Source organism: Hippocampus zosterae, chromosome 4 (assembly GCF_025434085.1).
Source record: "Hippocampus zosterae strain Florida chromosome 4, ASM2543408v3, whole genome shotgun sequence".
Classification (NCBI taxonomy): domain Eukaryota; kingdom Metazoa; phylum Chordata; class Actinopteri; order Syngnathiformes; family Syngnathidae; genus Hippocampus; species Hippocampus zosterae.
This window is the reverse complement of record NC_067454.1, coordinates 7,650,686-7,767,431: the sequence shown is the minus strand read 5'-3', so window position 1 is coordinate 7,767,431 and position 116,746 is coordinate 7,650,686. Positions and strand designations below refer to the sequence as shown.

Below are 116,746 nucleotides of genomic sequence, written 5' to 3'. Positions count from 1 at the left end.
ATTTTTTAATGCTGTAATTTATCGATAGTAATTTTGTGGTGGGATGGGGGTTCAGTATAATTCACGTTTTAATTACAAGTGACAGTTTAGTTATTTTTCTATTTTTTTGTTTTTGTTTTGTTGGGTTGTTTTTTCAGGTTTCATCCACAGGTCGTCGCTGTGATCTCACAAAATTCCCTCTTCCGGTCCATGTTACCCATGTGACTACATTTAAACCAATCAAATGACAAAATAATTTCTACTAACCAATGACAATGCACACTCACGCATAGAAACGCCCACGCCGTGTCGTTAGATTGAGCTCCGGCTGTCAAGTGTTTGGCGACAAACCCCACTAGGCTAGCTAGTTTAGCCGTGTTTATACCCGTGGGAATGGCGATCAGCTGAGCATTTACCACACGCGAGTCGAGGTAAACGTTGTTTATTAAGCTTATTGTGCGCCTAAACGACAAGCACGGTGATTATTTTTGGATCAATTACGTGCGCCATACAAGTTGTCATCGACGCTGAATCTACTTATGCTAATGCTAAAGGTTGGGTTCGTGGAGAAGCAGGTGAGATTGCATCAGATTGTTTTCAAAACAGACCAGACCATTAAAGGGTCGTTTTGGGCAAGTAAATATGATATTGTCTCCCGGAAAATGACGGAAGAAAACAAATTAACCACGTAGGTAGCGACACCCCCCCCCCCCCGCAACTCGGCGTATGAATGCAAACTGCTTGTCAGGCTTGCTATGCTAGTGACTTACATAACGCTACATATGAAGAGATCTCTCATGTAGATACCCCGCTATTGTATCGGTGAAGTGGTAGAGGTGTGCTGAAATGAGTTAAACAGTCAGCATGTTCAGTTCATCAGTAAAAGGGGGGGAAGCAGAGCTCGGTTTTGGCCAGCGTTGTATTGACCCGTGACACGTTTTACATTATCAAAGTCCCATAGCACACCACTAAACAAAACTAATTCTTTGTACAGTACAGTGATCATGCTGATATCGTCTCCGTTTACTCCATAATGTACTTGGTGTGAGATTGGGGCCTGTGTAAAAGCAACACAAGATACTCTATTTTTGTATAGGGAGAAGGATGGATATACAAGTCTCCCTGTTACAACACACCTGATTCAAATGAACAGGTTCAATGCCAGGCTTCCGCGGAGCTTGCTGATGATCTCATCATTTGAATCAGGTGTGTTGCAACAGGGAGACTTGGAAAACATGCAGGACAATGACCCTCCAGGACCTGAGTTTGACACCTATGATCTAAAACATGCAGTATAGCGGCCCTCGATGACCGGAGTTTGAGACGGACCCTTGACTTAGTGAAAATGCATGGACTTGTTGTGCCTCTGTCTGTCTCTGATATAGATCAAGGAGCAACTATATTTGATTTGTGGTAAATAAATACAATTTTTCAGAACAAGTAAATGAATGTGGATAATCTTCTGATGTACACTTGATCATTTTGTATTTTCAGGCACTGTTTTCAGATCTACATAAATTGCTCTCTCTGAATATCCTGGCCAGCATCTGTCATGTGACCGACTTAAAGAAAACCTGGGGGGATACCAGTACCAATCTCAGCTTCTACATGAGTTATGAACTTAAACCCCTTCTGGAGCATGTCTGCCAATACGAGCCGTAAGGTAATGTAAAAGTGGCGGTGTACGTTTACGTGTATCTTATGCGACAGTAAGCTAAAACCTCATATTCAGAAATATAAACCATATTAAAAGTGGAAATGTGAGGTTTTATGATGTCACATGAGTGAATTTTGCTGTACAAACAAGAGGAGGCTTAGCTTGTCATGGAGCTGTGACTTTGTCATGAAGCTGTCAGGTTTTGCAATCACAACTTGGTGGATGGATTAGTTGAGAATCTTATTTTCATTTTGGGGGAAACAATGGAAATAGTATCCATGGATCCATTTTCGATGGTACTCATACTTGTTAGGGTTACAGCAGGAGAGCTGGAGACGATCCAATCTGACGTTATTGCATGAGAAGTGGAAGGTGTGCTGTATAGACAGACAACCATTCCCTGATCAGCGAGTTACGGCCGTTTCAGAATATTTTCTTCACGATCATTCAATTTGTAAATTGACTTCTCAACCTGTCAATGTTGAATACTGTTCCAAGTTTCAGTGCTATTTGTTGCTGTAATATTTGCGCATTTTGGACAAAGTGTTGATCTCATGTTGAGGTGTCTCTCATTGTTACATTGCAGAGACCTGAAAGCGAGGACCAAGGCGAGCTGAAAAGCAGCCCTTCCCGGCTGCCCTTTGGCAAGAAGCAGCTTCCAGCCATCCCCAAGAATGCGGCTGCCGTCACCAAGCCGGCGGCCTTGGGAAGCCCCGCCCACTCCACAAATGGCCCGCACGCACCCTACGGCCCCTTTTACTTGGAATACTCTCTGTTGGCGGAGTTGTAAGTTGCTGTGGCAGCACATGAGGTATGCCTTTTATTTAATATGCATTTTGAATTGACTTGCCTGTCATGTGACCTGCAGCACGCTCGTGATTAAGCAGAAACTCCCTGGAATTTACGTGCAGCCCTCTTATAAGTCAGCACTTAGTAAGTATGCACAAAAAGCATGGCTTAAAAAAACGTGAGACTTTTTTAAAATTATTCCTGGTCAGATTTAACACATTTGTGTTCCTGTTCAGTGTGGTTTGGGGTCATATTCGTCAGACATGGCTTGTACCAGGATGGAGTCTTCAAGTTCACTGTGTATATCCCAGATAACTATCCAGATGGCGATTGTCCAGTGAGTAATGTTTGGTCTGGTAATGGTCTGTAACATGAGAAGGGGGGAGTAAAAAAACATACATTTTAAGCTTAGACCGATTTGTAACTTCTGAAGGCCTCACACATGAAAGGGAAATCAGCAACCGTGTGGTAACTGCTCCTAAAGATTATGATGTACACACATAACCCGTCGCACGCAATTTCTGCCAAGACTGACCTCTATGAGGCAGCGTAGTACCACAGAAAATCTAGACTGAGTTGGAAGAAGATAAGCTAACAATTAGCCTAGCTAGTAACTACATTGCTGTTACAAATGCCTATCATTGTGATGAACAGCTGTGAGACATTTCTTACAGCATTCAACGCAGCACAACCACATCCTCCTTGTGTTGGCTCAACTCTCTGTGTTGGCCGTACACACACAAAAAAAATAAAAATACTGAGCATCCATCCATCCATCCATCTTCTACCGCTTATCCGGGGCCGGGTCGCGGGGGCAACAGCTTTAGCAGGGAAGCCCAGACTTCCCTCTCCCTAGCTACTTCTTCCAGCTCTCCCCGGGGGATCCCGAGGCGTTCCCAGGCCAGCTGGGTGACATAGTCTCTCCAGCGTGTCCTGGGTCTTCCTCGGGGTCTCCTCCCGGTGGGACATGCCCGGAACACCTCACCAGGGAGGCGTTCAGGAGGCATCCGAATCAGATGCCCAAGCCACCTCATCTGGCTCCTCTCGATGTGGAGGAGAAGCGGCTCGACACGGAGCCCCTCCCGGATGACCGAGCTTCTCACCTTATCTCTAAGGGAGAGCCCGGACACCCTGCGGAGAAAACTCATTTCGGCCGCTTGTATCCGGGATCTCGTTCTTTCGGTCACGACCCATAGCTCGTGACCATAGATGAGGGTTGGAACGTAGATCGACCGGTAAATTGAGAGCTTCGCCCTTTGGCTCAGCTCCTTCTTCACCACGACAGACCGATACAACGTCCGCAAATACTGAGCAGGTTTCACATTTACAATTGTAGCATTGTAGTACGTTTTCCCCACGTCCTAATCTTCAGAATTAATGTCATTGCCAACTCTTTCGGACACCGGTAGATCTCAGAAATCAATAAAAGTAATCTGTTTATATTATTCACATCTCTCTGTTTAACAAACTGTCATGCAGGTCTAATTAGCTAACCAAACCTGTAAAGTGTAAGAACAAAACTTGTCTATCTTTGATAACAGGTGCTTTCTAGTGTATATACAGTACATTCGTCGTTATCACCCCTTGTTGACGCTGCTCCTCTTTTTGGTGCTATTTATATTTTTTAAAAAACAATGTGTGGGGAAATCATTTCCGAACTTAGACCCAGGTCTTGCATTAGCTGTCTTTGAATATGAATTTAATGGCAGATTTCCATCCCCCACCCACCCCAAATTTTCTAATCTATGGTGGTCTACTTCACGTGAACTCATGTTTCAGGAACTCCCTCTGCAATTGGCTCACTGTGATTTATTTATTTTTTGTCTTTGGTTGTTGTGTTTTACAGAAATTAGTGTTTGACATGCCAGTCTTCCATCCACTTGTCGACCCAGTGTCTGGCGAGCTTGATGTCAAAAGAGCTTTCACCAAATGGAGGTGAACACAAATGCAATTTGCACACCAAAGGCCGATATGTGTAATTTGCCGTTTTGTTGTTTAGGCGGAATCACAACCACATCTGGCAAGTCCTCATGTATGCACGTACTGTTTTCTACAAGATTAACACCTCAGAACCCCTCAACCCAGAAGCTGCTGTACTGTGAGTGTCCCGGCTACTTTTTATTTTAATTAGAGAAATCAGAACAAATGCAAGGTACAAACGGATTTTATGTTACTATCATGGGAGCCGGAGCCTTTTTGAACAAAGTTTTCATAGCCGTCTTCCCCCTCAGGTATGAAAAGGATGTGCAGTTGTTCAAGAGTAAAGTGGTGGACAGTGTGAAACTATGCAACAGTCGTCTGTTTGACCAGCCCAAGATAGACGATCCTTACGCAATAAGGTTGGTAGGTCATCTTCACTCATTAGATGTTTCAATGTATGAAAAATAATGTTGCCTGTCAATGTCTTGCAGCTTTTCTCCGTGGAACCCAGCTGTTCACGAGGAAGCGAAAGAGCGAATGTTCACGTACAAAGTAAGTCCATAACGAGCACGTGGCATGTGCTGTCCTAGGGTGCCCTCACACCTGTAGTTCGCTTTCTCGTGTCTGACTCAGGTTTGTAAAAGAACAAACGATAACAGATGACTTAAAAAAAGTGAACAGCCACACTATCATGCTTAAACATATATATTTTTAATTGTATTTATTCATTTTTTAAACATGCACTGTTTTGGTGCTTTCACATTAAAGCATCCTTATATTTTTGTGTGCTGCATTCATGTTATTCATTTGTCCTAGAGACGACCCGAGGACCACTACAAGGGTACACAGGGCTCGGGCCTGTCCTGGGTCAAACCCGGGTCGACGCAGCCCTTCAGCAAAGACGACAGTCCTCCTCTGAGTTGAATCCACGCTTGCAGCGCCACTGACCGTTAGGAGATACCCGCAGCGCCGGCCACACCATATTTGTGAGCCAAATCCTCAAATAAGGACGTTGTGAATATTGCTCAGCTTTAAAAGCATCGCCCACCAACGGCTTTAGCATACACAAACCAAGTTTATAAGGCAAAGATGACAAATGGATGTCTCCGATGTAGAATTTATCAATTCTTGCAGATGTTTTAGGATCCATATGCACATGCTGGCTGGGCTCAGTGACTACATAGTGTTCTAAAAGTCCAAAAAGAGTGCAGTGGGTGTCGTGATCTCTTGGCTCAGGACTGCTTTTATTCATCATGCAAGGAATGTCAATCACAGCTGGGTAAAGACCAGACTTCCAATCTTTTAATCATTTTTATTTTATTTCCGCAAATCGGTTTTAAACATGTTACTCAATAAAGAGACATTTTTAATTTGCTTTTTAAAGGTTTGATGTGTAAATAAGAGGTTTGTTTTGAAGACAAAAAATAACTTTTGGGTTTTTTTTTCTTCCCGATCCAAATAAATTACGTACTAAAGCTCCCCGCATTGACTCCAAAGGTTCGTTTTTGTTTTGTTTTTTCCTCTCCACTGTCTCTCCGACCTGTTTCAAGTTAGTGTCTTTTTAATTTTATTTCATTAAACTTAAACACCGTAGATGCATATGATTGGTGCTTGAATGTTTTTTTCCCCCAATCAAATGTTTTGTTCTTTTCAAACCCGCTTTCTGTATAAGATGACAAGCTTCGTCATTGCTTTTCTGTAACAATAAAAATATTGGTTTGTTACGCATGTTGTGATTTTCCTCTTTTAATTTATTTAACCAGCAATGTTACCAGATAATGTAAATTGACAAAAGTAGGTAAATCCTACTAATTCTGGTTAAAGTATGGTATTCAATGCAATATTTGTTTTTTTGTTATGCCATCGTTGTATCTCAACCAAAATATATGCCACATTTTTTAAATAACCTATAACCATTTGAAAATTTTTAAACTGTCCATCTTAATCTCACAAAGTGAAATTGAATCTTTTCATTATTTGGGACCCAGCAGTTTCACAATAAATTATTTTTGGGGAGGTAATGGGTGGGGCGGGGGCAGTAAGTATAATGTAGGTTTGTTTTCCTCACCAAATTAAAGTTTTACAATTCTTTAATATATTTGTCAGGATTATTATTTTGGTTGATATATTGCTTTGTCATTGAAACAGATTGATGTAGAATGATGAAACAGTAGAGTATTTAAATTTTTAAACATGAATTTTTTTGACATTTTGATGTTGATATTTATCAAATATTTCATTAACCAACAAATAACCCGAAACAAAAAAAGTGAGCATTGTTTTGGTGCTTTTACAATAGCGCACTTAATTTTGGGATTGTATACTGTATTCGTCTTTGGAACTTTTGTATTAATACCCCCCGCCCCAATAATTTTTGAAATAATGTCACATAAGGGTGCGTAAAGAACTCCTATGTAGTTAGAGAATGACATTGTCGCTTGATGGAACGCCCCCGTCAAACTACGTACGAAAAAAATAGAACGCTGCACATCGCTTCAGGTGTGTAGTTCACGGTCTTGACCACTTGAGGTCCGTATAGTCCCACGGTGCGCCTGACATCTCTGGGGCGCCTGACATGTTCGCACGGGAGGACTGACTTGTAGTCCATGTGCCAAAGTAAAAGCTCTCCGGATTGGCTTCTTTGGCTTCCAACGCGGCCATCTTATGCGCCGTGTCACGACACCACAACACACGGGGACTTTGGCCCGGAGGTACCGTGGTCAAATCAACCACTCTCCAAGTGTGGGCGACCCCGCAGCGCCTCGCTCTCTCACACCGGGTGAACGGGTTTGTTGGAGTATTATTTGTCTTACTTTATTATATGGGCGACCCCGCAGCGCCTCGCTCTCTCACACCGGGTGAACGGGTTTGTTGTAGTATTATTTGTCTTACTTTATTATAATAATATATTTTTTACATGACACTTCTCCGGGGTGAAATTGCAGCGAACACCCGGAGGTCCAATCAGGGAGGAGGTCACTAGTATGCAAATGTGCCCTTATCGTCAGTCACGTCAGCAGCGGCGGCAGCAACACAGAAGCAGCCAGCCAGCAACACCCGCGGAGGTGGCGGTGGTGGTGGCCGGGCTTGGTTTCGGGCTTGGCGGCGACGGAGCAGCGGCTGTGCCGAGGTCGCCCGGAGAGGAGCCAACTTCACCGAGAATACGCACGCATGTGTCCGCGTTTGGCGTCGCTTCCACCGGTTTCATTTCGGGTAAGTCACCGCCGCCTTCCCCGACACTCGGTTCGCTTGATGCACTTGTGTGGCTTCCCTTCGTAGAGGAAGCTGTCAAACGCCCCGTCTCTTCGCACTTGTTCCGCGCACTTTTCGAAGAATACTAACCGGACTTTTGGCGCAGTTTCCCTGCCGAAGTAGAGCTGGTTGCCCAGGGTCCTGAACTGACAGCGACCGGTGCCGCTCGGTGGGTCGGTCGTGAGCTTAACAGTTCGCAATTGAAACTGAAACTCAGCCCCGGAAATAACACCCGGCGTGGTGGTTGCTATCTCGGACACCATCGACGTCGACCACCCCCCGACCTCCCTCCCTACATCGACACCCTCTTTCGACCAAACGCCCCCACCCATCTCCGACACCTTTTGGCCCGTCCTCCGTGAAACTCGTTCACTGTCGTCACCATAGTTTGCGCATTTTTTCCTTCGACGTGGTTTGCACAATTCTTCTGAGAATTTTAGCTTTGTACGAGCCATTGGTGCCTTTGGGGGGGGGGGGGGGGGGCTGCAACTACACGACGCGACTTGACTTCAGGATATTTGCTCGAAGTGGCATGAAGAAGTATGGAAACGAACTTTTCTTCTGTAAAGAAAACGAAATGGCTCAATCGAGGGGTTTATATGCGTCTTCGTGTGTGTGTTGATCTTATTGGCCAGCGCCGTTGGGGTGCTGCAAACAGCTGGAAGTCGATGCATGTGACGTTCCCTTCGCCTAGAAGGAAAGAAGCAGGAGGGCGCTTGTTAAGGCCCAGGCTGGTGTTGATCTGCTCTTAATTGATTGAAGGAAAACGTGTTAGGGTTAGCTTGTTTTTGGGTCACTTCCCGAGCTCCTGCCTCAATTGTCAATTCGTTTTTGACAGCTTAGAATGATGTCAACGAGGAAGTATCAAGAAACATGACAGTCAATTGTCTTTTTTTTTGCCTACTGTTGCCTCTTTCACAGAGATTCTACAAAATGTTCAATTCACATTCCCCTGTATTCACACAGAACACAGCAAAGTGGGATATTAAATGATATGGCATTTATCTACCACTGTTTACTTTTTCATGCAAAACCCAGCAAAGAGGGCTATTGCATTGTTAGACATGTATCCATTTCTGTTTTTCATCCAGGATTTCGTTACAAATATGTCTGTTTTCAACCAGCCAGATGCCAAAATTAGCTGTTTAATAAGAGATCTGAAACTTATCCACAGCACACAACCCAGCGAATCATGATATTTGCAGTTTCATCCAATGACAAAGCATCCTCTATGAAGGCAATTAGATCAAATCAGATACCTATGAAATACTGAACAAAATTGGTTTATCTGAGCCTGAATGTTCGATATGGTATTTTACACAGACCCCAGTGAAGAGGGATATTTGAGGTTCCACATGACAACACATCATCCGGTGATTAGACATGTGGTGACATCCAGCCACCTTAAATCCTCTACAGGGTCAGATATGAATATCATCTAACGTATGACCAATCTGGTTCTACTTGTTTTTTATTTTATTTTTTTTACATAAACATCAGAACACACTTCCTCATATCAAACTGGATCCAACAAAGTGTAATATTAGCCTCTAGAAGAGATAGTGAAGATTCCTCCCTCCTATCCCATCATTGTTTGGCCATGGCGGAGGTTTGCATGTTGCTATTTGTTTCTGTGGTTTGTGGTGATAGGGTCAAAGCCGAGTTGGGTGACTGTGCCTCGTTGGTGCGTAACAATATGCTAAAGACCATGCGCTCTCTTTTCTTTTGTCGATGCTATCGATACAAATATGAAATCTGGATTTGTTTTTTTAACTGTATTTATACAATCAGCTAAATTAAAGCCATTAGGGGCGGCCCGGTAGTCCAGTGGTAGCACGTAGGCTTCACAGTGCAGAGGTACCGGGTTCGATTCCAGCTCCGGCCTCCCTGTGTGGAGTTTGCATGTTCTCCCCGGGCCTGCGTGGGTTTTCTCCGGGTGCTCCGGTTTCCTCCCACATTCCAAAAACGTGCGTGGCAGGCTGATTGACCACTCTAAATTGTCCCTAGGCGTGAGTGTGAGTGTGGATGGTTGTTCGTCTCTGTGTGCCCTGTGATTGACTGGCAACCGATTCAGGGTGTCCCCCTCCTACTGCCCGGAGATAGCTGGGATTGGCTCCAGCATCCCCCGCGACCCTATTGAGGATCAAGTGGTTCGGAAGATGAATGAATAAAGCCATTAAGTTATGGACAGCAATTGTGGGCGACCTCCTTGACAGTGTTTCATTTATCCATCCATCCTTCTATCCATTTGACGATCAGCTTTATCATCACAAGGATCGCGGGGGTGCTGGAGCCTATCCCAGGTGCCTCCAGGCAGTCGGCGGGGGACACCCTGAACCGGTTGCCAGCCAATCGAAGGACGCACAGAGACAAACAACCATCCGCGCTCACACTCACGCCTAGGGGCAATTTAGAGTGCCCCATAAACCTGCCATGCTTGTTTTTGAAATGTGGGAGGAACCCGGAGTGCCTAGAGAAATCCCATGCATGCTCGGGGAGAACATGCATACTCCACACATGTACCATAGCGGTACTGAGCTTTGGAGCCCGACCTATCATGCAGCTGGTACAGGGTGAACATCCCCTCTCGCCAAGAGCCTTGCTGGGATAGGTTCCAGTTCACCCGCAACCCTCGGAAGACAAGTGTGACAGAAAATGGATGAGTCGATAGAAGGATGGATTGGATACATGATTCTCTGTGTTGTGCCGTCTTCCATCCATCCGAATTCCCACCTGAAATTCTTGAAAATACCTGAATTATAATCTTGTAATGTTCCTGAAATCACCTCCTCGAATATGCCAAATAGCATGCCGGCACAACGACGGAGCATTCGCTGGCCTCTGTCATCTTCCGCTGGTCTGTGGTCGCCAAGCACACGCCCTCAAAAGACCTCGTCTGCCTCTGTTCCTGGGCTGTTGAAATTCAGCTGTCAACGCCTCCCTGTGCGTCCTGCCCTGCAGCTCTGTTGGCTGTCGAGTTTAGAAAAGGTTGTGGTGGGGGGGGGGGGGGGGGGCTGAGGCGGGGGGTGGTTGAGAGGAGGGAGGGTTGTGGTGAGGGGAAATTGGGAGGAGGGAGGGTGCATACAAGGGGTTGCACGAAGAGGCACCTGCTGCCGGTGGCTGGCAGTTGGCTCGCGCCAGCTGCTTTCACTGCACACATGAAAAGCCTGCTGATAGATAATTGACAGCACAGAGTTCCTGACCTAGCTATTACGTGGTTTTAGAGCGCTTCTTTTCAATGCCACATGGAGAGCCATTATGGAAATCTACTAGTCAACTAGCATGTTTCACTGAAGGACTGGAAGACAAAAATAGCTGCAGTGGGGGGTGTGGGGTGTCACTTGAGGTTTTCTGTATTCTCAATTCGTTCTTTTTTGTTTTGAATCATGTCTGTCTGTCTACAGACACGTAGCTACACCTCCCACAGCTGATGCGTTCTTGTTCTTTAGACTGCATACTTATTAAGACGTTTATAACAACATCTCTGCTGGTTTCTTCAATGGCCTCAAGATGCCACAAATCAACAATTAACCCCAGGCGATCAACAGAGTAATTGAAACAGACTGTAATATCAAAAAAGTAACACGCGCCCAAGTAGCTTTGAACATTTTTCATTGACTGCAACCTTAACTTTGGGAAAGACTGATACGAATGATACCACATTGGAATGAACTTAAGCCAGGAAGAAAAAAAACACTCCTTGGTATTGCTAAGTAAGAGGTCAAGGGGTCAAGAAAGGGCAGCATGAGGAAGTTGTGGTGAGCATTTCTTCCTCCAGGGATGGCAATTTTCCGCGGAGACGCGGAAATCCGCCGTTTTATTTCTTAAATTGATCATTTTTGTGGGTCCTCTAAATCTGTTGAGAAAATTTTATGGAGGGTCAGGTACCTTATCGTTGAGTTTTCACGAGCTCTCCCGATCAGTCTTTCCATCTTCCGATTGTAAACAGCCCTGCGATTGGACGTGTATGATGTCTTACTTGTTGTGATTGGTCGCTCTGTCCAGGCCACGCCCCTTTCCGCTTTTTTCCCCATCACTAGCCATTGCCATCCCTGTTCCTCACAGTCGGGAGATCCAAGTTCGAAGGAAGCTCCATTGGAACATTTCTAAGTAGTTTATAATGAATGTGAAAGTGAGTGTGAATTGTTATTTGTCTATATGTGCCCTCTGATTGACTGTTGGCGAGTTTAGTACAGAGTGCATGATCCCTCTTACATAAAGTCAGATGCGTGAGGCTTCAGTTACCCGCAAACCCAACCCAAAAATGGCCTGACGGATGGATAGAAAAGCCTGAAACACCCCTTTTGCAAAATGTTCCTATCTTATGTTTGATTTAATATTTGTATCGTGTTTTTACAGAGTCATGATGTGATGCCATAGCTCTGGTGCATCGTAACCAACGTGGATCCACCGAACTCCAGGAGGTTCCGTCACCAGTCAGAGCTCCGACATGGATTTTTTTGATGACCCAAACCTCTTTGGTGGAGGTCTGGAAGGGGTGGATGTCGACGGCTTCCCCTCAGGTCCGTCATTTGTGGATGAGCTCAATCTTGGCACGGACTTTGAGCCCATCCAAGTGGAGTCTCTCGCTCTGGGGAAAAATCAAGACATGATGCTGCCGGTGTCTTCCACGTCCAACCAGCAAACTATGACCTCTTACAGTCAGCAGATGGGGCACTATGTTGGAATTAAGGCACAGAATCCTGCCGGGCAGCCGTTTTCCAGTCCCGGGGCTTCAGGTGGTGTGACGGCAGAGCAACAGGGCCAGTACCACAATGGCCCTGTCGGCCAAGTACCTCAATCCAACGGGTTGTTCTTCAACAGTAGCAGCCCAATGTGGGGGAATCAGGACCAGAATGGTAACATGTATCATCCTTTATCTCAGCAGCAGCAGCAACTGTACGGCCAGCAAATACATGTCGGACAGCAACGAACGCATCATCCGCAGCAGCACCGAATGCGTCAGCAGCAACAGCAGCAAAGGCAAACTTACCCGCAACAGCTGTTCAATCAGAGCCAACATCAACAAATGAACATGCAGGGCATGCCTTTGGCGCAACGGCAGCATCACGGCTTCCCCTTTCACCAAGGGAGCCAGCCTCGGAGCCAGCAACAGGTTGCACAGAGTCCGCAGCAGGCCCAGCACCAGCTAACTGCGGTGGGAGCAAGGTTTCATTCGGCGGTTGTGCCAAGTCAAAATGACCCCCTGCAGGGATCTTGCTTGCAGCAGCAACCGAAGCGCAGCTTCTCTTGCAGATTAGGAATGGCCGAAAATAACCCACCCATGGATTCGTCATCTTTGGTTCACTCACTGCCCACGTACTCTGTGAGTTCTGTCACCACTTACCAACCAGCCGAATACCCTTCCTACCCTGGAGAGCCAGAAATGGACTGTCTGAGTCGGCCGTCTTTGTCCTCGGTGTCGGCGGCGGCTCGGCCCGCTGCTACCGCCACTCCCCTTGCGGGAGCGCTACCCGAACTCCCTGGAGCAGCATGTCAGTTTCCATCCGCATCACTTATGGGTCAGCAGCATGCTCAGACCTCCGTTAACCAGGCAGAGGAATGTCATTTTCGGGCTTTACGCTGTCGCGGTGAAACGCAGGGTAACAACAAGTTGTCCGAGATGTTCGGAGAATCGATGAGCTGCTACCCGAGTGTGGCCCACCAGTTGCCCTCTGAGCATCCGCAGCGCTGCGGGGCCATCAACACGAATGGATACCCATCACTAGGGGACAGTCTCCTGGCATCGGAGGCTCAGGATGGAGATTTGGCGGGGTTGGAGCCCCCCGACCTCTTGCCTGACTTTCTTCCCCAGCTCGAGGCCGCCCTCAGCCAACCTGATCAATCTAATGGTTCCTGGGCGGATTCCAACCAGGCTTGGGGGCACGAGCACAGGACACAAACACCTGCTGGACAAAAGGAAGATGAGGTACTACCATTTTTTTTCTTACGATATCGTACATTTGGAATGTTATTCGCCTGCAAACACTCATTTATGGCGCTGCTCGAGGAACCTGGGTTTAAACAGCAGCGCACAGTACGTTATATTGCATACGTCACTACAGTGTACACGGGTGCAAAAGTACCCCCTCTATCATTGCTGAGATGGCCACTGAGGAGATAAATGTCATGAAATGGCATTTCTCCACTTTGATCAATTAAAAGAACATTCAACTTTTTCCCCAGGCTCTAGTGGACATGAGTCTGACCAGCCGTCTAATGATTAACGCTTTGCTCAGAGAAAATGCACTGATGTCTAGTGGGGAATTGTCTAGTTTGGGCGGGAGGGTAAGAGAACGCCTGCAGAAAATAAGATAAGATAAGAAAACCTTTATTTGTCCACTGCTGTCAGGGTGAAAATGATGATGAAGACGACTGTCCGTCCAGCCAGTCTTGTCTATCTTCCCTTTACACCGACAGCAGGTCAGGCCTGATTAGGCTAAGAGTGGAGTGTTTTCAGGACTTAGCTGTAAGCATACTTAGGGCTATATCAAGATGTGGGTCAGGGCAAGCCAGGAGCACACTGGAGTGGAGTGTGGGGGGAGGTTGCATGCTGTTGTGGTAGCTGCGAGTGCAGGCGCATGCATGAGTGAGGCAAGGCTGTCGGAGGAAGAAGAGGGGAGGGGGAGTGTCGCTGAAGGAGAGCACTCCGGGGAGAGGGAAGGGGCGGGGGGATGAGGAGAGCAGTAGCTCATGGAAAAAGACGGACAGCTTAGGAAAGAAAGGGAGGGAATGAGACAGCAAGGAAGAGCATGAGTGGGAGAAAATAAATGAGAGGTGGGCAGGGGGGTGGGGTGGGGGGTTGATGGGTGATTGCCTGAGCTGGCTGTAACAGGCTTCAGGCAGATCCCGGATCTTTTACTTGGCGAGTTACCTAGCAGCATCCGCAGAGACTCTGGGCACTGACACACATCGATGCAAAATCAGGCGAAGTTTGAGCACACTCACGCGAATTTTGACACACTGGTGTGGTCTCTCAAAAAAAAAAGGTTGCATAAAATCTTGCTAAAGTTTTTGAACTAAACGTAGAAAACCCGTGCGAGTTCAGGCTTATTGCATTGAACATACTGTAGATTGGATTTACAGTACAGGGTGTCGAGCTAACAAACCGCACACAAACAACACTTTTGGGCATTGGGAATTACTCGCGATCCCAGTGGGGGTGAAGCGGTTCGGAAGATGAATGAATGAATCATATGAATTAGAGTTATTAATTATGGCTCAACTTCTGCATTAGGCATACAGGTTAGTGATATTCTATGACACATTCCCATGTCGCACAAATTTGGGTTACGCTGCTACTACTGGAACAGAACGCTATAGAAGATCACCTGACGTGTGCAAGGCTGTTTTTCTCTGCACATACACTTTCGATGAGTGTGTTCACGTAATTCACCAAGGTGGAAAAGAGAAAGCGCCCAAATAAAAGGCCTTGTTCGTGCTTTGCATGACAGTTTATCTGACCACGTGTTGCGGGACCCCCCGGCCCCTCCCCCGCTCCACTCCATTTGTAAACAAACACAATAGGCTTACCTTGTCCACAAAATGTACGGTAAAGTCACTCTAATGCACTTAAAAGTAGCTGAACAAAGAAACAGAACTTATGGCACCGCTGACCATATTATGTTGTGTCGCATTTTGGTATGCAGTCACTCAATCAGCGACAGAATCCACCATATTAGCTATTTGGATGTTCTATATATTGGTAGGAAAATCCTGATTAATGTTTTCTGCATTTTTAAACAGTTTCTACCTATCTTGGAGGTGATTTCATTAAAATACCCCAAAGTACCATTAATTAAAGCACACTCTATTTCTTGTCTTGCTGAAATCAGCCCATTTTTGGGGGTGATTCAGCTCTCATACATGGTGGGTCTATGCGGCTCTCATGAGCATGACAACAGGGGGCAGAGCCAGAGATTTGCAGCTGCAGATGCTTAGAGAACTGTGAGAAAACTACAGTTGCCGACTTTCAAAGTTGGCTTGTAGCATTCGGGAGTGAGGTCATTCTGCACACCGTGATCACAACACCGATGATCATGGTACCCCCATTCTGGTCATCCGGAAGAACCTTTTGTTTCGGTCGCTGCCGTAGTTCCCCCTTTTTCTTTTCTCAGTCAACTCAACCTGCACTTTTTTGGGGGTTAAAATATGAACAAATCGGTGCAAAGCAATCAAAAAAAATCTGAAAGCATTTGGGTGGAATCTCTAGCAATCGTGTATCTGCGCTTTTCTTTCGTTATATTTTTCCATTTGTCAACATCATTGCACTTCAAGATTATTTGATTGTTTGGTGACCTTTAAAAATGTAGAATGTACTTTTTTTTTCTTTTGATACTGATGATCTGAAAATTACGTGATTGGATTGGGACAACATTTTTCATAGTCTTGGACCTGTGTAGATCTACGAACACCATATTGGTCGTGATTGCGCTTCTCGCATAGCTTTGTGGTCCAGCGAATTCTTTCGGCAACGATTGCCACAGATTTGCACATCGAAGGTCCTCTATAACATGGCTGATTGGAAGATGACACGGCAAAAACACACGATTCGCGATTTGACGGCCCCATACTCGAAACACATTTACGGAGTAGTACAATTGATTAGTTTGTTCAAATCCTACTGAACACTTCACCGGATTATGGCCCTCGCTTGAAAGTGCCTCTCAACCTTCGCCCAGGTTAGCTTGCAATGTCTTGGGCGGACAGTCAATGTCGGGGTGGTTATGATGCAAATTAGCCCAACTTATACATAATGGTGGGACTGAAGTGCAGAGTAGCTTGCTCACACACATTTCATTCCGAAATAGACAGAGAAGATAAGTCATTTCACACTCAATAGGTTGTCAGGCTCTCCAGAGACGTCAATATTGATAGCCAAGACACTTTTATTTATTTTTTCCAGTGATATGTCCCCTTTTGGGTCAAGCTCGCAGGGCCCTTGAGCAGATTGCAATTCTTGAACTGTGTATTTCAAACTAAAAGGTCCATATAATGGTATCAGAACACAAAGTGAGGTCAACGCCAGGCGTCAGCGTTGTAACAGCTCCATATTTCCTTCCATTTTGTTTATTGTTTGTTGAGCCAGGATGTATCTAGGAGTCGATCGCAATCCGTGGTCTTTGCTGTGTGTCCAAGTGCAACCTCTTTTCAACCACAACTAGCCAACGCTGGCGTCTTTGTCCTTTATCGAGACCGTTTTGACTGGACCCTTTGTCCGGCCCCCGTGTCGACGCTCGGCGGCTGACTGTGCTAAACATGTGCACTGATTTGTGAAGAGCCTGCTGATGGTGGCGTGTTTGCTGAGCAGGCGAGGCTTCGGGGGGTTAGCTGCCCATTCTCCACTCCCCCGCAGTGAATCTGCCTAATTAGGATTGATCACCAAATGCTGCAACAGTCAGCTCGCAGGTGTGACGAGACCCTCGAGTTCAAGACAGAGTCATTTTACTGGAGGTCTGTACTCCGAGCGTCAGTTGCAAAAAATAAAAAAACATTCTTTGTCTAACTTGGACAAATGGAAAGATCTATCCATTTCTTTCCACCTGCTTATGAGCATTCCTCACTGAGATGAGATCGATTTTAAAATCGGCCTGAAATGAGTCCCCGAGTAATTTGGGTACCTCGGTTCAAATAAATGCTCAAGGTTTGTTTTTTTTTGGGGGGGGGGGGTTCTGTCTCCAGCACCCGGTTATTTACGCGTTCACTATGAACAAGAAGTGAAGCAAATCGCAGCAAAACGTGTTCATGGTATGCATGACAATTACACTCCACCAAAACGGCGAGAAGGTCAGCTTCAAAATAAACGTTAGCGTAGCAAATACTTTATGGACATCAATCCCTTGCTTGTATTTTGAAGTTATTCTCGGAAGCGTGTTGCAGAATAATTGTTGACTTGACTCATGTTTGGGGTATTTATATATATTGTTTTTGTCTTCAGCTCTGTAACCAAAATCTATTTTTTTATCCAAATATCTGATTATTCAATAGAATTTTAATAGGCTATCCGAATTCCAAAATATTCGATAGCTGCCGCCCTAATTTCAAATCATTTGTTCTCCAGTCCAAATCCATAAATCCCTTTATTGAATCTACATGTTTTGAGTTGTATTTTTACACTGATATTCGCCATACAAGTTAGGCTGGAAGGTCAAATTAAACACAACCGCCGTGACAAATCATCAGGGGTAGTAAACTTCATGCATAGCATTAACTGTTACACAAAATTAAATCAATCTCACACACACACACGCAAAGATGCACACTCGTCACAAGTGACAAGCATTTGGGACGTAGCCAATTGGCAGGATTTATATTGACGACATAGCTGTCATTGCACTGCAAAGTCAGTCGGGATTCCAACTTGGGTGAGACGTCACGCTCAGAGGATTCGGCGCCACAATAAAGTATTGTTGTATTTGAGTTTACAGGCAAAAAAAACATGAGGACACGTGCTAATACCCTGTTGCTGTGTCTTAGTTTTTAACGCTGCTGTATTATATTCCTATTTGATGTGCACTGCTTACACTAGCTACTTGGCTTCAAACAGAGAAGACCAAGGTTACAAAAGCACAGTAAATGTGGCCGACTTAACAATTCGGTTGCTATGTTGAGCAAATTTTGCAACTTCTTTGTACAAAGCGACGGGTACGTTTAATTTCAGGTAACAGACCGCATGAGCGTAATCATGTTTGACATGATGTGTATTGCAAGAAAGAAACCCGGATTTGGTCACGCTGAACATTACCCAAAAGCCAACATTGCAGAAAACAGAGGTCTATCGATATGTTTGGATATATTCAGCGATGGCTGTTTGAAAGTGCTCTATAAATACAATTGAGTTTGAGTTTTGAGCGATCCAAAGTACTGTATATACTTACAAGTAAAACATATTTTGATGAGGTTGTTTGCCTCACCTGTACACACGTATGAGAAAAAAAAAAGAGTGAGAAAGCTGGATGGGGTGTGACGTCACTCTTATACCTCCATATGGACCAGCCGAGCCATGCAGTTTGACTTTTTATGTTAAATTACAGAACATTGCAAATGTATAGCCTTTAGTAAGGATTATGCTGATTGGACACACTGTACATGTTTTGACTAAAAGAGCATTTTCCCATGACGATTCACTTTCGCATTGCCTACAAAGGAAAAAAAAAATATTTGTTATATTATTTTCATGGCAGGTGATGCATGTTCACACCGCTCGGTTCCACTGCAGTATAATGGTGTTTGATACTGCTGTTGGAGGGTAATTTTTAGGATATGGATCCAGATATGTGTCAATAACCAAGGCAGATTAATTTGAATTGCTACGTTTAAATGTATTTTCATTCTTTAAGTGTATAGGTGGTTTTTTTTCAAATGATTTTGATTGGTTTTAAACCCAGCACAAAATTTGATTACCAATGGATAGAAAATAGAAAATTCTAAAATTGTAAATGACTAAACAATCTCCGAGGTCACTGTGGTCATCTGGTTAGCATGTCCACCTCACAGTGCGAAGGTGCAGGGTTCCTTCCCTTGTCATGTTCTCCCCGTGCTTGCATGGGTTTTCTCCGGGTACTCGTGTTTCCTCCCACTTTCCAAGTACATGCATGGCACTTTAAAGGAACACTCTAAATTGCTCTGAGGTGTGTGTGTGAGCGTGAGTGGTTCTTCGCTCTGCGATTGGCTGGCAACCGGTTCAGGGTGTGCCTCGCCTTCTGCCCGAACATAGCTAGGATAGGCTCCAGCATGCTCGCGACCCTTGTGAGTATAAGAGGATTAGAAAATGGATGAATGGATAAACAATCGCCTTGAGTTTAAAGAAATGTTTAAGGAAATTGCGCACAGGAGAGAAACTGTAACAAAAGTATTGTTTTTATTCCACTTTTAACAATCAATATCAATACCAATTTCTTATCGATATCTGGATCGAGCAGTATGCAGATGCCTCAGTTCTGGATAATTGGGTGCTGCCACTCGTCCTCCCCCACCTTGCTTTTCCTGTGGGTGACTGAGGCCAAGCTTGTGCGCTCCTGTTTGCGTCACGCTAGCTTCGCCGCCTGCTGACCTCACAAAGGTTTATATAACTCAGAGGCAACGAACGATCGGAGCGGACGAGCTCGGGTATGGTGGGGGCTTGGGGGGGCACGATCGGCCCTGAAAGGCGACACCCAGCGCCGGCTTAATACAACACTACGTGCAGATTCTACACACAGCAGCCGTGCGGCCCTGTGGAAACCTGCTGCTTTTGTGACAACCCCCACATCTCCACCCCACGTGCTAAACCTTCCCCTCCCTTGCCGTGTCAAGTTGTCTGCCTGTTTGCATTCGGCACATCAGCTCCTCTGGTGGGAGGCCCGACAGATAAGAAAGGGCAGGCGGCGGGGTGGTGGTGGGGGTGGGGGTGAGCGAGGGACAGCAGTAAACAGGATGTTAGGCAGTTGAGGCGGAAGAGGCGGGACTATTGGGGGAGGAGGGAAGCTGTACTTGACAGAGTGCGTGGAGCATGTGAGAAGCCTCAACTACTGCACCGTAGGTCTGAATTTAAAGTTTTCTCCTTTCGTCTTGTCTATCCCGATGTTGCTTTTATTCTGTGGGGAGTAAAGGCCAGTGAGCGTCTATTTTGGGCTGAAGTTGAGGGCGCCCGGCACTAATATGGAAAACTGTGTGTGTAGCTGGAATGCAATCACTGTGACGCGAGGCAATGTTCCTGAACTTGGTTTGACCTGCCGTTTGGCGGCGAGAGAATACCACAGTCCTCCTCTCCCTCCGGACATCTAAACATGAGTTTGAGGAAAATCCCTTTTACATAATGCAAAGTTAGAGCAAAAGAAAAGTTAGTGACTGACAGTGAGTAGTTGCCCTGTGCCCTTGTGTTTACAGCTGGACCCTTTTTCCTACCAGGGATGATGTCACACTTGGCCCACGGGTCACATGTTCTACACCGCAGATTTACAGTACAGGAGTTCCACGCTTTTTGAAGGAATTCGGTTCTTAGGCCAGCGACGTAACCCAAATTTGTGTGTAATGTGGAATGTGCCGTAGTTTATCACTGAACTATGCTAACGTTGGAGTTAAGTCAAAATTACAGGGAATATTTGTATGTAAAACACTGTTTTAGAATATTATGAAACAATCAAACAAAACTGAAATTTTCAAGAATAGCATGCACAGTGTATCCATTTATATACACTAATTGTGCTTCAAAGCTTTTTTTTTTTCAATGTACCGGTACTCATGAATATTACCCCGTTTTCATGACCATACAGCGCACCGTATTAAAAGGCACGGTGTCAGTTTTGGGTGCTATTTCTGTATGTAATACATACACAAGACGCACTGTATCGTAAAATATAAGCTAGTTTGAAAAATACAGTAGCGTGCACGCTAGCGTCTGTGTTTAAAAAGGCAACGGGAACAAAGCTGAGTTCAGTAGTACTTTATTTAAATATTTAACAATGTACTCACTTTACTTCCGGATCAATCCTCATCCCCAAGTTCTCCATCAAACACGCCAGGTTCCCTCTCGTCATTGTCAGAATCAGTCTCGTTGCTATGTGGCGCCTCGGAAATTATGCCGTTTTTTTTTCTCCAAAAGCTCGAACAATCGTGCAAGCGGACACGTTCGTCTCAGCATCCACAATCCGTTCTCAAGTTGTGGCTTTGTAAAGCTGTGTTTGCCATCTGTCATCTTTTGCTTCTATTCTGCTCACAACTTCACTTTGAATGCTCTGTATACATCGATGTCCAGTGGTTGGAGTTCCTTCGTCGAAATTATAGCAAGCTCCAAGTTCATTTGCTGCACTTGTTTTTTCACAGCGGCCATGACATGCACACACATGGAGTCACAAATCAGCAGGGCCGATAAGGCATGGAAAAAAATCATCCGGTCTCTTCACATATACCTCATGTGTCTGCATCGTGAAACTGAGCGCTCACCGAAGTCACACAGCAACATTCACAGATTTTGGAAGTCGATGCCCCAGATGATTAGGCCCCCCGTTCATTTTGTTAAAAGAAAATGTACGATTTTTAAGTGTGTATCTTCTCTGCTGAGCTGCTCTGGGCCGGGGAAAAAAATCTAATACTCAGAGAAAGCTAATGATCCTCTTTTCCGGAGTCCTCGGAATGTCCAGGCTTTTCAACAAGCTAAGTCTGTCCTGACAAACGCTGGCCTCCTAGCCCACCCAGTCGGCACGTCTGATATTGCCGTTGGAATGGTGGTGGAACAGTAAGTGGTCAATCTGTGGCAGGCCCTTTTGTTTTTCTCGCATAAAATCTCATGAATCTGACTCTGGCGGCCGCCTGAAGCCACCACCCAATTTGTGGCACAAATTAGGACCTTGCTTCTCACCCAACCAGCATGTAGGTGAGGCCCTGGGTGGAGAGTGTTGGCACAATATTTTGATTCTTCACCCCCCTCCCACACCCCCCAACGCAAGAGCCCATATGTTGTTTTTGGTAACAGTGGTTTTCGCCTTTGAACTATGCCATGGGTGTCAATTTCACCCAGTCTCTTATTGTTGAGTCTTGATCACTGATCTTCACTGAGGCGAGCAAGGTTTGCAATTCTTGAGCAGTTTTCTTGGGTTCCTTTGTGACCTCCTGGATGAGTCGTGCGTGCTCTTGGGGTCATTTTTGTTGGCCAGCTGTTGACCACTTTTGTTTTTTCCTTTCATGGATAATGGGTTTCACTGTGGGCTGTGAGAGTCCTAAAGCTTTAGGAATGGCTTTGTAACACTTTTAGCCTTCCAAGACTGGTAAATGTCAATGACTTGAATATCTTTGGATTGCAGAATTTTATTACTTTTTTTCCCCCCGATCTTTTGGCTGACTTCATTTTGTCCGACAGTTTTTATTCAAGAAAACAGTTATGTTTTCTTGATTTGATTGGTTTGGAGGTAATCAGTCTTAGGGTTTGGTCAGTGAAAATGAACTCATTATTCCAAAAAAATGTGATTAGCTTACAATTAATTAATGATTTAAAAAGTGGGGGGGTGCTTCGGCATACAGGGCCAGGTTGCTTATCTTATTTTTCTCAAAAAAATAAAATCTTACTTAAAAATTTGCATTTTATCTTAACTTGTGTGAGCTCTGTCTGATATTAACATTTGAGTGATGACCTCAAACATTAACTTGTGGGAAAGTATTAAAAAATTGAGAAGAAGACAAATGCTTTCTCGTGCAACTATGCCGCATTATAATTCAGCACACAATTAGTACAATAACCATGATTCAAAATAGCCTACGTATAAAAAATATCCCAAATATAAAACATGTTTGTGCTACATCATCTTATTTTTATAAATGTGCTTCCATAATCTCTTAGCCCGTCTTATGCAAAAAATCTTTGACAAATCGTCAATATGTTAGAGATGAGAAAGAAGACCTGGCGTTTTTGCCACCTTTGCCTTTCACAAGGAAGACAGATTACTGACACAATTGTGTGAAGTATATAAAATTCTCATCCGACAGTGAAAATTTGCTTTCAACACAACAGGAAAGGAGAAAGTAGTGGGGGGTGTTAAACTTGCGAATCTCGCCTTTCCGGCAGTCCTTTACAGACCTCGAGGATGTCTTTGCTCTTGCCCCCGAAGAAATATGCTGGTCGACTTCAATGCTCATTTTGTTTTAGTACCTATCATACAGAACTGCTTTCCTGGCTTGGACAAACAGTGTGAAAGGGGTTACACAGGCCCCATCACACCTCTGTTATAGTTTTGTTACTACAGCCAACGGCAGCAAATTGCCAGGTTGACAAATTTCTTTCTGTGAATCTATGCAGGGTGTGCACCGTGTCAAGGAATAAACTTAACCGGCCCTGTATGGCACAAGGGTTTTAATACTGACGATGATATGGATTAAATAAAAATATCTTCCAATTGATCATATATGTCTGTTAGGCACGATTCAAATCTCCGACAGCTCCAGGGGAGGTGACACCTGCCTCAAATTTCTTTGGGAAATGAGAGAGAATTTCCTGTTGGAACATGTAAATCTTCCTGGAACGTGTTCATTATGCATGTGCTTGTCTCTTTAAAGGTGTCCCCCTCCGACGTTTTAAAGTTACCCTCCCCACCCCTTGGCTGTGCTGTAATAAACAGAAGTGTTGTAAACTTGCCGAATAACTCCCAACCTCAATACCCATCGTGTCTGTCTGCTTTTGGCATCCTAATGCGATGTTTCCGCCAGAGAGTACAGTTCTGTTTGCTTTTATGTGGAACACTTTGGAACACGCTTGCGTTTTGGGCCTCGAGGAAAAATGGCTTAATTAAACGCGACGCAGAACAGGGCTAACATTCTCTTTAAATAAATAACGCAGAACGATGTACATTCAATCAGCCAATGAAAGGATTTAGATTAAGGAGGATAATAATGATAATAAGGAATTAATGATCATGACAAATGTTCCATTAATTTGTTTTAGTTCAGACGAATGAATCATTAATACAGTTATTCAAAGCTTCGTATCATTTGGTCTGCCGGGACTAAGAAACAATTTTAGATTTGGTCAGAATTTTGATTTTTAGAGCAGCCAACTGTTAAGGATTGTCTGTGTCTTGTTCTGGAAATCATTGAACGCTACCTCGTTTGATAACGTGACGCAGAGGCACCGGTCTTCTGCTGGTGGCTCCAGTGATGTCATGCTAGATGTGGAAGCTAGCAGATGAGTCAGACAATAGCCAAAAGTTAACGACTTGAGACTTAAATCAATTCCTGCTAGCCCTAATAAATTCATACGAGAAGCAAGGAACAAGGGTAGCGGCACAAAAAGAAGCGTCATCGCCAGCTTATTATGTCCAATAACGTACAGACGGCAACTCTGTGCAAATGACATCTTTATTCATCATAGAATAACATACGCCATGCGTACTGTCACAAATTAACAACACTTGTTAATGTGGAGCTGATGATATTTTTCATCATTTTTTGAGCTATTTGTTTTATTTGTTTAATTGTATTGACATTAATAAAATTATATTGGTTTAAATGCATAAAATATCCATGCATCCATTTTCCAAACCGCTTTATCCTCACTAGGGTCGCGGGAGGTGCTGGAGCCCATCCCAGCTGTCTACGGGCAGTAGGCGGTGGACACCCTGAATAGGTTGCCAGCCAATTGCAGGGCACACAGAGACAAACAACCATCCACGCCCACACTCATACCTAGGGACAATTTAGAGTGCTCAATCAGCCTGCCATGCATGTTTTTGGAATGTGGGAGGAAACCGGAGGACCCGGAGAAAACCCACGCGTGCCCGGGGAGAACATGCAAACTCCACACAGGGAGGCCGCAGCTGGAATCGAACCCGGTACCTCTGCACTGTGAAGCGGATGTGCTAACCACTGGCCTACCGGGCCGCTCTACATAAAATATACGATATAAAATATAACACTGTGCCACTGTAATGTTCTTGACAGCATTTTAAAAATATGAAAATTCAGTTAAATTGCTTTGAAAGTGGATTTCTATAAGTTGGCAACCCGCGGGACTTTGACGTATTAAATTATCTGTGAACATTACTCTAACTTAATGATGATGATTAGAAACATTTAATTGCCTAAAATTGCGACTCCCGCTTTAGTTAGTGGGCTTTATTGACCGTGAAACAGGCCTGCATTTAGAGTGATAAAGTTTAATAAACGATCTAGAATGGGTCCCACTGTTCTGTATAATTTGCAGTTTATGGACATCCCCAGTCTTGCTACCAGTCCAGTGGGAAAGGAGGGTTACAGTCAGGGGACTAATATCACATTTGTCTTCTTTAAAAGCAAAGAGCAAAATTGTGAGTCTGAGACTAAATCCTATACCAAAGCAAGCTCTTTTCCTCGTGAAGGCCAGTCCAACTAAATGATATGTAACATTTAATATTTATATTAGTTGTTGATTCCTGAGGAGTTATGTGCAACTCTGCAGTCATGCGGTCTGTATCTTTGGGTTGTACCATATGTTTAGTACATTCATACAGAATAAACTCTGATATGCTTTTTCAAATGTACAGTAAAATAGACAGTCAAAAATAATCACGTATATTGAAATTGGGCGTGTAACCCTGCAGCATAAAGGTTTTCTTTTCTTTCCTTTTTTGTTTTGTAGTTTACATTTTATGATTAGGCAGTATATACTTCAATACCTTGTTCTGAAAAGATGAACGTGACAAAGAATATGCACATCTTTAATTGATCTTTAATTAATTTATTCCCTTCTCCAAAAAGTATATATTTTTTTGTGAGTGAGAAATTCCTTGCAATGCTTCTCACAGTCCCCCCCTAGTGTTCAACATGATGATGACACTGTGAGCTGTTCCAACCTGTTCTACCAAAACAATGAACACTGAACACTGAGCGCATAAAGCTAATTTTGTGGGGGATAAACAGAGTGGCATACATTCTAAAAAACTTGAGGCATAGGTTCTAAAGTGGGCGTGAAACTCGGCAGGATAAACTGTATTGAAAACGGAAAGAAAGACGTCTGCAAACTTTGTCATCTCCCAACAGCTCTAAATGGCTGGTGGGTAGTCGGGCATTATGTAAATTTGCTGCACAGAGAAGTTTATTGTGGTTGGCACAAGCGGCATCTGCACAAACTGGTACTGTACAAGTCCGGCTTTGGCATGTGGCCACCTTCCAGTGTATGAACTGCGCCCGTTTAATGTGACATTGTAGAGAGCATGTACTGCGAGCGTGCACTCTGCCGATTCAACCGTGCCGTGATTCCATCTGGGCGGTCACAGCAGAGTAGGCCAGAAAGCAGAGGGGGTCCAGTGCCTTGATAGTGCGATAATGGGCTTTGAGCAGCTTCTCCAGAGGGGTGCCATGGTAAGCCTCAGCTATTATACCGTACCTCGTGACTTGGGGTAAAGGAACATTAAATTGCGCTTTGGTGTTTAATTAGCCGAGGAAGGCATACTGTGTATCTTGTTGACCTTTATTTATGTTTCAAATTTCAAGTATCAACCGCTTTAGAAACCCACCGATCCAGGATGTACCCTGCCTCTCTCCAGCTGGGTGGTGGTCACAGTTACCAGTCACCCCAATGCGGACGACGAGGATGTAGAATGTGGATGGTTGGAAGGATGGCTATACAGTCATACCTCGGTTTTCAACCATAATCTGTTGCAGAAGGCTGTTCGAAAAACGTTTTTTTTTTCCAAAAATTTTATTAGCCCATGATTAGGGGCTAATGCACTATGCAGAAATAACATAAAAACAGTCTCGGCTTCTTCGTGTAAGCAAGCCAAGAGGAGTCAAGTGGTGTATTCGGGTTTGCTCAGTTTGGTGGAAACCCCCCCAGTATGGGACGAATAAAGGATATCTTATCTTATCTTATCTTAAACGGTTGTCGGTCGTAACCCGAGCCGTAAAAATCTCACATTTTCTCGTCGAAAACCGATTTGGTCGAGAACAGAGACGTTCGAAAACTGAGGTTTGACTGTTGATTGACTGGTGACGTGTGCCAGAAGTCAGCTGAGAGAGGCCCCAGCTCGTGATCCTAATGAGGCGGGGCAGTATAGAAAAAGGAGGGGAGGGTACTACTTTGTTCTAGAAATGGACAGCTTCTCAATGATATTGAATCTGAGTTGCCCGCGGCACCAGCAGTCGTTAAATTCATTCTTCTACACCAATCATCGGGTGGAAATTAATGAGCTTGCGACAGCGCTTCTCAGCGGTCAACACTGAAAACTTAAGTTTTGCAAATCGTTTCTTGTCACAGAAGTAGCACACCACAGGTGATGCATCCTTGACCAAGAAGACAGCATAGATTGCCAACTGCAACTGGGATGCGAGGGGCGTGCGTGGAGGGGGGAGCGCCGATTCCATACCTTTGCTACTTTTTCGAACATGGTATGGTTGAATAAGAGAACAATATGCAAAACAAAATGGCTCTTTCTGTGTAAGTAGGAACATATTGTTTTAAAACGAAGGAAACTGGAAAGATTCTCCAACAAAATATGACCGCATATAATTACAAAATCTATAATATGACATTGTAATTTAATTGAACTTTAAAAAAAATGTTTGGCAAAATGCAACTGTTAAAAAAGTTGGATGGATTGTTATAAAACACCATTTGCATTTGTTACTGCTGTAGTTCTTTCCGAAGAGCCTGGGAGAGTGTGTTTAAATGGACTTGAAGCACAAAAACGTGGCCACCCCTGCTGTGGTCGCTCATTTTCAGCCCCTCTTTTCTTTTTTAATGGATATGCTTACTATGGAGGAGAGAAAAGAAGGCGAAGAATGGAGTGTCAAGACACTGTCACCTGTGCAGCCACCCACTCGCCTGCTCTTCCTCAGAGAGCAAACATTCCCCTCCCCTTCCTGTACCCCCACCCCCACCCCCATCTGCGTTTCAAGTGAGCCACTCCCCCTCTAGTACAGAGTTTACAGGCCTTTTTGCCTATTAACACTTGCGTTGCCACATAGCCTGGAGCCATGTGACTGCCAAATCACCGTTGTTGTCGTTTTCAACACACGGTGGCAATGGCGGCTGTCATTTTGTTTGTCCTTCAAAAAGCTTGTTTGCTGAATTTCATGTCTTGGATTTTGTGTTTGTCTTTGCCATTTAATACAGAGTATTTTTGTTTCACTATAAAAAATTGCCATATGTCTGCTGTGTTTCCCCACCGACGCATTAATTTACCTATTTGCACATAATGTAGGTACCAATGTGACATTATTTGCTGTGAAACTTGCCTATTTGCTGTTTTTGTGCTGTTTGTGTTCTAAGATGCCACAAGATGGCAGCAAAGTTGTTTGAGTAAGGGCTTTGGCACCATCTAGTGGCCTCATGATGCCAAAGAACTAAGGGTTGATGGATTTAAAGCTTGCGTGGTTGGGTCATTTTTGTTTGAGAGACGCAGATTATTTTGAAGCAGCCTTCAAGTGGTGTGTGGTCTATGTCCACCTGTGCTGCAATTGCACTCTACAGTGTCCTCTGTTAAAAAAACAAAACCAAATATTTCTTAAACTATCTATCTAAATGAAATTATTTTCGTTTTTGGAACTTTGCTTTAACTTCTTTGTGAATGGCTCTCACCTCATGTCTTTTTTACGGTGTCCAGTCTTTAGTTGGTTGAGGGAGGCGATTGCCTGCTGTGTTGGGGCGCAGTGCTTTTGTCATAAATAGCAGTGCAGGATTCCTCAGTATGCCTCAGCCTGGTATATTAATTTAATTTTTTTTCGCAGGAAAAACTCTGCATCTTGTTGTCATCCACATCCCTTGATGACCATCTTGTGCTTGGTGAGGCAATGTTCAAGAGGTGTCTGATACTTTGGACTTGGAGTGCTGTGCTTCTTTTGATCTTGGGGATGTTGAACTCTTCCAATGAAGGCTCTAGCATTATGTCTGCATATTGTACTCGAAGATCCATGACTCATCACTGGTGATGACTCTCCCTTAGCAAGTCTGGTCTCATTCGTCTCATCACTCAGCCTGCTAATTGTTTGATGACTTGACTCAGATATTTGTATAGAAGCATGTGGGGGGGGAAAAAAAGTTAAATGGCCGCAGAGAGCTGAGGAAAAAGCTCTCCTGTATAGTTGAGGATGCAGTGAAGGGGACAGCGTGTTTTGCTTTTAAAGAGTAGCTTGTGTGACATCAGTCCTGGAACTTTCCCGATACACCTCGTATGTAAGTGGCACATCTCGACATCAGACTACATAGTGTCTCGTAGCTGCTTTTGAGTTGTCTTGACGAGTCGTAGCCTGCTTAATATGACATACTCAATGACGTCTGAGATGCGTCTCATACGCTTCACGACCATGACGATGGTTTGTCATGTCAGAGTTTTTGTTTGTCTTGCCCCATAGTGTGACATGTCCTATGTCTTCCTTCGATGGGTTCTTCGGCATTGACCAACAGGAGGTGCCTTGCTACTTATGTCGAGAGATTGGACGTGGCGCACACAGCATTTTAAAAGTGTCTTGAACAATGGGGAAAATATTAGAAAGTATATGTAGCGTTTCAACTCATGCTATGTTTCAACTCTTGCGATGTTTGCTAACTGCAAAGCTAGCAATGATTAGCAATAATATGAAACTTTGAAATAATATGAAGCCGTTTTGGGGAGCATACTTTGTGGTATATGTCAGAAATGATTAACCTTTTCACAGGGGGCATCTTTCTGGCAGGGCTCTGTCCGTTTCCCTTAAAGATGGTGGTAGAATTGCTATACCGTATGCTTTGCTACCTGTTGCACTCTCAATGTGCGCATTAGGCAGCGTGCTTGAACCCCTGCCATGTGTTATCAGAGGGTACATTTGTGCCAGGACTAGACTTGGAGCCACAGCTGTCAGTGAGAACGCTGCCCCAGTCCTAGTCCAAACTCCAAAGCACAACCTGGCAGATGAATCTGTTGTCCGCTGCAGCTCCTGTTGCGGTTACACACGTTTCTTACCACGCACGTAAGGTGGTCATCCTCATAACGGTAGCCCTCTTTCACACAGTGTCTTACTTTTTACGTTTTTGTTACTAATGACAGAAAAAGCACTTCTGGTTTGCTTTGCTGTCACATTTTGATGCATATGGAATTTTTGGATTCGAATTAGAATTTCTTTTTGCGATTTCAGTATAAAATCAATTGCTGTGATTCTGGGATTTGGGGGATCCTAAATAACTGCAGCCCACTTTCATGTTGCCTGTAAACACAGACATTTTTTGTTTGTTTGTTGTTGTTTTATTTTTACTGTTATTCATAAATAGAATGTCACATGACCAAACTCAGCATAAAGGTGATTATTCGTTACCTGTGTCCTTCGGCACTGTGATGTGGTTTTCAAATGAAAGGATGTGACAAAATGGCCGCCCCCTGAGATGGACAAAAAACGGGTGGATTCTGTTGCTTGAATCATATTTCACAAAGGCAGTATGGACCAGAATGTCATGTTTAGAGGAGTAGAGGCGCATAGAGCATATACTGGAAAGGAAAATCTAGATGGGACTTCTCCTTTAAACCATATTGAATTGTCGATGGTTTTGCTGTAGTTTGTTTATTTAAATTTTTAAACATATTTATTCGCCGCAAATGTGAAAGAGTAAGTCAACATCTTGTCTATATGGATGACGTAAAGCTCATTCAAACGAGATACTGTATGATTGATCCGTTTACGGATCACTTGCATTGGGAGTTATCGGATTCAAATCATAATTGTAATAATGTATTGACTCATCATCCCCCCCCACCCCCCCCTTTCAATATATCTGAATTGTCACTTGCAACAAGCACTGGTAATCCAGCCTTATTTTCTCTTGGAAAGCGTACACCTTACAAGCAATATCCGGCCCTTGCAATCTTCTGTTACAAAGAGGCTTGGAGTACATCAAGAGTGTTGATAAAGAAATGACAGACTTTGTGGTTTAAAAACGAGACGGCATTCCAGTTAGTCTCAGATACTTTTATTGACTTTTCAGCATTCATCAAACACCAACATTTATTATTCAAAGTCAGCTACTGCTCTGGCTAATGTTTCAATGACTGTTTTGTTCATGTTTACCAGTCCCTTGTACTTTTCACGTGACTTGCATTTACGGTGGAATCTGTCTTTCTGGAATTGGAGTGTGCGCTGCGTTCGAGCCGTCCATAACAGAGATTTAAATCATCACTGTCTGTCGCTATAGCCTGGACCGTGTCTCTCTACTGTACCTGGCTTTGGGCCAGCCATGTGTCATTCCTTGTGCCATGTGCCAGCTGTTGCACATGTCTGCCTGCGATGGGAGGGAGTTGTGTAAAGGCCAGCCACTCCGACCTGCCGGAAGTCTCAGAATGTTTTTCTAATGTTTCCTGAAATAAATCATCACACCATTGGCTGTAACCTACAAAAAAGGCCAAAAATGTGGTGACGGGAGTGATTCAGCAATGTAAAGGTTAAATTGGGAAAGTTAATGTAATAACTGCTAGCACCATCTGCTGGCCTACTTCCTTTACAAAGAGAGAGAGGGGGGAGTGAGCAAGAGAGAGAGAGAGAGAAAAAACGAGCCAGGGTTTTAACGACATCTCTAATATTCATGCTGATGCATTTTGCTGCTTTGTGCTTTCATTTTCCTGCCGGAGCTTGTCGTGTGCGGGCCGTAGCCGACTTGGAGGCAGACAGAAAAAAATACAAAAAAGCTTTTTTTTAGAAAGAGTTTACTACCTACCTTATCCCAGGATGATGAGGAAAAGAGGGAACGAGGAATCAATGACCCGGCGGTAGGGAAACTGAGAGAGCGAAGGGGCAGCCAGCGCTTCTTGGACTGCCACGCACCTCCTCTGCCTCGGCTCCCTCATCACCCCGTGAAGAGACAAACGTGGGTGAGGGAGGGAGTAAAGAGGGAGAGCGGGGGTGAGAGAGCTCCCATGCACTCCTTTTGAGCCCTGCCCGCTGGGGGAGGAGGAGGAGGAGACAAGCCACTCCGACGTTCACGCACCGCCTGAGGAAGGAGACGAGTGGACTACCGCCGCCGCCGGAGGAGGAGGTGGTGGAGGAGGGGAGGCAAACCAGTGGGGAGGGGGAAGGGGAAGGGGGGGGATACACACTCACCAGTCCAGGAAGGAGACTGTGGAAAAGTGTATTTATTCCGGAGAAGGATCGTCGGCGAGAAAACCCGGCGAAAGGGCAACGAGGCTTTTGTTAGCCGGTCACAGGGAGAGAGAGAGAGAGCGAGGGAGGGAGTTTGTAGGGGGGAGGTAAAGAGGAAGAAAAAAAATGTCTACAGTGAAGAGGCCAAGAGGAAGGGTAAGTGAGCTCTGGGAGGGAGGGGTTGGTGTGAGGGGAGGGGAGGAGCCGGCAGGAACTGAACAACCTACTCCACTCATGCTGCACTGCCGCCATCTTGAACTCATTGCTGCCTTTTTTTCTCTTCCCCTTCCTCACCCTCCCTTCCTTTCCCTGCCATACTCTCATGCTTTGCTTATATAGACGACAATACATTTTTCTGTAACCACCCTGCGCCCGAAACTGCTCACCTAAATGCCTTCCTCTTTTAATTCATGTGTTGTTTGGGGTAGCCACTCACCGGCCCGATGTAGCCCCCCACATCTGTCTCTCTACCTTTTTACGTTTCTGTGGGGTAATTATAGTTCAAGCCTCCAGTACCTGAAGCCTGTAATTTCATTTATTTATAGATGCGTAGATACAAACAGCAACTTTCTCGCTTTTGCTGCATTCGACACATGTGCACTCACACACACACGTTTGTTTTTATATTTCACCCCCACTCTGTGCTCTGGTGTTCTTCCACTCCTAGCACTACTTTCAGCCCTTCCCCCATCTAACTATTCAATGAGAACATTCCAGCGTGATCCGGTAAAATTTCGCCCTAATGGTCTCGGCAGCGTTGCACACGTGACTGGTCATAATGCAGCCTTTGTGAGCGCTTGTTTTTGTTGGCTTGCCTCCAGTGCACGCAGGTACACATGTTGCTGGCAAAGTTGTGGCTGGGGGTAGTTTTCGCAACAACCTAGTCAAACGGGACGGGCGTTTTTCTGTTTAAGTTTCACGTACAGACCTGCAAAAATGACACGGGTAAAGGGCTTAACCGGCGACATAACCTGAATGTGTCAGTGCATGCAAATGCAGTGTAATAGTAAAGTCATAATTGCAGTATGTTTTAGATGGAAAACACTTCTAGGACATAAAATTATGCAATCAAAAACGGTAAGCACAGCGCCGAGTGAGTGTGCTTTCAGCCATGTGACGATGTGTTAATTTTTAACAGTTTCAAATGTGACATAGTCTTCTATTTGCTTTGCAGAAGAGCATTTTTCAGTGCTTCAATGTGTTTTTGATGTACAAAACCTTTCACTGTTATCGTCTACACGCACAACCAAAACTTCTTTTTTTAAATTATTATTATTTTATAATGATTTTAGTTCAAGAATGGCTGCAAAGTATGATAAAGCAGTTGAAGCAATGAGTGAAAATGTGTCATTCTAATACAACGGGTCCTCGGTTTACAGTGGTGTTCCTCTCCGAAGATAGCGAAGTAACCCAGACGTTCACAAGTGTAAACCCACTGTAGTCTATCGCTAACTAATCATACTTAAGTGATAATTACAGTGGCAACGTACCAAGACTTCCCAAAAATGGCACTCAGTCAGAATGCTGACAGTTGTTAGAATGGCCACTTCAACCTGAATACAAAGCATCAAGAATATAAAAAAAATGTATAATGGGTTCTGGGAAAATGCCTGTGTTTCTTGGAACTTAATACATTTTTAATGGTATCTCCTACAAAACAAATCTGGTAAAAATGCCTTCAATTTAGAGTGAAACTACATAACAAAATGACCAACATATTTCAAACGGTGTCACTTGCTCTAAAAGCTCGACTTAAATAGTGCCAAAATCTAGTGGGAAAAAAAAACGTACAGTATATACGGTGCTTCCCGTGCCTCATGACAAGGTCATTCGGGCTCAAACCTGCCTCGCTATATCTCTTAATGGAGTGATAGTGAACATTTTCTCCAGTTAGTCAGGCTTCTTCCCACATTCCAAAAACACATTATGTCGAATTAAAAACTCCAATGTACCCATTGGTGTGAATGTGAGTTTGAATAGTCAGTTGTAGTGTCATTGGCGGGTTATTACCCTTGGCAAAAAGTAATTTATTCAAGAATACAGTTAAGTTAACTTTGTTTAAAAACTAAATTGGATGCCGTACACTTGAAGTCTGCTTAACTATACTTGACTTGTATTGAGAAATATACAGACAGATACTTAAATTATACTTTTGAAACTTCACGTGTTCCAATTTAGGATGAAAAAGTACCGGTACACTTTATGTACTTATACTCGAGTATACTTCATAATGTAAACTTTGTTTTTTGCTACTTTTTCGTAAGGGTCGTAACAGGGTATAACTGGCCTCGTGCCCAAATTTAGACAGGACAGGTTATGGTGACTTAGTTACTCGAGGAAATAGCTGCTTTTTGTTGACATTGAGTCACAAAGGGTCTCATGTAAATGCCCTCTAAATTTGTATTTAGCTTGCAATGTGGAGTGGAATAATAACAGAACTCAGACATGTCGACATGGCCACTAGTCTACACTGCAGGTTGCCCATTTGTGGGTCTATCCCCCATGTCGTGACTCCTCACTGCAGTCACGCGATCCATCATTTACATATGATCATGTATCAGCCCGGCCTGGATTATTTACGCCCTCGAGGCCGAATGCTACACTTTATCTTTATGCCCAGTCTGACTTCATTTTAACTGACTCTTCACGTGGCATACACTTTCAAGGTTACTCCCCGCCTGATCTAGATTAATCGGAGTAATGTAGGCTTTTCTCAGGATGAAGGTCTTCCAGGGGCCATTTGAGCAAAGAATTTAATACTGCTCGGGGTGTTTGTTTACATGAATGAATGGTTGGACTACAGCTCTGTTTAACGGTATGTTCAACTGAAGATCATGAGTTTGATAACATTCCTCCTGCAGATCGTCTATTTACTGTACTGCTGCCGTGGCCGTGAAGTTGATGCTTAGAAACATCAAATATTCAACCTACATACAGTAGATGTTGATACGTTGTATTTAAAAATCCCACTCTTGGGTAAAACCCTGGAAGGTAGTAGTTGGTCCACATAACTCTTTGTTTCCAAAGTGACACTGGGTCTATGTGAACTGGTGTCAATATCTTTACACAAAGTCGATGTAAAATAAAATGCTTTACAGATCCCCTCGGGTCCTGAAATTACATATTCCCCAGTATTCTTAAATTCATTTAAGTGTGGCAGTGCCAGAAAGCCATTAGCATGGATCTCAGCCATGGCCTAACTGTTGCTAACATACTGGGCAATAGTGTGCCATATTACAGAGTGGATTCTGAAGTTTCTTCCATTATTTCTGTTTGCTGGTTCATGCTGGTCACTGCCCCATTTAGCCTTGAAGCAAGTGGACTAATATAAGGAAAATGTTCAATCTTAGCCTTCTGAAATTCATGAATGACAGTTTAAAAATAGGGCGGTCCTGTGATTGCGTGTCAGTCTGTGTTTCAGTGATGTATTTGTGAGCTATTTTTCAGCTGCAGGAAACTTGGTCTCATCTGTAATATGTTTTTGAAATGGAGACATCGACTTTGGCTGATTTCGTTTTTCTTGTTTCTTTATTTAAAGCCTCGAAAGAACACCAATGGTCCCGCGAGCCACGTCCGGGCCCTCAGTCCCGTGATGAAGAGCAGCTCGTCGTCCTCCTCATCCTCTTCTTCGTCGTCGTCGTCCTCATCATCGTCGTCCTCATCCTCGTCTAGCTCCCCTTCGGAAAAGAGGACGCCGCGGCGGACACACAACCAGCTGGATGTGACGCCTTTGGACAAGCAGGAAAAGGCCAATCGGATCATATCGGAGGCCATAGCTAAAGCCCGCCAGCGCGGGGAGAAGAACATCCCGAGGATCATGAGCCCCCAGAGCTTCCCTGGGTCGTCGTCTCAGCACAAGAGCCATCAGGAGCATAAAGGAAATGGCAAAGCGCGGTCCAAATTTAAAGCCTCAAGGAAGGCCTGCATTGTCCCTTCTTCCACATCCAAGCAGAAGCCCAAGATCGGGTATGTGCTCCTCATCTTTTACTCCTCTGGTTCAATAGTCGGGCTGCAAAGTTGCAAACCACAAAATGCTATTGGTTTGATGTTGTGCTTTTCAGAATGTACAATCAGTTAAAAATAAAAGAGAGGTGATCAAGTATTCTGTAGACAGTGTGAGAATACCCACAGTGATTTTCCAGGCCCACCGATGCAGCCGTCTACATAGGAAATCACCATTACATATATTTACAGAGTATTTGCCCCAAGGGTTGTCCAATATCTTCTTTTGAGCTGCTGTTGTCAAGTTCAAAAGTTAAAACCATCAGCACAACACAGCTGTGTGCAGTGGAAGACCGAGTGAGTGTGAGAATGCGTATGCGTGGCGTGCATCGAAAAATATTCGGTCGGCCTCTTCAACAGTCTCTGATTGCACCAGTGTCACGACAAGTTTAGAAATAATAATTAAATATTTAATTAGAGGCCTAAAATGGGGCCAAGGACGGATTATTTTTCAAAAGATTCTTTTTTGGATATTATTCTACTGTCAGGTCATGCAGACAGTTTTAACAGTCACACACATATACTAACATGCACGCACACACACACACACTCTCACACACATTCATACATAAGCACTATATATCTGCCTCACTGACGGGTGAGGGTTCTTTTGCTGGTATTCACTGTTGACTTTTTGCCAAGCCTGGTGGATTGGTGGTGAGAATTGTGTCAATATTTGGACTTATCTGGCCACAGAATGGATTTTGAAAAAGCTTCAGGGTTGTCCAGATACTCTCTGGCAAAGTTGAGACTGGCGGTTTTGTTCTTTTGTTGGTCAGGGCTTCTTTGGAGCAACTCTATCATGAAAGCTTTGTTGATTGAGTTTTTTTGTGTGTGATGTTTGGGTTAGCTTTTACTCGAATTTCTTCATGGCTCTTGCTGATATATTAGAAGGTCGACAACTTCTCAGGGTTGTAGCAATTTTCTCTCCATTTGTAAACAATCTGCCTCACGTTAGAACGATGACTCTCAATTTTTTTTAGGTGACTTTATAGCTTTCCCCAGACAAATTTGTTGTCACTACCTTCTTCCTGAGGTCCTTTGAGATTTCGCTTCCTCTTGGAATGACTGAACTGTCTGGGTTCAACTCTGTAAGACTGAAGTGACTTGGTTTTATCTATGTTTAGATCCGTGATGCAGAATTTCTTTGGCTAAACCGCTCTCGTTTCATTGATCCATTTCAGTGGTTCATTTAACAACCGATTTGTTCCACCTGATTCTACTTGACTGCTTGTTTTAAACAATGCAGCTTAGGCTTTGCTTACTTTTGCACCTACGGGTCGGTACATACATTGCCCAACGACTCTTTTTAATTTGGTCTTGTTGGACTGTGAAAATAAACATTTTTTTTCATGCAAAAATAAATTTATAATGCATTATCCTTTGGGTTCTTTCTGACATTTTGTGGAATCTGTGAAAAAAAAGCTTAAGTAGTGCTATAAAGAAAACTGTCCACTGTAATGCAGCCTACCTGTGTCAACAGTATCCCTGCCATCTCGACGGTCGCATTTACACGTCAACTCTGATATGCGACTTATCGCTACTTTTCCACCTGATTATTGTTGAGACGATATTGAATGCCTTCTGCTTCCACTTGATTTATATTCGGGGTGGTGCAACATTCCTAATTCGTAATGAATGTGAAAATGGGGGCTTTGTCTTGTTGAAATGAGCGCGGTACAAACAAGATATATATATATATTTTCCCCACAGCACTCTGCTCATATATGACAACTGCTCTCCAGTCCCAGCAATGAATATGAATGGATTGGCAGTGGTAGGTTTTGCAAGAGGTGGCTTAATGCCAAAGACTGTATACAAACCTACCCTTTAATCATGGTATGTACCATATACAAAATTTAGATTTGAGGTGAGATTTTTGCTGGTGTTTTTCCAGAGATGGTGGTTTACGGCAGCTCAAAGGTCAGACTTTTATAGCGTGCCGTGACAATAAACCAGGCACGGGCCATCAGAAACGGGCCAGCCACAAACAAAAGCCGCATTCACAAGTGACACAGCGCTGGCTCGCATATGCAAGCAAGTGTAATTCGCCTTCCCATCTCCCTGTTGCGCCGTGATGGTGGTGTTGAATAGTTGTAGGCCACACCACACACATTTGTATTGGAACAACAGCCAGTGTCGATGCGAAGGCTGAGGCAGCACACAAATGAATGAATGTGGTAATGATGCCGAATTTTCTTGGAGCACGAGTAATTTCTGTCGCGCTCGCTCGCGTTAATTAGTCAAAGTGGGAATGCATCTCAAGGCTCGTCGGGTTTCATCTCGATTGCTCGAATGCTAATTCAGTGTCACTGCTGTAGCCACGTTTTCTTCAAAATTTCAACCAAAGCATTGTTTGATCAACGGATTTATCTTTGAGGGAAAATATTGCAAGATGAGATGGCTTCAGGTGCTTTCCCTCCACAACACCCTGCACTGGAGTCGACGAACAGACCGTTTAATGAAATGCATACCCAATTGGTCTAATTTCCCTCTTTCAAAAGGTAGCACCATGAGGCGTCCTTGTTGCGGGGTAATGAGCTGCGTAACCTATTTTTTTCGCCGGTGTAACCATGCATGGCCTACATTAGGAAATAATACAGCCTCCGAATGGAGCTTGCTGTTCCAGGGCCTCCTTGTGTAACAGTCATTATTACATCAGAGCATTGTACCCATTTTTTTCTTCTGTTTTACAGGCTTTATAGGAAATGACACCCTATGTTGTTGTAAATTAAGCCATAGTGATGGTCTGGATATAACCTTACCGACTTGTGAGTGCTTCTCGCTGTGAGCTGATGGCAAGTTCAGATGTACAAGCTCCTGGTGGGAGTGTGCGAAATGTTGCTTTAAAGGCGCGTGGACTCAGTGTTGGCGATTTGTCACACACACAGCTGACTTGCCCGATACAATGCGATTTCGCTGTCGCTGCTTGGAAACTGCACATTGCACAGCAGACATTTTGTTGCGGATTGATTTGAGAAAAGCTGCTTGTCAATCACTTTTGATGGTATTTCGGTTCCATTTACCGCAGTCCCTTGGATCAGTTTCTAACGCCGGGTCTGTGGGCCAAATGACGATAGCTGCGTTAGCGGCAAAATAGTGACATCATCCTCCACCAGCCAGACGGCATTTAACTCACCAATTGATTAGGAAAGAAGCATGTCACCGTGAAATGGTATCATGTGATATGTACACAATACCAGCAAACAGAAGAACTATTGCAAGTGTTGGTGACATACTGAGGGCTAATTTCGAGCAAAAACAAAAAAATAAAGATACAGTACTTACAACGTGCAACAGGTTTTTTGCCCGTCAGGAGCAAAAGTAAAACTCACCCATCCAGGTCAATGCCAAGACTGTAAACCAAAGTATACAGGTGAACTGAGGCAATGGTTATTAAAAAAAATTGTAAACAGAATTGTTGATTTCACGAGGTTGGTTTCACTCAATATGCTTTTTGTGAGATTTTTTGGGGGGATGGGGTGTGGCATTCATATTCACCAGGACATTCAACAATGATTACATTTTTAGGTATGTTGAGGCCTCTAAATAGGCAATTACTGTAGATCATCGGGAGAATAATAATAATAAATAGTGATACCAAGAGGCCTTTTACACCGGTGCCAGATGACCTGATTTTTATTCACTGAGTTGCAACATCGAAGCCTATTTGTGACGCTAAGTTTGGTGAAAATATTGCATAGGAAGCACCATAGATCACTGCAATCAGGTTTATAAGATCAAATTTCAGACTTGCTTTGGCCACAGGTCATTCATGTCGAAACAAGACAAAGGAAGGAAGGAAGCGTGCCATAATATAGCTAGCAAGAACGCCACGGGACAGCGACATTTGAAAATGTTTTCTGAAAAAGGTCATGGTCTTGTTGTCGTTGCGAATGCCCCGAAGCGATGATCGAGTGATGGCAGCGTGCTTGCCTGTCAAAATTGACTGCTCTTCCAATGTGCTATCGCTAATGAAGACAGCCTGCAAGGATGATGACAAGGAGGCCTGGAGGAGAGTCCTGCTCATTGGCACGCACCATCCAGGCTCGCCCCATCAAATATTAAAGCCATTTCAATGGAGGGTGTGCTCTGCCTCTCCTTAAGCAGGCGGCATCCTCCATTCTTGATGATTCGGAAGATCGCATGCGCTCACACTTGGAGTTTCACATGTCCTTCTTCTTGCAACCTCAATTGTCCATGGCATGCTACTGCCATGATAACCTTTTTTTTTCTTTTACAAACATCAATTTTGTTTTAATATTACAAAGACTTCATGATGTCTGCAGTTCTTCTTGCAGCTCCTTTCAAAAAGTTTCTGAGAAAATACAAGCCAAAAATTGTTACAGATGGGCAGCCTACAACTAAGTTGTAAGTTAAACTAAATGAAGTGACAAAATGAATTGAATTGCATTTTTTTTCCTTTCACCGTTGCAATTTAAAATGAAATAAAATTGAACAAAACACATGGAATAAATTAATTTGTATTACAATAAAAAACTGATTTATGAAACATAAATGTTTTGGTCTTCTAGGTTAAATTGCGCTAAAATAAAGGCAAATGAACCATGAATTAATATCATTAACCACTTTGATTTGCGATCTCGTAACTTTCACTCCAACAAACAAGTGTGGCATAAACATTAGTCAGTGAGTGAGTCAGATTACAAAAATAACTGTAACAATAATTTGTGGCTTTTTAATTTCATGAAAAAATATATATATCTAAACATCGACTGCACTTTTTAAGCACTGAATTTAAAAGACACAAATAAAATAATAATGACGCCCATCGAGTGACTTTTTTTTTTTTCAAATTAAAGCCATTGTGATTTGAAGATTACTTTCTACTACAATTTTATGTCGATTTAAATTAACTGAATCGTCCGGGCCTAGTTTTGTTTCATCTGCGCAGAAATGTGTTGCGTGTTCAACAATATGGTACTCATATACAGTTTGTTTATTTATTTGAGGGGGCTGTTTACTTTCTGTTCCAAATGTGAACTGAACTGTGTGACATACCGAACAGTTCAACAACAAAAAACAATGCAGAGTATCTCCCGTCCATCAGTATTTACCTCTGCGATGCATCCATTTAGTCAAGCACATTTTCTATTTATTTATTTTGCAGCCATCGCGATCTCTGCTTTCTCCGCAGGCTGGAACTTGATTTTCCATCCACGCTACCGGCTGTAAAATAACTGCGTATAATTATCAGATGAGAGCAATGTGCTCCCGCCCCTCTCCTTAATGTTATTATAGTTTTTTTTTCCCCCTGATTATAAATATGCTTCTTCCATCATGCTCGGAGCTGTTGAAATGTTTCCTGAGTGCCGGCCTGTTTCCCTAATATGCTGATGCTTCAAAGCGCTCGGAGTAGTGGGAAAATTCAACACAAAATGGTGCATGTGAGTTCAATTACATGATAGAAAATGGAGGTTCAAGTGTATCCTATATTCCACTGCATACTATACCACAGTATTCCTGCCTTATCACCCCGCACGGTTTTGTCTTTGCCCCTGTAAATCGGATTTTTAAAAATGATTTTATTTCTCTTTTAATCCTTTGCAGGGTGTGTGCATGCCTGCGGGGCCTTGCGTGATACATGTGTGTATATGCGTCAGACCGAGTGCAGTATCCATTTTTCATCTTGAAAGGTTGAGCCAACCTTATTGTTGTATGACAAAACAACACATGGCTGTATTTCACGCTGTTAGGAGTGCTCTGCATTTTGCTTCTGTGGCTTCAAGACCTGATTGAGCAGTTCCATACTCGTGACCAAATTCTTAATAATTAGCCTTTTAACAGGCTCTTGGAATTGATGTATTCCATAGATTGACTTGCTCCATACCTAACACAAAAAGAAAAAAGATTTTCCAGATGGAAAAAAAAAATACTCAAAGAATCTTACTCCAGAAGGAACCTGGTGACCAGTCTTGTCACATGATGTCTGAGAAACGATTCTGATGGCTGGGTAAAAAAAAACAAAAACAAAATGGTCGCCATCACTTTGCATGCATCATGTTGTTGGAGCTTGTCGCATAAACATATGCCAGCCCATCTATCCCTGCCAAATGAACCGCATGAAACATTATTTTCATTTTATCCCGAGACAAACGTACCGTCTGATCACTCTGTTACATCTGGTAACGGTTTTTGTTTGTTTGTTTTTTTAGAGAGCAGTGTGGGTCACTACCTTGCAAGGCATTAGGCGTTGTAGGGTTTTTAGGATGAAGAAGGCTTGCTGGGCTCATTCGAGCCATACTCTCCACACACGTTTGACTAATGTAGTTGTTTGTGTTTCAGTGTGGAGGACGAGGGCCCTTTAAAGGAAGTAAATGAGCGGCAAAAAGAATTTGCAAACTGAAGAATTAATCTACCGTGTCAGAATAGATTAGAATGAGAATGCAGGTTGCCAGGAATGAAAGGGCATGATGAGAGTTGGAAACGAAAAGGTTGTCAAGCGGGTCACAGATTTGAGATTTGGGTAAGAGGAACGCGCAAGGTGACCGATTAACTGATGCAGCAGCGGGCTAATATGCTCTGGTAAAAAATAAAATGGCCAGGTAAAAGTTAAAAGCATTGAACCATGAGCTAATCGTGTTGTCATGGTATGTTGGATTTATTTTTTTTTTTAAATGTACACAAGATTAGTTGTGTGTTAATATGCAAATGATCCCATTTCTTTTTAATTTGGGGACTATTTGACAGCACAGTGCCAGTGCCTAATTCTATTATTCTGTTGAAGAGGTTTGAAAAATATTAAGCACGAGAAACAAGAATCACACTCCCAATGTGTTGTAATCATAGATTTTGTGCCGATTTAACAGTCAATTAATTAAATCATTTGTTGCTTGCTGTCTCATTGACAGCGTCCCATTGCTACAGGAGAGTTGCCACAGAAATGGTCTGTGTGGAACAATGTTCCGTAGCTGACAGCATGTTGTCAAATAAACAATGCTCCTGCTGGTAGCAGCCAAGTTGTGCAACGCATTTTCCCTCCATGTTTTCAAGTGGCCTTGGGTTTATAACGCTACGGAAGTGCAGAGAAGGCTTAAGAATTCGTCGTCACATGGCACAAATGGTCAGGGCACGCTCGGTTGCTGCCGTATTGACTGTTCTTCAGTTGACTGTTTTGCATGTTTGTCTCAGAGGTGTTTTCCATGCAAATATTTACAGTGAATCCCCATTTATCGCGAAGGATGCATTCACACCCTATGTCAAAATAGCTGAAAATATGCGACAGAGAGCCCATATAAAAAAAGTTTTTTTTATATGGGGAACATATAGGAATTCCACGTTTTCCTCCATTTCCGGCTTCGTGCTCGGTGTGCTGCCCCCGTTATTTGTGTCAAATGCCTTATATCAGATACTTGTTGAATACAGACTGGGAAAGGTAGATCTTCTGATTCAACTCGTGTAATGAAATAAATGATAAAAATCCCCGAATCTGTTCGTAGCAAGTAAAAAATAAGAGCTGCTTCAACCGTATATTCGTGTTTAATCTGCTGAGCCAGTGCCCGGCAACACTCTTATTCCACCAGAAATATTTTGATGAGTCGGATTATTCTCTATAACCTTTGTGGGTGTCAGAGCTGGTAGACTTCATGTCACCCTGACATGGCACATTTCTCAATGCTCGCTATTCGGGGCTCAAGGCCAGGCACGTACGGAGTTGCATTTTGCACAGGAAGTGACGTCACTGCCGGGGCTGCAAAACCCCCGGCTCTCAAGGGCATGTTGCGTGGCAACCATAATGTGTCATTGTCAGAGGGTTTGTGAAATGTAATATCATGATGAGGGGGAAGGGCAGGCAAAGGAAGGGGATGGGCCAACAGAAGGAGGAGGCAGCTCTTTATAGCACTGCACCGCTGCACAAATAGGCCTTTTCTTCACACTTTCCATAACCGGAGAATACATCCAGCGTCCATATTTCGGAGCCACTACAGTCTGAGTGAATCCCATGACCCTGGCTTGCCAGGTGGCGCTGCAAAATGCGATAACAAAGTCGCTGTGTTCCTGCCCCTTATCCCCACCTGTCTGAAGAATTTCTGTTTTACTTTTTACAAACAGAAGCACACCAAACAACAAAAAGAACAGGCAGGTTCACGTTTTTCTGGTCTGTTGGTCTTTTGTTTTGGTTAAAGTACGGCAACACCGTCCACCCACACCACACACCCATGCACATACACACTAACACTGTGTTAGTGTGTGTGTTAACATCTCAAACTGCTTCAAACAACAAAGCGTGTGACAGAAAAGTGGTTAGGACTGCACGACTGTCCGTGTTTTATGTTATGTGTTGTGTTTATTATTTTACTTTATGTTAACTGTTTTGTAAAGCGCTTTGTTACAGCTGCCGCTGTTGTGAAAGCGCTATATAAATCAGCATGTATTGTATTGTATTGTAACACACCAGAGGGGGGGGATGCTTGCTATTGCCTTTTTTTATATGGTGCTTTATTTGGGTTGGGGGGCACATTGTCTACATTTCAGATATCTTGATTTGACACACCACAGAACAAAAATGATACAGTATTTGTGACACATTTTGAGTCAAATTGGATCACCTGCGACTGATTGTCTTATTATGAAACTTAAGAGTGTTTGGGAATGGCACTGCATTCGGTTGCATCTTTGACATCGCCTGCAAAAGAACAGCATTATTCCTCCATCTTTCTTTGCCAATGACCTGTTATTTTTCTCCCTTAAGAGGTAGTATGAAGGCCGTTACGCCACCCGTGTTTGTGGGAATTCCAGTAAGGAAAAGGCGGTATTTCACTGATGTTTTTTTTTTTTAACTCTCACTTCTCCCGCCTTGTTGCCGTTGTCCAATGAGTATTTTATAGACATACTTAACCCTAGTGCTCACTGACTTCCTTTAGCCCCAAGATTCTTTTTATATGCAGTCAAGTCCAAAAGTCAACAACAACAAGGTGAGGATGCTAATGACCTCACATTAATGTAGCTTCACCGTAAGACGTACATTCTTTCAACGAAAGCCACTTATGGAGGTCATCCTTAAAATTTCGTGACAAATTAACAAGAGCAGCCACCAGCAAGGGTGGGAATCCTTTTGTCTCCCCCTCACACACAGACCCCCCTGCCCCTTCATCCCCCCTTCCTCTTTCAAGGGAGTCTACTGACATCGCAGTTACCCTTCTCAACAAGCCCTCTGGGACCACGCTGCATCAACGCCTTCATTTTTGCTCACCAACTCGTGGCCACACTTAGTGGTATCTTTCTGCAATTTACATCACAGACACAGACGATGGGTGAGGACTACAAATTCAACGCAGTCAATGGTGGCATATGAAGTCAAATTTGCTGCTGCCAATGTTAGCATTTTAATGCCTGCCGCCTCATCTTTTTCTGCTTGTGTGGCGGCACTTAGTGTGTACAGTATGAAGACACCTAATTACTAAGAGACTAACCTTTTGTAAATCTTCAGCACTCTCAAATATGCTCATCACTTGTCATGTTGCGAATATGCGTTAAATTCTGAGCGCAGTCATTCCTTCGGTGGCTGTCCAGTACAAACTTGGGAAATTTCTACCGTACCGGTGTGCAATTACCTAAAAAGTCATGCCGACAACCTGACAGATGTATTTTCCCCGGACAGAACAACTCTGTGTCGTTATTTAAATTCCCATGTGTTTTGTCTTATATGCAAATGTAGCTGCTGTTAAAAGTTGAAACGCAAATCAATGTGGGCTTCTGTTGACTAGCGGGAAGTACGTGCTTCGATGTCTGTCAGCTGTCAAAGTTGCGGGAACATCTCAATTCGTCGCCATTATGAAACCAGTTTTTTTTTATTATGAATTCAAATTTGACAGGCTTGTCAGCACCACTCTTCTCTGCCATGTGTCAAATACATTTTCGTTTTCAACTTACAGGCGCTTTAAGCTGAGCAAACAGTTTGAAGGCAGCTCTGTGTGGTTGTTTTTCAATACACCATGTGTTCTATTTCTTTTGTGCTTTGACTGTAACGTTCACCTGGGAGTGGCTACAGACAGAGAAGCCTCTTTTATTTTGCGCTGCTTATTGTGAAGTGAGTTGAGTTCATGGCCACCATACAATAAGGATAGAGAATTATGGACAAGAATAACAATCCTAATCATTTGGATTGAAATCACGGTGAATAAAAAACGATTATTAATTGATTTTAAATGTATCATGTATTCAACTACCCAATCTAAACTACCGGTACTCAAAACTACCAACATAGCCTCATGCCCATTCATCCAAGCACCTTGAACACTCTACTCTGTCAAGTAAAAGTACATTCTGCTGCAGCCACATATTTGCTGCATCCACATCTTTTTGCTGCATTGCATCTTTGCACACATTCAAACCACCAATACGTTTTCTCCCTTATCTCATTTATTTTAATGTTGTTTTGTCATTTTATTTTTATTTTCACAAGTTTTGGGACTTTCTGGGCTAACCTGGGATCTCGGGTATCGTATGTTGTGCCATATCATGTGGAAATGGATGTTGCCCGACCTGCTGTGCGGGCGTTGGCCTTCTGAGAGGTAGTGCAGCGCCGTGCATGCATAGAGTAGTAGGAGGGCGTTGCGATTCAGTGCTTTTAAGTCATTGTAATTGTTTTTCAAAGATTGGGAAGAATATGTGCCTTTGAGAATTGGTATGTTACCTGTATGTATAGTAGGGCTTGGCATTGTGACTGAAAAGTATATCACAGTCAAAGTATTTCATATTGGTCGATATCAATATATAGTGATCCCTCACTTCCCGTGGTTAATGGGGACCGGGACCCAGCCGCAAAGCACATCAAGCACACACACAACACCGTTCGGCACATGAATCGTTTTTCTTTGATTATAATGTGTCTAAGATCAAGAGAAGCCAAAATCAAAATCATGATTATATTTCCATAGATGACCCAGATTACGACACGGCACTCACATCTCAAGTACTCTCGCTGTACAAAATAAAAAAAATTGTCAGAATGACGGCTTGTGTCTCGAAAAACACTTAAGTCAGGTCGCTTGTATCTCAAGATGCGTGTCGTGATATCGTACTCTTTACGCATAACTCCAAATACACCTAATAGTTTTTTTACAAAAAGCATTTGTGCGTCATGTTATATGGAGGACTTTTCAGTTACAAACCACAGTGCCGTTTGCTACTTAGAGTACAAAATATAATCAGCGCAGTTATCAGTCATCACTCTGATCTTTTTCCGCATATGAACTAAATAGATGGTTGCTGTTTTTCCTCCCTCAGGAAAATTGTCATCAAGATTGGGAAGAAGAAGAAGCGAAAGCCCGACTCTTCCGAGGAGTCAGACGAGGACCCTCCGCCTCGTCACACTTCAAGAGACTCGGTAAGAAACCGGTATTATCAGAAAAAGGATTGCAGATGGATCAATCTTTCCAAATCCAGCATGGATACATTTGGACCTAAATTGTGGCCGAATAAGTAATTCATGGAATATTTGCCACAGATAGGAACCAGGTATTTTGCAGGTAAATAGAGTGGTAATGGAATGAAGTGATTCGGCATTGTGTTGTTAATGTTGTTTAATCTGTTCCACTTTTAGTTTGCTTACCCTTCATCCTACCTGCTCTGGCTTTGAAAACGCTTTCTGACTAAAAAAACAACTTTGTTTTGTGGTTGTTTGTGTTTAAACACCACTTTTGAAATATGTGTCTTGTGCAAGTATTTCCATTCAGTGGTCTGTAAAAACAAAGAAAATGCACGTGCTTGTTGGGCTTCAGAGCCTAAACAATGCCTAACGCCCTAAACAGTGTTTAAAAATGCGAAATTCTCGTCATTGCAATTGTACTTAGTTCCCTTTTCAATTCACATTTGTGGTTGCACATAAAGGACCTATGTGACCGAATACATTATACACCTCTTGCATTTCTGTTAACATGTACCGGTATTTCACATAAAGCGGGGTACAAACAACAACATTGGTAAAAGTCTTAACCTCGAACTTTTGGGGGGGCTCTTCATAAACCACTTGCCATAGATGATATGGAACAGGTTTAACATTTACAATAGTTGGGCCCGACTGCTTTTTTGAGCAGCTCCGGGAGGGAAAAAAAATCACTCTTAATGCACTGATTGCTACAGGATAATAACTCAGATTAATCTTTTGGAAGCATCCGCTAGTCGGGCCTATGCTGACGGAGGAAACATGATCAAACTAGTGCTGTTTATCAGTATGCAGATACCTCTCAGCAGGCGGAGCTCTTAAATGCACATTCGGATCTCTTTTGATGCCATCAATGAGGTCAAAGAAAGGCCAACAGCACCTTCTCATCAAATAGAACAAAGAATGTGCTGACAGTGGAATTTTTAGTAGGACACTTTTTTTGAAAAAATTGAATAATAGAAGCAATAAACATGGAGTATTTTAATGCAGCCCCCAACTTTATCCACATTAGCCCAAGAATGAAAAGGATTCAAATTCATATGTTGAGTTTTGCAACATGAAGTGGTGTCATCTTCATTTCATGACTTCCTCCTTAACATAACACTTCCTACACACACTGCACGCAACGTGCCTAAAAACACAAACAAACAAAAAAACAACACATCATGGGACATTGTTCATATTATTGTTCATTAAAATAATCACCTTTATGTATCATTGTGAATGGACAACATGATGCTCAACACTGGCATTTTGTCGCAGTCTGTGATGTAATTGACTTCTGGTCAGTTTAGTTGGAGAAGTGAGGGTTTATCGTTTCCAGGGAGGAATCTTATCGTTTCACCAACCTAATTAACTTTGTCTCGGTGGCATTTCTTTTTAATTAACAACATATCATGATGAGTAGGGTCTTGTGTGTTGATGCTGCAAGCAGTCACCCACGCGTATGTTACTTATAAATATCATGGTCAGGAAGGAAATGAACAGAAATACAATTTTTGCCACATTTATTGTTTATTCATCGTAACTTCAGGATCGCGAGAAGCCACGATGACATGTACTTAGCAGTGTGATTAAAAATAAAACCCAAACAAATAAACTCAGCAGTTATTGGTTATATTATTGATTATATAAAGTGAACCCTCGAAAGTCTGTCGAGGGATATTGTCGCCTTCCTAAACTGAAGTTTTTTTGAAGTATAATTTTATATGCTGTCAAACAATAGAAAGACAAAATAAGTAAACTTCTCTTAATATAAAAGCCAAAACAAAAGTCCTATAAATGCTAACATCCTTCCTTACAGTTGGCATGTTAATTTATAGCAAGGTGGCAACCTGAATAGAGAAAGTACTAAGGCCAATTGGGTTTTACATCATTCCCTGGAGTCGGGTACTATTTCAAATGTCATTAAAAAAAAAAAAGCCAAGGTGCTAACCGTTGGAATAATTATTTTTTTGTATATCTTTGCATTTCAGAAGAGACGCTCTAATCGTCAGGTGAAGAGGAAGAAGTACGCCGAGGAACTGGAGGCCAGGCTGTCAGACGAGGATGGCAAGGTGATCGTCAAAGCCAAGAAGGCCAACACTGTGGCGTCCAAGCAGCCTGCGGTGCAGCTCTTTGTGGTGAGTACTTGCCACTTCTGTCACTGTGTAGTCATGCATTTTCCCATTTGGAACTGTCATACAAGTGTTAAAATAAGTTAAGTAAGCGAGTCAACATAAGGCGTCACACTTGGCCCTTGTTGAGGGGGAAGTCAACTCCCAAATTTTTTCGACAATAATATGTTCCATGCAGCCCCACTAGTTGAAAGAAGGCATTCTGAATAATATTGTGAATGTGAAACATGAGTTAAGCAGTAAAATCCACCTATTTTTGCTATCACCACGTATCTTGGGAGCGGACATTTTGCTCTCTGTTGTCAACTGAAAATGACATCACAGTTGCGCAGGGTTCAGGTAACGACCAATCATAGCTCAGCTAAATAAAAATAGGTTAGCCGTGATTGGTCGTTACCTGAGCCCTGAGCAACTGTCGGGTCACTTTCCACTTCCAAAAACAGGTGAGCTATGATTGGTCGTTACCTATGCCCTGAATAATTGCGAGGTCATTTTCAGCTGATCGAGTGGCAAAATGGCCGCGCCCTCCGATGTTGCTTAATTCATATTCCACAAACATAATATTAATCAGAAAGCCGTGCGAAGACAAGTGAAGGCATACAGAACATATTATTGTAAAGAAAATTTCAGGGTTGACTTCCTGACTACCTTTAACTATTTTGCATTGTGTAAAAAATAAGTTACTCTCCGTAGAAGACTCGATAAAGCCCAAGTAAAACAACTCACACATTGATGGCATAAGGTTTATAGGAAGGAGTGAGGAGAGGGAATCGTTGAAAGCGAGGCAACTTGATAGTGAAATACATTCTTTAGGGGGTTGCTACTTTTAATAAGAGCTCAATTCCAAGGCACAATGTTCCAATCTCCATAAATTATTAATAGTCCAAAATCACAATTTCACCCGAGGGTTTTTTTTTACGACCTGTGTGAATTATGGTCACCTCCAAGCACAGATTCCAGATATAGAAACAAACTCTCGCATGAGTACTGACCATTGTTTTTTCTCATCTCCATCTGAAGGAAAACCCCAGTGAAGAAGACGCCGCTGTCGTTGACAAAATCATGTCCTCTCGCGTCGTCAAGAAAGAGGTAACGCTCCGCTCTTTCCTTCTTCATCTGTGGTGATGTGTCTGATGCCTGTCATCTGTGTGGTAAATTGTCTCTTTATTTCTTCTTTCTTTATAACACGTGTAGGTTTCTCCGGGTGTGCTGGTTGAAGTGGAAGAATTTTTTGTCAAGTACAAAAACTAGTAAGTTCTTCCAGTGCTTTTTTTTTTTGTGCTCGACACTTGAGTAGTGTGACTCATTTGTGAAAAATGTTGTTTTGAAAAACAATATTTCTATCATTGCTGTCCGATGAAAATAATTTTTCTTTTGTGCCAAATTTAGTTGAATCAAAATGCGTGAAATGCGTATTGGCTTTATCTGTATCAAGACAGCGAACATTGTAGTCAACTCCTCAACAAGGAAAGTCTGATTTGAGATTACCGGTAGTTTTATTTCCAAATAAATCTTGTTGCTTTAGGATGTTTAATGTGATGAAACCAATCATCACAATCATTTTGGACATGATCATCTTGATGTGACATTTTCATACTCTTTTGTTACTAATTAGGACTGCTGTTTGTGCTTCTCCGTGCGTGTCTGTGTGTGTGTGTGTGTGTAGCTCCTACCTCCATTGCGAGTGGGCCACGGAGGGCCAACTGGAAAAGGACAAGAGGATCCAGCAGAAGATCAAACGCTTCAAGATGAAACAGGCGCAGCGGGCACTTTTCTTCGCCGACGTAAGGCCGACGTACACTCTAACGCGTGTGCGTGCATGTGTGTGTTACCGACTGCGCGCTTACAAATGCGCTCTAGAGCAAGTGTGTGTAGGTTGAGAGGCATCTTATCTCCTCTTGCTCTGTGGGCGGACACATCTGTGTATGCTTGTTGACTCCAGATGGCAAGTAGGCGCGAGAGTTGATTCGCTCCCTTTGTCTCCCTCTTGTGATTCCCAGATGGAAGAAGAGCTCTACAACCCGGACTATGTCGAGGTGGACCGTGTGCTCGAAGTGTCTTATTGCGAGGACAAGGACACAGCAGAGGTAAAGGGAGTCCTTTCATTAAAAAAAAATTGTCAGGATGAAACAGTTTACAGTATATTGGTAATCGTAAAACCGCTTCAAATGTAATTATTCACAAGATCATATTTAGAGTAATCTGCTCTACAATGTGCCAAATTAACCGCAGTATATGCATACCAGAAATCTTCTGTCCATCCCTTGCCATTGAAGGAAGCAAATTTGCAATCATTCCATGTCTCTAACGAATATACGGAGTGATTGTCTTGTAATGTGGGTTGTGGTGAAAGTGATTTTTACATCCCAGATTTCCATGAAAAATGGACAATTGTAAACGGTCAATCTTTTTGTTGTTTACAGCAAAATGCCCATGACATTAACACCAACATGATGTCTCTATCGAGCTCTTTTTCCATGGAGCCATCTGGTTTTGGTCATGCTAATCGTTAAAGGAAATTGTGATACTATTTTATTTGTGTCTGGTAATTATATCTGCGAGTTCTGTCTTCAACGTTTTTATGGCTTATATTTTCTCTGCTGAAGCACCGTCTTTTATGCCTGATAAGTGGCCCAAGGCCACGCTAACGGGCTCTCTGGCAGGCCTTTTGTCAGCGCTATGAATGCACTCACTCTCCCGCGTGTCCGCCGGCAGGAAGTGATATACTACCTGGTGAAGTGGTGCTCGCTGCCGTACGAGGACAGCACCTGGGAGCTGAAGGATGATGTGGATCAGAGCAAAATAGAAGAGTTCGAGCAACTGCAGGCAGCTAAGCCGGACTCGCGCAGAGTGGTGAGTGGAGCGCGATACACAGCTCGCAGTATTTTTGAATCACTTTAAGGGGAAATAGGTTTGGGCTTGAGCTTCTACTTGTGTAGCTTAATATATTACTTTCCTTCTCACTAAGATGCAGTCATTTGTCCAATTTTATTTGATCAAAGACTAATAATCGGCCTTGTACAGGTTTCAGTAGCTTTCTAAATTTTTGTCTTTTATTCCCCTCTGACGTCATTCTAAATCTACTGTCTTGAAACTGCTTTATTCTGAGCCAAAATAACAATGCGTCCCCTGTAGGAGCGGCCCCCAGCCAACCTGTGGAAGAAGAGGGAGCAATCACGCCAATACAGGAACGGCAACAGCCTCAGGGATTACCAGCTGGAGGGGGTCAACTGGCTGCTCTTCAACTGGTACAACAGGTCAGTTTCAACCATCAGACTGTTTACATGCGTCAGCAGATGCTGCTGTTTTGGTTAGCAACTGAGGCTTTCCAACGTCCAGCGTCAAAAATGTTGCATTTAACAAAGAAAAATCAGTCTCATAGTTCCCCCCACAATTGTGGTACAACAATGTCGTTGACCGTCTTTAACTCTTGTAGTTTTCTGCTACATAATCATTGTTAGATAATCTTTCAGCACAGCACAATGAAACTATTTTACAGTGTGCACTAATTGAAACCTTGAATTCATTTTCAGAGGTGGTTCATGTGCTTTGGTAAGCACTGCTTTTTTTGGTTAGTGACTAGTATTTCTATTCAGTTGAAACCTGTGCAGAAAAGAAAAAAAACAATTACTAATGATTTAATATTATAGGTTATCTCATATTTAGCTATATAAAATAGCCTACATTTTTCGACTGTGGAGTGTACAAACCAGTGTCGCCTGTGTGTGGGCCTGAAACATTTGATTCAGCGCGCCCTTGCAAATTTTCAAAACCAATAAACCCCAACAAACTGCGAAATAAACAAGCCTATAAACATTGGAACCCACACAGTATATAATAATAAACATTTGTTCCAATCATCGGTCCATATTTTTTCCTTGAATTGAGTATTGCCTTCAGAGGGCTTCATAAAAATTGAAATGGCCCCTGACAGGAAAAAAGTTGATGTACTTACGCCAGTGAGTATAGATTCAGACGCCTGATAATAAATATTAAATTACATTTTCTGTCGGCTGTTGCTGCGCTGTGTCCCCGCTCTCATTTCAGAGCTGTGGCATTTCCTCATTTCCGAAACGTACCTTTTCGGTTTTCACCAACCGTCGAAAAAGGAGGCCGGCGCAGTACACCTGGAGTACACACTCCATTATGCTTGTGTTACATTTGAGCGCGCAGGAGTATTACATGCCCACGCAGAGCGATTTGTCAGCAGCGGAAGGCTGCTCGAGCAGCCGGTGGGAATATCAGCGTGTTTGCCCCATCCTCTGGATAGCTGTGTAAATGCTACACAAAGGAGCTTGTGATTATGCTTCTCTCTTTAGTCTTTTAATATCATTTGCTTTGTTGTTATTTTTAACTCTTGATGTGTTTTATTTTATGTGCTTGATGCACTGCAATAATCATACACCCACTTCTTTAAACAGGCCAGTTGTTCTTATTGGCACGGGTATATTTCCTTTAATGATTTATAACTGGCATTCAGTGTTATTTAGAATAAGAAATCATTAGCATGTTAACATACAGCAACCTGAGCAGGAGAAATACAAGGCAATTGGATAATATATCCATCCAATTGGATAATATGATTGATTCATAATTCAAATGAGAATTGACAAAAACAATAACATGCTAACAGTCGGTATGCTAACTTATAGCAAGATCGTAACCTATACTGTATAGTAAGATTTAAAAGGCATATCAGATTTTGTATCATTCCCTCCAGTGCAGTACTATTTGGAATAAGAATTGAAAATATGCTAACAAAGCTAACTTAGAGCACAAGAGCGGTAAGATGGATCCATAAAAAGTTCTGTAGTCTAGTCAGTATTTCTTATGACAATGGATAGTTGATATCTTGACAAATGGTCAAGACAAACAGTCTTTCATTTCCCATCATCATCCTTAGGCGTAACTGCATTCTGGCCGACGAGATGGGCCTGGGTAAGACTATCCAGTCCATCACCTTCCTGGAGGAGATCTACCGCGTGGGCATCAAGGCGCCTTTCCTCATCATCGCCCCGCTGTCCACCATCGCCAACTGGGAGCGCGAGTTCCGCACGTGGACACACATGAATGTCATTGTGTACCATGGCAGTGTTGTCAGCAGGCAAATGCTACAACAGTACGAGATGTACTTCAGGGACTCGCAGGTAATTATGAACATTGCTTAAAACTGTTTCTTGCATACCAAATGACTGGGAAGATGAACAGTTCTCCAGTTTTCCAAAACTTTTTCAGTCAAGCATAAATTAAAAAAAAAACATTGGTTGACAAAAGTTAGGCTAGGATGTCAGCTTTCATTATTTTGCAGAAAGACTTTGAGTTTCGTTCCAATTCTCTTTTCCGTTCCGTGTCACTGGTTGGAAATTTCTAACATTCCTCTTTCTACAATGTCAGCATTGATTTTCACATACGGGTTCATTTCCAGTATGTCAAAGCAACATGTGGCACTTTTAACACATTTTACGAATCAGAAGCTGCATGAACCTCATTTGTTATTTTTATGGCTGTAAGTCAGCAGTGGTTCAAATTAAAGTAAAGGCTGACTTTAAAAATTAGTTTTTTTTTTTAACCCGATACCGATCAGCTGAAAATCATATGATCAGCCCTGATTTCCGATGATGTTGATCAAATGGGGACGATTCTTGTTTACATTCAGCTGCCTCCATTAAATAAGGAAAAGGCACAGAATGTGTAAAAATATCAAGTGTTCAAAGATTACAACTGAAGTGGGTCAAATTGACCAAAGACCACTTTGACGGAATTTATTTTATTTATTTATTTTTCTTTCTTTATGGCGTGCCTGAAATTACTTTCTCCCGGCTTCTGATTGACTTCTGGTTAGAGTGCCAGGTAATTGTAGCTTTTGTTTCGACATGCCCTTCCATCCACAGTGTGTGTGTGTGGGGGGGGGGGGATTGTTTTGAGAAATGGCCTTCAAGTCAGCCTCACAGTTGAGAGACTTTGCGTTTTAATGCGTGCATGTTTTTTCTTCAGGTACTCTGGCACTCCCACATTCCCAAAACATGCATGTTAGGTTCATGACCATCGATGCAACCCCCCCCCCCCCCCCCCCTTTCTTTATACTGTATGTGCCCTTTGACCAGTCCAGTGTAAAGAAAGGTGATTATGCTGCTGGGATACCTCAGACTGGCACTTGTCCAGCATTTGAGATGTGACATTGTCAGTCCTGTGATGGCGTAGCATTCCGAACAATAGATAAAGATGTTGAGAAGCAGAGCAAAGCTGCCACCTCACTGTGATGTCAGCGCAGGCTCCGAGGTGGGGGTAGCACTCCTTCAGCGCCTCTCAGGCTTGTCTGTTGTGCGAAGGAGGCTGATGTATAATCGAGTGGGCCTCCAGAGGTCCGTTGTCAAGGCGATTGCAACAAATGCAGAGGCGAAGTAAGTCGATGCTTACTCGTACGTGCCGACAAATAAGCAATCCTGTGGGTGGGAGCAGGATAGGTGCAGGGTTACGTCTCTCCTGTGGCGAAATAGAATTGATAAGTGTCAAATTAGCTTTCAACTAAAAGGGTTGACTGCTCCTGTCTAATGTGTTCTTTTTCTTGTTATTTTAAGGGCCGTGTGTTGCGCGGCGCCTACAAGTTCCAGGCGGTCATCACCACGTTCGAGATGATCCTGGGGGGCTGCCCCGAGCTCAATGCCATCGAGTGGCGCTGTGTCATCATTGACGAGGCGCATCGCCTCAAGAACAAGAACTGCAAGCTGCTAGAAGGCTTCAAGCTCATGAGCCTGGTAGGCCTAACTTTAAGAGTACAAATTCTGTGAATCCAATAAAAAGTAACCACATAGCGAGGCTCTTGCACAAACAAAGGCAAATCATGATTACAACATTCAACTGCTCCGCTACAGTAAAGATTTTTATTTGGAAAAAAAAAAGAATCGAGCCGCCATTTTCCCATCCCCGTTGTAAAAGAATGAAAACGTATGTTTATAAAATTGCCTGTTTCCTGGGCACAGTTACTACTTTTCTATTAGCGAGGTCTTGGCACCATCTTGTGGCATCTTAGATCGTTATTTAATATGCACCAAAACACAAATAGGTTAGTTACGTTCACTGTAATGTAATACAAGAAGAAAAAAAAAGAGTGTTTCTTGTAAGATGACTGCGAGGCACAATACACCTACGTCAACTATAATAACGTCGTCAGGCCTTCTAAGGCAAATTAGCTCCAGGGGTCGTTCGGGCTGTTCAGTACAATAAAGTGAAGTCAATTATATCATATGTCATATGATGTTAACATGAGCGGCTTTGCTTCCGTTTGTGTCAGGAGCACAAGGTCCTGCTGACGGGCACTCCTCTCCAAAACACAGTGGAGGAACTGTTCAGCCTGCTGCATTTCCTGGAGCCGGCACGTTTCCCGTCGGAGAACACCTTCATGCAGGAATTTGGAGACCTCAAGACTGAAGAACAGGTCAGTTTGAGATCATAGTGCCCTATCAAAATGTATGTATGGCAAATCATGCCACTTTGATGTTTATGCTGACATAAACATCAAATTGGCATGATGCATGCAGACTTGAATGTTGAGCTTTTGTCTAACTGGACCACAGTATCATTTTGTAATACACACACAAGCACAAACACCGATTATTGGTATGCTGGTTTGCGATAAGAGATATAAATAAATACCACTCTGTCTTTGGCCATGTATCAATATATTCAACTCAAGTGTATTTATCGAGCATTTTCAAACAGCCATCGCTGCATACAAAGTGCTGTACATGGAGCAATTTAACATGCACAATAAACAGTAAGACAAATCGGTAATAAAGGCGGTAGAAAGCACCAAACAGTAAAATCAAGAACAAATCTAAGTCATGCTGAGTCGAACGCCAAAGAATACAAGTGAGTTTTGAGGAGGGCTTTGAAGATGGGCAGCGAGGAGGCTTGCCGAATGTTCAGTGGGAGGTCATTCCAGAGAGAGGGACCAGCAACAGAAAAGGCTCGATCCCCTCTGAGCCTCAGTTTAGTTCTTGGTACTTCTAATAATGTCTGGTCCGCAGACCTGAGGCGCCGGGGAGGTTTGTAGGGGCGGATGAGCTAAGAGATGTACGGTGGCGCGAGATCATTTAGAGATTTGAAAACAAATGTGTGTGAGATGAACCCACAAGCACACGATGACTGCTGATTAGCTGTGTGAAGCAGATATAGTTCACAATTCTTCAGTACCATAACATTCATAAAGGTTTGGTGATGGTGACAGTTTGACCCCTGAACAGGTTAATTTCCATTGGTAACGATCAAATTCCACTTTATTTACATTTCTTTTTGTGAGGCCTTCTTAAAGTTTCTGTTTATAGATAAATAACTATGCAGTGAGGAGTAGGGGTGTGGCGGGGGGGGGGGGGGGGGGGGTAACACACTGATGAAATTAGTAATTAGCAATCTTAACTGAATATTGATTTTGGTGTGTTCTGTGGGCTGCCTCTGCAAGGATTTTTTTTGTTACCTCATTGATCACTTCATATGACTTGTTTTTGTATGCATGCTCGTGACACTGTGCGTGCGTGTGCATGTGCGTGTGTGTATGTTTTGTCTGGAATTTGGAAGTGGAAAAACAAGACTCATGTGTTGTTCCGTTAGCAGCAGGCGCAGCAGTGAACATTTCTAGCTCGTGTGTTTTCCTGCCTTCCTCCAGGCGTCTGTGTGGCTTTTGTTTGCAATCGAGACTGAGCGCCTGCACAACAACACAAGAGGGATAACAATGCAATATAGAAGTATTCACACTTACTATTTTATTCCAGTATTTATTTATGTTTTTGTTTTATTTTTTTATTTTATAATTGTATGTAACATTGTGTCAAATGTAGTTATTATTTTATATGTCATGTATTTTATGTTCATGTTATTTTGTTTCAATCCTGGACTTTTTTGTGGCACATTTTTCATTTAAGTCAAAGATTTTCGTTGCAATAATGTTCCCTCACTTGTCCAAATCGGGTATTCTGGTTAATATTGCTTTTGTGGAATCAGAATGAAGAAGACTAATGACATTTTATGCAAAACTGCTACCTGCTGTCAACTGAAATTGATGTCAAAGTCACCCTCCGAATGTTTTCCTGTGTGTTTCTCCTGTGTTTTTTTTCTCCTCAATAAAAAATGCTGTCACTTATAAACAGCAGAGTGCTTACCGTTAAAGGAGAAGCCAACCCCACAATTTTCTTTACAATAAAATGCTATGATTGTCCCTTACCTGAACCCTGAGCAATTGTGATGCCATTTTCAGTTGACAGCAAGTGGCAAAATAGCTGCCCTTTGAGGTGGATAAAAGCGGGTGGATTTTGCCGCTGAATTCATGTTCCACAAATGCAACATTAATCAAAATGCCGTGTTTCGACTAAGTGGCTGCGCAAAGAACGTGTTATTGTATAGAAGATTTTGGGGTTTGTTTCCTCTTTAAGGTTGACACATTGTTGACCAACAGTCGAAGGGAAATGAACAACATTCTATCCAATTTAAAGTACATATATAGTACTGATATATGTACTGACTGTAGTTTGACGAACAATGTACATGCAATTCTAACAGAAATGTAAGCCATATCTGTTCTGTTCGAGTTGACCCGATGTTTTTTCAACGTCTAAATATAGAGTCTTTAAATGCAATCTCTCAAAAGGTGTCATCGTTCTTGGTTTGGTCAACAGGTGCAGAAGTTGCAGGGCATCCTTAAGCCAATGATGCTGCGGCGTTTGAAGGAGGATGTGGAGAAGAAGCTGGCGCCCAAAGAGGAGACCATTATCGAGGTGGAGCTCACCAACATTCAGAAGAAGTACTATCGCGCCATCCTGGAGAAGAATTTCTCCTTCCTGGCCAAGGGAGCAGGCCAGGCCAACATGCCCAACCTGGTCAACACTATGATGGAATTGAGGAAGTGCTGCAACCACCCCTACCTCATCAAAGGTACGACCGGATCCCAAAAATGAGAGTTTTGAAGTTCTACAATGACATGAGTCATGCAGCTAATGCCATCCGTGTTGTTTTCAGGGGCAGAAGAGAAGATCCTGGAAGACTTTAGGGAGGTCTATAGCCCAGCTGCCCTGGACTTCCACCTGCAAGCCATGGTGCAGTCTGCCGGGAAGCTGGTTCTCATCGACAAACTGCTGCCCAAGATGAAAGCCGGCGGGCACAAGGTGCTCATCTTCTCCCAAATGGTGCGCTGCCTGGACATCTTGGAAGACTACCTCATTCAGAGAAGGTACTTATCAGTATGGAGTTCCCGCAGGAGAATTTAACATATATTCTGGGTGTGCAAATGCAAGTTTATTTGTTTATTTATTTTTGTATTACCACGACAACCATGGGCAGAGCTAGGGCATGATTACAAATCAAGGGCTACTCATACTTGCCAACTACCAGCTGCTCTCAGAACATTTTTTTCCAAAAAGGGAACAGCAACAATTCAGAGACTTTTTGTGCTGTAACTGACTACTTCTGGAGACTCTCAGACTCCATTCACAGAACGTTCACTCAACCATGTCCAGACTGCAAATGGTATGGCACTGCCGCAAAGCCTCCACTGGCTGATTTAACTACAGTACAAAGTGAGATTTCCCAAAAGATTTTATCCTAGATGTGGAGGCACCATTTTATCACCAAGCCACCAAGTTGCACTTGTTGTTCATTTCTGTAGCATATTTGTACATGTGGCAACACAAACACCCCGGTCGACAAAATAGCCAAACATTTGTCTGTTTATTATTGATTTTGACATGATGGGCTTTCGTGTATTTCTTAAATGATCTTCACTCAGCCAGCTTCGAATTAATGAGTGCAGAAACTCAGAACCTTGCTCAGAGGCACTTATTTGGAACGGGGCATCTCAAGGAACAAATGAACTGGTTGTTTCATTTTCCAATCAATTGGTGGGCATCCACCCCAGAGATTGAACTTTGACAAGCATCAATTTTCCATAACAAGTCCCGGTTCTCATCAACCCCCTATATTCGTAGGTACTTGTACGAGCGGATAGACGGTCGGGTTCGTGGGAACCTGCGACAGGCAGCCATCGACCGCTTCAGCAAGCCCGACTCAGACCGCTTCGTTTTTTTGTTGTGCACACGAGCCGGCGGGCTGGGGATCAACCTGACAGCAGCGGATACCTGCATCATCTTCGACTCGGACTGGAACCCACAGAACGACCTCCAGGTAGCCATTGCGTCAGCTGATGTCAAATCAAATTATTGTGCAACAAATTTTTGTTTTCATTTATTTGAGTAGTAAATGCAAATAAATCCAGCATGATTTTTAATTTATTAACCCTTAGAGAAGAATTCAAATGTTATAATCATTCAGTTCACTACAACCTATAAAATGTCTGTGTGCTTAATAGGGAGGTTTGTTCGCGAACAATCAAATTATAATCTTTCGAATGATGAAAAATATGTTCTTTCGTTTGCATTGACTACCTAGGAAAGTCCAAGAAGAATATCAGTTTCATAATAACTTGATAAATTGAGTATTGTCTAAATAATGAGACTAGAATATCCAAAAGAAACATGTCTTTTATTCTTTAAAAAAAATACTCTATTCCTGTTATGATACAGGTTTGTTTTTTCAAAAAGTAACACTATGTGATTCAAGCACGAATGTCAGATTTACGTGATATGTCACTAGAATAGCTTTCTATCAGCCCAAAGCCTAGGTTGAGAAAAAATCATTGCTTTATTGTGTTTGCTTTCGTGGCCCGCTAGTCCCCATGTGTCCGTATGCACATTTTAAAATGATACGGCAGACAGTATGTTGTCAATTTATTTATTCTTTTTGTCGACCTGTGGAGACCTGAGTTTGAGAACCACAGTTTTTTGCATGATTATTCAATTTTTGTTTTTGTTTTTGTTTTATGCACTCCTGTATTTGCACAGGCACAGGCTCGCTGCCATCGGATTGGTCAGAACAAGGCGGTGAAGGTGTACCGCCTGATTACCAGGAACTCATACGAAAGAGAGATGTTTGACCGCGCCAGTCTCAAACTGGGTTTGGACAAAGCGGTATTGCAGAGCATGAGCGGCCGCGACAACAGCCTGGGAGGAGGCGGCGCTGGTGGAGCAGGAGGTACTGGGGGAGGGGTGAGTCATGAGAATTTCATTTTTATGGTTTGTTTTGAATGACAAATGAAGATTAATTTTCCAGTAGTCATTTGACTGACTTAGATCATTTTGTTTATTTGCTTCAATTAATTTAATTTTATTTTATTTACTGTATTTGTTTGTTTTTCCTTTTTATTTTTTTTTTAATTCAGCTACTTAGTCACGCAGCATGCGGGTGGCTGCCTCATTTCACTTATCCAATCAAGGGCTGGAAAATAAAATAATGTGGATTATCTGATTAATTATAAAAAAGAATTGATAGATTAATAATTTATTCAAATAATAGTTACTTGCAGCTTGTAAAATGTGATCCATGTGATCCATCCTTCAAGGCCTTCTCTGCTGGCCAGGACGGCATCAGAAGCACAGACCGACAGTCACAGATGACATGATGTGATCATTTGTGGATTATTTGTTATTATTGTTTTTTTTTTTAACCAATTAGAGGTCAACTTTGATGTGTTGCAGTGCACATTATTTTAGCAATGTCTTCAGAACATCCATTGCTGGTGTCGACCACACACACGCATGCACGAACACACATACGCCATTAAAATAATTTCTTCTTTGAACCAATCAAATTTTAGATTCACCACTCTGTGCTTTCATGAAGGCTGTGTGATGAGTGACTTTTTCCGTCGTCTAATTGGCTCACCTTCATTTGAGCTCTCTGATTGGCTGAGTTTCGCATGAAAGATTGTTTTATGGTGGAGAATGATGTCGGAGGATTAAGAATTTATTTTCAAGGCAACATTTGTCAAGAAAATTGGACTTTATGATGCCAGGTCAAACAACACCGTTGCTGAGTGGCTTGTTTCAACCTGGAAATTGTTGTTTTTCTTTTGTTGTTGGGTTTTTTTTTTTTTTTTTTTGGCGTGGGAGCATAGTTAGCTAAGACAGGCGGTAGCTAGTGTGCGAGGTTGGCTGTATCTGCATCTCTGGTGAGTACGCAACCCTTAGTGTGTTTATGATTTGATGGTGTTCTTAGGAGGTGGATTTGGTCACATTAATACCCATTGAAAACTTGGTTCCAAAACTCCTGCCACCGCATCGAAATCGCCAGGTCTCACTCACATATGATCAGAATCTGGATAAAGAACCTAAAACCCTCATCAGAACATCTCAATTTCTTATTATTTTTACCTTTCCTCTTCCGCTACCTAGACATGCCTTATTGTGTCTCATCATGCAGTTTAAATTTAGATGAATTGTTTATTGGAGTGGCACAGCATTTGTACAAAACAAGGTTTGAATCAGAGAGGGAGATGGAGAAGAGAGTTCAAAGCAAAAAACATCAAAACAACAGCGGCATAACAACAGTCCAAGACAGCATTAATTTACGTAGGTGTTGGATTTTATCCATAATTGTGTCTACTGGGAGGCAGTGCTACACACCCTGTGGGGAAAAGACCAAATATCACAAAAGCAGGAAAGGTGTTTTGTGGCACGTTGATCCTAGCATGATATTTTCAGTTCAGTTCTACAAACTCTCAGTAAGTCAGGGTCATGCATTTCAAATGTTTGACTATAATTGGTTTTTCACCATGACAAACCAAGGCAATACCAGTCCTCATTTTACACACTTGTGCCTTTGAGGCTTTCAATGTACGGTAATAATATAATCCATACTCCCAGGCGGTCCAGCAACAGTTATCCAAAAAGGAGATTGAAGATCTGCTGCGACGCGGAGCCTACGGCGCCATCATGGACGAAGAGGACGAGGGGGCTAAGTTTTGCGAGGAGGACATCGACCAGATCCTCCAACGGCGAACCAAGACCATCACTATCGAGTCTGAGGGTCGAGGGTCCACCTTTGCCAAGGTGGCACGGCACACCAAGACATTTTAGATGAGTAGAGAGGTGGATACCAAGTAGGATTACTAAGATTGTCCGGTGTCATCTTCCAGGCCAGTTTTGTAGCATCCGGGAACCGCACAGACATCTCGCTGGATGACCCCAACTTCTGGGACAAGTGGGCAAAAAAGGCAGACATCGATATGGAAATGGCCAATGGCAGAGTAAGTACACTTAAGTTACAGAAGTCAAGTGGGGGGACTCTTGTCTTCAGTAAATTCTAGGTCAGTGTTTCTGTGGCATGTGGGACTAAGGTCTTCTCCAAGAACCTACAAGTGCTCCGTGAGTCTTGGAATTTTCTGGAATTTTGTTTGAACTTTTGGCCCATTTTCCATGGAAAGTACCATTGGCTTAAAAATGTCTGGGTTTTTTTAGGGGATGGGATTGAAAACATTAAAATGAAGGTGATTAGAATAAAATCTAATGGTATTCAATGGAATGAGTTAGTACAATTTCCAACAACCGGTGACGCACAACACACAAAATGCCGAAAAGCTACAGCGGAAGTAACAAATGGTCTGAAAATTCCAGGCCTGGGTGTTGTCATTAGTGGCGTTCTGTCTGCAACATATGACACATGTACTGATTTGCACACAAACTGAAACAAAATAAAATTGTATTTTAGTGCAACTTCCATGAATAAAAATACAATGCACGCTTTTATGATCTTTATGGATTCTCTTCTTCATCACAATCTGGGCTTTTTAAATATGCAACATAAGAGGTTTGTCCATGATTTAACAAGCAATAGATTTGCCTGTTTTCCGTGCAGGTTGTTTTGACACAGCCAGATAAATTTTGATTGGATTGAACATGAAAATACATCTACAATAAAAAAAGAGAAAAGTATAGGCTTTGCCGTTCAAAGCCGTGCCATTGAAAACCAAACTCAGCAGTCTTGTTACGCCTACAGAACAGCCTGGTTATCGACACGCCTCGCGTCAGGAAGCAGACGAGGCCCTTCAGCTCCACGAAGGATGAGCTGGCAGAGCTGTCGGAGGGCGACAGTGACAGTGACGACACCAAGCCCAAAGTCAGGCGAGCCCATGAGCGGCCCAACAGTTACGGACGCACAGAATGCTTCAGAGTGGAAAAGAACCTGCTGGTATATGGGTATGCACATTCACTTAATAGATATTATTTCTATCTATCTATATAGCTATGTGTACATACTGTACCTATGAACATAACTGTTATTTTTTTCCTCTGTGGACCCTATACTCAGCGATTTGCTGAAAAATTGTGGTTCTCTGCAAATTTTTTGTAAAGTTGGCGGCAAAGTATTGGCTATTCGGCTAATTGGTGTCAAGGAACTATCTTGAAGTGCCACATCAAGCTTTTAGCCTGTGTTGTAAGTGGCAGAGTAGAAGATGCGATACAGTCTTGACCACAAAGGCTATGTTTTTGCTCTGCTGCTTTTGTGTCTGTTAAAAATAACATTGTGGTGGGATTGTCATGGGTCAGCCCGGTAGTCCAATGGTGAGCATGTCGGCTTCACATTACAGAGGTACGGGTTCAATTCCAGCTCCGGCCTCCCTGTGTGGAGATTGCATGTTCTCCCCGGGCCTGCGTGGGTTTTCTACGGGTACTCCGGTTTCCTCCCACATTCCAAAAACATGCATGGCAGGCTGATTGAGCACTCTAAATTGTCCCTGGGTATGACTGTGGGCGTGGATGGTTGTTTGTCTCTGTGTGCCACGTCACCACATGTCACCAGTGGTGATGTGTCAGCTGTATGTGCCACATGCTCACATTTGTGTACTTATTTACTCAACTCACCTGTATTTATAGAGCACTTTCAAACAGCCATCGCTGCATGCAAAGTGCTGTACATGGAGCAATTAACATATACAACAAACAGTAAAGCAAATTGGTAATAAAGACGGTAGAAAGCACCGAACAGCAAAATCAAGAACAAATCTAAATCTATTTAAAGTGTAATTCGGCAGTTTGGTAATGAAGTGCTGCCTCCACAAGTGAAAATACAACCGCAATTGCTTCTGCGATTGTTTATTATTATCCCCCCCCCCCCACACACACACACACACACACACTCTAGGCTACACTTTATGCAAGTAGTTGCTGCTAGAGTTAAGGTCAGGGGATGATGGGTGCCACAAGATGAGTTTTCCTTTTATCGACTTCCAGGTGGGGCCGCTGGAAGGACATCCTCAACCACGGTCGTTTTAAGAAGCAGCTGACCGACTGGGACGTAGAGTCCATCTGTAGGGCACTGCTGGCCTACTGCCTGGTACACTATCGTGGCGACGACAAAATCAAAGGGTTCATGTGGGACCTGATTGCACCCACAGAAGATGGCCGCACGAAGGAGCTGCAGAATCACTTGGGTATGTGGACTCATTGACGTATTTGAACCGAAGGGACCAGAGATGGACTTTAAACCTTCGATTCTTCCGCCGCCGCCAGGTCTGTCTGCGCCTGTTCCCCGGGGCCGCAAGGGCAAGAAGATGAAGACCCAATCCAGCTCGTTCGACATCCACAAGGCCGAGTGGTTGCGGAAGCACAATCCGGAGCATATGCTCCAGGACGACGGCTACAAGAAACACCTCAAGCACCATTGCAACAAGTAGGTTAATGCGGGTAACAGTTTTACGTTGACAATGGCCAATGCTGTTTCTAACATTACTTGATATCTCAACGTAGGTAAAAAAGTAGAGGGTTTTTTTGGGGGGTGGTGTTTTTTGTTTGGATTCAGTTTAATTGAAAAGACAACAGACAGTTTTAATCTCATCTAGCCCTACTGTATTATTGGAACCTTAATATTTTTTTTGTCTTCAAAGTTAAGGATTCAAAGATTATAATTGTTAAAAGATTCTCTCACTCAATTAGTCGCTTGTAAATGCAGCCCACTACTCGGCTCGGGTCTCAAGGTTGAGGTTTTTTTTTGCATCTTGAAGCTCTGTTGTTCTTAAAGCACTGGATTAATAAGGTTTGAAGCAGTCAGTTAGTCACTGAACCCTTTAATCAATAATTACCGCATCCGCAGTGGCTCCTCTTGTTTTATGTTGAGAAGGAAGAAATTTAATCTCTGCTGTATGTTACATGTTACACATACAGTACATTTGACTATAAAGTTTTATCCAATCCAATCCAATAATCTATTCATCAATTTTTCGAGAGCTTGTCCACATTAGGGTCAGAGGTAAACTGCAGCCTATTCCAGCTGATTTTGGACAAGAATCGAGGTACACCCTGGACCGGTCACAGGGCATACAAAGACAAGCAACCATTCACATTCACATGTATGAACAGTTTATAGTCAAACTTAACATGCACACGTTTTTTGGAATGTGTGAGGGAATGGCAGGTTACCCAGAGAAAATCCATACAAGCACAGGAAAAACATCCAAACTTGAGATTCCAACTCCTCAGAAGTGTGATGAAGATGCGCTAAATAGGAGGCCTAAAAAAAATTAGTAACAGGAAATCTAGTCAAATACAAATAGAATGCACTTTTTACTCTTTTCCTGCGCACCCCCCTTGCTTGGGTAATAATGAGCCACTAAAAGATGCACTGGAGCTGACACTCTGCTGATTCATTATCAGAAACAGCGAGCGGTTGAGTGATGGAAATCTTAATGAGACTTCAGGCACCGACTAATGGCCGCCATGGATCAGACTTACTTGCAGACAGACGGAGAAGGCGGGGTGGATGCCATAGAGACAAAAGCCAAATAGATGATGGCGCATTGTGTTGAAACAGTCCTGCTTTTTCCATCGAAAGTTCCCCTTTGTTTCCCAGTGCAACCGGGTTGAATCCCGCTATTGTGCAATACGCGGCACGCGGGGTTTGCTGACGATGATGTTTTCCCTCTGGAGGACAGGCACTCCCTGGCGTTCAACAGAAACCAAAGCGAGGAGTGACATGTCAGGCTTAAGCGCTCATGTTGTCACTTGCGACGTCTCTTCCCGCTTGTGTTGCTTCTGGCTGGGCTGGTGCCTCTGAACGGAGCCAAGAGGGATTCCTCGCATGCCAGCCGACTGTGTCACACATCTCAGCTGGCTCGCTGCGTAGCGAGCAAGTGACAGCATGCAAATTTTTGGCTCTGCGTGCGTGTGTGCATGTGTGTGAGTGAGTCACACTGCACACACTTGCATGGAACCCGAGGGGAGAGTGATGACAGGTGTGGTGGAGCGTCGCAGCAGCTGCTTGAGTCACACAGGAGTGTAGAGGGTGGGTGGGCGCAGCCTACTTATCACACTATTTTTCCCAGGAAAGATGTTGAGCTAAAAATGCATCAAATATCGTGTATATGGCCGTGATGCTGGCCCTCTATCTCAAGTTTTCCATTCAAATCGCCTCGCAGGTATGACTGACATATGGTCTGCCCTTCCTTCCTGGGCCCGTCTAATTTCCTCTGTCTGATTTGGACAATGTTTGTGTGCGTGTGTCCGACTTCCTGTTCCTGAGGACTCTTTGTTCCTGTACGAATTGTCCCACCGTTAATGGGTTTGCTTGTTTTTTAGCAGCGGTGACAGTTTATCCTTCACCATTTTATCCATGATAAACATTTCTGTGTTGAGTATTGATGGTGCATATTTTCATTTGGTGTTCAACCAGGCGGTATGTGCGTGTGTATGTTTTGCATGTGCGCATGCGAGTGCACCGCGCCCTCACGGGATTTTGCGTAGTCAGGGCTTTTTCTTTTCTAAGCGCTGGCTTTTCTCTGCGCAGGGTGCTGCTCCGGGTTAGAATGCTGTACTACCTGAAACAAGAGGTAATCGGCGACGAGGCCCAGAACGTTCTGAACAACGTGGACGCTAGGTGAGTGCACCATTGACATCCACTACTTCTGGAGACTTAAACAACAAAGCTGAGAAATGGATGGTATAAATATTTGATGAGGACAGACTAATTGGACAGCAACGGTAGATGACTAATTTCCAGGCCTGGACCTGCTTTGAAAATTGCAATCGTTATGCTATAAACACATTTTAATTTCATGAATGCTTTAACACTTGTCTGCAGTTGGGCTTCAATAACATTACCTTATCAATTTATCTTACAATAACTTATACCTCATATTAAACACACCCGCCGGCATTAGATGAAGGAATTAAGGAATACAGACTGAAATATTTACATGGAACAGAAAAGGGTGGTCTTGTTTTTGAATGTCCAATCATCAACCTGTTGAAGGCTCAGCAGCCAAATCTTTAAGAAAGCCATTGAGCTCCACCTGCCGTAAGTTTTGAAAACTGCACTGCATTTTGGTCAACTCAACTGTATTTATAGAGCACTTTCAAACAACCATCATTAAAACAAACGAGTAGGGAGCAATTGTGATTGCAGTGTTTGGAAAAACATACAAAGGAGGTATATTTATGTATGTACTGTATTTATTTATTTATTGTTTTGTCATGCCTTTGTAATGTATGTCTTACTCAATTGCTCCTCCTCCAGTGAGATCAAGATCTGGGTACCGGAGCCGGACCACTCGGAACTTCCGGCCTTGTGGTGGGATATCATCTCTGACAAGTGTCTGCTGTTGGGGGTCTACAAGCATGGTAAGCGTATAACATTTATCTCAGCTGAAGCCTATCCCAGGCGGGGCACACCCTGGACGGCCCATCGCAGGACACATACAGTACAGACAACCCATCAGGCCAAACGTTGAAAAATATAACCCTCAGTAAATCGAACATGCATTTGTTTGAAATTTGGGATAGGAACCTGGAGTATCCGGAGAAAAACCACTCACAGGAAGAACGTGCAAACCCCACACCGCACCCAAACCCCGAAGCTCAGAACTATCTAGCGGATGTGTTTACCGCTATTCCCCGTGCAGCCCCTTTCTTAGAAATCTTTTTTTCCTTTTTTATACAGGTTACGAGAAGTACAACACCATCCGAGCAGACCCTGCACTGTGCTTCCTAGAGCGTGTTGGCCGACCAGACGACAAGGCCATCGCTGCCGAACAGAGAAGCAATGATTTCATGGACGGGTGGGTAACAAACACTCAAAAACATGTTTAACATTTTTTTTAGCAAACAATATCTTGAAAGTTGGACATTTTTATGTGCATGTCTGCAGGGATGTGGATGATCCAGAGTACAAGCCTGCTCCAGCCCTGCTGAAGGACGACATGGAGGTAAACATCAGACCCGGCCGGCCAAAGGCCAACGTTGTCTCATTTTTGAAAAGGCCGATCAATGATCAGACTGGCAGAGATGAACGTGTTCACTCTCATTACTGACTTAACGGTCATGTCTGTTCTCATTAATCATGCGAAGTAGGTTTTATGCTTACCCCCCCCCCCCTCCCCACAATTCTAACCTTTTTCGTGGTGTTTTGTCATGTCTATGACATGCTTTTTGTCATAGACATGACCTTTTTCTACCTATACCTTTGTCTTGTCTTTCTGAAATTAATCTGCTATCGCCTGACCAATGGCAAGCACACACTTTGTTACCGTGACGACAAGGGATGAGTTTGAGGTGGCATAGGACGTAAAACCCAGAATATAAAGAGCCGAACGTGAACTACAGATGTTTACACATACCCCTACAAAACTGGGGGGATTATATTTTCTCCGAGGGAGGCAGAACTTCATCATAAAGCTATACAGTGCACCCCTCCCCTCATATTCATGGTTTGGCAGCCACAGATTTGCTGATTTTTTATTTTTAGGTGAAATACTGCCAAAATCCTTGAATAACCTTTAATTAATTAGGCCCAATCTCTATTTCCCGCAAATAGTTGTGATCCACTGTGTTCTGTTGTGTGAATATCAACAGGTGGATGGATACAATATGAAATTGTACCCCCTGCCATCTAATGTAAAAGCATTTATTTGTCCTACCTGCTACCACCATTGAAAGATAAACATAGATACATTATTTGTAGAAATTGAATAATTCTGGGACAATTTTATTGAAATTAGAGTCGCAACACAGTGGTTGGGAATCACTCATGCAATTTCACATTTTGGGCAGCCACACCAAATACTAATTAAAAGTATTTGTATACAAATGAAAATTCAATTTTTCATAAGATGCCTCTTTAAGATGAGATGTCTTTCTTTCAAGTAAAGCGCGAAATTTCCCCATAGGATGACGCCTCCTCTCCGGGGGACTTGGTTGTCACTGACAGTGCCGGAGGTGAGTATTAATCACCCCAAAATCCTGCATCTCTCTGAAATTCCACACCCATTCATCAGCAGTAATGCATTTCCTCATAACCAACCTCAGACCCTGTTTCGGGAGTAGCCAGCGCCTACTGGCCCTCGTCTTCCGTGCTCACTGCCCGTCTGAGGCGACTGATCACGGCCTCGCAGCGTTACACCAAGAGCCGACAGATCCTGCATATCCACCAAGTGCAGTCGCAATCGCAGTCGCAGTCGCAGTTGCAGATGCCCATCATGATGTCTGCGCCACTCGTCCAACCGCAACCGGCGGCGGCGCTACTGCTGCCGCCAGCAGTTCTCACTGACCCGTTTAACCCCAAGATGGCCGCCAAGATTGAACGTCAACAACGGTGGGACAGAGAGATTGGCAGAATAAGAAATATGGGCACTTATTAATATTGTCTGTCTACAATAATGTATGCGCATAAATATGCTTGCCTAGCAAAAGGTGCATGAAGCACATGTTGCATGATGAAGCGGGCAGTTTTATGCCACTACAAACTATAAACACATGACAAAAATATGCTTGTCAAAGTTTATTAATTTAAATATTGATTAAATATTTTGGACATGTACATTTTATAACATTCATGACTTTTGTATCATTTGTATACAGCATGTGTTCAGACATTTTGATCTAAAGAAATAGAAAATAATTCCCATTTTAATTTAAGAGGCATATGATGTTATTAAGAATATTTTAAAAAGTATCAAATAAATGCCTGAAATGTTGATATTAAGGATTTTTCCAGCGTGGACTAAATGCCTCAACCTCTTTGTTTTATGTGCTTTAAGAAAGTGGTTTGGAATTGCTGTTTTACATTTTAGTTATCGATAGCATCAAAACTGTACCATCACATTTATTTCTATTGTTAATAGATGGACCAGGCGGGAAGAAGCCGACTTCTACCGAGTGGTCTCCACATTTGGCGTGGTCTTCAACCCCACGCTGCGGTGCTTCGACTGGACAAAATTTCGGGCGATGGCACGGCTGCACAAGAAGACGGACGAAAGCCTGCAGAAGTACCTGTGCGCCTTCGCCGCCATGTGCAGACAGGTTTGCCGCCTGCCACCCAAAGAAGGAGGTCAGAGGTTACATATACTTGCCTATATGGTGCTAACTCGTCTCTGGGTTTTACTTTATTTCCCCACATGCTTACATTCTTCCCGTCCCTTTTCTCAGACTCTGCGGTGGACCCATCCCTCAATATCCAGCCCATCACGGAAGAACGGGCGTCACGCACTTTGTATCGGGTGGAACTGTTGCGCCAGGTGAGGGAGCAGGTCCTTCGCCACCCGTTGCTCTACGAGCGCCTACCGCTGTGCCAGATGAGCTCTGACTTACCCGCATGGTGGGAGATCGGCACCCATGACCGGGACCTGCTCATTGGCGCCGCCAAGCATGGCGTCAGCCGCACGGATTATCACATACTCCGGGACCCCGATTTGGGGTTTATGGCGGCCCAGCGCAGCTACAGCCAGACGAAGGCCATTCCGCAGCACTCGCTAGGATTCACGCCGCTCCTGCAACCTCAGTACCAGGCATCGGTCTCTGCTTCGGCAGTTCCACCCCCTGCCCCCAGGGACTTGGAGTCCGGCGGGGTCATCCCGAAAGCAGAGCCCCCCTCGGTCGGTGAGGAAACCAAGGAGAAAGCAAAGGACAACTGGAGTCCCATCCGAGCGCAGGAGACCCCCACAGGAGTCGTGGAGGACAAACCCGAGAGCGAGGGACAGATGGTGGCAGCAAGGACAAAGCCCCTCACGCCCAACTCATCCGAGAGGAAGCCCAAGAAGGCCAGCAAGAGGGGCCGCAGGGAGAGGCGGACATCAGGGACTGACTCGGGCGGCTCGTCGTCCAGCTCTTCGTCGCGCTCGTCCTCATCTTCCTCCTCATCCTCTTCTTCCTCGTCCCACTCCGGGTCCAGCTCGTCATCGTCTTCGTCGTCCTGTTCCTCTGGCTCTTCCTCGTCGTCCTCCTCCTCCTCTTCTTCGGATGACAGTGACAGTGAAGGAGAGAATGGGAAGAAAAAAGGTGAGATGTCAAGACTCGGTGTGGTAACAAAATAGGATTTGGGGCCATGCTATAACCAAATTGGAATGCCGAAGTATTATATGAATTGATGACTGTCATAGCGTGTACCAAATGGCCCAAGCATCAGGCAGTGCCACGGTCCTCTCAGGATCAGTGTTTATTATCCTTAAAAATAACAGAATACATTGATCCGCTGTTTGGGTTCCTCAGTATGCCTGAAAACTGTGTTTATCTAAGTGAAAATGTATTTTGTGGGTCCCGAATACAACCCCTCAGTTGTGTCTCCCTGGAAAGTTCGTCAAAAATCAGTGGGCATGAAATTGGGTGTACAATTGGGTCTATAATGAGGAGACATGTGAAAATTTAAGGATCCATGCCCTAAATTGAACAGAAAGTTTTTATTCAAGCAGCTGTTTCGGGTGATTTCTGGAGCTGGTTCTGTAACAAATTTCTATTTGATAATTGAGTGGCACAAATAAGCCTCATTTAGAAAGCAGATAGCCGAGATGCTAATTTGCATAAACCATCTTATGTGGGTAAAGTATGGTGTCAAAATGTAATAATTACAAGCTTTTTCTTTCTTTTTTTTAGTTTGAAAAAATTCCTTTTGCCACTTTGGCTAATCAAGATGAAATTGGGTAACTTATCTATTGCAATGGGAGGTCCGAAAAGGTCTCAAGAAATCATACCTGAAATTGAGCAGAACGTCCACCATTTTGGGCAAACAATCTTGCCATTCAGATCATTGTGTCACATTTAGATCCATTAAAGTCTTTTCCCCAAAACACTCCATTTTGATGATTTTGAGAAACATTGCATTTATTGACCAAAGGGAGCTAATGAGGCTGTCCAAAAGGGGGAAATATTATCAGGAGACTATCATAAACACTGATTCTAAGAGTGCACCTGTTTCTTTGAAGCACAGTAACATTACTGTCAATCCTGTTCACTCTTCACACAAAAATAACACCTCAGCCATTCGCTATAAAGCTCCTAACATTGTATGTGATGTTTCTAGTGCCTGCAGCTCCAATCGTGAAGGGTTTCGACGAAGACAGCGTGGCATCACTAGGCACCGCGCACCACGATGCGCAAGACACCCACGCGGCGCAGAACGGTGTCACCAACAGCGTGCCACATCCTTTCCAGGCAGGGGGCTACATGCTCGCCGCCTCCCACTGGCCGAAGGTGAGCTGCCCTCGTGCTTATTGACTGAAAAAGAGGAGCCATTCAGTGTCTGACGACTCTGCGTTGTTCAAATTCAGGACCGGGTCATCATCAATCGTCTGGACAGCATATGCCAGGCGGTGTTGAAGGGCAAATGGCCGGGCACGCGGCGCGTCTATGAGCCCGGAGGCCCCGTGGCATCCTTCTACACCACCAAGCTCTTGGACGGCAGCCTGTGCGAGGACCCCTCAGCTTCGCCACAGGGGTCTAAGGTGACCGAGCATGTTGCAGAAAGCAAGGAGTTCTCAGTCAAGCTGAACGATGTATGTTGATATCTCCCGTCTTCGCCTCGTCTGCCCGCCCTCACCTCCGCCGGCCGCCACGTTGGGCATGTCACTCTGATTTTCCCACTCTATCTCTCTTATGGGAGTGAGCTTAATTCTTCTCGCAGCGGGAAGAATATTATCAAAGCCCTTCCTCTACTTTTCCTACGCGCTTAACTTTGAATTAGGCCCAAAGGACAACATTACGTCAATGGAAAAGGTTCACAATCTCCTTCGCGCTCATAACATTTGTACTTCACCTCTTTTGGCTTCCAATTACAGTTTGATGAATTCTGCATACTTGACACTGTCTTCTGTGTCAGGTGTCTCAGTTGCACTAACACGCAAATAGCACAAGCACTTACAGTGGAGAATCAGACTGGTTAAAAAAAAGGTAACATTTGACAACAAAAAAAAGGAAAGAAACACGCAATTTTTTTTTCTTAATTGTGAACATGTTGAAAGATTTTTTTTTGTCAACAATTGCCCCCCCCCAAAAAAAAAATCGAGATGCCACCCCCACACATTAAAAGTTGTTCCAAAAAAATATTCTTTTAAACATAAATGAAAAATGTGGGAAGACTGTCCAAGGATTTGAGTTGTAATAGGGAAACGTAATGGGGGAGGGGGGGGGCACTGTAAACAAAAAACTGAAAAAAAGGAAGAAACATGAATTCAAATGTTTAGCAAGTTGAAAATGGTGGACCTTCGCGTCAATAGGCTTCGTAATGAGTGCAGCATTGACTAACATGAGTGACATGAAATAAATTCATTCTAGGCTCAAACCATCCGCATCATAAAACCTTTTACTGTATAGGCAGTGTTTTTCAAGATAATTCTCATGCTTTGCCATTCACACAGAAAAAAAGCCCAAAACACAAACCCTTGCACTAGTATCCTTGATGATCACTGAGCTAGTCTGGCAGAATTTACTGAAACCTCGCAGGACCATTATTTGTGTGACTTCTTGATTCATATTGTACAACTCTAGTGCTATTCAAACATTGACGTTCCACTGTATTTATTTGTGTTTTCCAAAGACATGTTGCATTGGCGCGATGAAATAACCTCTTTGGAATTAACCAATCCAGGTTCCACACATAAGAATGGTTCACCAAACCTAAACGTGTGGCTCTTCGCAGCAGGAGGGAGGTCTGAAGTTGACCTTCCAGAAACAGGGGCTACCTCTGAAGAGAGCCCTGGACTCGGAGGAGGTACCCCAAGCCCAGCAGCAGCAATATCTGGCTCGGCTCCACGACCTGCAGAGTGCCTCCGACACGGGCCTGGCCGACATCACCAAGCCGCAATGCAGCTTCCAGAACGGTACGTACAAAAAGGGGATTGACTGCTACTTTTCCCAATAACCACCACAAAACGGCAGCAAAGCTTGTTGCAGAGATTTATTTCTGGGGCCTTCAGTACCTTCAGGTCTTGCTGGCACGATGAGACTGAATGGTGTTCTGGATAGCCAGCCAGTGGTGAAGAGGCGACGGGGGAGGAGGAAGAATGTTGAGGGCATGGATCTGCTCTTCATGAACAGGACTCAAATCCCCGATCAGGTACACTGCTGTACCTAAAGGACCAAATGTTATTGACAAATAACATTGTTCATCCGCTCACCAATCACACAATCTAAAAGTGAAGAATTTTGGCTCTCATAGCTTGCCAGATGCAAAGCACTGAATGTTCCCTGTGCATGCGTGAAGGAAACAATCAGTGCGTTCAGTACTGCCATCTGGGGGTCAGCAGGGATGAAATAGAACCTCACATCTGCTCCCAGGGTGCTCCCGGGTGGGGCGGCATCGGCCAAGTGGGTATGCCTCCAGTGCCGGGGTACAACCACCAGACCTCTGGGCCGGGCCCGGAGGACATGGACAGCAGGATTCCGGTCATCAACCTCAAAGACGGCACCCGGTTGGCCGGAGACGACGCTCCCAGGAGGAAAGATCTGGACCAGTGGCTGAAGGAGCACCCGGGCTTTGTGGCCGACACGGGCGCCTTCATCCCCGTGAGTTATCTGCCGTACTGGACGAGCTCTTAATGTGCTGTATGTTGTCCTTGTTTTTTGACGCGTTTGTCTTGGGGCAGGGCGTGAACAAGATGCCCCTGCAGTTCCACGTGCAGGACGGGCGACCCAAGCAGAAGAGGCACCGCTGCAGGAACCCCAACAAGATCGATGTCAACAGCCTAACGGGCGAGGAGCGAGTGCAGATCATCAACAGGAGGAACGCCCGGAAGGTGGGTGGCACTTTAAACAACAAATACAATGAGCCACAATATGTAGAACACTGCATTCGTTGGTTTGAAGCACACTCTCTCTTGTTTGAATTTTGATTTCTTTTTTCTTTTATTTGTATTTCATGATTGATTAAACATTTTAACAATGCAAAAAAAAAACCAGAAGGATAATCTTTAGTATTACATAAACCATAATACAATTGTGTTTTTATTCAGTCTAAAAAGACGACAACACTGGAATTTAATCTTGCTACAATAGTCTTCTTAGTAATGGGTTTCTGTGTGATTGCTAGAGGAACCGCAATTTCCGAGTATCCCCATTACATCTGCTGTATTTTTGGCCTCAAGGTCGGTGGAGCTTTTGCACCTCCTCTCAAGGATCTGTGCCGCTTCCTTCAGGAGAACCCGGAGTACGGCGTCCCACCTGAATGGGCCGACGTCGTCAAACAGTCGGTGAGTCAGAGAAAAAAAATGTATCGACTGTATGCCGGGGGTGCGGCAAGTATAGCTCGCGAATTCTTGCTTTCTTCCATGGATGGTCTTTTGGTTTCAGGTTCCAAGTGATGAAGTCACGATATGCTTGAGAAAAAAAAATGTATCACCTTTGTGACACTCAAGGAGGTTCAAATTAAGCAAAGTTGCAAAGTGAACTCTGGTGGGGCGAGTTATGAAAAAAATATTTGTGTGCGTTTCAAAACGTCATATTTTTTCTTTTTACAGCCACTAGTCATTACACAGTCTTTTCTTTTCGTTTTTGTTTAGTTTCTATTTTAGTGCATTACAACTCTGGGCAAGGCAGTCACGGCCTTATTTATATATCGCAATTCAAACACAAGTTTAACTCAATGTGCTTGACATAATTAGAAGTAGAATATTTGTAAGCGTTTTAAAAAAGGGGGGGGGGGCTAGACATTTAAAAGTAAAGATTCAAAAAGTAGCTTAGGAGAATTCCTAAAAGACATACAGTGGCAGACGTGGTTTTTAAAATCTTTGATTGCCCTTAATCACAGGAATTGGGAAAGCGCATTTTTAAAATGGATTGAAAAGCATTTACACATGATCGGAATGTCTTGAATCCTTATTTGCAAATCGGGGTAATGTATTCTCCACAACTTAAATCCAGAGAAAATAACTGCTTTTGTAGCAAATTAGATGCTATTCACTGAAAATTCTCCGAATACTTTCCCACTTTCAGGGTTACCTCCCAGCGAGTATGTTTGACAGGATCCTGACTGGTCCCATCGTTCCTGAGGAAGTGAGCCGGCGAGGGCGGCGTCCGAAGAATCCTCTGGTTAAAGCGGCGACGGCGGCAATGATGCCTAACTCTGCGGCGGCGGCGGCGGCGTCCTCCTCCCTGGGCCTCAACCCCCTGCTGGCCAACGGGCTCCTGGCGGGCATGGACCTAAGCAGCCTCCAGGCCTTCCAGCAGAACTTGCAGCTGACCGCGGGCCTCATGGGTCTGCCCCCCTCGGACGCCGGAAACCTGGCGGCGAGCAACCTGGCCGCCATGTTTCCCATGATGCTCTCGGGCATGGCGGGGCTGCCCAACCTGCTTGGCGTGAGCGGCTTGCTCGGGAAGAATGAGGAAGGAGGCGCGGGCGGCGGAGGGTCCGAGGACAAGGAGATGGGACTCGGCAGCGGTGGCGCGACAGGAGAGCCGTGCGCCCTCAGCGGGGAGCGGACAAAAGGCGCCGACGCTGCCACTTCCTCCCAAAGTGCCTCGTCCACCTCCAGCCCTCTTCCTCTCAACCCTTTGTTGCTGTCCAGCATACTTTACCCAGGGATGCTTCTCACTCCAGGCCTTAACCTCCCCGTGCACAATGCGCAGCCTGACCACACGCCACTTCCTCCTCCTACTCCTCCCCCTCCTTCTTCTCCTCAAGCGCCCGCCGTCAAAGCGGAAACTTTGGAAGATGACGATGATGACGACGACGACGACGACGAAGAGTCGGGAGAGCACAAAGACAACAGCGGGAAAGCAGAGTCATCTTCATCTGACTCCGGGTCCTCTTCTTCTTCCTCAGAAGACTCCGATTCCAGCAAGGACTGATGGAATATTCATTTATTTATGTACGGCCTTCATACAATTGTATTCATATATTCACATTTACGTGGATCCCCCCCACCCACCACCCACCACCATCAACCGCCACCTTTCACCCTCCTCCAGCACTTACGATTTCTTTACATGTAAATAACTAACCAAATTGTTGTGTAATAAAACCAATATGTCAACAAACAAAAATCTAAACAAACAAACAAAAAAAAAGAATTGAAATCAATGTTTATGGAGAAGGTAGCGTCTTGTTTCCTGACATTTTGCATGTCGGACTTGTGTAGAAGCGTCACCTTGTACTGTTTAAAAAGAAAAAGGCGAAGAAAAGAAAAGGCATTATTATAATTATTATGAAGTCAGGATTTAATTTTATTATGAAAAAAAATGCATCGAGCTGTACTATTAATATATTTTGAATGGCGACGATATGATGTAAATAAGGCACGCTTGCTTTGCAGATCATGCGGATGTGAGCAATAACTCGGGCAGCTAACGAATGTCACTCAAGCTGTAGAATCCGTCACGTTAAAAAAAAAGGCTTTTCACCTTGGTCCTGTCATTCATTCATTTGCCACTGTATTTTATTATTATTATTTAATTTTTTTGCAACCGTACAGTGGGCTCGTGTTTTCGTACTCTGCCTTCCATTTGAGTGGTCCCAAGGGGTCCTTTCTGTGCGGAGTTTGCATGTTCTCCTCGTGCTTGCGTCTCTGGTTTCTCCAGCTTCCTCCTGCATCCCAAAAACGTGAATTTTAGGTACATTGAAGACTCAAAATTGTCCATCGCTGTGAATATGAATGCGAATGCTTGTCCAGTTGCACCTTGTGACTGACTGTGCACCAAGCACAGGGAAATTGTACCCGGCCCATCGCACAAACACTTCTGAAAGCCTTCTTGCGCATCTGCTCTGCCAAAATCCAATCTTCTTCATAAGCTTCCAAGAGCTTCCTGATCGGTAGCACCTCTTCTTCCTGTTTCCAAGCCCCCATCAGCCACTTTCCGACGGCACAAGCACAAAATAAAATGGTTTGGATTATTGTCAGACACGGCAGTGCCACATCCGCTAGCATGCTGGCTAGCTCGGGCAAGGGCTCGAACAATCTTGCTACTCACGCTAATTTTTTCCATTTTATTTTGGGGTAGGGGGGTCGTTCTTTTTTCGTTGTTGTTTTTGAGCTTCAGCTTAGACTTAGAAGTGCCCTTATCTTGTACCTCTGCTTTCCGGTCCTCTTATTGTTTTTTTTGGGGTTTTTTCCAGTTTGTTTTTGTGGGTGGGTTGGGGGGGGGGGCGCCAACACTGGAATTTCAAGAAAGCTGAAGTACCTTTGCCGACCTCTTATGGACTGTTAGTTCATCAACACTCTTGATTGTGGCTGTCTCTCCGTTCTCCCATGGTCAGTGAACGCACCCAGACTGAAAAGCTTGCCGTGATTGACACACAATACGCTTTTTTTCTTTTTCTATTGTAGTGCTCTTATACATATGTGACTATTATGGTACAATCTGACACGCACACACTACTGCTGTACAGGAAGGTATCATCCATGTCATCACTGAGACGAGATTTTTTTTCCGCAAGCTTTGAGCTTTGACGGTATCCAGGTGTCACCATGGTCAGTTTTTGTCTTCTTTTTCGAGAGTAATATTTTGCGCTCTCTTTCGCGCTTTGTGTAGTCAAACTAATTTCATGTAGTCGAGAGGAGGAGAAAAAGGCGGGGAGGAGGGGGGATGTGTCTTAAAAACACACAAAAAATAAACAAGAGTCATTTGTAATTTATTGGATTACTTTCTATGAAGTTCTATAGAGGAAACTGAGGTTTAATTATTTTTATTAAACATATTCTTCTGACTATCCATCAGGTGTCAATTTGTATGGGCTCTGTTTATATATTATTTTTTGTATTCCTGAATGTATTTCTGTATTTATATGGGGGGGGGGGGTATATAGTTTTGATTGGTTAAAAACCACTCTCCTGTAGCAATCTGATTCTTTAAAGTCTGCAATGTTGTGGATAAAACGTATTACTGATTTTTTTTGACGGCCGAAAAGAAGCCCAAAGCACTTTTTGTGTCGAATATAATTCAAAACTAATTGAACTATTGCTTTTATGATGCCTTCGTGTATGACAGCGTCACTTCAGGTTTAATGAGAGGGTCTTGGACTCGGGTTGTCACGGAAATGACCACATAATATCCTTGGCAGTGTTTGCTATCACCAGGTGTGTGTTGCCGGGTTGGTGAGCAAGCAAAACAACACGATGTGGACGCAGGTGCAGGTCAGGAAGTGATCAAGGTCGCCGTGGAAACGATCGACACACATAACACCACACTGAGATTGGAGCAGCACTTTAAAGTGAGCCAAAACTTCTGGCGTGAGGCGAAAGAAGCGACATTTAAAGTTATGGGCTGTCACACCAGCAGGGGCGCCACCGTTACCACGGGTTTGGAAGCTTCGGGAAAGCCAACCGAAAGACCCGCGACGGCGGCGTCTGTCTCGGCGGCGGCGGCGATGTCTTGGCCAAACGTGGACGAGCAGACGGACAAAGATGAGGAAGAACAAGGGGACACTCATAAAGTAAGTCGCCAAACAGCTGCTTCCAATAATGTAGGAGAGACGTGGTGTCCTGTCTGAAAAGAGAGTAGCAAATTGTGGGGTGAGATGAGAGCCAATTAACCATTTTGGAAGTAAAAAATAAAAATACAGTATTGAAATAAACGTCTTAAAAATAGTAGCTGTGACACTTATGGACTTGTTAGAGAATAAATTCTGGCGTATTTCAATACATCAGTCATTATTCATTTTAAAACTAACTTTAAACAAGAGCTAATATTTCCAAACAGAGTACTGTAGTTTGGGGCACTACATGTCAGTCGTTTTGGGCATAGTTGTCACACACGAAAAGAATGGGCCAATGAAAAATGTACTTCTGGCAAATTGGTTTATGTTTGCCAGGACGTTTAGTCGGATAATGAGTCTGACACGTGACGACATTTGCGTCAGGTTTTGTTTGAGTGTTTACAAATGCTGCGTGTGGCTGGCAACCAGTTCAGGGTTTCCCCCATCTACTGCCCGAAGACAGCGTCTGAGACCTGCGTGGGGATATGAAGATTAGAAATGGATGGATGGATGGTTTTCAAATTGATTTTTCAGTAGTAGTTAGAGCTACCGTATGACCAGATTTCAGGACTGGTTGAAGTTTCATGATGAACCAATGCTTTCTGTTTTGTAATTCTCAATTGAATCTTGATTTTTATTTTATTTATTTATTTTTAGTTGAAGGTGGGAGCCATTGCAAACGTGCCATCATGTCCAAAAGGCATTAATCCAGTGCATGTGGCATAATATTTTCTGTCAAAAGTCAAAAACATTTTCAAGCTCTGTGATAACCATTGCCGTTGGCTGAGTCAAGGAGACCAGCAATACAATACAAAATATGTAAGTGAGACGTTAGTCTTTCATACATTTTGTGAATAGATGATGTATTTAATCCAAGAATCTTCAAGTGTAAAAAGTGTGCCATCCAGCCCCAGTCTCATCTACACACACATACAGAAAACGTGGTGTATGTTTTGATTTAATTTACAGTCGTTAAATGTATCTATCCATCTATCTATGAATCTATCTATCTAATTATTTATTTATGTTATTATTTACAGATTTGCATTTCTGAGAGTGAATAAGAAGAAGGAAACAACCCCGCACTGATGTCCAATTCAATAACGATGCTCATATTAATAAAGTATTTTGGTATGTTATTTATTTAGTTGTTCATTTATTGATTTAGATCTACCGTGACAATTTTCAAGTTCCTTAAACAAATGCTGTAGTTCCACTAATCTGCCACTAGAAAGCGACGTGGTGAAGGAAAGGGGGAAAAAAACAAATCTATGCAGCAGTTTTTCTTTTTTCCACCAGAGGGTAGCATCGGCCTTTACCAAATGGTGCCAAGTAGGACAAACGATGGATGCTGCATGGCGAAAGTAATTGAGTATAACGTATTGGGTTGGCCGATGTGAAATTGAGTGACGGTTGAAGTTCGCACTTATAGACAACGGACGGATGAGTATTTTGAGCAAACTTAACACTCAGACGTGGAAGTGGAAAATTACCTTATTGAGTAGGGCAAGGTGAGGAGGTAAATTTGATGTAGAATTCTGAATATGTTAAAGATTACATGTCAAATCCATGAAAAGTGACAGGTATGTTCTCTAAATTGCTTAGTTAAGAGACAACAGTGTATGTTCTGTAAAGTGATTTGTTACCCCTGCAGGTGTTGTGAAAGCGCAATAAAAATTAAGATGTATTGTATCAGTAGAGGATGAACAAGTGGAGAGGAGGTCATGAAAGTCCTGAAGGCAAATCCACTTCAAGTGGACTTCAAAATGTCAGCACAAACAACAAAACATGCCGGCGGTGGATGCTAGCACAAGCACTAACCTTGAGGGTACAAAATACAACCAGACACATCAACCTCATCTTATTCAGGTCCTCAGGGGATTTTTTTGTTTTGTTTTGTTGATTGATTTATTTATTTTATCAAGTCATTTTTTTATGGTCTCAACATGCCCCAAAACATAATTGGGTGAAAATGTATGTTTTGAGGGTGCCCAACACGACCAACGTAAAACTGAGTAGTGCCACCTGGTAAAAAAAAAAATACTTTGACCAATCAACAGGAAAGTGTGTGAACATGCACACACACACACACACACACACACACACACACACACACACACACACACACATAAATATATACACACGCACACACACGTATGCGCGTGTCAGGTGGCCATCATCTTTGAGCTGAGAGGCATAATAATCGTTATAAGGCTCTCATATCCTTTCCCAGGCCTTATTACATGCCTGACATTAAAATGCTAATTGGTGCTATAAAAGGAGCAATTAAAAGTCTCATTAAAAAGGCTTTGTTCCAGCAGCCTACCTGCATGACCATTGGTGCTAAAGTCTAATAATCCCTTTTAAATGTGAGTTCAGATGAGGGTCAACGCCTTTTCATAGAGGGCGCTATGAGGCCTTTTATTCTCATCCTATACGTCAATCATTCCGAGTCTTCTGTCTTTTTCAATATTGTTATATCAACCCTATTAGTGGTTCATGCTGGACTCATTGTAAAACTAGCACAAGTTACACAGACTTAACAAGGTGACAAGTTGGTGTTGACACCGAGGAAGCAAATCTTGTCATGTTGAACCATGGTAGCCATGTGGCCTCGGGGATCCAAGTTCTGAGTTGTCCCCCTGGATCAGCTCACCTCCTCCCTCCAAAAAGGGGAGCATATGTTCAATATGACACATGGCCGCCTGCATACACGTGAGAGTGCTCATGCTTTCACCCCGCCCCCCACCCGTCTCCTGCTTGCCACACTGAATATTGCCATAGCAACCAGCAGCATCACACAGATGAGATGTACTGGAGACAACGATACAGGTGATACGAGGATGTCTTTTTAGGACCTGAAAATAAAGGAAATAGTCCATCCCAGTCATATGAATCAGACAAATATAAGGCTAATTTTGTCTCAATGATAATATTGTGTTTGGTTTTTAGCTTTGGAAATCCCGTCATAAGAGGTTAGCTGGCTGCGAGAGGTTGCGGTTTAAACTACCAGGAGTATGTTTGGTTCAGGCCAGATGAGTAAGTAGTACATATGTTGGAGTTGACATGGAGTCATTCTGTTGAACTGTAAAATGTTCACCATGCGCGGATGTGATATGACAAGCAGACTGGAGCCTCACGGCGCTCTCGGCTCCGTTTTGTTCCATGCGCGATGACCTGTTTGGTGTATGTACTCAGTGCAACCACACAGTAAGTCATTCTGTGTCAAGTCAGTTGGTCAGATAGACACACAAACCTTACTGTAGATAATCTGAAAAAATACAACATTCATCCGTGCAACCTTTAAAAAAAAAAAAAACTAAAAACATGGCTCCAGTTTACAAGGCTTGTTCCCACCAGAGGCTTTTCTTTTATTTATTAGCGTGTCCACAGCCAGCACACATTTCTTTTTGTCATTGTCAGCTAAAACAAGCTAATCCGAACAGACAAACACAAAGCTTGCGTGCGTTAAAAGTTGTGATTTATTATAAAATTGTAACAAAGCAATGTCTTGTCTGTCTTAGTAACTACCATAAAATATTACTTCAAACATAGCCACCAAATTGAGCCAGAAACTGTTTAAGACATCAGTGTTTCTGTGGGACAGTGCCCCCTACTGAATGGGAGTTTAAATTCAGTATTTTCATTTGTTATTTAGTCCATCCATCCATCCATTCATCTACTTTTGTTCCGGGTCACAGATTGCTGGAGCCTATCCCAGCCTACTTTGGTCAAAAACACCCTCAGCTGACGGACAACCATTCCTAAATTCACACCGAGTACCACGATGTACGAACTGAATTCACACTGTCTGCATCATTATTAGTTATAAATCCATAAAAAAATACCAGACCAGAACAAGAATCATTGTCACCATGCTTGTTGTTTTTCAGACTTGACACGAGTATGAGTTTGTGTGATTGTGTGTGTGTGTGTGTGTGTGTGTGTGTGTGTATACACATCCAATCTTTCACGCCTTGGAAAGCAGCTGCTCCACTTTCTCTTCATATCAACAACAGCGCAGCAGCCATATTCTTCTCAGATGTTGTTATATCAAAAGGAGACAGAAGAAGCATAAAAACAACAAACAAGACATGACAGAGACCGCTGGGTGTGCATCACGTCTTGTATTGCCAGGGAGTTGTATCTATATATCCAGGCCAGATGACAACCAGATGACCAGATGAAGTGCAACAATGTGACATTTGCTGCGCTTTAATTAACTTTGCAGGGCTGGGTCAGGTGGGTTAAAAGCAAACAAGTCATAACTTTCCCTGACATCTTCATCCCCCCTCCCTCCACTCCACAACCCCCTTCCCATTCCCCCTTACAGTGACCTCTGAGGGCTTCTCCCTGACAAAGCATTCCTTCCAACACAGAGGGCACTATCATCTCCATCATCCGCCTTGAGCCCCATGTCGAGAAGAACAAGCCGGAGATGTTCAAAGGTATCCCTCAAATATTTAAAGCAGCAACCAACAAATGGTGGAATACATTTGAGGAAGTATTTTAAGGAGTTGAGCCACCCATATTGCTTGCTCAAAGTATGTAATACCGAGAAAATCCGTTAGAGGCCGTTGTATCTTTGAATTGCACACATTTTCTAACAGGAAGTCTTTGGCATTTACTCGCTTCCTGATGACATTTGAAACACGTCTCCCCAAGGCCCACCTTCTTGTTATGCTACCTAAAACCTTACGAATGTCTCCTGATACGATAAAAAAAATTGTTTGTTTTTTTTTAAAGAATTTGTTAAAAACATAGCATATTAAAAACTGAGTATTAAAGTAGTTTGTTTTACAAAAAGGCAGGTCAACCTGATGGTCATAGAAACGGGAAGGGGGGGCTCCTCAGTTATTATTGATAACATGATTTGAACATACAGTATTCAGGGAAACAACTAATGGTGTGCTGTTGCTGGACATTGAAGCTCGTGTCCCCCAAACCTTTGAGCTCTGCCTTGATCTAAAAAGCTATATGTGACTTTTTTCTCCCATATTTACAAAACTGTCAACATATGTTGCATAAATATCCAAAGGCTCCGCTGGTCAGGATCCATGATGATATGATAAGACCAATGCAATACAACCTCTAATACTGAAGTCTTCTCGTCAAGTGGTAGCATGAAATTAAAAATATATCCAGAGCCAGAGGATTTTATTTTGTGCAACCACTTGACAAAGTAAAATTGAGTAAATGTACCCCCTCCTCCGCTCCCACTTTACATTCTTTTAGTCATTCTGGTAAGCTCCTCTTTTTTTTCTGCTTTGCTTCTGAACGTCATTAGCTGTTGTGTGTGTGTTGTAAAGGCTTTTTTAGGGTGATGTGGCTCTGCTTGAAGGAAGCACAATGTGTTGCTTTGGACTTCTGTTGATTTAGTTTGATATGTATATTTTATATACAAGTTTATCACACAACTCTTGTTGGTGACATTTGTTTAAAGGTACAGAGAGCGCTGTTTTACATCAAGGCTTGAGTGATGCACAACACATTTTTATCCGATCACATGGTAAATTCCCATTGGAAATAGAAGTGCATTATCTTTCGGAATCTTTCAAACTGCCTTTCAGAAAGAGACTTCCTTTTGAAAAATTTGACATGCCAGGTTCATTGAAACAGAAACCCCATCCGGCTCGAGTTGCGCAAGGTTACAAGGAAATCGCCGCTGACCCCACAACAGCAGAGTAGAGAGAACCACTCGAAACCTTTCCAACCAAACTCAAGCAAACAACAGCTTGTCACATGCATTAGCGTCACACGCTCGGTGATCATTTGATGAGTTTGGATTGCGGCTCAGAAAGGTTGGGAGGTGCAAAATGATTTGATTCAAATATTGTGATTGGAAGGGTTGATGGAAAAAAAACCACACCTCTGCAATCTTCAGTAATTGTTTCCCAGAATGAAATTGATTCACGCCCAACTGAGCATGAAATAAGCTTGGCAGATGACACTCTTGTAACTGTGCCCGAGACCCGAGCCACGCCATTGGAATAGTAATAATCAGCACCTTTTGAGGTGATTTGTTATTGTAAAATACTTCAACAGGTATCATTTTTACGGTCCTTACATACTTCCACAGTGATCATGGTGTGTTTTATACTCTGAAAATAAACCTCATGCCCACGTGCTTTTGATGGTGTAGGGTTGGTAGTCTTCATCGAAGAATGGAAAGATAGGGTTGATGATGGAATGCATGGATGACTTGACGAATGAAGGATGAGCGGATAATTGAACATGTGGTAGTACAAAAAGAATCGTTGACTGGGTATCTGGAAGAATCTTCCAATGAAGTGACTATGAGTGGATGGACCGGTGGCTGAATGAGCGAAGGGCCAATGAATGGTTGGGTGTTAGGATTAATAGATGGATGGAAGGAACAGAAATTGGTTGGATGGTTGGGTAAACGGACAAACAGAAGAATATTATTGCACCGCTGTGAGTTGAGTCCATCTAACTGTAACAGACAGCATGCGGTACTGAGTAGAGATCAAATATAACTACGCAAAAGAAGAACAATTAGTGTTTATTATTGTTTCGGTAGTGAAGTCAAGATGCCAAGCACACATGAAGCATCTTGACTCTGATTGGCTGCCTTTTGCCCAGCCCTCTCCATTATCCTCACATTTGACCCAACCAACAAGCCAGTCACCTCAGCGAAAAGACAATCTGCAATTTCGCGTAAGCACACATCACTTGAGCACTTTAGTCCAAATCAATAGAACGCGCTGGCTTTGTCCACAGAAAAGGCAAACAAATAAAGCAGTGAGGCAGAATTGAACGGAACAAGCAATTACAACAGCGCTGTGTCGTTTGGCAATCCTATACTGTAATTATGTTCATTCGGGGTTTTGTTTTTTTGGGGGGTTTGAAAACGGGATGATTACAGGAACAATTAAGGTAAACTAGACAAGTTTCAATCTTAACATAGTTAATCGATTGACTGTGCTAATTTCTGCTATTGCTAACATTTGCTGAAAATGATTATAGTAAAAAACATGTTTTTTTAATTTAAAATGCAAGCATTATCTGCGAAGAAAAATAAGATAAAAAATTAGACTTGAAAAAAAAAACTACATGGAAAAAGGAAAGTCATTAAGTGATTAATTGCTCGGCATCGGGCAAAGAGGGCGGGAGGGTATCGGCGGAGTGCTGCCGATTGACATTATGGCGTTATGAAGAGGTGGATTAGTCCAAAACTCACCGACCACCAGAGGGAGAGAGAGAGAGAGAGAGAGAGAGAGAGAGAGAGAGAGAGAGGAGAGAGAGAGAGAGAGAGAGAGAGAGGAGAGAGAAGAGAGAGAGAGAGAGAGAGAGAGAGAGAGAGAGCACAAAATGAATGCTAATTGCTCCCGAAATAGCTAGTTAGCTGGATAGCTAGCTTGATAGATGTATAGATTTTTTTCCCACAGTATTATTTCTTTCAACCCACCTACCCAATTCTAACTGGGTGTGTTTCTACTTCCCCCATGTGCCAGTAGGGGGCACTGACACAACACAGCAGCCTGCCAATCTGTTCTGCCTGGCTGGCCCTCAGAGATGTTTGCAGTAATTTAGTTCCACTGCCAATATATAAATAGGAATTCTGCTGTTAGCACAAAAGAGGAAAAGGGGGGATGGAGGAGGAGCGAGAGAGAGATAGAGAGAGAGCAGAATGAATGTGAATTGCTCCCTTGCTCCCATTTCAACATCAAAGTAATCAAGGAAACAAGCTTTTCTTTTAATGGAAAGTATGCAATTACAATAAAGCTAGAAATGGATGAAGGAATCCACGAGAGATGGTCCAGCATTCTGATTATTTCTTCATATATTCATTTGTGCCGAAACAATCACTCAATTGTGTGCATTTGAAGGACACTTTTTGTGTTTACGTGCTCCATCTCTCAGAAAATAAGATAAAACCCGTCACCATGCAAGGACATGAGATCTTTTACCGTTTTCATTTGTGCAGCGCACACACACGCACGTACGCACGCACACACACACACACACACGCACAGAGTGGGGGCCGGCTATAGGGCGACCCCATGCTGTCCTGTCCTGTGCAATGTCACAACAATGCTAAACATTTGGTAGCTATAGGGGCTCAAAGCTGAATGGGCTGTTTTGTCCCACTGAACAATAGCGGGTCTAAAATAGTGCTTAGCAGCTGTGCACTGCGCACTGCAGCAGGCCCAGTAGTTTGTGCACTTGAGGCAGGAACAAGCTTTGACAGCATTGGCAAATTCAGATCAGATTCAAACAAAATTATTGGTATCATTTATCTATTTATGGGTCCATGTGGTGTTATTGTTTATTTTTTTTGTTCGGTTGCTTTCCAATATTATGTTCAATGTTTTGTCAATTGGCTTGGAGGAATGAAGTGGTTGTACTGCCTCTTCAGACGAGACTCCATTTTGAACTATTAGTTTTGTATAATTGCCACAACCACAATTAAATAATCAATCAAACGAAAGTGAACATTATTATCTTTGCAACCCTTTTTTTTTTGTTTAGTTTTGTTTTGTTTTTTTGACACACTTGCTCATGTATTGACTCTCATGTGGTGGTGCAGGTACCGAATGAGGTGTCCGGTAAAAAGCAAATGCAGATAACAAAGACAGAAAGTAAATGACTCCCTAAGTGTCCACTTGGTTTGGAAACAAGTGTGAGTATCAACATGACTCTCCGCAGGAGTCGAGGCAGCAGCTGTCATGTTCGATGCATTCAGTGCAGTCAACACCGAACGTCTGCTTCAGTGGTGTTTGTGAGTGTAATCAAGCTCCGTCACATGACTGACAAGCCATCGTCTCCACTTGACTCTTTCCTCATCACAGCGTCCCCATGGACTCCATCCATCTTGTCTGTCCACACGCGTGTCAAATGATTGTGCTGCCACATTGAACGCTGGTGTTGACTGCATTGTACAGTTTGTACACGAAGTGATGTAACTCACTCTTCATTCGTCTTACATGTAATTGGTGTGAGCAACAAACATAATTATGCTGGTTATGATACAGGTAGAGCAAATCCTCCATTTAATTGATGGCGGGCATTCTTTAAAACCAATGTTTCAGTTTTATTGCTACTTGTAATTGCAAAACACGGTCACTATTTTGCTTAGTTGTTGTTATTGTTTTTTTAATCATCTTTTGCTGGTTAAGAAAATAACTGGCTGACAGACCGACTGCCTAATTGAGCGACCAATTGGATAACTTCCTGTCCAAGTGACAGACTAACCGACAAATGAATTGACTGTCTGACTATCCAGTACAGTGACCGACTGACTACCTATTTGACTTAGTGACAAACTAATTGACGAAGCAATTAACTGACCGTTTAAATGACTGAATTACTGAGCCATTAATAGACGGACCAACCAACCACCTGATGTCCAAAATGCCCAATCAAGTGAGTGACGAACTGACTACATAAGCGACTTGTGACTAATTGACCAATCAATTGATTGACTCATTGACAAACTAAGTGACCGACTGAATGACTCACTGGTCAGTTCATCAAAGATTTAAATAATTCACTGACTGACTGACAAATGGACAAACCAACTGACTAACCAATTGAATGACTGACTGGCTCGCTCACTGAAGGACTGACTAAGTAACTGTCTAAATTATGTCTCGACCACCCAACTGAGTGACGGACTAACTCACCAATAAGCGAATAATTCATTCATCCACTTATTGTACTAACTGACCATTCTAATAAGTGAGTGACTTAGTAACTAACTTACTACAAAGTACATAACCAAACTTAACTGCTCAACCAAATGAAGGACTGACTGACTTAGTACATGACCAGCCGATGAACAAAGAGACTGACCAATTGACCAACCAACTGAGTGACTAACTAACCTACTAACAAGCTGAACTAATAAACCAATTTATAAAGAACAAAATTACAGATTGACTGACTAACTGGCTGACCGACAAATAAATTAATTGACCGACTGACAGTCAAGCAAACTGACAACCTCACTAGCTAACTACCACTCGAGCCTTCCCACGGAACATACTGTTTCACTCCAGGCCTGTAGGTGGCGGTAGCGCAATTTACCAATTGAGTTCCAACTGCCACATTCAGCAAGCTTGTTTTTTTCCACCGCTCCAATGGCTGAGACCATCAATGTATACAGCCTTTGAACTATAAAAAAAAAGATGAAACATAAAATAAATGCAGTCCACGAGCAACAATGTGCCGTGGTTTCATCACCCACTTATCATCCAGCAAGGGAGTATATGAATACAGATGATATCAACACGGCACTGTGTGTGTTCCCCGACCCGCTGCTCTGCTTTATCACAGAACTGATCACATCTTTTGTCTCCTGGAAAAGGAACAGAGGGACATCATTGAGGCTGATTAAAGATACACTCTTTAATACCGCCACATATTAAACGCACCATTCTCATCATGTCATACAGCTTCTTATGACATTTTTTTTTTTTTTACAAATTGTGATATGACAGCTAGTCAGATTTTTCAAATGTAAATGTGCCATTTCTGCAGATGGCTTTCTTCAGATTGACTAAAATGGTCCATCTTGACTGGGAGACTGCATCAGAAGTACTCGCTCTTTATTGAGCCACAAGCTCCATATTACTTAAGAAAAAATCTCATGGCACACCCCACCCACAAAAATAAATAAATAATAGACTGAATTAACGATGAGCCCAATTGATGACGATCACCTTTCCAAACAGGTTTGCTGTACCTTCTGTTTACGTTAGCTCAAATGGGTGTGAAATGCTCTATTCCTACTTTAAAAAAAATAATTATATACACCATATGGGTATATGTAGATTTAAATCAATCGATTTGATTATTTATAAATCCAGAAATAGCTATAGAGATGTTAGCTGGAGGCAAGTGCAATGTTGGATGCAAAAATAAGTGAATCCGAATTTCAATACAAGCGTGGCGTGGTTATCAAATAAAAAATAATAGTCATAACTCTGTCAAATGCTCTCAAACAAAAAGTAATTTGTATGCAAGTCTCGTACACAGAGTACGTTGAGTGAATAAGATTCCGTGAACAATGTTCGTCAATGTCTCAATAAAAAATGCAGCAGCCCAATTTATTTAAATGTATTCATCTTTGCCTCGCAAAAAGAAACATATGGATGTTTTCAAATTATAATCTTCTGCTGGTGACTCATGTGCATGATAATTGACGCTGTGCTCGTCTATTTCGTGGGCACACTTCATCGTTTTGCTGTTCACAATTATGCGCTTGGCGACATCATCACAAGGAAATTTGCAAAAATGGAGAAATACTCGCTGGCGTGCAAAATCAACAAAACGTAAAACAACCGTGCATAATAATTATACCTAAAAGTAACAGCTAAAGAATGTTGGTGACGATTCGCTGGCTTAGAAAAGGATGAAAATGTTTTTGCTATACTCATTTAGGGTTAGAAATTAAGTGTTAGGCTCTGGGTTTTCAGGGTTAATTTCAGCATTTGTGGTGGATGGTAAGAGATTAGGTATGTGTGCATGTGTTAGAAGAGTTTGAGGACAAGACTGGCCTGCCAGCTGTCCAGACCTGTCTCCAAATGAAAATGTTTGGCACATTATGAAGCACAAAAATACAGAGACACTGGACCGTTACACAACTGAAGTTGTCGACGAAGCAAGAAGGGGAAAAGGATTTGGGTCACTAGGATACAGGCGATAACAAAAATTGGTGACTTTTCCGCCACGTCGAAGCCCCCAAAGGTGATTCAATCATCCGAAGATGAGGAGGAAGCTCATCTACCTATTGGCATTCAAATATGCCATCTGGTTGCGTTTCCTACATCAACAGATGTGTACGTTTGGACTAGCTCTTATTCACATCATCAGAACCGTTTTGCGTTTTACACAAGATTTATATTTATATCATTTATATCGTGTAGTTCATCCAAAAAATTAGACGCCCGCACCGGCATCTCTCATTAGCCAATGCCAGTAAACAAACTGAGCTTGCAGAAGAGACTGTGTGGATTTTTTTGACCCGATGACGGCAGAGAAATCATCGTAATGAAATAGCCAAAACAAGGAGGGTTGCATGGCGGGTAGTCATGAAACAATCCGTGTCACTCTTGGGGTCCTGCAGGAGACGGCAGTTATGTGGGCACCATTAAAAATTCATCAACACTGATGCAAATTTTCATGAAAGACATTATTCAGATTATGCTAAGTCACATCAAGTTGTCTACTCATCGCAGCCAAAGAGATGCATTCTATCATACGAAAGTGTACATGTCATCTAGCATCAGGCTGTGTATAGCAATTGCAAACCAATTAACTCTGGCAAAAAAACAAAACAAAAATAAACAAGGGTCATCTACAAATTTAGTGACATGACTTGTTTTATATGAAAGTGTTTTTTTTTTTTTGTTTTGTTTTTTTAAACACGTATCCAAGCACATGCTCCGTCCACCTTACGTTGCAGCAGTAAAAGAGCTTCCCGATTTAGGCCATATCGCACCAACAAGGTTGTCATGCTTTAAGTTTAAATTATGTTGCCCTAAATGTTAAACGTTAGTCAATAAAATGGAAACCTGCCTTTAAACTTCACTTTAATTTGTACTCTTAACACTAGGTGAACTTGAATTCTGTTGCACCAGAACTTTAAATGCGGTGGCCCTCCAAAAAATGACTCATCTGTTAGAAGAATAATTTTGGTACCATGACAAACAGCATATTCAATCCCAGCGTATCTCTTGCGGAACAAGGTGAGCTCTAGGGAGGAGCGACATGTCAGGGGGCAGCTCCTGCGGCACACCAGAGTAGCGCTTGTTAACTAAATGGAAGGATTCGGGGGTCCTTTTTCCTCTAGTCTCTCTGCTGAGTGCACAAAGCCGAAGCTTGAATAGCAGTGGTAAGGAGCCTGGTCCTCGGAAAAAAAAACAAAAAAAACCCCAACTAGCTGCAGACAGACGTCGCCAATTAGCCGAGTGCCCCTTAATCATTAGCCGTGTGTTCACATCTGATTAACCGAAAACATTTGTTGCAGCGGGTCCCGGCAAACAGGGAACCTTTCCCCCCCGGGCACTTGCTTTTCTCTTCACATCTTAATTTATGTCAATTAAAAGGCTTTATTATGAAGCTAACCGTGAGACCTCTCATGGGAGCGTAGTGGAAAAGAAAAAAAAGCTTTTACTGTATTGCACCTTTGTTTCCTTCCATCAGAAATGTGTTCCAAATCACAGTTTGGCCTACTTGAACAATCGGAAGAGGAAGCGTGAGGAAGAATCGACCACTTTTTAATGACCAAATACTTCTTCGAGTGGCTTGTGTGAAACTGCACAGTCGAAAAGGTGATGCATTGTGTTACCGCCGCCTGCTCAGAGTTCAGCTGCCCTCACCTGGACAGCTGCATCTTGAAACGACTGATTCACAAAAAAAAAAAAAAAAAAAGTTGTGTTAATGAATAGAACATACACTGTGAGTTTGACAAAAGGGCAAAGGAACAAAAATTACACCAGGATGAGTAAAGAGAAAGAATAGGGTCAACACAAGAGCATGGTGATGACACACAGTTGGGTAGAAGTTGTGGGCGTGCTCACAAAAAAAATCTGGTTCAAAGGGGGGGGGGGGGGGGGGGTGATTGATGAGGCAGGACCTGAAGGTAACATGGTTGACTGACAAATGTCTGATAGCTTGTGAATTGACTGAAGTGTCATGTGAATGCATAAATATGATCAATCAGGGTGGACAGCAGTCTCCAAGTGCCCACTTCACAGATCTGGGATCTTCATGACCAACTTTATAAATCCGCCCGTGGAGGGCTACTTGTATTCCTTATAAACAAATTATGAGCACTTCAACCTCTTGGATAGACTCCAGCAAATCAGTGTCCACTTCCGCCATATCAAAGACTGCACCTCTCATGTGTATCTTAAAGCGAATGAGATGGGCTGCTTTGATTGGCGGGGAATCAATTCAGCTGTGTTCCCGCCCACAACGGCGCAAAATACTCCTCTTTGACTGCATCAAACTGCGTGCATCTACAAAAAACCTAGTCTAGCACGCCCCTGCGGAGAGTTAGACCGCGCCTCACGATAGACTTGACCAACCAATGAATGATACTGTCTTACATGACTGACATGTAGCCCGACCGATGTCTACGTCAAGATTTAGTCACCTGATCAACCAACAACTAGTACCACATGAAACAAATGACAATCGAACGATCCACGATGGTCCGGTACGCACAGGCGACACAATTACAAGTGGCGTCCTGTCTCGTATCTCCATTTTGACAACGCTAATCTAATCTATCCACACGCGCACAACGTGACCCCATTGTGTTGTCTTAAAGGTGCCTCCTGCCGCACGGCCTCTAATGCCATCACTTAATAGTGTTTGTAGACTTCTCAAAGGCACCGGCTTTATTGTGGGCGAAGCCGATGCGAGCCACATGAACGGCAACAGGAATATTAAGTGAGGCGGGCCGAGCAATATAGAATATAAATGGGCTTATTTTACACGGCGGAGCTGTGCAAACCCATGCACACACTCTTCTCGTCGTAATAAATCATTCCCATTCAGACAGCCTCTACTCTTAGGGCATTGTTTAATACTATCTGCAGTGAAAGGGAGGGGTGGATGTGTAAATAAATGGGTTTACACTGAAAAAAACAAAACAAAACAAAAGAGAGAGGCAGTCGGGGAACAACGCGACATGCTGATGAAAGATAGAAAGTACCTGACTTATTGATGATAATGAACCTGCAGATAAAACAATGCGGCACGGACAATGTCAGGGGGGACTCGTATTAAGACGAGAGAATGGAGAGAAATCTCAAGTAAGTAGTAAATGGAGCAGAGTAAGATTTTCTCTCTTCCGAATAGCGTTTTAGTGCCGAGCCAGCCGTTGGATGGAGCTATATAAAAATGCAATCTATGTCTCGGTGACACACTGAGATAAATATTTTGTCAGATGTGCTGAAGCTTAGCGGCCCTTGAGAAACACATCTTGCCACTTTGCTGGGGGGTTTTTTTTTGATTGTTTTTTTTGGGGGGGTGGGGGTCGGGGGGACAAGTCAACCAGATTTCAGATGATTTGTAGAACTATGTCATTTATATTGAAGGTATATGATGATGAATCAATACCACCGTGGAGGAGAGTCATACAGGACAATCATAGTTCTAGTTTACTCTTGTTCTCGCTCATATCATCACATATATCATTACAAGATGGCCACTTTGCGAAGAGGAGAACGTGCGATCGCAGAGATACGACTATCAATTCTGGTTTGCTTTGATGTCTTAGTGCATGAATAAAAGCCTCAGTGCAAGCGCAAGCAAAGTGATTTAGAAATGTAGACGGGCAAATCCCTGCATGAAGAGCGAATCACATGACCAATCAATGGCTGGCCCAACGTGCAGTGACTGGCATTTTAGACTAGCTGATCCCAACCAGTGGACGTGACTTGAGACATGAAGACTTGATTCCGTTGAAATGTTCATTTGGGAGATAAAATACAGACTCATTTAATTAGTCGTGGGATGAGAGAACACCCTTGGAATGACACGATCGCGACTGGAGGATTAGCCTGTCAACCAATTAAACCCCTCCCATGTGTCGATGTGGTTGGAAATGGTCAGTTAACAATTAAGTAAGTAAGGCGGTTATACTTTTTAAAATCGGTGTACATTTCAGTTAAAACAGTGCACGGCAGCCCTCCCAGGTCCCATCTTGTGTCTATCTATAGTTTTAAAAATAACCACCAAGCCCAAGGAAAAACAATCAATTACAGACAGAAAGCGTAACCGACAAGGTGTCCATCATTTTGCCAGCACATTAGTGGTAATTGCACTCGCTGATGTATTGTGATTGAGAAATTAAGGTGATATTTATTTCACAGTTTACTTTTTCTGGACTGTTTTACAATGGGGAAACTAACACTCTGAGTCAGTAGGAGCCGTTCTCTATGGTGGCTCATTATTCTTGTGTTGTAGCCTCTTTTCCTGCATCTCCGCGTGCAGTGTTGCCCTACAGCACTTTGGTGTTCACCGATAGCGAGGCTCGGCCTTCCTCTGCAATCACGCACGCAATCAAGACGCTTGCTTTAAAGATGCCGGGCGGCAATACAACTACTCACTATTTGGATGAAAAATGAGCACGTTATGCTGATTTTAGGGAGTATGCATCGTTATCTCACTGGCCACATCATTAGGTATGCCTGCACTTTCGAATCAGATCCAATGCAGGTGCTGTATGAAGCCGGTGTAGTCCTCAGTGAGCCTCGTGTACATGTTTTTGCTAACATTGGCAAACACAGTTTACCCGAATGGTTCAATAAAAAAAAAAAGCAAAGTTAATCATCAGCTAACTGAGGTCTCTTGAAGTTACGCGTGACATGCTGCCTGAGGACTTGCATTTTGTAGGTGGGGGGGATATATGAAGGTCAAGGTATGAAAGTCAATTTGAAATTGCTCATTCCTCTTCAAAATATAAATCACTTCAAATTGAAATAGTCCACATTAAAGCACTACATCATGCTGGATGCTCTCTTTATTCGAAAGGTCTTCTAATAAATGTGTTAAGCATTGTATGTACACGTAATGCTTCTTGGGGATCTGGCATTAAACGATTGATGTGCTTTTAAACACATGTCGTAAACCTAGCAACACCCAACGTGTAGAACAAATGGCCTCCAGCACGAGATTGTGAAAGCTATTTTGAACTGTATTTTATGAGGACCATCTTTAAAATAATAATAATTAAAAGAAAAAAAAACTTTCTTTGAGTACCCTTCTTGCAAATCGATGACAAATTACTCAATCTCTCCACCCTACATTAAAAAAGCACATCTCTCAGCCAGTGCACACATACAGTAAAAGCCCTCATTTAGTCCACAATAATAATTAAAAGAAAAAAAAAAAAGCTTAGAGAAACGGATTCTTCCTAAGACATTCATCACCAACATTTAACAATTGTCTAATAATTAATAGACAGCTTCGTATTGCGACCACTCTCTCACCAGATCGATGGTGTACAAGGGAAAATCCATAATTAAAATGTTGCCAGCAAGAGAGTGCAAATCATTAAGGTTTCTCTTGGCTGTCATGCTTAGGGAGAGTGAAAAATGCTCACATCAAGTATTGTGTTAATACGGGAACATCTATAAGTGCATACAAGCTGAATTGTGTCCATATAAATTATTCAGCCGCTCCGTATCAATATCTCATTTGCAGCATTTATGTATTCTTAATGGATGTAGAAAGTATTATACAAAAACACCAGAGGGAAATCAATGTTAAATGAAAAAATAAACAGTGTTAAATGGTACAATGATGGATTCCCTTGAGTCAGGTGAATGGGGAGGGAAGTTATGTGTTTTAATAAGGGGTGTTTTCAATCAAAAGTGTGTTGACATTTTACATTATCTCATCAGACTTTTGGTGTTCAGCATGTGATATACGAGATTACATGTTATCTTAATCGGTCCAGGTAAACTGCTAGCTTACTAGATGTTAGCATTCTACATGTCTCATTAGGCTAAGCAGTTCCTTACTAACACGATTGCTCCAAACTAAGTGTTAGCATAGCAACTATTATGCTTCGCATGTTCTTCAGCCTAAACCAACCACAGTATTGTCAGGCATAGAAAGAAAGGGAAAAAGCTCTGCCTGTTGGAACGCTCACTCTCTCAGTATAGCGTTAGCTAGATTGAGTTGCAGAACAGAATTCATGTAGGATGCTAGCATTTCCTAATGCTAAAAGCTAGCAGTCTTGCATTTTAGCATTGGGTCGATTTCAAATAAATATTGTATGCTACATTTTTTTTCTTTCCTTTGGAAGAGTCACGCCACAAGTAAAGATCAACTCCACATATCTTGCAAGAGCTGCACAACAATAACACACTAGCCTATTTACGGGGCTCATTTTGAAGAAACATATTTAAGACATTGATTCACCTTTTGCTTGAAAAGCTCACAATCTAATTATAGCCCTGGGACTCCAGTCAAGGCCGCGGTAGTTCTACAACATCTTGCTCTGCTGGATGTGAATCATAACCCCCCCCCCCCCCACACACACACACACACACACACACACACACCCGGGCCCCCATGTGGATTTGACAACCATTAGAAAGAAAAAGTGTGCCCTTTTCTTTTTCGTCTCTTACATCCATAATGGCAGAAAGGTTAACTTTTTTTTAAACAACCAACTGATCAACCTGGCTAAGAAAGAAAGAAAGAAACTTAGGGTCACAGCTTGGAAGCTCTTCTAACAAGCTTTACTGGACTGTATTTGGAATTCAGATGGGGGTGGAAAATTGTGTGGTGTAACGTAATCATCTTCTTGTCGCTGTGCTACTTGGCACCCGGCGAAAGTGTTGCTTATGCATGTATCCGCTGCATCAAAGAAGAAGAAGGGGGGCAGCGGGGGTCTTTGTGAGAGAGAAGGAGGCAGGGAGTTGTTCTGTGAAGCTCATTATTCAGTCGATACCACAACCCATCCACTTTATTGTTCTGCACATCAGCCTACGCAGTAACACAACACAGCTGCTTCATTTGTGCCAAACAGATTTCTCACAATGAGCCATGAAGCCCCATTTTGGCTCCGTTTTTGGGCGTTACAAAAAAGCGAGCTAAAATATTAACCTGCCAACACTTGCTCTTCAAACATTCTTATGACTTGTGTAGACCGATTATGTTAACATAGAAACATCTCAAACCTCAATGGACTCGCACCGAACCACTCAAGAATATACAATACATCAATCTTGCTAGCAACTTTCGTAGCATTTGTACTTCAGTGGACAGGCTCGGAACTAATAAAATCTCTAACTAGTTTGCTATGCAAACATTCAGTGTCGAGTTAATGTTTACACTTGACTAAGATGTTTATGCAGTGTGGAAATTAAAACCGTTTCAAGCCATATAACAGCACTTTTTCTTTTCAATCCCGTTTGCTATAATGCTAATGTGCAAACAGTTGGCTTGCTAACATACAGAGTTTGTAAAAAACAAAATGGATGGACCTGTTGTGTTTATGTTGGGAGAGTGGCTAACCAGGATTTTGCCCTTTATTTCTGCTTCAATTACGGCAAAAGGAAACTGACACAGGATCATATTTTGAAAGTAACTTGCCCTACCACCAGAACACACAAAAAAAAGGGTCACAAATGTGCTGCATTATCATCTCCCAAAAAGCAATCATCCTGTAAAATGTATTTCTCCACTAAAGCGTTTAATCAGCTAAATATCTGGAAGAATGAAAGTAGAAAACATGTCAGATGAGCATGCACCACGTGCATGAGTTCCAGTAATATGGAGTGTTTATCCTTTTGTCAATATTTCAATATGCTCACAGTGTGGAGTAAATCATTGCAGGGCACACATGACCCAGATGACCTTGTGGGGATAATGGGGAGGCATTGTTGCTGATATAAAGAGCATGAGAGGGGAGAAAATTCAATTTTGATTCAGCAGAGTGGGTCCAAGTGATTTTGACCTAATGGATTGGCAGAGATGTTGCATGCAGAGGTCACCCTAGATGATGGTCTAAATGAGATTTGTTGAAAAACACACAAGGAACGCTTTGTCTCAAGGTTACATCCTTTTTGGATGCTTTGCTACTTTTAATGGGAGTTAATATTTTTATTTCATGGCTGTGCCTCAAGGACTTCAAAATTTTTGCCCAAGCCTTATTTGAGTATTTTGTGCAGTCTATGCCGAAAAACAGCATAGATATACTGTATACTGTAGGCTTAAACACACACAAACACTGTACAGTATCTATATTTCATACAACATTTAAAGAAAACACAAACGATAACAACTACTCTTTATCACCCGACCGCTGAATAGAATGACATGAATACAACACAAGTTGCAAGCAGGCCAGATGTTTTGCAAAATCTATTATTTCATGTCTTAAATGGTGCATGCTAACGTAAGAGGGACTCCACACACTTTTGCAGTTCACAATTCTTTTCTGTCCCAAAGTTATAGCACCACCATGTAATTGAACAGGCCTTTCATGGTGGACGTTGGGGGTGGGGTGGGGAGGGGGCTGGTATTGTGTCTTTTGACACAGTTGTCATGATGCTGCTATGTGTCACGTTCCAGCAGATCAGCAGAGGTGGAATGGAAAAGGGCAATACAAGCAGTGGAGCATCTAAGCTTAGTGAAAAGCCAACATGGACAGTTTTTGTTTCACTTGTGAGAGTACACTGTGCTGTCTCTCTCACTCACTCGCTCCTTCAAAGCAGCCCGTGCGAATAAATCATTCAGTGAGCAGTATACACCCGTTCAATTTATATATGCTCCCGCTATGTTTCTTCAGTCCTGACATGCCTCAAGTAATATAGAGGGGAGAGGGGAGGGGGCATGCCTGCCATCTCCCTCATGTCTCCTGCAAGAATTGGTAAACAGATGTACACTTTGATAAGGTCGTGTTGAAGTAAATCCAGAGGTGAACGAGGTGCACTGCGAGGACTTTGTTGCTTTCACAGTGCCAACTAGTTTGCTGTTGTACAACTTCAGCTATTAATGCTGCGCCATACTGCAAAATGTTGTGTCTTTTACAAAGGAAATACATATAGTAGGCCAGTTTTGGCAGATTATTTTTTGCGGACTAATTAAGGTAAATGCATCATCAAATAGCTAAATTTGAATAATTCCAATGACGGTAAATAAACAGTATTATTGTGAAAGACAAAAGTTAATGAGCTCCCATCCACAAAGGGCTAAATACCCTTAGAAATCTTGTTTGTCTCCTTCTTCCTTCGTTTAGTCAGTAGTTACTTGTGCTTTTGGTGTTGTCTTTGTTTCATAATGGCGCAGAGCTCAAAACTCTGTTTGAGTGTGTGTTGGTGAATGCACATGTCAGTTAGTGTCGGGCAGAATCTTTTTACGTTACAATTGGTTCCTGCTCATAATCGACATTATATAAGGCACATCGGATTATAGGGCGCACTGCCGGCTTTTGAGAAAAATGACTTATTTTAGGTGTGCCTTATAGTGCGGAAAATACGGTACAATACGCTCATTCCTCATTCGTTGTCATGCAAAACAAGACCAATGACGATCTTGTGGAAGATTCATTCCATGTTAACGTGGAATATATTATAAGTACTAGGTTGGAGCGTACAACAAGCGATGTCAGACTATAACTTCAAGACACTTTCGTTCCCGTCTCAAGGTAGCATATCAAACTTAATTACCTTTCAGGTCGCCTCATCAATTTTCTGCTTCCTTGATTTTATTCCTGCTCCTCAAAATTCTTGAAAGCCTCTTCCTGTTTTGAGTTCACTTCTCATTCAAAGCTCAAAGTCCCGTGGTAATGTCGTGCCACAAGGCAACAATCAAGTTTGAGGTGTGACCATGTGTTTACCGCACCGCTCGTTTGGTTTTACACCGCCGCTCTCCGGCTTTATTGAGCATTACTTTTGCTTTATGGAGTGATTTCCACACATGCTGTCCTCGACGGTAGCGGTGGTCTCGCTACTCAACTGATTACAGGGCCCTAAACTAATGACTTAAAAGCTCCCCTTATGGCAGTGATGTCGAAAGTTGTTTCACAGAAAAATGGACGGGGTGGGGGACATTTCACCTTGTTTTTATGAAACTTGCTAAAACCAATTCTACACTCTATAGGTCAACTGAGGCAAAGCGGTAAAACACAGTGACCCACTCTTATCACGGGAACTACGTATTCGACCCACTTGCAGTCGGTAAAAATCTGCGCTACAGAGAGACCATGTTAAAAAAAAAAATTCTGAGCCCCATCGCAATCAATTTATTGGAGGCGTCAGGTGAAAGTGGCCAAGTTGCCCGTGAGTAATCATTGTGCGATTTTAATTTATTTTTTGCTGTTTCTGGACAACCAATCAGAGGTTTGCTGCTCAGGCAGGGTGAGATACCGTATGTTGTCCGGCGGCTACGCATCAAGAGGTCCTTAGCCTTCGCTTTGTAGCTTTTCATTATTGATGTATCTGTGAAGTTCGGCCTAGTGTAGCGATGCAGCAACAATGTCGGGTGTGTCAACGATGACGCTGCAGAGCATTTGCTGCACTGAACGCTACGTAAACATTGATGAATGATTTAGCTCAGCAGGATGCTGTTGCTCACAGCCAAGATCCTGTCGTTTCGTACTCACAGTTGCGTTTTAATGAGAACGTATGACTTTGAGTCCGATATGTTTTGATTCCTTGAATGTATCTTGTGATTTTTTTGGTTTTTGTTTTGCAACATCTGTATCTGTCATTTTACTTAACTTTCGAAAGGCTCGTTTTAAAACTTTGTCAAAGGTCTCAAATGCCATAAAATCTGAACTTCAATCCAAGCTTTTGAGAATTTTTTTTTAAATAAATGCAGTTCAAGTGATGCCGCGATTAATTTTACTCAGTGGACTATTCGATAAAAAAAATAAAAAATAGCAGGGAGTATTTCAAGTTTGATTTCAGTAAAATTCGACTGTGTCTTAAAACTTGAACATTTTCAACCAGGTTAATTTTTGTCTTCCTATACAAATAAACTAATTGCACCAAAGTAAATAAAGACGAAAAATGACAGTGGTAGAAATGTTTTCTGTTTTCTGACATGAAATCAGTATTTAATAAAATTGAATGATGAGAAACATATTTTCTCAAAATATTTACATCCAGGTTTTGTCACAGAGCAGATTTAAGGAGGTAGAAATAGTTGTGCTTTACAGAATATATTTTGATCACATCCAAGTATATTTCATTCTTGGGTCCTCCAGAAATTCTACCATTGCTTTGCCACTTATAAGATGGAATTGAGCACCGTTTGGCCTGGAGCTCGCTCTCATATTTCCTTCTCTTTTTTTTTTTTTAAATCGCAAGCACAGCTTATGACCTCAGCTCTGATTTGCGCTTCAGGGGATCTTTAAAGCAACCTCAGAAAGCATCACACTGTGTCCGAGAACCTGTGTCCGTCCACGTTAATATACTACAGATGATATTTTCATGGAAGACGGAAGATTTTACGGCACGTCTCCAGAGTGAGGGAATAAATGTGAAAATACAGGAAGAAATGATTGCAAAGATCTCGCTATGGGCGCAGAGCAATACTGATAACTACAATGACATGACATGTTCGCTGCAGGTGTTTGACATCAGATGGATATCTCAACCATTTCCACCCAGACTCTTCTCGGGGATGGAAACACCCGCCGTCAAAAAATGCTTCTGTGGATCTTATTGTTTTACACAGAGAACGTTCATAAACGGCAAATATGTTTCTATACATTTTGGCTTTTAGTCAATATGAAAACTGTATTTGACACAACTGATCACTAACTAACTTTCTGCAGCAGGCTAATGTTTACTATAGCATTTACACTTAAAAAAAGTATATATATATGCAACAAGAACAACAAGAATACAAAACACTGCAACAGACACAACAACATGGGCACAGCCAAACAGACAACTGAGCGCAATGAACATAATGCGTGCAACGGCTCATTCAATGGACGCAATATAGTGGAAGAAATGAAATACGTGCAACGAAATGGACACAACAGAGCAAACACAATGAAGCAGTCAAGTCGGCAAAATTAAATGGAGACAACAGCGAACCGAGGGAACGAAAGTACAATGCAGCGAATATAACAGAGCGAACATTCATTCGTTCGTTTTCGGAACCACTTTATCCTCACTAGGGTCGCGGGGGGTGCTGGTGCCTATCCCAGCTGTTTCCGGGCAGTAGGCTGGGGACACCCTGAACCGGTTGCCAGCCAATCGCAGAACGTAGCGAACACAACAAAAGGAATACACTGCAGCCTGAGGTCAACTCAACGCAGTGTTACTTTCTTACATAAGCTTTTTGACAGTTTACAAATGAGTGCAATAATTTTCAAAGAATTTTGTCATTTAAGGCTATTGGAGTTGATATATATATATATATTTGTCTTAGCCCTGGCATGGACAAAACAAATAATTAACATCACATGTATGCGTGGAAATAAGGGGAACAAAACTCTTGATGGTCTCCTGAGTTTATGGCACAAAACATTTGCTGCTACACATTAAATAATCTGATGATGTACTTTCCTTTTTTCCGAATGAACTCCTCCATAATTAATCACCTCCATAGAGTTCCGTACAGCTTGAAACGCAAGCCTGTCCGCTCAATCCACGGATGATGAAATTACCAAAACAGGGCTACAAGATCCCATATGTTGCATTATGGAATCGATCACATTTGGTAAATGAGGCATAAAAAAAGAGTGATTGCTCCTGAGAGTATCTGTGAATATTTATTCAAATGATTGCAAAGAGGATTCTGAAGTCTTTTCTCCAGAGATGATTTTGCTTCCCTAAAAGGAACATCATTAATCCACAAGGGTGATGCTACAGAAGGCTAAGATCCACTTTCATCGTGGCTTAAAACTCTTTTGACGCTTTGTCCCCCTGAGTAGAATGAAATGGTCTCCAGAGAAATCAACATACATTAAATGTCATCTGTCTTTGAGAAAATGAGCCTTTATTTAAGGGAGATGTGTAGGATTCCATTTGCAGATATTGTCTTTTAGAAATGATTATTTAGTCCCTCTGATGTAATTACACACAGTTTGTCAAACTGCACAAGCTGTGATTAACACATACATACATTACAAGCTGCCACATGCATATGTGATGAGCGTGCTGAATGAATGTGTGATTAACGCAAGAATAATGGAAGTGTAATAGAAATGTCTTTTTTTTTGGTGGCGGAGGGTGGGGGAGACATCCATAATCTGCTTCTTCTCCTTTGTTCAAACACAAACGCTTCCGGCTCCAATTTCCACTCTCAGTTGCGAATAATGAGACAATAAATTGAAGTGAGTGGCCTACTCAAAGAAAAAAAGGCACCTTTCAAATTCAGCTCATATGTATCCTGACCTTGATTTTCCCCCTATTTTATGTACTATATATACCGTATAAGAATTTGTGCGATGCAATCGCAGCGATTCAAATGGAAATCGAAGAGGTCACATGGTCACAGCAACAGTGACTTTACACTGCAGTAAAATGCACCCTGTCATTTATTCGTGCTGTTTACATTGTAACAACCACACATAAAATTTGGAGGGGTTTCCACAAAACGGAGAAAAAAATAACCACGCTGCACTACGGGACAAAACACTGTGGAATGCAATGCTACATAACGCAGTGCACGCAATGTAAAGGCAACGCTAGGTAACGCCACACTGTATCATGGAATGCTACGTGATCCAACACGACGTAACGCAACACTACATAACACCACGGGAAACAAACCCACACTGAACACATACCACATAACGATGGATTGAACATAATAGAACAAAAATGCACAATGGCATAGCGCAACGTAACACAACATATCACAAGATAGCACAGTATAACAGAACAGCACAATGGAATGGAATACAACATAACATGGTGCATTACCGAACAGAAAGTAGTGTAAGAACTTAACGAACATTCTAAAACAGAACATAACGTAACATAAGAAAAAACAAAACACAATACTACGTACCGGTAACATAATACCACAAAAGACTCCGTAACATAACTTTATTAAAAAAATCTCGTGTGACTTGTTAGCTGTCATGTTTGTTATCAAAAGTATAGCATTTTACAGATGCGGGTATGTGTTTTGGTTTTCTTGTTGTATTTCACATGACAAGTGTTCATCTCCTGTTCTACGCATGTGACAAAGCAGCATTGTAGAAGAAGGAGTAGAAGTGGGTCATTGAACTAAGCTGCGGGTACAGTGAATCTTGTCTTTGAAAGATCATATCCGATCTGACCTCATTGTGCAAGTAGGTTTCGGCGGCAAGCCTCATGGTTAAGGTCAGAAAAATACCGCTGACTTGGTTGCTATGGAAACGGTTACTGCAACGGATGATTCATGATGTGAAGTCACAGCTTGTTTACATGACAAATGCTGAAATCCAACAAATGGGAGCCTGTCGACTCATGTGCTTACTACATGAGATGTACCCTGGCTGGTCCGCCAGTATTCGAGGTCACGATAATGATAAGGAAATAATTGTAGAAGATTGCCAGCCCTAGAATTGATGTGTTGACATGTCCCATTCTAACTACTTCACTGGACCCATTGTGTTTTCTGATATTGTAACATCTCATACCAAAATGGATGAGTGCTAAAATGCTAAATGGTGATAAATATAATCATAGCATTCAGACCTTTGTTTAATGCTAACATCTAGCATGCTAGCAGCTTGCGCGGACCAACTGTTTTGATATGGCTAAAATGCTAAAGCCCAACGATACAGGATAATGCTAACATGTTAATTAACAGTTACCATGCTAACACGAGCAATCCGAGCATCTCGTGACCCAATGATTAGGAACTAAAGCCTTGTAATATTGCTTGTGCTAACTCAGAGATGAGGTGTCAAGAGGTATTATACAGTAGACTACTAAAATTGGTGATTCGGTGACCATGGCAACATATATACTTTGTACGATTGTTGTTTATAAAAGCCAGGGTATAACCCAGAACATTTTGAAGCTATTTTCTCAGGTCAAATCATTACATGTTGTTCCTTTTACACAGAATTTAACTACTGTACAGCTTCATCAACAGTGTTCTTTTCGTGGCAGGATTGCACTAACAACATGACCTCATTGGCAGAGGTAATAAGGTCTTAACACACACACACACACACACACACAAGCCCCCACCCCAACCCTCCATCCATCCATTTCCTCGTGGTTAATTGAACAGAATAGTTCAGTGTGCAATTAATTATGATGTGCTGAGATGATGTATGGACCTGACAGGGCATTGTGGGTAATAATAATAGGGGGACAATTTATTTACTGGGCCTGCTAACATCCACCCTGCTTCCTACCCTGCAGAAAAAAAAAATCACAAATTCAAATTATGGAAGAAAATAGGAAGGAAATGGTGTCAGATGCATACATGAGCAAGCCACTCGGGAACGTGTCTTGTGCGCATTAAAAGAAACACACACACGCAAGGGGAATTGATGTTCCTGTGGAAAAATTGTAAATGTAAAACAGTAGAAATGAATCACGCTAATGACACAGCTGACACTTGTGTTCAATATTGTGATTTCAAATCCCCTGGAAAGATTGATTGCGCGTAAGTAAGTAAGCTCTCCTTTATTTACTTGCTGGAAGACAATAAGAACTGACAGTGCTGTTGGATGAACAAATTATTCAAAAGGACCTGAATGTATAATCCGTATGGGTCTGCCATGATGTTCACACACCAACTGGTACATTGCATATATATCCTTGGGCTTTTATAATTTAGCAACTGCCCATCAAAGCTCAAATATTATGATAACACAAAAACGTCCACATCAGTTAGCATGCTAAATGACAGCATACCACCTGCTCGTAGTTTAGTGTGCATCTATCTACACATGATTGATTGCATTTGGATCTTTGCACACATTCAAGCGGTGACCTAGTATTTCCTTCATCTTTTTTTTGTTGTTTTTACTGCGTTCATTGTATCTTTTTGTTGTTGTTTTTGTATTTTTATTTTCACGAGTCTCTGGACTTACTGGGCTAACCTGAACGTCTGGTGTCGCATTTCGCCAATTGAATAGATGTGTTATGTAAATTGAAGATTTTTTTTTCAATGCAGCAACATTTGCAATCCCCATTCTTGATGTGAGCACACACCCGCGCCATGCCGCCACTTATACAGTCCGCCCAGCACTCCGCGATCACAGAATTTACCCCTGATTTGTAACACTCTCCATGGAAATCAAAAGAATCCGTGGAATATATGGTGCAGAATGAACGACATTTACATGTAGTTTTTGTCCTTGCAGCTAGATGTTGCAGACAGATATCTCGGAAGCTAAGTTCGCACTGCAGGGCATGATACCTAATTTGAATTTTTTGTACACTCCGATCTTTATATGTACAAAAACAAATATGAGCAAATTGTGCAACAAGTGCGAAAACCGTTGAACAGTTCGCCCTTTTTTTGAAGTACTGTAATTTAAAAAAGGTTTTTAGATTCGTCCTGGAATTTCACCCAAGAGCCCATTCAACTTTTTCGTGAATAGTGAAAATTTATGATTGAACAAAATCATATACTTATACTTGGTCCAACCTTATGCGAGTTATAATAACTTGCGTAATATACTGGCAAAGGTCTATTCAGTTTGGCAGCAGAAAACCTGCTCGTGGCGCGCTGCTAGTTTGTCGGCAGTCAAAATTGCTCTCCTCAGGCGTCTATCGTTACTCCGCTTAAGTGGCACCTTGAAGAGTCCAATGAATTGAACGCAGCAGCAGATACGCCGAGCGAGCGGTTTTCTGTCAATCAAAGTGGATGTTTACTGGCTTTCTATTGCACTCTGAGAAACCCTTTCTAAAAGAATGACATTGGGAGCACACAAGCGACTGTCTTACTTCACTTTTCAATGCGTTTGTTACCACCCGAACTTCATTTCAACTGTTCTCTTGTTTTTCGTCGGTCTCGGCCTTGAATTCCATTCTTGTCACACACGAAGACTTTCTGGTATATGGATATACATAAAAACCTGTGATGCATGTGACTGATTTTGTGACTTCCAAGTATTTTGTTAGCACCCGGGTTGAAATAGCCTCTATATTTTACTCTTGAATATGTGAATGCTGACCTGAAATCCTCACAGTTCCAGCCCGTTTTCTTTCCCAAGGCATTTATTTTCATGTGAAGTGACTCACAGAATCGAGGTTCATTAGATTGGAGCCACCTTCTGAGGAAATGCCGTATTTCATTATTAATGAAGCATTAACAGACAATATAAATAAGCAGATGTTGGCTGATGAGCGATGCTATCAAGTGCGGAAACATGCATCGCCTTATCTCTGTAAAAACAAAAAACAAACAAAACAGCTGCAGTTATCACAAGTATCGGTCGCTTATCAGGGGGCTAAGTGATGTCATAAAGTGACTTTCAACACCTCACTGTTGCTTTGTCTGGGGATGTTACAGCAGATTCCCTTTTCTAGCTCTTTGAACTCAATTCTTTGGCACTTTGTCAGAAGATGAATGGGCCTTGGCCTCCTTGATATTGTCCCCCTCCTATCACAGCAATAAAAAGAAAAAAAAAGGTGCCCAAGAGCGTTCATCGGGTTCAACCGCCACACTAACCGGTCAAAGATTAGACATGGAAATCAAAGGCTTTTGATGGATTTATGCAAGATTCCAATTAACTGCTGCCTGAAATTGATGTCCAATTGTAGAATGTTTCAGTGTATATTCAGTGCTTAACAAATATATTAGATCATCACCTGATGTCAGGGTTAAGCCGCTGCTGATGGAAATGATCTGAATTATCAGGGCCCAAAAGAAATGTTAATTACGATGGGGACTATTAATGTGTTTAAGAATTACTGACTTGTTTGGGGCAATACTGCACTATGCAGTTAATAGATCCTCTGCGCCTGAATATAATTCACTCATCTATTGTCTTCCAGACGACAAGGTCTGATGGTTTATGACTTCAAGATACATGCAGGTCAGAATGCCCTCACAAAGAGACACATTTCATGTTGCGCGATGAAAATCAAAGACGAAGAATCCATTCATTGTGTTACATTTAACATCAATTCGAGGGCTTTTATGATGCTCCGCCAAGGACGATACAAAGCCGGTCACAGCGGAACAGAGTTATCGATGCATACATGCTGAAATAACACGCTTCCCACTATCACTGAATATACATCCATCCATTCTCCGAACCGCTTAATCCTCGCTAGAGTCGCGGGGGGTGCTGGAGCCTATCCCAGCCATCTTCGGGCAGTAAGCGGGGCACACCCTGAACACGCCAGCCAATCGCAGACTGAATATACAGTTATTTACAATTTTGTATCTGCCACAAATGGCTTATAGGAACATTTTGAGTACCCATTTTTATTTGACTTTTCATTATGTTACTATAGTTAATGTTTTCTCTATGTAATTGTAGTTGCTTTTTTGGAGTAATATTTAGTGTATTATTATGTTGCTTAAATGGCTAGCTATCAGCTAGTGTTACATGCTAACATAACTGTCGACATCTTCATTCAGTTCTGTTTTATCTCAAACTTGGAAAAGTGGTCAGTTACAGATGATTCAAATCAAAGTCGTTTTTATTCACAAAATGCTGCTCAATAACAGCTGACAGTCCTATGAATATAAACAAGAACAGGACGTAGACAGCTAGCAAAATAAAAGCTGTAGGCTAACAGTGCTAACTTCAAAGGACAGTAAACACCCACTATTTGCAGGGGCTAGAGATTGAAACCCGCTGCCAATGGCAAAAATAAAAACAAAAGTAAACAATGCCCTCCAAAAAAATATTTACAATTTCCGACAGTATATTAAGAGTGTTTTTCCACTTCTGTCACCTGGGACCCGCGTCTTCCTATTGTTGCAGTCACAACCCATTTTACGTGAAGAACAAGAAAGCATTTTTTTGTTTGTTTAAAAATAGCCTCTGAAAATACATGCATGGTATGTTACAATTTCAAACACAGTTCAGAATGAGTCTGACGAGCTGCCGAAAACAAATTTCTAGCTTTGACATCTTCTGGCCAAAGGCTGAGTTGCACTGGATTTGTTTATTGAGTAGCTAATAATGAGAGTACAAGTGAGGGGCATTTCCAGACTTCCCCATTATTGTATGTTCCCCAAGGGAACTTGGTCCACCTGTGTCCTGATCTGAAAAAAATCGGAATAAAAATACATATAATTTTTTTACGAGCTGTCCCGGACACACCCCAAATTAGTCCACGACCCACCAATTGAGAATCACTGGTTAATCCTGTAAATTTAGCACAAACTGGGATCCCAAATCAGTTTAATATCATCGCAAACTCATCTTCCAAAATTACCTTCAAAATAAATGGTTCACAGATGACTGCAATTTCACCTCCGCCACCTTTAAAAATACCAATTGTCAAGCAATAACAAGACCGAAAACATCCTCTCCGGTGCTACCTATGCAAAACTTAGCTCCTCTGCGGCAAGCAAAGTTTTGGAATAGTCGAGACATGCCACTTAAACTTACGTCCTCGACACCAATTCCTAAATTCTTATTAGCAAGAGTGACGGTGGCATCTTGTGGTATCTACAGGGTGCTACGGAGAAAGAACACATGATGTGGAGAGGTGAGCTTCTCAGGGAATCGCTGAGAATCGTTTCCACAAGAAAATCGTGATTTTGTGATTTTCCGAACAGGAACTTGATTGTTGTACTGTACATGCACAGTCTTCCCCCGCCGTATCACTATACCAGTGAAGAAAGGGGGGTCACTTTATTAATAATGACTTCTTTAAGCCTCAGCGTGAATTTATGCCTCATTCAGATGTAAAATCTTGTCGTCATCACTTGAGTCAAGTTGAGATGCATATTCCGAAATGGTGCATAAAAAAAAATACTGGTAATCTATCTCTGCGATCCACGGTGAGGTACTGGAAAGAGGCTTTAATAGCATCATAATGATATTCATGATGAGGAGAGTAATTAGGTTGTGAAAGGGAGACAAATGTAATAAGAAGACTGATTTAGACGCTCTCATCGCCGACAGCTGCCGCCTGTAATCACAACGCTGTGCTGGTGTGGGACGTTATGAGATCCCTGTCGTGATAAATGTTATTTATTGCTGGCGTGAATGTTTCATTCCGATGTTGGCGAGGCACTGGCGAGCGTTCGCTTTATGGCTGAAGATTCAAGATGTTTATTTGCCTTATGCACGTTCAAACACAATGGTAGCAATGAGCAACGGAGTCCTTACTTTGTTAGTCTCCCTCTACCTTTGTAAAGAATGTAAAAGATGCGGGGTGGGGGGGAAGAGACATTTTAAGGAAAGACATCAAAATGACAACAGTTTTCTCGATTTAAACAATATAATATAAATAATAATAATAATAATGTAAAACAATGTTGAGGTTAGCATGCTGGCTCGGTCCTCTGCAAGCATTCCAGTTTCTCATGTGGCCCCTTTGTTCAATTAAATTTCCACCTCTGGTCTAGTTAATGCAAAAAGAAAAATAGGTAGGCTATATGGGATATTGGAAATTGGAAGGTTAAAACCCTCTCCACCTGTGTTCCACTGATTACAAGAAGTGCACGCTGCTCTTTCCTTCTCGTTATCCACATCTCAAAGATAAAGTTATTGAAAACTCAACTCTGATATAAAAATGCGACATACTGGTCGCAGATGTGCAATGGTGGGGTGTGTTTAGCATTACGGGTAGAAGTAATAAATTATTCATCACCTTCCAAGCTTGGTGTGTTTGGTTGTTGACCCTTCAGCGCTAAGTTAAGACACGCTAAGCGAACGGATCGTCTTCAATCTATGCGCATACGTCGTATTGTAAATAAAATAAAGGCCTGGTTTGTTGTTTGGTGTGATGGGAAGGTAACGTTTCTTTAGTTGTGCCCAAGTTCCTGAAATAAGAAGTTGTAAAGCGGAATCGGTCCAGTCAACTTTATTTCCCGAGTGAAGTGCTCATTCATTATGTAACACACAGCAGTCATTTGAATTCAGGCCACAGAGCCACGGTACACAAGCATATATACATTCATATACGGTGTACTATACGGTCATATCTGGTGATTCTTCCTCCAGACGTTGGACAGTTTTGCAATGCAATGCACTCACTCACATAAGAGTCATTGGTTGTGAAGTGAGTCAATGTGACTACAGACAGTCAAGTAGTACCTCAGTGTTGCTGCTCGCATCACGCCCTCGCCTCCATTGCGCAGGAAATACAAATGGTACTGAGATGAGGACCTCAGATGGCATTGGCGCTATTATTAGTATTTGTCGTAATAATTGTTAGAGTGGTCAAGCCACTAAACACAGCGACAATATCTCAAAGTTGGCAACGCCCAAGACAAGTCTGTTCTTGCTCGCTTGCACTGCTCACATGCAAAAGGAAAATAAAAGCAGCACGTATTTTACATTTGAACTTGCTAGGGCCTGTCGGAGACTGTAGGTGGGACGGATTTGCCCGTATATTTCTGTGATATTACAGTCCTCGATTCTTTTCTTGATATGATTTTTTTTCTCTTGCACTCCTGCATCATATCCCCGGGATTTGCAATTTCAAGTTTGTCTTGTTTACATGTTATCACCCCCCCCCCACCCCCACCCAATTCATAAGCTGTTATTTCTTCAAAACATCACGCATGTAAAACATTTTTTTCCATTTTTATTTTTTACAAAACCACTTCCCTTATGCATCACAAAGCAGAAGATGCGAAAGATGCTCCGCGCGAACATATCCAAACAGCAGCTCTCCAGAGGCAAATTACACATTGCTTCTTTAATTGACTAGGCTGGAGGGAGAAGACAGCCCCCCCCCCCCGTCAACTGAACTGTGAGAATTTATCGAGAACCATATAACGCTCGCTTAAGATAAAATCAGTGCTGCGAGAAGAAGGAGCTCCTCCTTTCTCTTCTTTCCACGCCACTTTGATAAAGGTGCCTGACATCATCTACGCACAGTGAAGCCCATTTGTAACCAGGTTACCGACTATCTCTCATCTGTAATTGAGAGCATGCAGCTTGAGTCAGAAGTGTATCAACAATAGAAAATGTTGTTAGCCTTCCATCAAGCAGCCTGCGAGGAGAATTAATAGCTGCGGTGCGAGCCAGAGTGAGTGGGGGGAAAAAGGGGTCTCCGACAAACCTGCAATGGAGGCTGCGGTGACAGTGAACGATGTTGCGCAGCGTGCAGTTGTTGTTATCGCCGGAGTGGAAGAAAATGCGGCAAGTAATTGAAAGGCAAAGACAGAAAGCTGCAGTGAATTTCTCTCCTGACCATCATAAAGATACCCCAAATTATTTTATTTAAATCCTTCCTTTAAGGAGGTGGCAGAACATCGCACATGCTAGTTTGTCAGCTAGGTCCTTTGTTCCAGTTAACTTCCCCGCCATTCCCATGAGGCACGCCCCCTAGTGGACCGTCAAGTAATTGCTCAATTTTAAGCAATGAACAAAATGAAAGAGCCTTTATCGAGGCCGCATGAAGATTTAAAATCCCGATACTTATCGATAATTGACTGGGACACAAAATATCAAGGTGTATCGCAATATCGACATAATTGTCACACTGACTACTGAGTATGAAGTCATTCCAATAGAATGAAGACATTTGTCAAAGTACCTTATTTTCTCAAAAGCCAACAGTGCACCTTATAATCCGATGCCCCTTATATGTGGATCAATATTCAAATTTCTTGGCCGTAGTATTTTAAATATTCTGTTGCGGCTGTAATGGTTGTGGAAGCTCTTTATAAATAAAGTTGTATTGTATTCATGTAGATGTAGCGCCATCTAGTGGATGCATAATGCAACCGCAGCCTCTATTGTGGCTTCTATGCACCTTATAATGCGGTTCCCCCTATATATAAAAGCAGTTTTAAAATAGGCCATTCATTGAAGATGCACCTTATAATCCGAAGTGCCTTATCGTGCGGAAAATACGGTACATGTCATTCGATTTGCGCACAGGCCAGACGCATGGTTAATTCTTCATTGGCAATATTGTGTTCTTTTTAAGGTCCTGAAAGTATCAGTAGGTGCCATCATTAAGTCATAAATATTTCTCAACACATTTCATTTCTTGATGTGTTGGAACACGTCCGGAATTCAGAACATGTCCCGTGGGGATACATTTTTTTTTACATCTACAGCCTTCCATTCCCCGTAATCTTTGGTTGATATTGGAAAAATTGTCCAGCATAAACCACACATGCATGGCAGTTCATGCTGCTGTCATATTGTGAAACATGTTTTCCATTTCGGTACACTTTTTTTTTTGTTGTTGTTTTTTTGCAGGCAGGTTGAAATGAGATCCTGCCATGCTGTAAAGCTAAACAAATGGATTAGAATGTGCTGTATGAAATGTTGGCCGCTGAAGGCAACGGCGTGTGTGTGAGCGCGCGTTTGTACGTGTGTCGATCGGCGTGTCTGTGCACGTGCACGCGCGTTTGCTGCAAGCACTCAGCACTTGGTCCTAATGGGAATTTCACTCCAGTCTTGTTTGCCTGTGAGTGGTCTCGCTGCTTGTGTGTGCTCTAATTACTGACAAGATTAGGGAGGAAGGCAAATGAAAACGCTTGCAGCCACTCCTTTGTAATTGCCACAAGCAAACGTTTGTAATTATGAACAGATTGCTTTACTATTGACAATTAAAACAAGAGCGCAACTTATTTAACGACTGTCGGGAGACTCTCGGAAGGTGTGGCAAAAAAAAAAGATCCTTTTCAACCGAGCTCGAGCGCTTTTTGTTCTAATCTCAATCTTCTTCTCCATTCACTGAAGAATGTTTTCATGGAAAATGTGGATTTCTTTTAAAAGTATGATTTTTGAGAATGTTGAATGTCAACAATTTCTTGTTGGAATATGTTTTGCATTGGTCGATAAATTGTTTGAAAAACCTTCATTCATTCCATTTTTTTTCCTTTTTCTTGTGAAAATATGGGATTGTGTGAAAAGTGGATGTTTTTCAGACATAAAAAAAATAGCATCAACACTCTGAATGAGATGAACATTTTGATGTCCAAAAGGTACAATCAATCAAATGTTCAATTTTTCCATGAGATAGT

At 42.7% G+C, this 116,746-nt stretch overlaps 2 protein-coding genes and 2 long non-coding RNA genes across 13 annotated transcripts; 2 read left to right on the top strand and 2 right to left on the bottom strand.

Annotated features, from left to right (window-relative positions):
* Nucleotides 1-254: 254 nt before the first annotated feature.
* Nucleotides 255-5,961, top strand: aktip (akt interacting protein). Of its 2 annotated transcripts, none has more exons than XM_052064390.1 (10): nucleotides 255-410; nucleotides 1,487-1,642; nucleotides 2,223-2,422; nucleotides 2,505-2,569; nucleotides 2,662-2,762; nucleotides 4,272-4,360; nucleotides 4,425-4,523; nucleotides 4,657-4,764; nucleotides 4,837-4,897; nucleotides 5,162-5,961. In XM_052064390.1, exons 2-10 carry the CDS (start codon nucleotides 1,595-1,597, stop codon nucleotides 5,267-5,269), a joined length of 879 nt encoding a protein of 292 aa, XP_051920350.1. In that variant the 5' UTR covers nucleotides 255-410; nucleotides 1,487-1,594; the 3' UTR covers nucleotides 5,270-5,961. The 2 variants fall into 2 exon arrangements, with proteins under 2 accessions (XP_051920350.1, XP_051920351.1); XM_052064391.1 differs by having other exon boundaries at nucleotides 284-554.
* Nucleotides 5,962-7,197: 1,236 nt separating this feature from the next.
* On the top strand, nucleotides 7,198-80,448 carry chd9 (chromodomain helicase DNA binding protein 9). 9 transcript variants are annotated; one of them, XM_052064263.1, is made up of 39 exons: nucleotides 7,198-7,558; nucleotides 11,957-13,526; nucleotides 35,679-36,106; nucleotides 47,393-47,492; nucleotides 49,526-49,672; nucleotides 50,687-50,755; nucleotides 50,861-50,916; nucleotides 51,333-51,450; nucleotides 51,667-51,753; nucleotides 52,382-52,519; nucleotides 52,802-52,923; nucleotides 54,570-54,813; nucleotides 56,245-56,421; nucleotides 56,958-57,101; nucleotides 59,335-59,590; nucleotides 59,675-59,885; nucleotides 60,640-60,835; nucleotides 61,552-61,755; nucleotides 63,412-63,597; nucleotides 63,684-63,794; nucleotides 64,544-64,743; nucleotides 65,779-65,978; nucleotides 66,058-66,217; nucleotides 68,327-68,416; nucleotides 69,056-69,159; nucleotides 69,479-69,596; nucleotides 69,686-69,743; nucleotides 70,704-70,752; nucleotides 70,843-71,128; nucleotides 71,658-71,863; nucleotides 71,962-72,810; nucleotides 73,829-73,998; nucleotides 74,076-74,300; nucleotides 75,446-75,623; nucleotides 75,729-75,859; nucleotides 76,081-76,308; nucleotides 76,389-76,538; nucleotides 76,887-76,991; nucleotides 77,734-80,448. In XM_052064263.1, exons 2-39 carry the CDS (start codon nucleotides 12,048-12,050, stop codon nucleotides 78,586-78,588), a joined length of 8,835 nt encoding a protein of 2,944 aa, XP_051920223.1. In that variant the 5' UTR covers nucleotides 7,198-7,558; nucleotides 11,957-12,047; the 3' UTR covers nucleotides 78,589-80,448. The 9 variants fall into 9 exon arrangements, with proteins under 9 accessions (XP_051920223.1, XP_051920222.1, XP_051920225.1 ...); XM_052064262.1 differs by having other exon boundaries at nucleotides 75,443-75,623; XM_052064265.1 differs by having other exon boundaries at nucleotides 7,199-7,558; nucleotides 74,076-74,249; nucleotides 75,720-75,859.
* LOC127600058 (uncharacterized) lies at nucleotides 30,956-32,243 on the bottom strand. Its single transcript, XR_007962232.1, has 2 exons — nucleotides 32,102-32,243; nucleotides 30,956-31,991 (listed from the first exon to the last, which is right to left on the bottom strand). It is a non-coding gene; the product is annotated as an uncharacterized LOC127600058 (long non-coding RNA).
* LOC127600063 (uncharacterized) lies at nucleotides 49,041-51,496 on the bottom strand. Its single transcript, XR_007962237.1, has 3 exons — nucleotides 51,340-51,496; nucleotides 50,659-50,875; nucleotides 49,041-49,725 (listed from the first exon to the last, which is right to left on the bottom strand). It is a non-coding gene; the product is annotated as an uncharacterized LOC127600063 (long non-coding RNA).
* Nucleotides 80,449-116,746: the final 36,298 nt, after the last annotated feature.

Bases quoted from the DNA above. Each gene is read 5' to 3' on its own strand.
- aktip (XM_052064390.1), top strand. From the start codon at position 1,595: ATGAACTTAAACCCCTTCTGGAGCATGTCTGCCAATACGAGCCGTAAG. The intron at 2,763-4,271 runs GTGAGTAATGTT...TGTGTTTTACAG, and splicing joins ATCCAGATGGCGATTGTCCA to AAATTAGTGTTTGACATGCC. The intron at 4,361-4,424 runs GTGAACACAAAT...TTTGTTGTTTAG, and splicing joins AGAGCTTTCACCAAATGGAG to GCGGAATCACAACCACATCT.
- chd9 (XM_052064260.1), top strand. From the start codon at position 12,048: ATGGATTTTTTTGATGACCCAAACCTCTTTGGTGGAGGTCTGGAAGGG. The intron at 47,493-49,525 runs GTAAGAAACCGG...TTTGCATTTCAG, and splicing joins GTCACACTTCAAGAGACTCG to AAGAGACGCTCTAATCGTCA. The intron at 60,836-61,551 runs GTAGCCATTGCG...GTATTTGCACAG, and splicing joins ACCCACAGAACGACCTCCAG to GCACAGGCTCGCTGCCATCG.